Source organism: Suillus fuscotomentosus, assembly GCF_016647785.1.
Source record: "Suillus fuscotomentosus strain FC203 chromosome Unknown F5891scaffold_18, whole genome shotgun sequence".
Lineage (NCBI taxonomy): Eukaryota > Fungi > Basidiomycota > Agaricomycetes > Boletales > Suillaceae > Suillus > Suillus fuscotomentosus.
In genome coordinates this window covers 552,774-684,632 of record NW_024539530.1, presented here as the reverse complement: position 1 = coordinate 684,632, position 131,859 = coordinate 552,774, and the positions used below count along the sequence as shown (strand labels likewise).

Genomic DNA, 131,859 nt, shown 5'->3' with positions numbered 1-131,859 from the left:
TATTGTTTTTCAGCTGTAAAATAGGCAATGATTCGCAAGGGGTGTTAGAACATCGTCAGTCCCAACTTGTACTAGTACTCGATGTAAACCAGAATTCGTATTTATATTGGGTTAGACACTTAATGAAAATTCCGGGTAGCTACGATGTCTCGTGAAATCTAATTTGGTAAAAAGACGACCACATTCAAACACCCAACCTACATAGTGAGTGAGGACGCAAAAAACGCAGCATGATAGTACTCGGGACCATCGCAGGAGTAATTTCGAGACTGTCAGTGTCCACCATGATGATCGATGAGTAAGGAAATTACCGAACAAGAATAGAATCGAATTGAATTTTCATATTTGGCCAGAATATGAACTGAACGCGGTCACGTGCGACGCGTTTCATGGACTTACACTGAGATCGCCGATGTCACTTCAGCAAACCTTTGTTTTGCATACGCCAGCCTCACTCAAATGGACCGCAGCCCAGGAAAAGAGTCTGAGCAGAGACTACCCGTTTCAAGATCATGATCCAACAGACCCAGCCCTCTTTGTCCAGCGCACTTACCTTCACTTCCTATGGCTTCCTCGTGTACGACCTTCTCTAACCGTTCTATATATTTACTAACAACACTATAGTCAATAATGCCGCTCTCTCTCTTCATTCCATCTCTTCTCCGCATTCGAGGCACTCCGAATCTCGCAGAAGACCAGCCACATCCTCTTCACTCCTTTATCGAGCCTCTCCTTCTTTCTCTTCGCGCAGCCGCGAACAAGTACCATAATGAGCTTCCTCAGATTCTTGCAGACGGAGGCGGTGCATGTGAAGCAGAGGAGAGCATGATGTGGTATGCTTTGGGATACGAGAAAGTCGATGGCAGCGCAGGGCGTGGCGAACACCTCACCGGAGAAGACAGCGTGATGCTAGAAGAGAAATGGAGGTCAGGTTGGCTCGAGCGCATGGAGCAGCGTGAGTAAGTCCTTTTGTCTCGCTTTTGGGCACATCATAACGACTTTGTAGAGTTCAGATTCAGATCCTGCTTTATTTCCTCAAGCTCTCTCTTCCTGGACCATGCACTCCATTACCGCCTGTCGAAGTGCCACCCATGAATAATATTTCATTTATTTCGCCCGTCAAACCCAACCGTTCACGGAAAAAGAAGAAGGAGAAACCAAACTTGATCATCCCGTCTTCGATCGAACGCCTCGAGTCCTTCATGGACAAACTCTCAATGTGGCAGCTCGTATCACTTATGAATATATCTCGCAGTGAGATTATGATCCACAACAAGAATGAACGTGACTGGATGCAAAAGTTTTGCGAGGACGTAGTTGGACCACTGTGAGTGACCACCTTGCGTATATATAAACCACAATACTAACCATCTAATCATTACAGGTTCAAATCGAAACTACCGGAGCAATGTGCCCTCCTCCGTTCCAAACTCTTCCCAAACTCTTCCTTCTCCGACGAACCCCCTTCTCCCGGACCATCTACACAGAAATCACTCCATGGGTCTCGTTCTCATCATTCATCGTCAGCTGCAACAGGCTCACAAAGTGGTGTAGCGACAAGGGCTCCTGGTCGTACTCGCTCGCTGTCCGTATCGCTCGCCCAGGAAAAAGAAAAGGAACGTGCAGCAAGCGTAGGCGCAACGCAGGACAAGGCACTCCAGCGTGCGCTAACCCGACAGATCAACATGTCTCGTACATGGAAGGGAAAAGATCGGTCGACAGCTACTGTGTCACAAGCAGATATAAAAATACCTGCTGCGACCGCTAAGCGTATCATTGGGCGCACCAATTCCCAGTCCCAATCCTCCCAATCTCGCGCAGCGCCAGCGATCACCCTCGTAACAGCAACCCCTGTGAAGAAACCACCTCCCCGTGCCAAGTCAGATGCGTCAGCTCGGAGTTCGAGTCCACACCCCACCGGGCGATCTTCGAGTCCTACGCCGCTTGACACAGATGACAGCGAGTTTCCTGGCGCATCTGTCCCTTTACTTGACTTCTCCTCTGACAGCCTGGGCAATGTAATGGAGGAAGACGAGGATGCTGAGGAGGAAACGTGGCTCCTAAACTCTTCGCCTGATGTGTTGCTGCTTGGAAAGTGCGGGTGGAGCATAAGTGCCAAGAAACGTGTTCCGTCGGCTGTTCTGAATTCGAATACCCCTGATAGGAAGCGAATGAAGTTGGGGAGGTAGGAACGTTAGTTTGTGCTGCGAGAGGTGAAGGGCGAGGCAGGTATATGACTCGTGTCTATCGATTTCTGGGCATATCGCCACCTTTGGACTGCAGTATAGCTGCATCCAACGGATGTGCGCATGAACTTTCGTAGTTCTTGCCCGCACAGGAGTCTCGCATACACAGCCGCTATTTTGAGACGACTAGGGCGTATCACATGTGTCACCGTACAGGATTGTCTATCTTCCTTTTACACCTACGGAACACTTTACATAGGTGCCAATGTCACGAGGGGCTCGCTGTGCGAACTTATGACCTTGGTTGTCGATCACAGCTCAGACATCACTTCTACATTAAGAATGAGGGCTATTTACTATCTATCGAGTCCTATTATGAATCTACAAATCGCATTTGAAAAATGTCCTGTTTGATGTTCCCTAGAATAAAAGTAGGTATAAACCAATAATATCAATCAACGGGAGGGAGAGGGAAATTCTGTTGAGGAATGCTATTGTATATCGGACAGAACTGCTTCGAAGCATCTAACGCCGATCGTCAGACCTGGTCTAGTTCATAGTGCTCGGTGTTTACTATTGAAAGGCTGCGAAGCCGCCACATCTTCAGGAGCCTCTGCGAATACTATAGCTAGTCCGCTACGAATCCAACAATTAATTGGAGTCCAGGCTCAGTGAAAGAAGTAACTCACGCGGATAGATGCCAATCGGTATGGCTTCACAAAGACAAAAAGTCATTGCCAGCTAAACAAACATAGATACAACACTTACCAATGTAACAGCCAAGGCCCAGGGTTGTCTGTGATGAAGCGGATAGTCACACGATCGCCGGTGTTGCCAGTGGTCACTGTATCACGCATGACGGGATTGACGTGGTTATAAGCGCTACTTCCAGCACTTAACGCCCGACACCGTTGATAAGCACCGAGTCGGCAATTAGTTGTCTCTGTACTAGAGGCGATGGCAAGTTGTACCTACAAAGCAAGCCGAATCAATAACAGAAAAAGATGTATCAGCCTTTTCTTTTCTTACCAGTCCATCAATGTGATGATGCTAGACTCTTCATTCAAATATGAGAAACGCAACTCCCTTTCGTCGAACGCACTCACCGTCATCGATATCGTACCATGAACTGTATGGGTCGTTGGGATTGTAGATGATCAGCGGACCTCGTAGACCATCGCAGTATTGGACCTGAATTAAAATCAGTTGCCGACACCATGAATAAATCGAAGCACGCACTCCATAATGGGAGTGGTACCAATACGCTCCCACTTGTTCGCTAGCATTGAAGTCATACAAAAAAGGGTGTCCTGGAGCAATAGGACAGATGACACGCCGTCCATTTGGTTGCTGTGATGTTGGAATAGTCCATGCCAGTGCTGTATGCAACAGACATCATCGTAAGCTCCTACATGCATTTATTGGCTGGTACTTACGATACTGGTACTCGTTAGCATCGAGTCGTCAGTCAATTGGTTCGTGACGTTAATCTTGAACGTATCCCCCTAAATATATATGAGGTCAACCAAGAGTTTGCGCATGCAAAGCAGATGCTACCTTCTGAGCTACAATAGTGGGCCCGGGTTGAGTGCCACCAGCAAGAACTGCCCTGCAATAAATTCAGTAATCAAATATCACACTGACGATCTGGTAAACCCGTCTGGGGATACAATGCCATTGGCGACGACGAGGTCAGAAACTGGGCCGATAATCGAGGCACGACTCTGGAGGCTCGCCAGAAAGCATAGGAATACATAGAGTTGGAACATGACTCAACGCCCGAGTCAATAGGAGGAGGACAATGAGCGAAATGCATTGCATCCTCCAGCTTAAGTAGTGCTCCTGGTATCGCCCTCTATATCACAGAGTTGGTCTCCATATCTTCTGATTCGTGGATCGAAATAATCGACTACGAGGCAGTAATTCCCTGTCCTGGTACGTCCAAGGAATGCATTACGGACTTGTAGAATGGAAATTTTGATTACCTGTCAAAGGCACTCTCCATCAGCGATACGAGCTCTTCGAAGCTGGGTACCATCCAAAAGGGACTTGTCGCTTGACCGGAGTGCCTGAATGCGCTTTCATGTCTTCCGCGTGTTTTGTGGATACCATTGGCCGGGGGCGTTGCAACGGATCCCCCGAATAACCATTGATGGTTCGAGAGGCAGCTAGGCTGTCATGTCAGTTACAGCTACCGCCTTTAGACCTATTTTTGGCATGCAGGACACAACGGAGCACTTTGAAGAATGCAATAGGATCCAATCACTAGCCAAGCGATACCAGTAGAACATTTACATCAAGCCTCGGCAGATTTGTCAAGATACCCACGACCACAAATCTTCAAGACTTGGCCCCAGGCACTGTAGCGATGAATTTGACAGTTGCCGAGTTCAAGACTAGTATGGAGATGAATCGGTTTATAAGCAGAAGATCTTTGGTGCCGCAGCCACGTTGCATAGTAGTTGCCCACATCAGTAAACCACTTTGCACTGTGCAGCGCTGTACAGCGCTGTACAGCGTGCAAGCGCTACAGCTTGGTCCCAATTAGCCAGTCCATCACAGCGACACCTTGCGCTGTGAATCTCTGTACAGACACCTACAGACCGCCCAGTAATTACGAAAATCTACTTGAATTGCAAATTTTTTCGCTGTCCATCTCTGTACAGACACCCACAGAGCACTCAGAGACCCGGAGCTGTACAGACATTTGCTCGCTGTACTGCTTACACACACTGGACAACACAAAAATTTTAAAACAAAAAAACAAAACCAATATATTGAATCACATGACCACGACAAACAGTAAATACAATGATACGTGCGCCAAACACGATAAATGCTTGATATAAACTGGGGAGCGGGAATACGAAGCTTTTAGTCAAGAAGAATCTGCAGGTGGTCGTGTCTGGCATCAACAACTCCTTCGAGATTCATAGCTGCAGCCCTGTACAAATGAAAATCAGTAAAAAAATTATCAGAGAGAAAAGATCCTCACCATCCCGCTGCAGCCCATTCTCGCAGTTGAGCTGACAGCCTAGGCCCATGATACGCATCCTCAAGGATATGTTTGAGCAATTCGAGCATCCGACAATAGACGGGGCCGTAGTCCTTGGTGGAAAAGTTTGGGTATGACTTCCCATGTCCGTTTTTCACAAGACCGTCGAAGACACAATTGAACTAGTTTCAAGACAGAAAATTAACACATGACATTGGCGAGGGAGACAAAATTACCGCCGCAGCAACCAAAGCCAAACATGAGAGTGGCAATTCCGTGCTAAAGGTCTCCGGCATCCTTCGTGCAATTCGATATGGTCCTGTGTAAAAGAATGTGATGACGGCTTCACGAAGGGCGGGATGAGCGAAGTTTCGTGTTCTCCCCTAGAAATCTTCCATCAGTAGAGTTGCGATCACCACAAGATCACTTACCTGATCGTCCACCCCAAAGCGTAAGAAGAATGCTTCCTTGATCAATTCAGCAGCAGTGTGCTCGACCCAAGCAGCACGTTCCTGAACGGGGACAGAAAGCGGAGGAATAAGCGAATATGATACTGGTGCAATGCTTATGGCTGTTTTCTTCAAGTCAGATCGCCAAGTCGAAAGATCGTCGTACAGCTTTAATACAGACTGTCAACGAGATATTGGCACAAAGTCAGTTATGCACGCACCAACCAAGTCATATTAAATTTGTGTTCTGGCCAAACCCCTGCATCAGAATATGACATATTAGTTCGAGAACGAATGAGAACGAACAAGTGCCTACCAGCTTCAAATTGTTTACCGTTCGTATCCCACACAACCAATACTGCAATGAGAACTTCAGTGATTGTTCCTGGAAGATTCTTCACCAAAGTTGGAAACGGGTTCTCCAGGGCGTGTTGCGCGCGACATTCTACTTTGGCGTCCTCCAAGAAACTTTTCCAGCGTGGTCCGTACCAAGATAATTGATCGGGTGTTGGCCCACCACGCGATGACCTAGACTTTTTGTTTTTCAATGGCTGAACATCACACTCGGACACTTGATTCAGCAGTTCGAGGGATTCAGGATCAGGAAGACGGGGCTTTCCGTTTTTCTTATGATGGCGTTGTAGTACATCGTCAGGCTTCGAGGTGATGGTCTGCTCGATGGTGAGTGTCAATTAAAATGGTCTCCCTGATCTCACCTCAATGTGTTGGGATGCTTGCCGCCGCGGTCCTGGTGAGATATCCGGAGGGTCCTTGAAAGAAAGGCAATGGTAAGCATGATACAATTGAACGATATGGCCATACCTGAGAGCTTTCGTTCCGCTGGATTAACAATATAAAATGAGAGTTACTCCCGGCTTGAGCAGAAAACTTACCGAGGTTTTATCAAGGCTCGTCTGGGCAACTACATCATCTTCATCGCGTGAGTACTGGAACTGAATTTCAGGTGTGAGAGGGCGAGCGACTGGAGATTGCGAAGGTGGTACATCCTCCACAAACCCTATAACATTGAATTAGTGAAGCGAAATCACACGACGAGAATGTGTACCTGGGTGTTCTTTCTGGTGTCGGCCAGCCTCCCCCCAACCAAACTGCTGTGAGCTCTTGACCGTATCATCATTTCCCCCCTCCTCCTCGTCATCCTCTCCGCTGTCCTCTTCATCAGCATCTTTATCATTGCTATCATCGCTGTCATCACTGCTACAGTCTTTAGAGTCACTGTCATCAGATTCAAACGACGTCAGACGACGCTGAGCCCTAACAGTGTCATCATGCTGACGTAGGGCTGGATCTAAATTCTCCTCCCGAAAGACGGACCTTGGCAAAACCACTGGATCTTCAGAGACAGCGTTCTGGGTATGTCGCTCAGCAATTGCATCCCGAGTTCGCTTCTCAGCGATAGCGTCCCGAGCTCGTTGCTCGGCAATGGCATCTCGAGCTCGTTGCTCGGCAATGGCGTCTCGAGCTCGTTGCTCGGCAATGGCATCTCGAGCTCGTTGCTTGGCAATGGCGTCCCGAGCGCGCTGCTCAGCGTCCTTCGCCCCAATGGTGACATGCGGGTTGTGCAATGCCTGAATATTGGGCTGGGCAGTACCGGAATGAGCTATTTCTGTTGGAGCAACAAATCCAAACCTTTCACCAGGTTGCTGGGATGTAAAGCTGGGCCCTGTGGCGATAATGTCCTTGGCTGGGGCATCTGGAGCATCCCTAACGAGTGAGCTGTAGGGTGGAGGAACTGCCTACGAAACAATCAATATGAGTAACAGAATTAATTGGACGCCTACCTTTGAATGATTCTTTCAACCTCTATGACGCGGTTCTGGGGCTTGAGGATTGACTGGAACATTGAGACCAAGGGACGTTGTACCCTTACGTTCTTGAGTCCGAGGCTTGGATTGCAATACTGATCCAATCTTCTCCAGTTGTGCATTCCTACCTCCAGTTCCCGCGTTAGGGCGACCAGAACGCCGGGGAGCATTTTGTTCCGCTTCTGCTCCAGTCAGGCAAAGGGACACGAGGGGTACCGTGCTGGGTACCTCAGCAATGTCTGCAGCCCGAGACTTCTTTGGCAAGCCAGCCTTTGAAGCATCGGATCCTTTGCGCTTGCCAGATCGTTTCTTCTTAGGACTGGCGATGGCACGAGGAGGCATGACTGTAATGAAGAACAGAGGAAGAAGTGACTCTGATAAATTATCCCAGACTTACGATGATTTTATACCATGGCTCATCCGTGTACTAATACTTAATAGCTGTATGGGTAGCGAGAGAAAAGTTTATCATTAATAAGAATGATAGTAATAAAGAAACATACCACCATGAGGATTGTTACTATCACGTCGTACTCCGAATCGATTCGCATGACTAGCGTGAAAAAACCTTCGTCATTGGTAATGGTACTCATAAGAGAAATTGCCGATCACGTAAGCAAAAATGCTACACATAACATGAATCGTACCAGAACCTACTAGTAGTGATACTATATCAGATCCTGGCGTACTACTAGTATCTTGATTGTAAAAAGATAAACGCTTGAAAAAAGCTTGAAAAAGAACGATATAGTCAGAACAACAATATCATAGGTACCGGTCAGTGAACTATAGTAAAAACGCAACATACTAATAGTACAAGCCAGCGAGATTCTAGAAATACTACTGCTAAAGTTAAACATGTCATTCATACTAAGTCAGTGAAGAAGAAAAATAGCTGAATATGTGTAATGAGTAGGCTTCACCTCCTGGTCATGCGTCACTGCCCGATGCTGAGTCAGACTCGGTATCACTATGATGAGACTTTTGCCGCTTGGGTGCTACTACAGAGGGAGGGTCTGAAGCAATCCGTTTGCCCTTAACATGTTTCGTGAGAATGGCAGCATCATTCCTGAGCATGTCCACAGCAGATACGAGCTCCTCGTCGTCGGGGAGTTTGTCGAGATGAGAGTTGAGTACAGCGAGAATGGTGTCGAAGGTAACGGGGTGGATCATGTTGTCCACCAGAACTCTATGCCACTCTACTGCGAGGGGGATCAGCTGCTTGAAGTACGGGTGAAATTGGTCTGTGAGACGCTTTTCCTCTCCTGGATAAGCGAAAAAGGTGATCTTGAAGGCTGCGCACGATCCCAGGTCAAGGCTGGTCCAACGATCCACCAACGAATTGGGCAAGCGCTCCCGCACCATACCGTTGGGACCACAAAACTTGATGCAAACCCAAGCGAACACGAAAAAAAGGGACTCCAGGTCATCCGCATAGCCTTGGATGACGTATGATACAGGTAGCGCCAGAGAATCAGAGGATGATTTTGGGGTTTTTGGTTTGTCGACTGAATTGCGTCCCCGAGTCTCTTTCTTCTTCGCCGTCTTCTTCCTCTTCGATTCCAGGTCCGCCTCCTGCTGCAGGACCGCATATTGATTGAGAAGTCCGCGTGACATGAAAGGGACTGTGCCCTGGCAAATCAATTAATGAACTGAATATTTAATGAATAAGGTGTACTTACTGTACCGCCAATAGGATATTTATGATCCGAGGCAATCCGAACGGCAAACTCCCAGTCAATAAGAAACCCTTCACTACCTTCAGGTTCGTCTAGGATCATCGCGTTGTTGAGACTACAGTCCCGATGCAAAATCTGACGTTCCTCCACTGCAGCTTGTTGAACTAACATCAAAGAGTATCAGTCCAAGACACCTGTACCCCAAAGTACTAAAAACTTACTCTTAACGATATCCCTTAGTGCCCGCACAAACTCCTTCAGTGTTCGGAACATGTGAAGGGGGCGACCACATGGCTTCAAGACAAGACGTACATGAGTACGACTAGTGCCCCTGGTACTCCGGCGTTCTTTCTGCCGATATTTTCGGGTAACATCGGGATCACCATCTGACTGTTCAACGACCCAATGATCCACCAGCTTTGGAACGCCAGGGAGGCCATCCATCAATTCCAGCATCTTGATCTCGTTCAAGACTACATTGTCATCCTTGCCTACAACCCAATGGTCTTTTATTATGTAGTCTTCATCGTCTAAAGTTGCCAAATAGCAAACGGTTCCGCGACCAACAAGACCTCGGCTCGCAAAAATGATTCTTCTTATAGTGTAGACCTTCTGCCCTACACGGATTTTACCGCAAGGTTCAGGTGATTGAGCAGAGTAAGGGAATTGGGAAGGGAGAGGGGTGACAGAATAGATGCTCTCGGTCATCTCAGCCTGGGGCATTTGGGATGCGAGGCTGAGAAGGGGAGCACTACGGGTTGCAGTGGGGTGCACTGGGAGGGAGGGGGGTGGGAAATGCTCTTCGTCCATCGAGTAATGTGTAGCAGAACCGCTCGGACCTTCTTCCGTCGAGTCAGAGTCACTAGAGTCACTAGTGACTACTGATTCAAGGGCATCACTGGACGACACTCCATCAGGATCCTCGGGAAATGGAAGGGAGGAAGTGGATACGGCAACAGTACAGTCCGTCGTACTTGGTCGGGCAGGAGCGTTTCTAATGGGACGATAGCAGTTGATATCTTTGAATCGGGGTGGTGAAACAATCTTTGAGAATGAGACTGTCGGATCATAGCCGACGCACTCTAGACTCCCGAAATTGATGGCAGCGATTATATGTGAAAATATGTCCGGTTGTTGGTAAATATCGAAGCGAGGAGACACGGCGCCACCAGAGTGATCATACATTAGGACTCTAAGGTGGCAATATTCATCTGTGAATGATAATATGAGAGCAAAGCGCCTCCATGGCTGTTCACTCATCATAATATAGGCATGAGTATCTGCAGCCTTCCCGAGTCGCATCGCAGGCTGGTATCGACTGTGAGTGAGTTCGGCTGATACCCTGATGTTCCCCCACTTTGCCGATATATCGTCAGATAGAACGAGATCTGGCTTGCACTTGATGTCGCTGCCAGGTAATGCCTTCTGTGCACTGGCTGCGCTCCATGTGCTGGTTGCAAAGCGCATTTCTACTAGTTTGGGCTGCGACGCTGCCAAGCAGCCAGCCAGAGCATTGAGAAACGCAGCAAAGATTTCTTCGTGAGTTGCTTTCTGCATATCATCACCCTCTGACTCGCCCTCTGACTCGCCCTCTGAGTCTGCGCCCGAACGACTACTACTGGCATTTTTAGGAGGGTCAACTGGAAGGGCCCAGTTCCAAGCCTTCACTTCAGTATCGTACAGTGGCACAAGAGTATCGGGCGATGTCCCGCTGAATTTCTCGTTGATGCGTTGGTTGCGATAAAGGATTTTTCCGAATGGGATTTTAAGGCTGAATACATCAGGAAGAGGAACCGTGAAAGACTGAAATATTTTGGAGAGCAGGTGTCCCAGCGGTTGCGAGGCCTTTGGTGAACCCTCGTGAGTGACCAGACGATTGAGCTCGTCAGAGGTGATCTTGTTCATAGTATGGACGTCGGTGACATCGGGGATAGACAACAACAATGACAATTTGATTCCGTTGTCAACGGTCCTGAAAAAGAACGCCATTTTTTCGTACACAGACAATAATGGCACAAAGAACGAGAGCTTATCGCCACATAATAGCGCCCATCAAAACTCAGTACTCAGTTCGGTGATCTAAGAATAAAACAGACTAGAATAACTTCTGGCATAGGCTAGATAAGACCACTCAACCATCACGAACGTCGCACGGAAGCTACACCAAAAGCTACATGGAAAGGGGAAAATATACATTCTTATCCCAATACCTGTTGAGCCAGAACTGAGAAGCATGTTCCATGCTATTATATGGGGTGAGACGGTTGTCCGCACTTGCACCGAAGCGAGGGACAAGGTTAACAGGTGCTCTGAGCTGTGTCACAGGTATGACATTGCCCACCCAAGTGCCATTCGAACGCTTCGCTCGTTTGAGCAAGTGGAGCTGCGTACTTGGCTCACGATCATCAGCACCGGAGCTTTGAGGAACAATGTCAAAGCGATGCACGTAAACCAGAAAGTGGTCCTTCCATGACCAATTCGTGCCACTTTTTCCAACAGCACGCATGATAAGCCTGATTTGGCCAATCGTATGACCTGCGACTTGACAATAAGTAGAGATTCAGCGTGACATAAGATCATAACGTACCACGAAGACCATCTTCTGGCCATAAGTACCTCGCCTCATTGTTAATGATGACTGTGTCATACCGGCCACATGTCCAGGGATCAGAAGGAGGTGCACAATTGAGGGTCTGCGCAGGCCGTATGATGCTAGCATCGTGGAAATCGGTGTCCTGCACCCGAAGTTTAAACCAGACTTGAAGTTTGTCGAAGGGAAGTGAAGCAGTAGGTCCAGCTCTTCTAGCCCCCCCAATAGTATGTATGTGATCCCTCCCATGAGTAGCCTCACGACGAAGAAAGTCGGCAATAGCTGGTCGTAAGTCAGGAAGACCAAACTTGATGGCAGCATCGTCAACAGATATGTTTCTGATAGAAGGATCGTAGGTGAGGTGAAACACTGTGCGTTCGACAACGAACGAGCGCACTGGCACAGGGACTGTCCCCACTTCCCTGTGCTGGAGGACCTTGGCAATTCCGAAGTAATTTGTGATTGGACGCGAATGTCCAGGGTGTTTCATTGTCGTAAGAAGGTCTGCTGGGATATCGCGATCGTCGTCCACGTCGAAATCAACATTCTCATCCTTCTCATCGTCATCTGGATCCTGCTGCCCTGAGTCTGGGACATTGTCGAGCAGACTCATAGCGAGGTCAAAGCGGCGGCATTTATCAGCACGGTCAAGATGGCGACATATCTGGGGATCGTAATTATTATTATTGCTCGAGCGAGCAGGACTTTTGATTTCCGTTATGTGGGCATGCTCCGTGGTATCGGCTGTCCATTGCAGAGGAACTCCAGTGTTCCTTATGCTTGGAACTATGGACTGCATAAGCTCAAGCTTCGGTATGTACCAGTTCTCGATAACGCCGCCACGCTGACCACGACGAAATCCACCCTCTATAATAGCATCTTTGTTAGCATGAAAATGATCAAGTGCAGTGGAAATTCGGGCGAGTAGGATGTCGTCAATTACGGGTGACTGTACGAGATATCGAAAGTCCATCAGAGCTCATACAGCAGTCATCACTGCGCTAGGAATTGCATCCGCACTGACTGCAACGATCGAGCGTTGAATGTCGCATTGAGTACGTCCTGTAACCTGTTTGAGTTTTGAAATCCCGCCATGAAAATGACGGAACCCAGTGACAGCCTGCAACACAGAGAACCGAAAGTCAATCTCTGTATCACCTACTGCGCAAATAAGCCACTTTGCGTCGTGGTCGTAGAACTCGCGATGAATGAGGTGAAGAAATTCGGGAGTGAGAAAATGTGATGGATCACTGAGGACCCAATCCATCCAGAATGGTGCGTTCACGCCATTCAAACGAAACTTCTGTGCTTCGCGAAAAAATATCTCGATGTCGTTGGGATCAGCTTTACTCCGCGCAATGTCCAGCTGGGAGAGTGTAGTTGCTCGTGTGCGAGGCTCATGATGGAAAGGGTCTCCAAACTGTTTGTACATGGCCGTAGTGACTGGGGAGGTTTTCCCGCCAACAGCAGCCAGCATCATGGCCTCCGGGGTATCGACAATGTAGCTCGCAAGTGGTGTAAAACAGTAGCGACTGTGTCCAACAGGGTCCGATAGCATGACTCCTTCGCGAGCAGCCAGCTTGAGTGGATGGAGAACAATATCTAAGCATTCGTGAATGAGGCGATCCTCAAGTACGCCTTGCATGCGTTTTTTCTTGTAGATGAATTTTGGGACGGGAAGTAGAGCGGTAAGCACAAAGGCATTCGAAGACGACTTGAGTCGCGTGGACATGCCTATGTTGGCAAGACTAATCAGAAGGGGGTGTGCAACTCTGTCACCTGTCATGGTTGATATATTCGTCTTGTCAGACGATAAGATGGTCCCCAGGAGTGTTGCACCTCTTGGTAGGGCCGACTGTCCGAAAATCGATAAGTACGACGACTCGCACAGATGAAACTATACGTACCTGCATATTCCACGCATCATCACTAGTCATCCACTCTGAATATACACGGCACAGCCGCTGCGCAGTGCTATACACCCTGCGAGGCGTAAAGTCTAGATGATCGTGAAAGGCAGGGTGGTTGAGAAGGCCCGAAATACAATCTAAGGGATCACGCCAATACAAGACAACGGGCGATTTCGTGGGATGTGCTGTAGGTACTACTTGAGACATCCAGCGCGGGCCACTAGGCAACATTTCCGCTCTGCCACGCAGCTCCTTGGCCGAATGGAACGACAACGGAAGGGTCTTTATCTAAAGAAGACACCTTCAAAAATTGTATGTTATCAAAAAGAATTTATTACTCACCATGTCGAGCGAAAGAAAACTGTCTATCTTCCCCATGCTTAATCCAGAGCGAAGTAGCCATGACCCAACTTCCCAGTCTTTCTGGCCACTGAATGGATAATACGGGTTCGTTGCACAGTGCCTGCTGTTCTCGTCTGAATTGAATACGTCGAGGAACGTGTAGCCCCTGCCGTATGATCGAGCGCAGTCAGGATACGAGTCGATGACTTCTGAGTTACGAGTTGGTGTCCTCTCTTCGTAAGCCTGGCGCTCACTACTACTCCCTCCAAACATCTCATCCCAATCTCCAAAACCACCAGTCTCGATGTCGGGAATAGTATGTGGTCCGTCGTCCATAGTATTAGTACTCACAGGTTCATCGTCCATATCAGACTCAGAGCGCGAGCATATCAAATCCTGCAGCCATGTACTGCAGCCAGAGCGAGGTTGGCTCATGTGCCGAGCAACGGCTACATCATCCTTGAAACCACCTTTCCCGCACGAAGGACACTGGAATGTCATATGTAGTACAATCGACGCGTGAGATTCCGAGAAAGCTGTAAGTAATCCCTTGCGGAATCAATAAGCCATATTCTCAAAACACCCATGTCCAACGTACCAATCCACCTAAATATTTCTAGTGACGTACCATCATTGTCAAATATGCGCCCGCAAAACTCCAATAAGTGGCAAGCGAGCCGAACTTCTAGTGAGCCTCCCAGTAGCGGAATCGCTGACTTGTACGACGTGGTCAATGCTATTGGGTCAATGGTAAGTGACTGATATCTGACTCTTACTAGGCACTGCTCGTTAACGTGTGTACAGACCATCAATGACATTGACGACTGTGAAGCCAACCTGATCATGGATCTCGCAAGGGCCCGACGCGATATAGTTAATGCGGAGAAAAAACTTGCTGATTGCATCGTGCGAGAGCAAGAGGTCATGACCAGTCTTTCAAGATACAAGTCTGTCATTTCCAAGCGGAAGCTTGACAAGGCCGATGTAGGACTAGGCCATATGCGTGTCACATTCAAAAAACACGGTCTTTCACATCAGCCAGCACACGGTTCTCTTGGTAAGTACTCTTATTATGTATACACTACCAACTAACCTCGTCATAGACTCATTCGCATCCTGCCGTCAGCTAATGATCCAGTTGGACTGATGCCTCGTCCCTTCTTTCAAATTGTGTCAAATAGTTTGTATTTAGCAGTACTGGTACTAGGCTAGTAGTATAGTAAATATGGACATAAAATTTTGTTCCATCTCGACGCTTGAATTGTGTGACTTCTAGTACGAAATGTTTGATCTCACGGAACCAATTCATGTAGGTGAGGAGAAGACAACGGCGAGCGTAGTATACAGACTGTTATTGTAATTGATTGTAAAACAGCTGCAACATCCTAAGGCGACCGGTCCGCTTGTTAAATTTTAATTTTACTAAGTACTTTCAGGTACTACTACTACTAGCGCTCGAGGTAGCTATTTTATTGACAAACACTGTGAGGCTGTACATCCTGTGAGCTCTGTCTCTCTGTGGGTTACTGTTGAAAAAAATTCAATGCCCGGGAGAAATGTGCTGTGAGTGCTGTCCTGCTGTGGGTTACTGTAGGTTACTGTCGAAAAAATTTGATGCCCCGGAGAAATGTGCTGTGAGCGCTGTCCCTCTGTGGGTTACTGTGGGAAACTGTCAAAAATGTTGATGTCTGTGGGGAAATTTGTAGTTTACAGATGCAGTAAGTAATGGCAGATTTGAATGAGCTCTGTAAGTAAAAGGTTGGCTTACAGCAATTTTCAAAAGCGTGAGTAGCTGTTCAGACAGTTCAGTTGCCCCGCGCGCCAGATCACAGGCTGTTACTGTGTAGAATGAACACCCGACAAACTGATGAGTCGAATCTAAATATTATACCTGCAGCTAAAAAGACATACTGCAATCCAACAGTATGCTATTGTTGTAATTTGATTCGTTGGACCGCATTGTGGCAACGTCTTGGAGCTATGCCATCAAGTCCCTGTATTATGATAGGCACATGAACATTATCCATCCAAGGTCATTGAATCATGATGGCCGCTGAGCTCAGGTGACAGATTTGCGACCTTCTGGACCGCAGGCGCGCGATTTTAGTCATTGAACCCCAGTGAAAATCGACAAGAATCGGGTAGATATACATATATAGATATCTAAAAAATAAAGGCCCATGAAATCTATCGATGTATTTCGATGTATTTAGACAAATGAGACTTTTCGAGACGCAAAAAGAAAGACATCGAGACAAAATTTAGTTGTTTAGATACGGTTCTCGTTGTGTTTAGACACATAGATATGCATTTACATACCAATTTATCACGCGATTTGATCCAAAAACATATCTAATGAGGGCAAATAAGATTATCTATTGGTATCGCTAGGGTTAGGATGGTATCGCTATCATATGTACTAGTTAGGGTATCGCTGCGCCTCGTGCGCCCTCCCCGCCCCGCCCCCCGCCATCGCGCCCACTATTCATCGTGATTGTCGTCTGTTTGAGCCTGTCCTGAGGAAGCCAGCTATAGAACATGTGGTCAGTACATGTGATAGCAATGCAAGTAACAGCACTCACCTGAACTGCTGCTTTGCGCTTGTATAACTAGCGCGATTGTAGACAGAATTAGTTAGATGTCAATAAAAGAAAATGAAACGAACCTCTTTGTCGGCTGCAGGCAACCTATTCCAGTAAGTCGCGAAGACACTGGCTGGTTCCTTTTGATGGCCGTTTGATTGCCACTCGAGGGCGCAAAGATTCCTAGAAAGATAGTGTTGAGCTTAATTACCATGAAAATATGGAACAGGACTCACCGCGCCGTGATCTTGGGGCTCACACGCATCGGCTTGGTACTCGGCTGTCGCTTCTTGATGGCATCAGGCTTCAAGTTGATCGTGTTCGCATGAGTCCCTACAACGAGTTCCATTTTCACAGACAGTGAAGTCGAATCGGAACTCGATGAGAGATCCGGCATGGAGACTGGTGTGATGTTGTGGGAGGGCGGGACTACAGCAGGGTCGGATCCAGAGCTCGAGGAATCAATAGAAGTCGGAGGAAGTTTTGGTGGAACGGGTCTGGGCCAAGGTTTCATAAGAATATTAGAACTACATCAATCGATCAGTAAGATGAATAACAAATAGATCAAGACTTACAGAGGGTTTTTGACCTGGTAAACAAGTGAAGTTAGTGTCTGGTTGGTGCGCTTACAATCCAACTCACCTCTACAATAGGTACCTCTTTGCCTTTTCCTTTATCGGTGCTGGGTGGTGGTGTTGGTTCACGGTCGAGTGAGGGGTGTCGCAGTGTGTCAGGTATCTGTAGAAGGATCGATTAGCAAACATTAAGATTAAAAAAAACTTACCGCTTCATTGGTGCTACTAGTAGAAGGCTCGGTGACAGGCTCGGAGGTTATATCTGAATCGATCCGTGCTCGCTTCTTCGTATGTTCCGCTTCAAGTTCATCGTCAGTGGAGCAGGTGTGCTTTTGAGGGTGTTCAACAGGCTCGGTCTTAACACGCTTGCTGGTTTTCTTGCCCTTGACATGGTAGGTAGACCATTGAGAGTAATTGTCGGTCATCAGCTTCATTGCCTTCCAGTTGTCGGCACACAAATGAAATTCGATATACTCTTTGCGCAGAGTATGAATAAGCCACCATAAGACTAGCAACAAGGCTTGGCCAATAGACACCGGTGCGAGGCCTTGGGCTTGAAGTTGCCGGAAGCTAGAGAGCATATGATTGCGGATGCTCTTCGCGCGATCAGCCGAAACAGGTGCGCCTTTCTCGTCCTGCAAGTAAGTGCACAACACATTAATGCCTTGCGCCATTCTCGTCAGGAAGGGTCTCGTCAGGAAGGGCCTCGTCAGGAAGGGCCTCAGGTATGGTGCCATACTCGAGGCCATCATAATGATAAAAATCTAGATAAAATTAAAGTCTCGATCATGATCGAGTAGAAGGACTCATACCTTCGATAGCGTCATCGGTCTGGGGGTTGGGCTGATCGCAAATATGTGAGTGAGTGTCTGTAATAAAATAAGACTTACCTCAGATGCAGGCACTAGTTCTGGGCTCTCAGAACGTCCCTTTTTCTGAGAGCTAAGTTCCCCACCATCGAGATCTGCGTGTGGCCTCTTGCTGCTGGACGAGGACGTAGCTGGTGGAGGGGTGTGTCGAAGATCTGGTGATGGGAGATCTGGCGCAATGCTAAGAGCGACCGGAGGAAGAAAAATTGATGCGAGTCTGCTGGGCTTGTGTCTGAAGTAAGTAGCTTTGGACACGCGTAAATTCCGCCCACCTGTTTTACGAAGACAGGAATTACAGTCGCACACATGGATGGTAGTGCCGTCGTCCAGCCTATGCGCGCCAGCTTCAATAGAGTCCATGATGTGCCTTGCGGTTTTGCAGATTCGGACTTAGTGATATTGATATTTGCGATCTGATCTAAGCTTGCGTGCACATTGCAAAGTTTAAACACTACAATTTGCAAACAGTTCATTACAAATTGCGCGTCATTTTTGCAGATTGTATGTTTTTTGAAATTTGCAAAGGTTCTTGACACTTTACACAAATTTACATTTTTGCCACCTCGAATTATTTAGATTGCTATCTATGTCATATGGTACTTAGCTATCTATCTACGTGTATCTACCTCAATATTGTCGATTTTCACTGGGATTGAACATTGAACGGTCATGAATGCGTTTTAGGTCTCCGAGACTCCGACCATTCTGAGTCACGACATTCATCCTTACGTTTTATCCTTATGCGACCTGACCGGCTTGTACCTGATTCCGCTTAAGATCTGTGACTGACTCTTGATGCATGATGCACTGGTGCAGTCACATCTTCAAGGGTGCTGCGGCCTACTGCATACTAGTCATTTGTCTTTCAAAACGACGGCACCGTCAGAAGGTTCTGGTGTTTTAGCTGACGTGGCCCATTGATACCTTGACTATATTTAAGTGGACGGTATCATCCACGATACTGCAGTATGGCTTTCACCAGTAACACTCCGTTGGATCCCATCCTCTACAGGCTGGGCCCTGCTGCACTCGAGTTTTTCCAGCAACAGACAGGTATCACGGAAGAGGGTGATCTGAAGCACCACATCCTGGCTGTTCAAGCAAAGGCTTTCGCGGTGAGTGATAGCTTTCATTGACGTAGGTCGAGTTGTATGTGACCTGTGTAGGTAGCACCGTACCCCTGCATCTACAACTTCGGATTCACAAGGCATGCCGTACTTGTGGAAGTTACATTCTATGATTGACGTGTATTCTAGTCTCAGAATTTCGGGACACCCGAAGTACCAAAGCGTGCTTCAGCTAGGTCGTGATTTCAGAAACTCACTGTTGTTGGATCTTGGATGTTGCTGTAAGCACATTCAGTTTATTCTGGTAGACGATAATCATGGACTCACCTCGTCATAGTTGGCAATGATGCATGCAAGGCAGTCGCAGATGGCTGGCCAATCACCCAAGTGATCGCTACCGATCTTAGGCAAGGTATGCTTCACGATAGTCGCCTCCCTGCGTAAACAAGGGAAAATGTATGTTAAGACTGAAACTTTATAACGACAGAATTTTGGGATCTCGGTCATGTCCTTTTTCGGTCTACGCCGACATCTTTTCCCGCTCAGTTTATTGCGGGTGACTGTCTTGATCCAGCTTTCTTATCGTCCGAGTCTGGGCATACATCACAGTCACCACCTGACTTATCCTCACTCGTCTCGCTGAATGACCTGCATGGCAAACTTACTGCCATCCATGCATCATCAGTATTTCACTTATTTTCTGCAGAGCAACAGGCATCGCTCGTCCGTGCTGTAGCTGCTTTGCTGTCTCCTGTGCCAGGAAGCATTGTATTTGGATCTCATGTCGGACTTCCGAAGCAGGGTACCATACGGCAGGAAATGTTCGATATGACAGTGGATATGTATTGTTATGATCCTGAAAGCTGGAATAAGCTCTGGGAAGATGCTGGTCCCTTCAAGACAGAGGCCGTCCTGAAAGAGGTAATAACTCCAAATGGTGAAATTGGGTGGAGGATGGTATGGAGTGCGACGATGAGCACGAAACTCACTGTATGAATAAACTTTTGTGTAGTTATGATGGCGATGTAACGAATAACCTTGTAGTACCACGTGAAGGTCACTCAGAACACCCGGGCTGAAGCGCGCCCAAACATTGACCGAAACAACCGAATATATCACAGCCACACTAGTACTACGTCGCACGACGCACAGCATAAATGTACAACTACACATTTCTTGCAAAATTAGCTTCCTCCTTTGTTCCCGCCATCTCTCTGTTACCCCGTCCAGTTTCAATGAACGTCTATCTTCAAGCCTGAGATACTCATTAGGATGAGTGGTGACAAGCTTTTCATCGAAGTCTCGAAGAAGGCACATGTTTTCTCGTCCATGCCCTCATGACAACGCAACATACACGTTAAATGGCATAAGTTCTCCACTTGGTGGTTGTGCAATATCAACAATTGCATTGCTGATTGTTTGACGATCATCATCTTGCGATCGGTAGTCTGTAAATGCATACTATGCTGGTGTCAATAGCAGTTGCATCTGGGTCACAACTTCTTCGCGGCCACCAATCATAATGCGGAATGTCTGTTGCACGAGGACAATGGCAGAACACCGGAGTCTAGATTCTCCAGAACTTTGGCTTTGGTATGGTCCAATTTGATGAGCTGGCAACTCCACAGACCACCACAACAGCTTTTGCCAATGAAAAGTTTGACTCGCGCTTGTCCAACACAATTTCCACTACTTCCCTTCTAAGATGCCCCATTCGCAACACCCAGATCGGTTTCGACATTAAAAGTGACCATCACCTTCATGCACACTGCCTGCTCAATCACGTTTGGTAGTGATGCACGTCCATCCTGTTTCAATTGTTTCTGTGTCTGCTTTGTAGCAACTGCAAACTCTCACATTCATCTCAACCTTTACTCAGAAACAGTCTAAGGGCCATATTTGGTGTACTGATATATTGTACGATAACCGCAGCTTTTCTTGTATATCACTCCGCCAGCTCGCCCCTTCAAAGTAGTATGGTTTCGTAAAGTATACCACATGTTCAATGAATGCTGATAAATTCGTCAATAGTGCAAACATTCAAGTTCAAATTTGTGCCAGTGGGACAAGGTTCCTGCCACACATCGGGGTGAATGATATTTAAAAGAGGTTTATATGTTGTACAAAATGTGAAGACAATATTTAATATTTAAACTGACATAAAGATGGGTGCACGACTTCAAATTTTGGTGGTGTTTTGTGTGTCATCCAAAATATCAAATATTCACAACCATATTCCCACAGACAATATGTCAACAAATATAATAAATATAATCAGATTTTCCATGTCTGCTTCAATTTAAAGTTTGATTCTTACATAAAACTTTGGAGAAAACTTGAAGTTTTGCCAAAGCTTGACATTTAAATCGAGTTTTAATGTCATGTCATCTGTAAAACTTCAAGTTTTCTCCAAAGTTTTACATGGAAATTGAACTTTAAGTTGAAGCAGACATGAAAAATCCGACTATATTTCTTATGTTTGTTGACATATTGTCTGTGGGAATATGGTTGTGAATATTTGATATTTTGGATTACTATGGAAAGCCAGACAACCGTGCTCAACTTTGACAACCGGACCACCGTGCTCAATAGCCTATTGAGGTAAGTGCTTCTATGGACCTCCGAACACCCCCAACTGTTGGAAAAATATATTAAATTGTGATCCCAGCACACGTCATTGTAGAGGAGGAAGTCACATATTCAAGTTCGTGTCAAGAGGAATAAAAGAGTGCATTACACTTGCTACTAAGAGTCCTGAGTTTCGACTGCTTCGTCTAGACTGATATACTTCTCCAAACCAGCCCATTCGCAATAGTCATTGCAGATATGCTGCTCCTCGAACATTGTCACTGCGACTTCTATGTTGCTGTCACCGAAAATATCCTGCCCTCCGCTAACTGAACTGACCATTGCAATAGTAGTACATCAGTGACAGCTGGAGTGGAAAAAGCTTAAGAATATACATACGGGTCCATCAATATTTGAGGGTCAGTTAGTAGTTTGGTGCTTCCTGATAGAGATTGATTAGTATAAGCCTGCGCTTGTCATCAGTCACATAGTAAGGACTACATACCTTGGTAGTCAGAGATAAATGCTAAACCACCAGTCTTCACATATTGAACATGTTGAGTGAACGAGAAGAATACTGCTAAATCATAGCCATCATCAAGTTCATCGAGCAAAGGATTAGCATCCGTATTGTGAATAAACTTGAGAAATGCATCGTCGCCGCCATCAATGAGTTCTTCCAGGAGATAGCATGCACGAATAGGGCATGTCCTTGAACCTGGCTTGGAAGCCGCTGTTGGGCCTTGGACAAACGCTAAAGTAAGGCCGGCCTCAACAAAGCGTACTCGGGGAATGGGAGATGGTGGAGGACAAGACGAAGCGAGGCAATGATCAATGAAATCATAGGTGAGTTGTAAAAGAGAACTCGCCCAGTACAGCACATTTGCTTCTTTAAAGAGCTTCGGAAATTCGTCTGCCACAGGAAACCTACCGATCTTGAAAGGTCCCTGTGATACACCATGCGGGTATACTTGGTGAAAGGGCCGTTTGACTACAATTTCGTGGTGGGAAACAGAGCCAAACCCAGAAATGGGAGGGGGAGTGAGTGTGAGCCATCCTGGGTGGGCCGTCTTGAACCCGCCCATCCCAATCATGTTGTCCTGGGATATATTGACTGTCAATTGGCCAACCCAGGATTCTGCGGCATCAAGTGTGAATGAGCGGTAATCTTCATTTTGTAAGATCTCCATTAATAGACGTTTAGGAATAGGGTAGAAATGGATCGTCTCGTTCTGTTTTTCGAATACTACACAAGCCATTAGTCCACAACTTGAAGCGACATATTAACTACCATTCTTACCTTTCTTTACATTCACATTTGCTGTGCCTCCGGATCTGAGGGCCGCTTTCAGGTTATCACGGTCAGGTGAGCAGAACGTAACATCCATGGGTGCAATCTTCTTGCGTGGAGGAGACAGAGGTAAAGCTCTACTGCCACTCTCCGTTCGCACATGAATGTGCTTAGATGCGGCTGGTACTGCCATGCAAGTCTCAGTTGCCAGCACAGATTTGGCCCGAGCTGTATCCTTGACCGCAGTGCTTTGCATTATGTGGCTGCCACTGCCCACATCCTCTATAAGTTCCTCCGCTAAGTCTTCGTCAACCACAGCACTTTGAACTATATGGGTGCTATCACCCTAAAACGACGACAGTAGTAAGCCTCAAGGAACGATAAAGAAAAATGTTAGTAAGCTTACATCCTCTGCAAGCTGTTCCGCCCAGTCTTCGTCGACCACAGTACTTTGGACTACGCGAATGCTACCACCCTAAAATGATGATCATAGTCAGTCTCAAGTAATGACAAGGAAAACATTAATAATCTCACATCTTCTGTAAGGCGTTCTGCTCAGTCTTCGTATTCTAGCCACCGTGCCCAAGGTGCGACTACCATTAAGGCGAATTGCTTTGTCTTGAATATCATTACCTTTGAGTCTTTGCGACCTGCTTGCAAGCACTGCGAGAGAAAATATGGTTCTCCAGCTGGGTGCTTTGAGAGATCTACCCATTTTGCATCCTGGACAACAAACTCGTCATCGCGCCAGTTAAACCCGGAGCAAAAGGCCACAATCTTTGGCAGCATGGTATTGAGAGCGATGGCTATAAGTCTGGGTGCATCAATACGAGCATCAATATCTTTCATACCCTCGCAAATATTCTAAAATGCACGTCAATTAAATGCATATCAACTCCTATGATAAAATACATACCCCAATAGTGATGCCACGACTACCCTTCCGTCGGGTGCCACCCTCGTGCACAGCTGAAATCTCCAGAGATATGGTCTGTGCTGGTGGCACAGGAAGTGGGAGCCTAGCCGAGATCTTGGCCCAGCGTTCGCGTTCGGATCCATAACTAGCATGGTGCTCAGAATCACCAGAGGCCGGTGTAGAGACTCGTGCATCTCATAGTGTGATATGGCGCTTTACACTAGGGAGTATACAGCACCAACTCGCAGCATCACTCTGTGTACCATCCACAGTGATTCCTATATGACGCGCAGCTTTCCCGCGCAACGCGCACCATGCGCGCACCATTCTCGCGCTTCACGATGTATACGCGCGCGCGCGTTCCCGCGCTTGCGCGCCCTATAGCGCCAGCCATCCAGATGCATCCATCCACTGTCCACCAAGCTCCCTAGTGCGTATATTTCCATTTCCTTTATTAGCATAGTTCCACCTTTATTTTTATCATAGTTTCTCACTCATATATATTTTTACATACCTACTCGGTAGCGCTTCGGCTCCGCATGAGCGCGCTTAGGCGCGCTATATAAGCGCCAGCAGTACATACTATTATTTACCTTACTTTTCACCCAACTTTACCTAGTACTTACTACTTAGAAAGTCGCAGTAGAAATCTATTCATTAGCACAACACATCTCACATCCTTTATCTTGCTTATATCTTCACATAAGTTTAGTCTCTCTTATTTCCGCTTACACGCGCGCGCTTTCCCGCGCTTCGCGCTAATACGCGCGCGCGTTCCCGCGCCTTCGTACCTTGCGCACACCTGCGCTTTCTCGCGCTTCGCTGAAGCGCGTACCTCTAGATCTCCGCTGCACCTGCTTCCCCTTTAGGGTCGAATGCACTTGCCATCTCAAGTATCGCAGACTAGGCAACGCACGAACTACAACTTTTTAGATACAGTCAGGAGCATTTCTTTGTTCCTCTCAGTATTGTTGTTTCTACACCGGAGTGCCCATAGTAGCCTGAGGAAATGGACCGGTGGGTCAGGCCTGAAATGGGTGCTGTGAGTGTTGCCACGTTGATGGAATGTTGACACTGGGACCTGGCATGGGGCGTGCAATGTGAGCCATAGCCACAACAGGTGGTGGATTGATCGTTGCTGAAATGATTGTCAGCACGTAAAGTAACACAAGTTTTCTTTACTCACACTTTCTCTGTGCAGCGTTCACAGACTGCCAGATGATGTGCGGATCTGGCAACTCACAGCAGGGTCTCACTGTTGTAGCTAACTTGCCCTGATATCGTCTGTGACAAGGACCACAGACATAACGTCCTGGTGTTCCTGGGTCCACAGTGGCGACGTAAAAACAGGGGTCGCCCTTCAAGATCTTGGAGCTGCAGGCGGGACGTTCACACACTCGATCGTCTTTAGCGAACGCATCTTCAGTGAATTGAGAGACGAGTTCATACCCAGACATTGTGAGATTATGAGAGGAGGTGTGAGCGGTAGCAAAGCGTTAATGCCAAAGACTCAACTAACATCTCATTAAATACATGAACACCATGTAGCCAGTGGCTGATGGCGCCTCACCTGGATATAGCAAGAACCCTTGCAGCCACAGTAGACCTGATGAGTGGTAGCCAATGATGGCGCTGTAGATGAGGAATCTTGACTATACGTGAAAACACTTAAAACAAAAGGGGTGCTCAACAGCAAGACCGGGATACGAGACAACGACTCGACCCAAAGGACAACCACTGAGAGAAGTTCCTCGAAATAAAGTGGAGGGAAACTCTGTGAGCTAGGCGGGCGCTAATAGGCACGAGAAGATAAGGCGCGCGAGATGCGCGCGTGAGCGGGAGGTCCGAGAATATGCGCGCGCGAAGCGAAGGCGCGCCTAAAGCGTTAGAGGCAAGATCTTACTGAGGAGTGAGTGCAAAGGTGGAGGATTGACAGGAGGATATGATCAGATAACAAGTGGGGAGGTGATCTATTCACTTTCCAGTACACAAAGATAAGGGAAAAGTAAGTACCAGAACCAAAGGAAACCCTTCTGTATTTAAGAATGGAGAAGGCGCGCTTCCGAGCGCGCTCCCGAACCGAGTAACCATATCAACTCTAATTATAACTAAGTTTAAATAAACTTTCCATAAGTAGCGCGGATGTCGGACCGAAGATTTTATTAGTTCAATGGATAAGATAGAAATAACGCACCAGCGAATCAGTAAGGACATGGGACGGATGGACGGACGATAGCGCGAAGACCTATGAGGAGGCGCGCGAACGCGCGCGCGAAGCGCGCATAGCGCGTGCGTAGGTAAGGCGCGCCTAAGTGCGCGCGAGTTCGGATAAGGCGCGCGCGAGACTGGTCCTTAGGAGTAGAGCTGTAACATATAGGAATGTATGGTTAAAGGCCGGATATTTCGTCATTGAGACGCGCGAGTCTCTACATCTCCTGGGGACTTACATTCTGAGTGTCCCCACTCAGTGCTATAGCGCGGGATCCTGGACTTAGAGAGGTGGTGATAGACAGGGATCAGGTGATCGCGAGAGTAGGGTTGTCCATTGATGATCGCGAGCATCGATGATGTAATCGGGGGAGATGTTGATAAGAAGATGGACGCGTTCTCGCGATCTCTTAACTTCTTTCTTATCAATCTCTCACCATGCCTACTTTCAATGTTGCTATGCTGAACGCCACTCCTTCCCCTGAGCCTGTTCCAGTGGTGCAAGGGCTTCCTGAGGACGCGCCTATGGGCGACGCTAGCGCGGAATCCGATACCGATCGCCTCTTCACCGCTTGGGCCTTCATCTTAGTCTCCCTGGAGGGATGCGTGATGTCCGCGCCTGAACTCAAGGCGGAACTCCTCGAGGATCAAGAGATGTGGTTGCGCGAGTGGTATTCTGTGCTGGTGAGTGCGCTTACATGTATTGGACTTGGTTATGGACTGACACTCCTAGGCTACTTTGAACGGTTGTTCTACGCGCGCGGGTGTGTTAGCGGTGGTGCTGGAGATGGATGACAAGAGCGCGGAATTGTTAAAGCAGGGGCGGAAGAGTTGTAAGGAGATTGAGGCGGTGGTGAAGGACTGGAAGGCGAAGGCGATTGCGTCAGTTCCTCAGGCACCTCCCATGCAGGCTGCGCGCGCCACTGGCGCCTCCGAACTCGAGGCGCGCGCCACTGACGCGTCTGGTACTGATGCCAGCAAGAAGGTACGCCTTCTGTTTCCTGTTGGCGCGCCTCTCTATTAACATGTTTGGTTGCGCTAGGCGCGCGTCGGGCGCATGTCTATGAACAAAGCGCGGCGCTGTGGCGCCTGCATTGCCAAGGACATTGACTGTGGAGGCGCGCCTGGTCGCCGGTGCCCTCCTTGTGATGTGTCCAAGCGCGCTTGCACTTTCTGTAAGTCGCGCCTCTTGTCTTTTATTGGCACGCGCCGCTGACTGCTGTGGATTAGCTAAGCGCAACCTTACTGATGCGCCTAAGGCGCGCCCGCGCAAACCGATGCCTAAGCGCCCTATTGCTGAGTCTGCAAAGGAGACCGCTTCCTCCATCGCTGTTGAGGATGAAGAAGAATCTGAGGAGTCTGAGATGGATGTAGAGATTGTTGGAGAGCGCTCTGTGGAGGAGAAAGTCGTGCGCGCCTCGCGCGATATTCCAGTGCGCGCCGTTGGTCCTTTGGCGTCTGGTTCTGCGCCTAAGGGAAAGGACAAGTTCAAGGATCCAGCGGTGGAGTTGAAGGAAGCGCGCGCCGAAGCCGCGCGTTTGAAGGAGGAAAATGCGCACTTGCGCACTTCCACTCTCCAGATGCGCCAGTATGCGCGCGCCCAACAGGCGGACCTCCTCAATTATTCCAACAAGTTTTTCGCCATGTCCAACGCTTGGGCTGAATTGGAGAGGCAGATCAATGACTCTCTTAAGTAGATGTACCTCTCTTTTGTTTTCCTTGTCTCTTAAGCGCCAATGCGCCTGTACAATGTATCCTGTGTTGCCTTGTCCATGTCCATGTCCTTATCTGATTCACTGGGCTTAAGAAATTAGAATGATAAGTATGTAAGTAAATGACAAGCGCGCAACGAGATCAAGGTAATGCAATGGACTTTACTGAATTTTCTGCGGGGTGCGCGCCCATCTTGTCTTCTTCACGCGCCTTCCATCATCTATTCCTGCCGTGTTGCGCCGCGCGCGTCGAAGCGATAACGCGCGCGCGCTTAAATGAAAGTTAGAAAAAAAGGTGCGCGGCGCCGCGCGCGCGTTAGAAAGTGAAAGTCTAATGAGGTGATTATGCGCGCGCTATACAATTAAGGTAGTGATCAGTATGTACTTGCGGGGTATTAGCGTGTTTCTTGGTGCATTTGTTATATTCTAGAGTCTGTGGGGTTTATGTGCAGGCAATGCGCGTTATATGAACAAATGATATGAGAGATATCACCGGACGAAACCCGGGGTAACACTGAGAGTATGTACTTAATGGAATATTTTTGTGTTCTTCGTATTATCTGGTGTTTTTGTTTTTATGTTTTTGAGGGGTGCGCTGTAGGGATTCATTTCTGGCTGGGCTTGTAGAGACTGTTTTTACCTTACCTTATGTTGGCACTTTTGTAGCTTACATAAGCAAGCAATCTTTTCACCAGTTACCAGTATGAGTCAGAGTCCTCAGTAGTTTTTATGATATTTCCTCTCCTCTGAGCCTTGAGCCTGGTCCAGAAACCCTTTAGGGTCGAATAGCAGCTAGGTTCTGCAAGACCCAACACATTGTTCAGACTCACCATCTGAATTGTTGTACCTTCAACTGGAGCCCACCGCGAGGGTTTCTTGTGTTTCTAGGCTCTCCAAGCTCTCCAATCATCCCCCAAATTCGCCTATTACCCAACCACAGTCATTCCTTACCAGCTTCTCCCATAATCCCCAGTTTTCAGCATCTTGTCCTCCTCCCCAGCGCACTGATAGGTGTTTTTCCCACGCGTTTTTCAAGCGGATCTCTCGCAAACTTAGAGTCGTATTCCCCACGTCCGTCCGGTCATTTTGAGCCCTGGTTCATCCAATTTGGAGCAGTAGTTGTGGAGATATTGAGTTTTTTGTGTTTTTGAGAAGTTGAGGGGAGATAAGGGTTTTCTGGGTGCTCAAAGGCCTGTCTCATCTAGCTCTTTTGGCCATTTACCATCCCTCAGTGGCTCTGTCCATTGCCCCAATCTGCTTTTTGATAGGACCAGCCCTTGTTGCCCTGCACCATACCCCTTCCTCCTCCTCCCTCTTGCACCTCCGCACTTTTTCGCACTTTCACCAGCCCATTTCGCATCAGAACCCCATCGACCCTATATCCGTTTTGAAGCCCTCGTTCATGGCTTTCATTCGCGCATATCCGCGCCTTCGCGCGCTCAGCTGTTCGCTCGCTATTCGCATTTGCGCGTTCCCCCCTAATTTTTGCCCCATTTTTGCGCCTTCCTTATATCTCGCCGCCCTGTGATCGCGCGCCCATCGCCTTAGGCGCGTTCTGACCGCATTTTTCCGCGCTTTCCATCCATCCGATCAGATTTCCGATACGCCCGCCTGCGCCCTCGCTATCTGCACTTCTCACAATTTCCACCCTTTTCCACCATTTCCCTCGTTTCTCACTCAGTTCTCCACCAAACCTAGTCAACCCTATACTCATTTCGAAGCCCTCGTTCGCCTCTTTCTATCCGTCTACTCCCCATCGTCATCCATGCAACCATCATCGCGTTTTTTTCACTTTAGCATCGCTGCTCCTCCAGTACTAAAAGCAAAGTCTGGAGGATATCGTTTTATTGCATTGCCTGACCCTCACTCACTGGCGCAGTTTACCTGGCATACGCGTCAAGGAAACAAAAGGTGTTTGAGGACCCCCAGGTTAGTTCTCTTAAGTTTAGCTTAGCTTTGGTTTGCATAGGTAGATGACTGGGGACAGTCATGATTTAAAGTTCCCATGAGATGTAGGGATTCATTTCTGGCTGGGCTTGTAGAGACTGTTTTTACCTTACCTTATGTTGGCACTTTTGTAGCTTACATAAGCAAGCAATCTTTTCACCAGTTACCAGTATGAGTCAGAGTCCTCAGTAGTTTTTATGATATTTCCTCTCCTCTGAGCCTTGAGCCTGGTCCAGAAACCCTTTAGGGTCGAATAGCAGCTAGGTTCTGCAAGACCCAACACATTGTTCAGATTCACCATCTGAATTGTTGTACCTTCAGCGCGTTCGCGCGAATATGATTGAGTGATGCGCGGGCGCGCGGAATATGGTCGCGCGCGCTAATCGTCTTGCGCGCGCTCGGGCTCGTCTTCATCAGGTTCAACGGTTTCATACGCTTCTAGTTCGTCGATGCTCTCGTCGTCTACTCCAGTCATTTGGGTTACCAATACGCGCTCCTCGCTACGCGGGTAGTAAGGAATGACGCGAAATGCGGCGAACCGAAGTTTTGAGATTGCGCCGTCCAACTCGGCCAACATATATGAGCCTCCCTTCGTGCGACACACTACGATCATAGGTCCCAAATAGCGTGGCTTCGTCTTCTTGCTCAGCTCATATTCGACTTTCGAGTTGCGTACCAATACTAAGGCGCCGGGTTCGAAGTCGTGCGATTTGATAGACGCGCGGAAGCGTCTCTCAAAATCGCGTATGGACTTGTAGCGCGCCGCGACTACTTTATCCCTAATCGCGTTAATATCTTCTACGCGCTTCTGCAATTGGCGCGCGCGCCATGCTATAAGATCAGTAGTGGTGAACGCGCCTCGGCTTGGTAAGGGCGCAAGGAACGTCGCTTCTGCAAGATCAAAGGGAAATATCGGCTCGACGCCATGCATCATGAAATAGGGCGATAAACCTGTCGCTTTATGAATGGTGACGCGCTCTGCCCAGAAAACTGAATGAACTACCTGATACCAGCGAGAATCATCTCCGTCGCAGCTTTTAATGATGGCCTCCCGGACATCGCGGTGTCGTCTTTCGACTATACCGTTTGCCTGAGAATTATATGGCGAGATGCGGATCGGGTGAATCCCGTATTTGCACGCGAGTTCGTCTACTGCGAGCCTATATGCGGGCGCATTGTCCGTCACTATCTCTGTGATTGGGCCCCACCTACACAAGAGCTCCTCGAAAATAAAAGCGGTTAGCGCGTTAGTATTTTCTTTGCACAGCATGCGCCATTCCGGATACGACGTTAGCGCGCATCGCGCTTGCACGAGGTATTCATATCCGCCCGCCCTGGGCATCTTCATCGTGTCGATGTGCGCTTTGCGAAATAGACCTCCTGGTATGGGGATGATTGGAGGAATATGCAGCCTCCTCGTTTGGCGAACTTGGCATTTGTGACACGTTTGTCCGTACCATTTGATGTCTTCGATGATGTGCGGCCACCAAAAGCGTAGCCGTAGGCGCGCGCTGATGGTATAGATACCCTTGTGCCCTAAGTCGTCATGTGCCTCCTTGAGAACGCGATAGCGCTTGTTTGGAGGTAACACAAGTTGGTGTTTGCCGTGCGATGCTCTGCGCCATAGGTTGCCTTCCAGAACGAAATAACGCGCCGCGTTGTTCACGAACTTCTCAAATTCTTCACCTGAAACGTCAGTGGGTCTTTCGCGCGTGGTAAGAAACTGTTCTATAGTGGTCATCAGCGCGTCTTGCGCGCGCGCCGCGTCCGAGCGCGGAATATCTGGTTCTGGTTCTTCCGTCTGTGCGACATCAAAATATACGCGCAATGCTGGTACGCGCGCGCTCTGCGAGATGAAACATGTGCGATGCGCTTCGTGGCGTATGTCACCCGAACCACCAGCTATACGATGCGTGCGATCGTTCAGAAGCGCGATAGCGAACGAGTATGCGCGATCAATCCAATCCTCATGATTATCGTCCTCTATGGGATCTTCCTCGGCGACTGGTCTCCTTGAGAGGCCATCAACGCCTTTATGCTTTTGCGCGGATACATGAACGAGTTTGAATGAAAATAAAAGGATACCCGCGATCCATCGGTTGATGGTCGCGTTAGGCTGCAAGTCCGGATTATTGATCATACCTTTGATATACTTCGCGTCTACCTCCACCGTCAGATTCTTTACCCCGAAGATGTATACGCGCACCGCACGTAACGCGCGGAAGAGTCCAAAGAGTTCTAGCTTCGCTTGAGAGTAGCGCCTTTCCACGTCGTTTAGCGCGATTGAGCCAAATCGATTTGGATAGCGCTTTCCGTCTTCGCCTATCTGCAGAAAGATAAATCCTACAGCGATATTGGAAGTATCGACTGCTAGAATGACTTCGCGCTCGCTATCATAGTCGATGCGCCTTAGTGCGGGCGATTCTAGAATTGAGTCCTTGAGAGTCTGCATGGCTTCGCGCTGTTCAGGGCCAAATATAAATGGCGCGTCTTTCCTGGTGAGGTTAACTAGCGGGCGCGCGATGCGCGAGAAATCGCGAATGAATATGCGCAGGACGCCACAAGTTCCTAAAAATCCGCGCACTTGCGACTGATTGGTGGGTTCTGGCCAGTCGCGAATCTTCTGTACCTTGGATTCTTCTGGTACGCGCCCTTCAAACGTGCATTTGTGTCCGACGATGATTGCCGTAGGCGCGGCTAGAACAAACTTTGATGCGGATACGGTTGCGCCTACGTTCTCTAGGCGCTGTAGAATGCGATTGACAACAATGCAATGCTCCCAGATGAAGCGCCGGATTCCTGCATTTTCGGGTATTGTCTCATAAGAACCGTCTTCGCACTGATTTGATCGGGACATCATCCACGAATGGCGACGTGAATTCTGAAATCTCGTGTTGCAGGATAAACGCGGTATCGCCTTGGTAAACCTGTACAGCATTAGCATGTCCTTGAGGAAGAGTGGTTAGCCGATGGGGACCCAAAGGCGTTCCAAAGGTCGTCAAGTCGCGCGAGTCTACGTGAAGCACGCGCTGGTCATAACCTGAATATAAGTCCAATATTGCGTACACCGCGTATCCAGCGAACGCTTCTGCGAGAAGTTCAACAAAAGGCGGAAGCGACGCGTCACGAATTGTTACCGCATTAAGCAGCTGCAAGTCGTGAACTAGGCGCAAGGATTTCCCATCTTTCTTTACTACACAGAACCAGCGCGAGCGATACGCGGCCGTTGATGGTTCATATACTCCGGACGAGATCTTCTCCTTGATAATGCGCACTACTTCATCTAAAGTGGCTGGTGGAATTGGAATATTGCGCTGAGACCAAGGCGTGTGCGGAACTGTAGGAATCTTGTATGGCGGGAAGTAGGTCTCGTTGAGGCGCCTGCGCTCTGAGGCGTCCCATGCGAATGCGAGTTCGTGTACACGCACGAGCCAGCGCACTAACTTGAGTTCTTCTGGCCATAGCCAATTTGCTGGGTCAAGGTCTAGTTTATCTGCGCGCGCCTGGCGTGAATTCTGGGGGATGGGTAGGTAAGTCGGGTAATCCTGCTAACGGGTCATCTGGCAATTGGCGCACTACCCTATACTCTGCAGGCATAGTGGTAGGTACCGTACGCACTTTCTTCGCGACTGGTTTATAAACCAGCGCGTGAAGTACGGGATCATAATAATAAAAAGAATTGAAGGCGTCGATAGTCGCCTTATCTATAACGGTCTGCGTGGATGTTAGATGCGCGTAACGCGCCGAATACTGCGGGATAGAAGAGGAAGGAAATTGATGCGTAGAGACTAAAGGTAATGCGTTGTTGCTCCTTAAGAGCGAAGAATGGGACGCGCTATCCGCGCGCGCTGTGCGCGGCGCGTTAGGCGTGATGCGAGAATGCGAAACTTGATGCGATAAGGAAAATACTTGGGAAGGCGAATGTTTAAGGGCTTCTCCCCGCGAATGCTGCAGATCATCGATACTTAAAAACCCTGTTCCTCCTCCTTGAGCGCGTGCGAATGCGCGTGACTCGCGCACTTCGCGTCTCTTGCGAGCTGTCGCTTGACCCAAGGTAGGGTTGGAATGCGCAGTTCTTTGCGCGCGTTAGGATCAGTTAGTATGAGATCCTGCTCCCCGTCGGGCAGATCAAATGTGCGACACGAGGTAAGCTTAAAGAATGGGCGCCCTAGTAAAACTTCAAAGGTCGCGTGCTCGATAACCTGGACTTGGAAGTATAAGGGTCCTGCGCCAAAATCAAGCGGGACGTTCTCTATGACTCCTAGTGTCGCGTCGCGTGACGTGTTCACCGATTCCATATTGAGGCTATGGTCCGACCTGAGTGGTACGCCGAGCTCTTTCCATACTTCCCTTGGCATGACTACTACTTCCACGCCTTGATCTAAGACGCAGGTGAGAGTGCGCCCTTCCAATGTCTTGGCGCGAATACAGCGCAGGGGCGCGAAGTGATCCGCGACGATTTTACTGTCGTCGCTTCGCATGCGCACATCCTCGTATTGCTTTAGCCATTGGTCGGTTGCGGGGTGCCCTGATAATTCGTGCACAGATACTGCGCCTACTGTGACGCGCTTCTTGGTCATAAGTTCGCGGAAATGTTGGCGAACATCGGGAGATACAGCTAATAATTCCCTTACTGGGATATTGAGATTGGAATCGAGAAGGTGCTCGACAACGCGTTTGTCGGCCTCCTTGTCTTCGAGCGTGAATGCATAACAATATGATGATGACTGTGCTGGTGCTTGGGTTGGTGTTGATGACGGCGATGGTGGCAATACTGAAGATTGAGATGGGGATGACAACGATGACGATACTGGCGCGGACGATGATGGTGTTGACGATGTGGGCGAGGCGCCCTTAGGAGGCGCCTTGGCGCTTGTTGGCGCGCTTATTGGCGCGCTTAACGGCGCTACTTTCGCTACCTCTTTTCCTTTACCTTTGTCAGATGAAGCCTGTATTTCGGGAGAGATTATCTCCTCCTCTACCGTGGCTTGTCTAGATGCAGGTCTCGGACGCGCGCGCGTTTCGCTGGGTATTTCTACACCATCGAAGCGCACACTTTTACCTTTGGCATTGCGCTTCTGGTCGCGCCTTGCAGCTACATAGGCTATCGCTTCTGTCATGAGATCCACCGTCTCGTCGTCCTCTTCGAGTTCCGTTTGCGCGACTGTGTGCACAAACGCAGATGAGCCTACATCAATTACCGCTGTAGAAACAACAATACAATGAGGAACAAAAGAAGCTCCTGACTGTATCTGTAAAAGTTGTAAGGTCGCGCGCTGCCTAGTCTGCGTTTACTTGAGAAGCAAGTGCGTTCGACCCTATAGGGGAAGTGAGTGCAGCAAGGATCTAGAAGTGTGCGCTTAAGCGAAGCGCGAGAAAGCGCAGGTGCGCGCAAGGTACAAAGGCGCGGGAACGCACGCGCATATTAGCGCGAAGCGCGGGAAAGCGCGCGCGCGTATGCGGAAATGAGAAACTAAGCTTAAGTAGTGATATAAAGCAAGATAAGAGATATAAGAGTGCAAAATGTAAAGGAATAGCTTTCTACTATATTCTGCTAAGTAGTAAGTGGGTAGTAACTAGTAAGTGAAAAGTAGGAAAAGTAGGTAAATAATAGTATGTACTGCTGGCGCTTATATAGCGTGCCTAAGCGCGCTCATGCGGAGCCGAAGCGCTACCGAGTAGGTATGTAAAAATATATATGAGTGAGAAACTATGATAAAAATAAAGGTGGAACTATGCTAATAAAGGAAATGGAAATATACGCACTAGGGAGCTTGGTGGACAGTGGATGGATGCATCTGGATGGCTGGCGCTATAGGGCGCGCAAGCGCAGGAACGCGCGCGCGCGTATACATCGTGAAGCGCGGGAATGGTGCGCGCATGGTGCGCGTTGCGCGGGAAAGCTGCGCGTCATATAGGAATCACTGTGGATGGTACACAGAGTGATGCTGCGAGTTGGTGCTGTATACTCCCTAGTGTAAAGCGCCATATCACACTATGAGATGCACGAGTCTCTACACTGCGTCAATCTCGTCGGACGCGCGATAGAATAGTCCCGCTGTCGCGCCTGTACTAGCGGTCGTATCCGGTGTCGCGCGACTTGCGTGATGTCGATCTAGACGATCCTTGAGTAATCCTCGGCCTGGAATCCAATCGCCATTTGGCAAAACAAGCTTGCGCGTCTCTTCGCTAACCTTACATTTACCCGCGTCAATATACCTTTGTTTCTCTGCGCAACGAGGGTAGTAATGTTCGAGACTGCCGCAAAAGGCGCAGTCATTGAACGTAGGCGCGTCGCGCTTATATTCGCGCTTGGTTACTGTGCCTTGCGCGGGCGATTGCGCTGACGTGGTAGCTGTGACTAGGTTAGTGAATGGCGCTGCCGTAGGCGCGCTAGGCGTCGCACTTGCTGCAGGCGCATTCGCGGGCAGAACGAAATGTCCAGCTGTAAAGACGTCCATGAACGGGTATGGATCCTGCGGGTAGTGATCAGGAAATTTAATCATTAGGCGCGTGCGTATTAGCGCCTGAGTATCCTTGGGAATCCCTTCCATGAATATGCGATCGCACTCGGCTTTACCAATGCGATCTTCTGCCAATAGCGGTTGCATGACTTTCTTGAACGCGCGAAGGTAGTTGCTTAACTCCTGGTACGAGGGCATCGTCTTGTTCGTGTATTCGTGCGCGATGGCTTGTAGGTCCGAAAGCGCGTAGCGCCTTTTGCCATCCCATCCGGGATACATTACCTTGACTTCTTTCATGAACGCGTTGTAATCGCTTACTTGCGCCTCCGGCATTCCGCCCCATAATTCTCGGTCATCGCGCTCAAGGTAGCGGATGATACCCTTAATGCGATCGAGACCTTGTAGACCTACGTCGTCAGCGAGCTGCTCGTATAGGTCGATAAAGTCAGCGAGGCTGTCGGTTGTGCCATCAAATTTAGGCGCGTCCGTTGTTCCATGGATAGGCATTCTGGTTCTTACTGTGGACATGACGGGCGGTTGGGAAATTGCAGGCGCGGGGATCTTGTGACTGACAGGTGCTTGGCGCGCGTACGCGAAGGGAAGGTTTGATATAACGGTACCGCCTGGGATTGAAAATGGCGCGCGCGGGGTTTCTAAAGCTTCTTGCTTGATCTTAGGTATTCCCGTTGTAGGAAGCGCGTTCTCGCGCGCAGGAACTACTGGCGCGTTAAGTGGAGTGTCGCTAGAGTCGTCAAGCTCGGTTAGCGCGCTTAGCGCTGACAGGTTAGAAGTATTAAAAGGAGGTTGATTGGGCGTGTGGAGGAATGCTCCGGGAAGTTGGCTCCTTGGGTTATCTATTGCTTCGAAGCCGTCGGATGACTCTTCCTTGACGGATTCTTCAGGCGAGGGCGTGACTGGCGATATCAGTTGTCTAGGCGCGCACGCGAAGAGTGCTGGATCTGGTTGCGGAGGTTCTGATATATTGCGCGAACGACCGCGCGTGTGTTGAATGAATAAGGGTCCTGGTATAATGGATTCTACCGCTCTGTCGAATGCGGCGATGGCTTCTTCTCTGGCTATGCGGCGACTGTTGGGTCTGAGGCGCCGACCTTCTATCTCAGAAGTGTCCCTCGCGGTGGGCTCCAGTTGTAGATGAGGAATCTTGACTATACGTGAAAACACTTAAAACAAAAGGGGTGCTCAACAGCAAGACCGGGATACGAGACAATGACTCGACCCAAAGGACAACCACTGAGAGAAGTTCCTTGAAATAAAGTGGAGGGAAACTCTGTGAGCTAGGCGGGCGCTAATAGGCGCGAGAAGATAAGGCGCGCGAAGGCGCGCGAGATGCGCGCGTGAGCGGGAGGTCTGAGAATATGCGCGCGCAAAGCGAAGGCGCGCCTAAAGCGTTAGAGGCAAGATCTTACTGAGGAGTGAGTGCAAAGGTGGAGGATTGACAGGAGGATATGATCAGATAACAAGTGGGGAGGTGATCTATTCACTTTCCAGTACACAAAGATAAGGGAAAAGTAAGTACCAGAACCAAAGGAAACCCTTCTGTATTTAAGAATGGAGAAGGCGCGCTTCCGAGCGCGCTCCCGAACCGAGTAACCATATCAACTCTAATTATAACTAAGTTTAAATAAACTTTCCATAAGTAGCGCGGATGTCGGACCGAAGATTTTATTAGTTCAATGGATAAGATAGAAATAACGCACCAGCGAATCAGTAAGGACATGGGACGGATGGACGGACGATAGCGCGAAGACCTATGAGGAGGCGCGCGAAGCGCGCATAGCGCGTGCGTAGGTAAGGCGCGCCTAAGTGCGCGCGAGTTCGGATAAGGCGCGCACGAGTCCGCGCGAGACTGGTCCTTAGGAGTAGAGCTGTAACATATAGGAATGTATGGTTAAAGGCCGGATATTTCGTCATTGAGACGCGCGAGTCTCTACAGCGCCTCACCCGAATATAGCAAACATCTGAGAGAGGCATCATGATGAGTGTCTGTACCACAGTGGCTGATGGCGCCTCACCTGGATATAGCAAGAACCCTTGCAGCCAACACCACACCGATCCAAACTTGTACACACCTCCAATACACCTCCAAAACCACACCGGTCCAAACTTGTTCATACCTAGAAGAGACTCTCAAACCGTAAGAGTCAGGTGTTCGAGTTGTACACAAACTTACTTTGATGCATGTTCAGCTTGGCAGTCCTAGTAGCCCCTAGATCAAACTGAGCAATGATGATGGCGGTGATGGCGGCACTGTGAGAAGTCAAGTTATTTGATCCGAGGCTACCCATTTGAAGTTCCAGCTATCCGTCATATGTTAGTCTATGCACAGCACTGTTACTGATTTGAGAAGGAGCTAATATTTGAAGTTCCGGCTATCCATCACTTACAGCTGCATTCCTCACTTGGGCGTTTGCATGGTATCCTCCCTAACTCCAAGCTCAACAAAGCTCAACAGATGCAGAATGTCCAAGTCTATTGCTGGAGGGGAGATAGGGAATTCAGGACCATGTTGCTGCGGCCACGTAAATCTGCATTCTTCATCCTCGGTTACCCTGGAACTAAAAGCCTTAAGTATTTTTGCGTTTCACCTGCTACTACTCACTGGTTGACTATGCCTAACCAATACAAACCAACCCATACGTGCTTTATCTCAGTTTCCAAGTTTCTGTTGAGAATCTACTTTACTAGCGCCTCTCGACGAGATTGCACCCCATATACTTCGCTTATGGAAGGCACGTCTGACAGATAAACAGATCGTGAACGCCTTACAGAAACATATCGACACTGAACATTTTGGAATAGGGTAAGTACTAATCACGCCCATTACTCTGTCAGGACACTTACATGCAATATGGTGCTACTGGCTCAAGCCTCACCAAATTTGTGCAGGTTCGTATTGGAATGGGCCTGCAACGAACTCGTCAGCAAGGGCATAGCATCGAATCTATTCGCGAAGCTATGCTTGAGCTATGACCAATATATCCCAATGCCGGAGCGAGGGAAATGATCAGTCTACTGTTCCATGAAAAGGGCATGTGCGTAGCCAGGTATAGTCCGATGTTTCTTTTGCTGGGTCTGCAATTTCTGACGTACATCTTCCACAGGACTGTCATACGAGCATACTTTGCTACTTATGAGCCCGAACTTGTTCGTGAGCGGAAAGCACAACGTCTGAAGAGGAAACATTTTTGGGCTGCGGGGGTCAACGATTTATTTGCTGTAGATCAGCACGATAAATGGCTAAGATTTGGCCTCGCTCTTCATACTGGAATCGAACCTTTCTCAGGGCGCATCATGTGGATCCGTGTATGGCATTCCAATAGGAACCCACAGCTCATTCTCAGCTACTACTTGGATACAATCCAGAAGCTTGGTCGTAAGTAGTTCTATAATCATGTTCGATACTTATGCTAGCTCATCTTTCTATTTAGATATGCCTATGGTGACCCAAAGTGACCCTGGTACTGAGAACTACGGCATTGCAAATGCCCATACAATGCTACGGCAATGGCATGATCCTGCGCTGCAAGGCACACTCCAGCATCGTTGGATGCGGTCGAAGAAGAACATAATGCCTGAGATTACATGGTCCCAGTTACGCCGCCGCTTCACTCCTGGCTTCGAATCAATACTGGACCGGGGAGTTGATGAAGGTTGGTACAATAGTAACAATACTCTACAAGTGTGAGTTACTTTTCGGAATACTGCTGATATCTCAATGTTACTAATGATCGCCACTTCAGAATGGTATTCCGTTGGGTCTTTATTCCTTGGTTGCAACGTGAACTCGATGCATACCAGGACCGCATTAACAACACAGCGAAGAGGCGTGATCACAATAAGGTATGCTAGTGTACTAGACTACAAGCAAGAGGACACTAATTTCTGATTTTCATTGTCAGGTACTTCCACACGGTGTTCCCAGTCTCATCTATGAGTCGCCTGAAGATTTTGGGGCTCTGGACTTCAAAGTATGTCTTACTAACGTGTCCTTCAAGGTTCATACACTTTTAATAATCACACTTTTTGTAAAATTTCAGATCGCTGTAGAACAAAACGCTATCGATCATGTTCGGGCACTCTACATCAAACCTGACCACCCCGTATTTGACCTTGTGCCTCCCAATCTGGGTGATCACATTCAGCTTTGCTATGAGCAGATGGGCCATCCTATTGTCGACCGTGACTCAGTGTGGCATGTATATTGTGATTTGCTCCATATGCTTCAGCATGGCGCTGATGATCCCACTCTCCTTGTCGTCTCTGGTGATGACGATGAGGAATTAGAAGAACTTTCCCTCCTCAATAACTACCAAGACCTGCCATTTAACGAGGACGGTTACTACATGGGGGGCGTTGGTGGTGGGTTGGGGCTGAGTAAGTCTAATCCTTTCAAGCCTCCTATTTGACTGACCTTTCCATATTAGATGCAGCGCACCACCAGCGGTTAGACAGCCTCATGGAGGAGGACGAGCCTGACGTCTCCAAGTCTGTTGATGGTGACGCCATCGTCGAGCATGATGGTCTTGTTATTTGGGGTTTCTCAGATGATGACTCGGAAGATGATGCTGAGACTGATCAATGGTAACCTACATTTTTTTTGATACTATTATCTACCTTGTACAAAGTTGTGCCATATACAACAAAGCATTATCCCTGACTCCACTTTAGTGGAAGAGGGTTTTGTTGCATCAAAATGCCTAGCTTCCTGCAAATGCACCAGGGTATTTTTGAATTTTGAATTTTGAATTTTTATATTTGGCCATCTACGCTCACAAAACAGGAGGCACAGTCATGTGATCAAGAAAAAGTGCCATGTGGCTTGTGTCAGGTGACGATCGTATCTTGTCTCAGTCTTCAAATGGAGTCGGGATTGGCGCTCGCGCCGCTACGATTTAATTATAACGGTGTTTGTCACTTGTAAACAAGGTAGTCGGGGATTCTTAGAAGGGGTGTTCAAGGTCCTACAGAAGCTACCTGCCTTATATGGTGTATCGGGAGAAGTTGCATTGTCAAAGTTGAGCACGGTTGTCTGGCTTTCCATAGATTACACACAAAACACCACCAAAATTTGAAGTCGTGCACCCATCTTTATGTTAGTTTAAATATTAAATATTGTCTTCACATTTTGTACAACATATAAACCTCTTTTAAATATCGTTCACCCCGATGTGCCAGCGAAGCTCTATGTATGGATCACGTGATATTTTGTCCTAGTGAGCACGTTTTGAAGTTCCTACTTTCAAAGTTCAAGTTGTAGACAAATGCGTCGCGCCTCAGTCTGGATTTTTTTAGCTTACCTGTGTACTCCATCCTTTGCTCTATATCGTGAGGAAATCTATAAGGAAGATCTCCGCATACAGTCACTTAGAGATGGGCGGGTATCGACGACATTCTCTTTTGTGACTGTTTTAGAGGGTGCAAGTCCACGAAATCCGAAGGCCTTGGGACAACGAGATGAATGTGAGTTTACCATCGCTATTCTTTATTCCTGAACTACACAAGCCATGCAGCCCAACACTACGCCTTGTTCCCACTGACTCTTGGTCAAATCCTACGCGAGTATGCGATCACCGAGCTGCATCTGACTCTCAATGCTGGAAAATGGAATTATGATAACTGGGGACATCCTCATGAAGCTGAGGTTGGCACTGGAGCTGAGCTATGGGCTTGGATGGGCGCTAGTGAAGTAACAACGTGTGTATGCTCAACGAATAGCTATGATCACGTTCACTCATTCAATCTGTCAGAGTGGATGAACGATGGTCTGGTCTCCGAAACGCACTTTCAGGACTCTTTTGCGCTTCTCTTGGGTCGCTAGATTCCCGACGAACATTATCACCGACGGTCGCCTTCCCTCTATCCGGGTCTACCCCCACTTTTTCCCCACACGAACTTCGGCATGCCTCACTTCCTTCAGAGAATGTTTGCACGGAGAATCTAACACCCTTCTTGAAGCTACTTCCGTGCAAGAGCCATGCAGGGCTTGCTGCACTTCTCAATCCTCAGAAGGTTTTTGATGCGGACTGGCATGGCATGGGGATTCACGTGATATGGAAGGAAGACACTGGTATTGAATTAAAACTGTCCTTACAAGCGGTATTCAATCCAGTGCGAACTAGCCCAGGGAAGAGACGAGGTGAGCTGGTAACCGATTTATGATATAACTCTTGCTGACAATGTCGACAGACTGGAATCTTCAATCACTGTTTGATCGCTCCATTGAACGATCATGCCCGGTAGCGAGTTCCAGTGCTATCACTGTTGTTCTACCGGAAGGAAAGGACCACAAAATTACCCCTGAAAATCCTGCCCATGTGGATGGTTTAGCCATTTATGACTTATCCTCCTGTGCGTTGTACAGCTATTTCCCTACGGATAATTTTGAACCAACAACGTGTCAAAGCATCTAATTTCACAATTCCGTCTAACATTGCCATGTACTGGCCAAGTGAGCATAGCTTCCAGTATCGTAAGTTCCTCTCTGTCCGTCCAACTAGCCCATTGATGAATTATCAACGCAGCACTGCCACCATTAACACCAATCACCCCGCTCAGCGTGAAACGAACAATTCATGGTACAACGCAAACACGAGGCGTTTTATCTGTCTCTGTTACCAACAATTCTCCTCAGGAGATATCGGTGGGTTATTTGGAGATGATGCCTGCACTCATTACGCTGTGGATGCATACCCTGAAAGTCAAAATAAACTCACAGATACGGAGTATGACTTGTGGCCATAAGAAGATTGTCTTTGCTGATTATCTGGTGTATTTAGGCGACTTACTTTCAGAATTAAAATATCATCCACCTTCGCCACAATCTAATGACCGCTTCTCTCCCTCGATGTTGCAAGCTGTCCTCACGATTCCACCAAATGCCACGCTCAAAATTTCTATGGAAGTCAACAAAGCCTTCCTGAAATACACCGAACATCCACCGGATGCGATGAGAGGCTGGGATCTACCAGGGGCCGTGTTTTTCCCACTCTCTCAATCGTCTCATAACACCTCTTCAAGTTATGATTGGGAGAGGATTTATACCCCGGCACTCCTTGTCGACCTCCCCACCCCGGATTTCAGCATGCCTTACAACGTCATTATCCTCAGCTGTACGCTCATGACATTAATTTTCGGAAGCATCTTTAATCTGCTGACGCGCAAGTGGGTCGTAATGGAGATTCAAGAATAGTTGCGACCGATGTAATCCTATTGTACTAATTTAGTGCTCATGCAACCTGCTGTGCTTCTCCGGGTCAATCATCAATCCGCACCTGTCGACGCAATCGATTCGTACATATATGTATGTTCCGACGGTATCTGCCCAAGCGCCCGCACTTCGCGACTAGCCATAATATGTCTCCACCAGTCTATTTGGGTTTTTTCTGCAGTGATCTTTGTCATCCGTCAGAAACCGGGCTGCGCGGCAGTAATTTGAAATTGTCCATCTGTGTATGATAAAGTGGCGTTGCGTACTCACAACGTCTTCATTCCAACGCCCCCGCAACCATGATTGTCACTGGTTTGTCGTTGGAGACCCTTGCAACATTAGTGGGTTTGGTGTGTGTACTGCGCGCCTTCCGGCTCTTCTTAGATTTCCGTCGAGTATTGGCGAGCATTCAGTGAGTCAACCAGCTTTATCGCATTACTTCCATAGAACTAACTATCTTTCATAGTCATCTTCCAGGATACAGAACAATTATTAGTGCCTCATCTATGCTCGGGCACCTATTTCCCCCGATCCCCTTGTTCAACTTAGGTCATGATCATTTTTGGTTGTCGAAGCATGCCCGTACGTTGAAATTCTTCATGTTGGTTCGTTGTCCCTAGTTAACGTAAATTTCGGAAGCCTTTGCGGAGAGGGGCCTTGATATAATTTCCATTGTAAGTTGCTTGCGATACCGTGGTATATAAGAGGCTAATGGTCTCAGGCGACATGCTGGCCGAAAGCAACTGGGACGCTATTGATTGCAGATGTCAATGTGATTAAAGTATGTCGGTCCGTTTCGGTCTTGAAAGCCTACAAATTGATTCGTCGTATCAAAGGACATTGTTTGGTCTCGTGGAGGACGCTTCCCAAAACCTCTTGAGCTATACACCGTATTAGCATTCTTTGGCAAGAACATTATCGCTTCCGAAGGCAGCGAATGGAAGCGTTACCGCAAGATCGTCGCACCTGCGTTTTCAGAAGTTAGTAACTGATGTCCATGCGTACATCACAGTTTCCTGACTCATACCTTGAAGAGGAACAATAGATTGGTCTGGGATGCAACCACACAGATCATGCTCGACCTTTTTGATACAGTGTGGGCTGGACAACAAGAAGTGGTTGTCGATCACTCCGTAGATTTGACTTTGCCAGTGAGAACTCTTGACGCCACCTCTGCGCTTCTTTAATTTCATTCGGATCACTAGATTGCCCTGTTCGTGATCGGGGCTGCAGGTGAGCATGACCGGTAGCATCAATAAGTAGTTGTCGATATAGTGAACTCGTTATAGGCTTTGGTCGTCCCATATCCTGGAAAGAGGACGCCGTGGTCCCACTCGGACACCAGCTGACTTTTAATGATGCTATCCATACAGTGTCACAGAACCTCATCCTTCCATTATTAGTACCGAGATGGGTCATGGGACTCACTAAACATTTCAGGCGTACAAGGCTTGCCTTCGATGAATTGCATGTTCGTGCCATAATTGTGGCTGAACACTTGACATTTTTGATAACCCTCTTTTGTAGCGATACCTTACAGAGATGATTCATGAACGGCAGGGGTCCCAGCAGGAACATAATCACGACCTATTTTCTAGTTTGTTGTCAGCAAATGACAACAATGAATCATCGAAGGATGACGTGAAACTGAGCGACAGCGAATTAATTAGTAAGCTATAATTTCGGACTCTGTAGCAGAACATGGCGACATTGTCCACAGGCAATATCTTCATATTCTTGGTCGCGGGACATGAGGTACTACATCCCTTTCACACTGCCTCGCGCTAACAATTCATAGACGACAGCCCATACACTTTCTTTTGCGTTTGCACTTTTGGCTCTGCATCCCGATAAGCAAGAAGAAATGTACCAGCACATCAAGCGCGTACTGCCTGATGGAAGAATTCCCGTATGGACCCCTGAATCACAGGCAGCTATACAACCGGCTCATGATGTTTTTGACAGACTTATGATGATATGCCATCGTTGACCTATTCTTCTGCGTCAGTTTGCCTCTAAATCGACCGGGCTACGGGCTGACATCGTGACAGTGTATTCAACGAGACAATGCGGATGTTCCCCTCTGTATGTTGGTGGAGTGTATGTTTCTGAGCGATATAGTTGACTCCATGTACAGGCTTCCGTTGTGCCAAAGTTAAGTACCGAAGACACGACTTTCACCCTCACAGATGCGAATGGGACGATGAAAACAGTCGTTGTGCCTAAAGGAGTGGAACTTGAGCTGGACATAACTGGGGTTCACTACAATCGTAAGATACTTGTTAAGACACAGTAACAACCTGACGCATGATTGCAGCTAAGTACTGGGAAGATCCGTTCGTGTTTAAGCCCGAACGATTCTTGGGTGACTGGAACCGAGATGCATTCCTTCCCTTCAGTGCTGGTAAGTGTCTTAACATCTTGCTCAGAACGAACTTGAAGACGCCCATTTCGACCAAGGTTCTAGAGGGTGTGTAGGAAAAAAGTGAGTATATTGTCATTGTTCTTCGTCATCCATTTGAATTTGGTCAGGTTCGCGGAAACCGAAGCAGCAGCTGTTCTCACCATTTTAATTTCGCGATACACCATTTCAATCAAGGACGAGCCGCAATTCGCTGGCGAAACGTATGAGCAGCGCAAGGCGAGAGTGCTTGACGCACGAAGTAAAATCACTCTGACGTACGTTGGACTTCTACTCTTGTAAGATGAAATATTGATGGCTGCCAGACCAACCCGCCTTCCCCTGGTGTACAGACGGAGGACTTGAAGAAAAATATTCCGTTCTTATAATACGTGGACACCTATTATAGTAGGATGTGCCTGCAAGGACAATTTTCCGCTTGGCTTGGCTTTGGCCTTATCCGTATCTTATCAACTACATTATGTAAGCTTCTTCACCTTTCTTGCTATCTTGTGATACTTCCTCTTGCCGATCCTCCGATTCTTTACCTAGGCACTATCGTTGATACTCACATACCTTGTTTGCTCTCGTACTGATAAACTAAGCTCACGCTAGGTGCCTTGTCGATCTTGGTATTGTTTCCTAGTTATACTGACACTATTTGTAGTAACAATATTTATGTTCATCTTACATCTCCAAGATGATTCTCCCCGCTACATTGCCTTGTTTAAGTGCGTCATAAACACTGTGAGTTGTGTCAGCCATGTGTCTTGATCATGCAATCTACTCACTTCTTGAGCTCGGAGAGACCCTTGCACTCATACCTCACTACTACCCTACCTCTCGATGCGATCTCTAGAGCCTCAACGGCATCCTGACGATTACCAACATATGAACCAAGGATATTAATGCTCTGCAATGATTCTTGGATAAACCAAACTCGAGTCTTTCTTTGCAGAACCTACCTTGAATACGGTGAAAAATATGGACGCCTCGAGCTTTGCTTCACCCGGTAGCCCTACCGCCATCAGTGTTCCTCCAGGCCGAAGGTAATCGACGGCCTGCGTGTAACCAGATGCACTCGCAGTGGTGACGACAGCACAGTGTGCTCCCTCGCCATCACAAGCTTCTCGTACAGCCTGGACAATGTCTTTTTCCTCCTGGAAGTCGATCCATTTTTCGGCTCCAAGCTCCAAGCACAGTTTCTTCTTCTCGAGTCCTGTATCTGAACGCGACGATATCAGTCTCATCTCAAAGCATGGGTGGGGAGAAATACCTATTGCTACAACACGGAGACCCATAGCCACCGCGTATTGAACCGCTACTCAAGAAGTCAGCGGTCGGAACATCGATGTCATTTGTACTAGTAGCGAGACAGACCTAAGTGTCCGAGGCCACCGCCTGCGCCAGGCAAGACAACCCATTCGCCAATCTTTGCATGGCTGTGTTTGAGAGCTCTGTACACGGTAACCCCCTTGATGCAGCATGTAAGTGAATTACAATCGACTGAAAAGGCTAAATAACCTTACCGCGCAAAGTATCGAGGCCGCGGCGTTGCTGTCTATATTCTTGGGAATAGGGGTAACATGATATACGTATGAGACCTGAATAAGTCAGCAACATATTTAAAATGCTTGTGGATTGACATACTGTATACTGCGCAAATGTGCCATCAACGCTGAAACCACTTAATTTCGCCTTAGGACAGTCTGAGTGTAAAATTGAGCACCACATTCAATATTCAAACGTTTGACTTACTTTGCTCTCGTCCATTGCGGCATTGCTCGCAGTTCAAGCAAGAGTATGCAAGCCACTTGATGCCAACGCGATCGCCGATCTTCACAGGACAATCGCCGGTGTTTTCCCCAATGGCAACGATCTCCCCTATACCTTCGTGCCCACCAACAAGTGGTGTGCTAGCGTGAAGTGGCCAGTCATTGTTGCTGGCATGCAAGTCCGTATGGCAGACTCCAGTGCAGGATAATTTGACGAGGCATTCGCCTGGAGCAAGCTCAGAAGGTTGCTTGACCGGGTGATCCTTTCTTATTTCGAGAGCAGCTCCATGAAACGGAACGACTGCAGCAATTTGTGTCTTTGGAATGTTAAACATGATGGTTGTAAGATGAATGGTGATTGAAGGCTCCTTCGAGGGATTTATATAGGGGAGTTCGGTGGGCTACCACATTCGTAAACCCTGATATCATCATGAAATCATCATGGAATTAGCATGTATTCCGCGCCAAGATGAGCCTTCAGACCCTGGTGCCTGCCAGTTTTGCGGATTCGACTGGCCTGGAGTTGGCCTAGAGTACGTGCAGACTCGGTAATCAGTACATCCGAGATCACGTGCTCAAAGTTCTCCTTGTTTATCGTCCGTTAATGACGGACTGTAAGACTACGAGTGCCAGACCCGTTACATTCATTCGTATCATGTCGGCCGACCCATATCATGAAGTCCAGCGTGAGATACAATCTTCGCTCCAGACAGCGTCGACATTACGTTCTTCGTTCCTGCGAATCCGCAGCCTCGCTCGGGATGGGAGTGAAGAGCTTGTGTTGGCCCGAAATGAAGTGAGGTTATCCTTGGCATATTGTTCGAATGAAAAGCTGACATGAGAGCGCAGTTGGAGGCCACGCTTACTGCTCTATACACAGACTTGGAGGATTTAGAAGAGAGCGTCAAGTAAGCTGGGATGATCGTCCGCAGTTCAAGGAACTTATTACTCTCAGGATGGTGGAGGACACGGGTCCTAGATATTTTGGACTTGATGATGCAGAGGTCTCTGAACGGCGGAAATATGTGAGTCACGTACGCCGTGAAATTGAGGTCCGTTACAAGTAGCTTGAAGCATGCACACCCTAACTTTGATGACCAACCTAAGGACAGGGTATGAGGGCGGACGTCGAAGGACGAAATGTCGGTATCTATTTCTGTTAGATATGCAGTTTCTGACGGTTCATTAGTTACCGTCTGCAGGGAAATCACCGTCTACTCCCCATCAGTTGCAACCATCGTTACCCAGTGGTTCACGGTCACCCCTACAACCAGTACCTGGCTCGCAGTCAGGAGAGCCCAATGACGATCAGGCGAAATGGGCTCATGAAGAACAACAAGTATGTTTTCATGCGTTCATCTCATAAGAGGGGAGACCGACAGCAAAATCTGCGAAAGTTATTACTTCAGGAACAGGATCGTGCCATGGATTCAATATCAGGGACTCTGAGTACCCTAACTCAACAAGCAGGTCTGATGGGGCATGAGATTGGGGAGCATGTTGAGTAAGGTATGTCATTTGCTGCCGCTAGTCTATACTAATATTTTCGACCAGAATGCTTGACGACCTTGAGGCAAATGTTGTCAGTACGGATTCCAAGCTATCAAATGCGATGCGAAGAATGAAGAAATTTGTACGAGACACGGAAGGCAAGTTTGAGCCAGTTGTGTGGTACTTATGACATACTGATGTTCTCGGAGTAGAAACGAAGTCGGGATGGTGTATAACTATCCTTATAATTGTGCTGCTTGCTTTATTGTTGGCGGTTATTCTCGTGTAAGAGCCGCGGGATTTCTGCACGATACCTAGGTCTAATTTTTCTGATCACATCACCGCGGCATCCTTGCTCGCGTGAGTGCAACACAAACACTTGTGATTGATACGAAGTGAGCCAAAGGTTCTATCAGCAAGAAGGTGAAGTTTGGGCCGAAAGTGCCGGCCCCCAAGGAGCGAACCTGATTTAATGGCAGGTGTATATCGCTCTCAGGGACCTAACTTGACGTTCGCTGAAGTGCAGCATTCAATCGAGAGTCATTGCATCTACCGCACTACATGTTCTTGTCATGTGCCCCCTCGGATTATGAACAACTCCCTCCGAGACTTACATATTTCACTACCCCAATGGATGTTCAGATTTGACGAGCATGGCTCTTGATTTCTGACTCCTCTGGTGACAAACAATTTGCACCCGTCCGCGGCGATGACGAGCTGGTGCGAAGTCAGCTCTACATGCTATGGTTATCGACGAATTCAAATGAGGCTCAGAACTGGTTCACGTATCTTCAGGCCTGTTCGCAGCGTATTTGAAATCTTGATTGCAATTGTTTGCCCGAGTCGAGTCCACGAGGCAATTGACCGTCATCCAATATTCGCCATGAGCACTCCGATCAGTGCGTAGTCTTACACGTACACCCTAGATAGACTATCACTATATGGAATGAGATACGACCATGGTAGCCTATTGCAAGAGACGCGACCACGCGAACTCTAACGCGGAGCATCCGCCCAATAATCGACCACTCGCCCGAAGAAGCTACCCTTGATTATGCCTTAAATTTTAAGCTTAGGGGCTGGCCAACAGACGCAAAACAGACGGCACTCGTTCAATTATGGATATCAATCCCTAATCGTTCCGTGTTCAAAGTCCCTGGATCAGTGACCTGTCGTTTGACGAACTATATGATAATTCCCAATCCATTATTCCCAGCAAATTCTTTTTTGAGTCACATCGGCAAGGGGTAAGACACCAAGTCGTTGGTGCTTCTCACGAAAGTATAAGTCATGAGTGCTAGCGCTAAACGTTAATTAAGCATGCTGGGCACCAAGGAAAAAGGAAAGCGCATACCTAAGAGAGCACGCGAGCTTATCTGCGTCGTTTGGACGGTGCTTGACAATTGGCCAAGTTCATTGAAACCTAAGTTCTGTGGTGTAAACAACGCTGCGGACATCGGAAATTAGGGGACCACCCGCAGCGTTAATAGGAACCTGGAACTCGATTCATGATCAAGAGTAATACCTGTGTTTTATAAACTGCGGACCAATTGTATGTGTTAGAACTTGGGCGTGTAAGGGTGGATATTAACTCATCGAAACACTTCACCTACTAGGAGGGTCTCGGGTCGGACAACCTCCTGTACTACATCGCTATACTTCACCAATTTGGATACAATTTGGTGGGCTGAGCACCTGACATATCCGCCATTATAACGTGACCATTTTGAATGGCTTTGTGAACCAAATAGTCATGCAGTGTGAAACACAAAATTTTAGGCGTTCCACGCTCGGTATGAATCGACTTTGTCGTTCTTCTCTCATTCGTGATTTTGAAACATGAAAGAGGTGTATATCTCTCATGGAATCAAGTCATACAAATGGGATGTTGTGTGAAAAAATGAGTCACCGAGCTGTCCTGATTCATAGATTCATAACCATGACTAAGTTTTCAGGTAAACGTGAGGAATATGAGAGTACGCACCTAATCCGACGATGATCTCCCAAGTCAGTGATCTCGTGCATTAGGTATAGAATAGAATCTCCGTCATCTGGGATGATTGCTCAGCGTGTGCCATGTCAAGGGCGCCCAGAACATCTTACAACCGATAAAGGGTGTCCATAGGCTCACGAAACACGAACGTATCGACCAATGTTTGGACGTTCGAACGTGTGTACAAGGCAAATTAATGATTGTTTCAAACTTGAAATTTCTGAAAGTCGGGTCATGTCCGGTTGTTTGCGTCTGTTATGCTCTGCTACCGATGCCACTTCGAATCATTTATGGCATTTATGTCCTGTACAATATCGTCGCCCGCCCTGTTTCTCTCTCGTCGCTTATCGCCTGGCTTTGCGGTTGTGGGATATGGGTATGTCGAGACAAAGCGCATGTCCCGGGATATAGTTGTGCGCTTGCTGTGTATTGACGAATGGAGGTTAACGTCGAACGCTGATCCGGGCGGGGAGTAAAGCACTGGGCAGGAACGTCAACATTAATGACGACATGCGGTACAGGGCGCGGGGCAATATACTATCTGCAAGGCACACCCTGTGCTTAACGTCTTGGGTAAGCAGAAAATTGACTTCGGCTGCCGAAAATCCCATGAAACCGAGAAATCGAGTTTGGCTCTGGGATACACTTCCTGCCAAGAAAACGCGTGTCCCAGGTGGGGCGGGGATTCTTACCTGGCATATGTGGGTTTCGCCGTGGAGCTAGCGCCGGATGCGAGAAGTTGTGATTTTGTAGCTCATCGTGTTGTCATTATTTCTCTAGCAACTTAGAAACTCGAAATTTACTGCTAATAACTGTCCCTTGCACGTCAAACTATATATATCACACGTTCCTAAAATGTACCCAGAAAAATCTGTCATGAAAACGGTGCAGAAAATATACGTCTCTGCTTCGAACGCGCCTCCTCGTCACTTCGGGGTCTTTTGCAACATAATATTCCGGCCCGCTATTATCCCAGAGCGATGTAACGGTTGCTTCTACCACACGTATTCATGCAATTTTCCTCTCGGTTCCCCCCCACCCATATCGATCTGATGGTTCACGCGCATTATTCATCGGATTTCTCCGAACCCACGTAGTATGACATGGATGGGGAAATTATTCTGCTGGCTAATCTCCGTAGAAACTATGATTCTTAACGCTGCCAAGAACCTTCCTATAGCTGGGATTCTGAGAAACATTTTTAGCACTTATCCCACAATAAACATGACAGGGATAAATTTAAATACAACAGAGACCGAACAAAAGAATTGGGGCTCCCGCTCAAGCGACATAGGTAGTCGACTCGATTGAACGGACACCGAGGGTCAAAGGCGGGACTCGGATGGGCTCGGCCGAACTGTAGTCTGTGTCTGATTTGTTGAAACAAGATCAAACAGAAGTTCAAGTATCAAGTTATTCGAAATTGGCAGTGCTCACCGCTCAAGTGTCAATAATGAGAAAGGAAGGGATCATCTATTCCAGTTGCAAGTCTCGCTTGACCCTGTAGTCATCATCTTCTTGACGGAAGACTGTTTCTGGAAGAAGCTTTAACGTCTAGATAATCAAGAATGTCTTTCAACTTCTTTCAAGCCGATGTCCGCTATACAATAGAATCATGGCACAGCTGTACCCCATCTCGTACATCACCACCAGCCAAAGGGTCCAACGATATCAACTTGTCCTATCTGAGAAAGGGGTACATTTCTTATACGCAGAATGTATGACTATTACGCACCTAAAGTTCACGTAGCGCCGCGGCCACGCGTTTCTTTTCTTTAACTTCCTGGTCCACCGCATCTGCCAGATCACCTAAAGTTTCAAACCTCCATTTCCAAGCCCCTCGCTCCTTCAAATCGGGGTTGGTTCCGATAATATTCTTCTCATGGCGCGAAATCCACACGCTGTTGAGATTGTGAAGATTTGCGGGCTCTATATCATGCAGAAGCGAGTTTGCTACTACAAGCACTTCGCATGGCTCCACAGCCCAGGGGGGGCTGGGATGCGGTAAGTTGAAGCGAGGCGCAGATGAGACTTGCTGGAGTGCAGTTTCCAGCACCTTCAAGTCTGGTTTATACACATTAAGTTGCTGAGCGGTGAGAATGAGTGAGAAGGGGGAGTCAGGGGTCACGGTCGGGTATCTGCTATTGCGTGCTTCAAGGGTTTGGGATTTCAGCAACTCATGTGTGCCTTCAAAACTTCTGTTGTCTACGTTGGAGAGAACCACTAGCGCAAAGTGCTCCTTCAGTCTATGGAGGGCTTGGACGGTGTCTTCAAATGGCTGCCATGTGGGTATAGAAGCTCCGAAGCGTTCAGCATCACTTGCTGGTGGCATCGAGGAAGCCAGATCTAGTTGTTGAGCGACCGCTGAACTAGATGCCTCTTCTTCCGTGACTGCAGCTGGTCCGCCGCGACCAAGACTCGTGTTAGCTTGACCACTAAGCTGGACCCAAACAAGATCGAGGATCTTCGAGTATGCTACACTCGGATCTTTCATTTGTAGATCTAGCTCCGCAGCAGCGTATTTCTCCAACACCTCCTCTCTTGGAGTGTCCTCGGAAAAGAGCGTCCTGAGACTATTATATATTCCGGATTCCCAGTCAACGAGTGTCCCATAGACGTCAAAGACCAAGAGTTTGTGAGACGTGAATTCGAGCATAGTGGGTGACGAGTCGTGTGCGGTTGAATCGGAAGAATATGATTGGATCAAATCAGAGTTTCTCAGGGCCTCGAGGCTTGGTCACCGACCGAAATGAAGGAGCTTCTGCCACGTTTGCATGGTTCGGAGGTCGTGTGCCGGAAATTGGACGTGTCAGAAGCCAGATATGCAAGCAGTGGTAGTTTGGAAATTGGGGTCAAGCCTGCTGCCTGCCACTGCTCCATACGGTAGGCGGTTGTATCCTTTTGCCGATGAATACATGCACCGTGGCCTGTCACCATAATCTCGTCATCCTCAGGCGGCGCCCATGGCAGTTTTAGCAACGTGAACTAATCAATAATTTCAAGTTGTCTATGTCATTTTTGATCACATCCATTCTAGGCTTTTTGCCAGGATTTCGGTGTCCATAAGATCTTCAGATGAAACCTGGCACATTTCACGTTACTCGAGCCTTTTTAACAGCTCGTTTGCTCTTGCGTTGTCATACTACCACTATCCTGTGTGGATCATACCCCTCATCATAACCTAACCAAGTCCACTAACTCGCAAGAAGTGATGAAGTTTGCACGGTGAGTCGATATCCGGACTTTCATACCCCTACTCATGTTCATTTCGTATGACTTCTTTTGACTGCAGATACCTTAATGATACACAAGTCAGTCCATTAATTCAGACAACCAAACTTATATTGGTGATGCATAGACTAATATCTCGTTGCAGACTCCCGAGTGGAAAAAGGCATACATGTGCGTCCCGGTTCTGCGCGCGCACACTTGATATGTGCTGATTGGTCACCTCCACTAACGACATTTCACTATGCTTTTATTTCAGTGATTATCGTTGCCTTAAGAAGTGCATTGGTGCAATTCGTGCAGAACATATTGCCAAGCAGAACTCCACTGGAACCACCGACGTTGATCAAGTTCATAAGCAAGCTAAAGAGTATGAAGAGCACAATGGTATGTTGGCTATTCCGGATAAGTTCTCACCGACTCATTTCACTTCGATCTACTCTTTAGAACTGTCAGTCGTCCTACGACAAGATGCTCCAATTGAAGGGACTCCAGCTCTTTCCACCCAGCGAAGGGATAGCCAGATGCGTGAGCAGTTTCAGCATCGTCTGCTAAATTCTATTCAACGGAGGTTTTGACAGGTCCATCGCTCAGAATTTCGATGCATAGTGTTCTGTCTCCCTCTCATCTCGCAGGCTCGTCATCACAGGCGACTCCCTTACCCCCGAAGTCTGCGCACTCGCCACCCGTATTCCCCTTTTTCCGTGATGCAGGTCAGTTTAAGTATATTCAGTGTCTTGCTAGAAACCTCACTTGACCAGCAGGCTCTCCAGCTCCTCCTGCCTTACACACGCTTCTCCCTCTACTACCACCACTTCATGCAAATTTTTTCGAGCTGTTAGATTCCGAATTAGAGAAAGTCGACTCTTTTTATTCCGAACGAGAGAAGGAAATGCGAGACCGCGGCAAGCTGCTCAAAGAGCAGCTTAATGAACTTGGGCACCATCGCAAGAAGTACTATGTCAGTCTACCGTCCAGCATACGCGCTTTCTTCTGTTTTTTGGGACATTCTAACTCCATGCGTATGCAGGAATGTAATGCAAATGCCGCAGCGCCGAGCTGGGCTTCACGACTTCACCTACGCCTGACAGCGGCTTTGCAAAACCAACGCCACACAGACAAGTGTAGTAATCAACCAGGGCTAGTAGCTTCTGAGTCGGGTCGGGGAGGTGCGCATTTATCTGAAAAGGGCATTAGCGGACCTCTGATCTCGGTGCCTGCGGAAACAGGTCTCTCGATCACCGCTGGAGATGAAGGAACTCCCGAACGTAAAACCGTGTCGCCGATTCCTGCGTCTAGCGCAGGTGATTCAACTCAAGTTACGTCACTCAAGAGCAATCGTTCAACGCCGTCCACCAAAGCGAATGGCAATATCCCGCTGAAAAGTAACAGTACGTCCTTTACAAGCATACAGGATTACCAGAGTGCGAAGAAACGTCTGAAGAAAGCTGTCGTGGAGTACTACCGGTATGTCCCGTTTACGTCGCCGGTTTTCGGCACTATTGCTCTGCTTTTTTGTGGCGAGGACAGATTGAGGCAAGATTCCATGTGTTGGCAATGTGGATCCCTCGTGCCAGCCTATTTCTGTTTTCTTCTAATAATCACATGCCAGTGAAAGCTGACTTCTTCCTTTGTCCAGTGGCCTCGAAGCACTGAATAATTACCGTGTACGTGGCTGATCTCATCATGCTGATCGTCTTGATCACTTATGCTGCCGTCGACATTTGCATGCTATATCCGTTTTTACTGCTACAATATTGCACGCCTGCACGCCTCTCATTCGCCCTGCGTATTGATAATCTCAAATCTCAAATCAAACAGATACTAAATCTCACTGGTTTCCGCAAAGCTGTCAAGAAGTATGAGAAGATTACACAGGTGCCTGCTCAAGCCGCTTATATGAAGGAGAGGGTAAGACTTTTCTGGTGCCTTTTGTAACATCTTCAAATTACGCCATGGTCAGGTTGAGCCCTCAGCTTTTGCTTCTGGCGCAATGGTCAGCTCAATGCTTAAAGAGATGGAAGAGCTGTTTGCCGCAAGATTCGGTACGTCGCTCAATGCTCCTACATTTTCTCTATCCACATGTTATCACAGAACGTGGTGACAAGAAGAAAGCGATCACTCGTCTTCGTGTTGGTGCGACACAGAAATCCCATCATTTCAGTACGTTTCGTACGGGCATGTGGCTTGGGCTATCTATACCGGCGACGGTCACTGGTTTCACGACATGTACGTTGTGTTTTCCTGATGCTGACGTCCACAGGGAATTCTTATGCCACCTACAGGTCTGCGTGACAGTACCGCTACCTCATTACCTTCATGGAATATCATACTTTTTATCTACTCTATTTTTTTAATCCCTACGTTACTTGCTTTGCTCGTCGGATTGAATCTCGTCGTATGGGCCGAAGAAAGGATCAACTATGTGTTCATATTTGGTGCGCATGACTTGTCTTGTATATCTCCCTCATGCTCACCTTCCTTCGAAGAACTTAATGTGCGATCTCGACTCGACCATCGCGAGTATTTTGAGGTTTGACGCCTTGAAATTCTATGAAGTTCATTGATGTAATTCCATATTAGCTTCCTGCTTTCCTATTATGCGCGCTGGCATACTGCTTTATGCTTTCATTCATTCAAGTCGGTCCTCCACTCATCTGGCCGCTTGTGTGGCTTGCCCTTGTGCTTACCGTCATTTTCAATCCCATTCCGGCAAGGTCACATCATCTGTGTCTACAATTCGAGCTAAAATGTTTTTTTTAAATGTGTAGAACATCCTCTGGGGTCATTCGCGATGGTGGCTTATCAAGAGCGTTGCAAGACTAGGCGTTAGCGGTTTGTGGGGCGTCGAAGTACGTTCATATCATGTGACGCATAGCATGTAGTTGACACGATTGACAGTTCACAGATTTCTGGCTCGGGTTAGTGTCTACAACTCTGCGCCATTGTATCCTTCATCTCAACCTTCACAGCGACCAATTTTGCAGTCTTGCCTATAGTTTGGGGAACCTCTACTTTGTTGGGTGTTTCTACACCCAATATCCTTATGTTTCTTCCCATGCCAATGTGTCATCTACGTCCGAGTCGTTGCCGTACAACAACACTATGACAGCTCTCCCGCGCTTCTCTCAGACGTTTAGTTTGATGCCAAGAGGCGAACTCCTTTATTCTGCAGATGACCCTACGCTTCAAAAAGCGTGGTTGACTTGTGGAGCGGAAATGAATTGGGGTTCTTACTTCGCACTTGCCATGTTACCGTTCCTAGTGCGTTTCGTGCAGAGCATCAGACGTTACAAGGATTCAAAGTTACCTACTCATCTCATTAACGTAAGTCTTCACTATCGAATGGAAGCACTCAAAAACAGCTCACGTCTTGGTTGAATGTACAGGCCGGCAAGTACGGGATGGGAATAGTGCACTACTTCTGTTATTACCTGTGGAGACGCGACGGTAGGTTGCCTTCTCACGCCCCCACTCTCATCTGATCTTCTTTAGGAGAATCTGACGGCGGTGCTTCTTTCGTTATGTGGTGTTTGGCGGCAGTTGTCTATTCACTATATGGGTGTGCATGGGTGAGTTAACGAACAGTCAATGGTGGATACACTCTTAACTTCACTCAGGACTTCGCGATGGATTGGTCTATCTGCAAACCCCGCGCTAAATACCCCCTCCTCAGGCGGGACTTGGTGTACACATCGCAGATTCCGGTGCGCCCTACCTTTCACTAAACCAAACGTTCCGGATTTTTATTCTAATTTCTATTCAGCTGTACTATGTTGCTTTGGTAAGCAGAATGTATACTTGTGAATCTACTCGTTCTAGACAATCTGTTATAGGTCATGAATCTTGTCATTCGTTTTCTCTGGGTCTTCTACATACCCAGTTGGTCATACTTCAATCTCCGGTCATTCATATGCAGCCTAATGGAGATGATAAGGAGAGTTGTGTGGAATTTCTGTCAGCTCTTTCTTTGATTTTCCTTCTATACAACTCGCTAATCCTCAACACCTGACAGACCGTCTCGAGAATGAGCATCTTGGTAACATGGATCAATACCGAATTACACGCGAGTGCCCACTGCCATATTCGGTCGACAATCCTCAGCAGGAGGACGAGGAGGACGAGGAGGATAAAGCTTAGGCTGGACCTGAAATAACTTGTGAGAAAGCTGAGCGAAGGCATTATTTTCTAACCACCCATCGTATTAAGTTAGATGCGCATGATCTACTCAGCACTGGTAATAGAGTTAGTCATAACATGGGGAGCTGATTATGGACTAACATCGATACCACTCTATGACAGACATTTTAACACTTTTAAGGCATTAATCTATACGAGTTGCATATGTAAGCGGTGACGATTATTTTTGATCAGCTATTGGAATTTCGAAAACGGTCAGTTGGCGATTTTGACGCGATTCAGGTCTACGATTTTCGCCGATTGTAGCACCGATTCAAAACCATGAATCAGCGTCAACCTTGACTACCCTCATTTCACTTGGAGATTTGATGGACCATCCTCATCATGCACTGACGAATTATGATTCAAATATTGCATCATGCCCCGCTTCACTCCTCTCAAAAACGTGCCTAGAGCCAGAACCTTCATTAAGTATATATATCACATGAACCCACTCAAACGTGCTCGCCAACGCACTGTCCGCGGTCGGCATGCTTTACAAGCCTTTGGCATAGTTCACACGATCGAGCCACGAAATAACTTAATGCTGGATCGTCGATTCTGATTCGTGTCAAAATTGCCAACTCTGACTCTCCAATATAAATAACGGCAAGTGCCATCGAATCACCAATCCAATGATGCATTTCCACCACTGCACGAACTTTGTCCCCCACTGCACGTAGACCCACTTTCAGGTGTACCCATTCCGACACCGGCAATTTCGATCCCTTCACCACCGCGTGAAGAAACCTCCGCCGCTGCTTGTTTGACCATCCATTTGCTTGTTCCAATGACTGCATCCAAGTTGCCTGAATCGGGGAGGAGCACAAGGAGATTGTCACCTTCTTGCTTCACATCAAACGGAATGATGGAAAAATCTTCGTCGTTCAAACATTTACCGTCCGTAAGGCGAAAGTTTCGTTTGTGCAAGGGACCTTAGAAACGCAGGCTTCAGAAGACTAGCAGATAGCGGGAAAGATATGTCACTTGCATGAAACGTAGAGATTGCCATCCAGGTCGTCGCCAACAATTCCGTGATCGAGCACGAAAGCCCGCTTATGTGGACACATCTGCAAAATCAATCTCGCAATATGTTCAGAAAGGGTACGAAATGGGCTGTACCTGTTGCGTGGCAAAGTAGCCCCGCCTGGGAATGTGAAAAATAGCCAACTGCGAGTCACCATATTTGACAGCAGCAGACCTGAGAACGCAGAAGTCAAAAATATTAAGCGAAGCAAGAGATGAATGTGTGTAAGAACTCACGTAGTAGCATCATCAGTTGGCATAAGATCGTTGACAGTGGCCAACTTCCGCCACTCCCACTCAGATTTGGGAGTAACGATGACTGATTCACCAAGTTTGGCGGGAGGCAACTGTTTCGGCCAGTCTGCTGGACGTTCCTGCCCTCGCTCTGTGATGACTTCCGTTTGAGGGCGACGTTCATCCTGTACGTAAGCCATTAGTACCACAGGTTGTCCTCCCCAAACATGCGGTTTCACTGACAGTGTTGACGAACTGACGAAACTGACGTCTCCTCGCAGGATCATTGACCACAGCTTTCCATTCATCTGCATAAGATCCGATAAGCTCGCCCATTTCCCTCTCCAGATCCGCACAGACGCCGAGCTCGTCGTCAAGAAGAATCGCTTTGAGTCGCTGTGTAAGATAACATCAATAAGCATAGAAAAGACTACACGATACTCGTCCAACAGACCTCAATACCACCATTAAACTGTTCAACCCATCTCGCAGTTCTCATGAGCTTGTCCGCAGTGTGGATATAGTACATAAGAAAACGATCAAGGATGCGAACAACCTTGGACGGAGGAACATCTTTAGCAAATAGTGTTGCATGCCTCGGATTCGATCCACCATTTCCAGCGATGAAAACTGATGTAGGTCTTAGTTCATGAGAGTTAGAATCATGTAGTGGAGAGTACGTACTGTTCCATCCTTTGTCAGTTGCGATCAAGCCAAAGTCCTTGGACTGTGCTTCGGCACACTCTCGAACGCAACCGCTCACGCCGCCCTTAATCTTATGAGGCGAACGAATGCCCTTATACCGCTCTTCAAGGTGAATGGCCACTGTACATCTCATTCAGTTGATGAAACTCAACATACGCAGGATTACACGAACTTCCGACAGAATCACCGATTCCGTAGCGGCACCATGTGGTACCAACGCAAGACTTCACAGTCCGCAAGGCCTTTCCTGAATTGTGGATGATCAACATGACAAACTTGAATCAATTACCATGTTCTATCGCACCATAAGCATGTCCACTTTCGAATCCTGCAGCGACAAGTTCCTCCCAGATGTCTGGGAGATCTTGCTTATTAGCCCCAAAGAGGTCGATGCGCTGCCTGATATCGTAAATCTCGGATTTTCACATGTAACACTTGCACAATATGATGCACTCACCCTCCTGTAATCTTGGTGTACAAGTTGTCTGCCAGCATGGCGTAAGTGCGTAGAAAATATGCAGCAAGGACACCTCACATTTATTTGCAACTTTTCCAAGAACAATGAGTTTGTCCGGCGTGATCTAAAAGTCACGAATGAATTTTCACCCACAAACGGCAGGAAAATGCACTGACTTCTCCTCCAGCAACCCGAGGAACAACAGAAAATGTACCTGTCAGCGAGAATAAAAATCAGTTATGTAATGAGAAAGGAGATATAAACGTGAGCATATTCGTAAATAAACGAGGGCTCACCATTCCTTTGAATGTTAGCAAGGTATTTATCGTTGGTGTCCTGGTTGGCGTGGTGTACAGGTGCGATCACGAGCTCGTTATACAATGACGACAGGATGGAACCTAGGCAGGCTGAGCATTGTACGAATAAACATCATATCATTCCCTACCAATGGCCGGCTTGCATATCTCGCAACCAAGTGAATCTTTTTTCACACCCGCAGCCTCCATGATCTCTGGGAATGTTTTCAACTTGCGTATCCTAGAGGACGCGATAAATTGTATTTTCAGGATATAACGCTGTAGACACACTTCACGATGCTGAAGAGCTCTTGTCGGGCCATACCAAAGTGGGGACAAAGGTGGTTTGATACAGCATGTCCTGCTTTCTTCATTTCTGCCTACAGGTTGTCAGGTCACTTTGGACGTTTGTAATGAAGGGAAAATTAATATACCTTGAATATGTTTGTGGCCAAAGGCACACACCCACCGCATCCAGTACCAATTTTTGTTTTTGCTTTCAGGTCTGACAGAGTGGTAACACCAGCTTTCACTGATTCGCTGATACAGCCCTTCGTGACATTCTACAATCAAATTAGGATGTGAGCTTGGTGATGCAGAAGAGAGGATACTTGCGTGGCAACTACAGATCTGGGTGTCATCGTCGAGATCAGCGCCATCGTCCGGGCCTTTAGAGCCTGATCCAATAATAAATTTGGAAGGTGGCTCCTCTAGCTCTTTCTACCTTTTAGCATCAGTAGCGTTGCTAGGAAAGAACATCTTTGCAAAGTTCACCTTCTTCTTGACTAAGGACACGAGTTTCACATAGTCGGATGTATCACCAACCATCATGCCACCCAATAGATACTTGCCGTCGGCGGTGAAGATGTACCTATACTTCCGTAAACATTATATAACAAACTTCTGTCTTCGCAACTCACTTCTTATAAACATACGAGAACGGATCACGATAAGTCAAGCACTCAATAGGACCATCCAGTGCAGTCCGGCGGTTTCCGTGCTTCATCTGCGTAGTGACAGTGTTGATTGCGACTTCGCCTTCCTTCACTCTGTTGCTGGGAGTGCTTCCCAAAGGACTTATCTGCCATGCAGTAGGTTTCGCGTCGATGGCTTTCTGGGCTTTATCTCGAGTAAGAGGCTCTGCAACCGCCACCTTACTGGTGAGGACACCCCGTGCACTGCGCTTGTCGGCAAAGTAATCACCGAAGGAGGCAACCTAATATCGAGTGATGTAGAGCGGTGATAGGTGCGGAGTGTGATAACTTACATCAACTCCCATCAGTTTTAGCTTTGTTGAAAGGTCGGGCATATTCTGACAATATTATAGTGGTGAACAGACGGCACAAACGCAGGAATAGTCACCTACCATCACCCTTGGTTTGAAGCCACCGAGGCCAGTCTCAACTTGCGTGAAATTAAACGATAAGATGTCAGCCATCTCCACTAATGATGCTATCAGTAGTAACCAATAGGCGAATGCAGTTGCTCTCACCCCCAGGTGCAATGAGACCATACGTGTTGTCCTTCCAGCTCGCGCACTCGCCTATTGCATAGACGTCTTGGGCGCTGGTCTGCAACAGGTCGTTGATGACTATACCTCCCTTCTCAACGCATTTCAGGCCGGCCTGGCGGGCCAAGTCATCTCGAGGGGTGATGCCAATAGCATGAATGACAATCTCAGCCTTAAGATATCGATCATCTGACAGACTGAGGCCAGTCAAGACTCCATCTGAAGTGATGATATCTTTGACAGACGTCCTAGTGAGGACTCGCACACCCATGGCTTCAATCCGTCGAAGGACAATTTCTCCACCTTCGCCATCAAGTTGGCGCGACAGTGGAAAGACTTGACGGTTGATGATCACGACTTCTGATATTGTCTCACTGTTTCACGATTTTCAGTGAGATAAGAGTTGGCGTGGACAGAAGAGGGTCACTTACAGATCAAACACTGCTTTCGCAGCCTCTAGTCCGATGAGACCGCCTCCAACGACAACAGCCTGAGTGAGTGAAGAAAATGAGTTCAGCGCGCAGGTATGCCTTGGGTTGTATGATACGCACTCGGCCACCTCGAACGTGTTCTTGTTCGGAATACGACAATATTTTGTCGAGATCAGAGATATTTCTATAAACGAATATTCCTTGAGCTCGCTCAGCCCTGACTGGGGAAACATATGGCGGAAGAGTGCTTTCGGAGCCAGTAGCAAGAACGCAGTAATCATAACTTATATTGCGCCCTTTGCTGGTCGTAAGAGAGTGGGCGACCGTGTCTAAGGAGGTAACCCGTTCTCCAGTATGGAAAAGAAAGTGCTCTGGATCTTGTTGAGTATACCACTCCACTGTTGGAAGTGGACAATGTGAGAACAGTCACGGTAAGCGAATACACATCAAGGATAAATGTACTATCAAATACATTACCTTGGTTTAGATAGAGTTTCTCGACGGAGCGGTGTTGAAAATAGTCTGTGAGTGCGACACGATTGTACGCCAAATGGGACTCTAACAAAAGACAAGTCAGTTCATATTTCATTTCGCTATGAACCACAGTATCTAACTTACCTTCGCCGCATGTCACCAATCTGTATCGTTTGGCTTCATCCAAGGTGAGCATCTTTTCGATAAACGCTTTAAACAAAAGTATAAGTACTAACAGCCAACCTTATCCTATCTCTGGTTCCAACTTGCCTATCCCCACCATCCCTAGACCGACCACAAAAATTGTCCTTCGTGGACCCTGATTCACGGAAGTATTATCCTGGTGTACGACTGGCTTTTCCGGGGAGGCCATCTTGATGGAAATTCTGCAGACTGACGACACACGCAGGCTGATGACAATATATCACGGCGTCAATGAGGAGCTTCAAGGCGCTAGGGCATGCGAACTGCCAGGAAGTTCGCCAGGCTTTGATATAGTGAGTTAGTAGTAGCTGCTAAGGAGTCCGTACGCCAGAGCTTAGACCAAGTTTTCTTGTCTATAAATGTCTGGCAAAGAGACTAATCTGATCTCGTGCCACATTTCACATACGATAGTAAACCTGTCGTGAATAAAGTTGATCGCATCAAGAAAGGCAAGTGAAAGTGACAAAAAGGAGCTCCGTGTAGCTAGTGACTCGGACCCCGGTCACCATGCCCGTGTGACGATACTACTTACTTCAACTCAACTCCAAGTTATACTTACTCCCACTGCATCCTCGAAAGGCGTCTTGTTGCCTTTTGTACAGCTTCGGTAATATGGCAATTCGTTGATCACCTCAGTTGGCATGCCACCTGCGGAACCTTATCTTTCGACTTCTGACCTCCCTACCTGGGCCTACCACCATGTAAGTAAATGATCATAATTACCAACATTCAGGGTGCCTCAGTAGCCACTCTTCACGCGCCACTGACAGCATCCTGACCTTGGTGATCGACAGCCGTGTCGGTGAATGTGTATTTCAAGTTCCCATCTTGTTTTATCGTGATCAATTATCTCTGGAAGTCTGTCAACTCACTGTTGGACCAATGTCTTAGCTTGCTTGGGTCAGTGGATGAAATAAAACCCAAGACGCTCATACTCCGCTCAAGATTCTTGCAATTCGCCCTTCAACACTGTATTTCGTCGACTGCGCTTATGCCTGCTCTGACACTTTCTGGCATTAGCAATGCGTATGCGAGCATGCGCTACCCAGTGATCAATCCCAGTAATCGCAAATGCTCCACGATCCCTATTTTCTCGCTGAACAATCAGTACTCTCGCAATTTCCATCTGTACGTTTCGCTAAACAGTATATGCAGTGTCATATCTTATTGATAGCCTTGCAGGTCGTGGCTTGGATTTTTTGTCGCCTTGTGAATGAGATTCACTATTAGATGTTTTGTGCACGCTAGTCGCTAAACATGATTTGTTTATACAGCTTATCGTGGTTCGCATTCGCCCCTCTCATTCCAGATGCCATCAAGACTGACTTGAACTTGACATCTGAGGAAGTTGGTACGTTTCAAATTTCGAGCCCATGTACCGTTAGTTATGATCTGAAACACTGTCAAGGGAATTCGAATATTGTTTCGCTGTGCGCCACCCTTGTTGTACGGGTTATATCAGGTCCCCTCATCGATCGTGAGTACAGTTCGACACCCTAGTACTTCATATATTTGATCTTGTAGGATATGGGCCCCGCAAGGTGATGGCGGGTCTTCTCATTATAGGGGCGATTCCTTCTGGCCTTGCTGGAACCATATCAACTGCGCAAGGTCTCTACATTGTCCGTTTCTTCATTGGCATTCTCGGTGCCACATTTGTCTCTTGTCAAGCTTGGAACACTGCGTTCTTTGACACGAATGTCGTTGGTACAGGTGAAACTCCGTTTAAAAAATCTAATGTGTTAGGAATTCTAATATAGTCGAATTCACAGCGAATGCCTTGGGCGGAGGCTGGGGAAACGCGGGCGGCGGCTTCACGTTCATCATCATGATCGCTCTCTTCAATCAATTGCTTGCTGACGGTATGAGCCCTCACGTTGCCTGGCGGGTGGCATTTGCAATCGTTCCTGTTCCCATTCTTCTCTCTGTTGCTGCTGCCATTCTAATGTTTGGCACTGACCATCCCGCGGGCAAATGGAGTGATCGCTATAAAGCTGTTGCCACTACACTTCCTGCGTCAGATGATCAAACGAGCAATTGCGAAAATATAAAAACGAAGTCTGGTGATGATATCGAGACTGGAGACGAGAAGAACATTGAGGTCACTGTTACTGCTGTTAATGCTACAAGTCAGTGCTTATCGTTCTCCTTTGTTGTTCGCTTAACCGAATGTTACAGATTTGGTTTCAGAATTGGACACTGCTGTCAACAACCCACTTTCCCTGAACACGGCGTATAAAATCGTTATGAACCCACTGACCTGGCTTCCCTCGTTGGCTTATATGACCACTTTCGGCTACGAGCTTGCTATTGATGTCAACTTGGCTACCGTTCTGTATACCCTATTCAAGTCCCCCACTTATGGCCAGACTAAAGCTGGCTATGTGAGTCTCTTTAAACAGTCGCCATGACCTATGTGATGACAGATTTATCAGATTGCAGGCATCTATGGTCTCCTTAACGTGTTCTTCCGGCCGCTTGGTTAGTCACTTTCTTCGCAAGCTAAGCTATCTCCTCCTCATAACCACCATCTCATTACAGGCGGATATTTCGGAGATCTCATATATGTCAAATTTGGTGTAAGTGCCCTTGACATTGTGCATGAAATCGGTTTGAAGAGGCTCCGCAGGTGCCTGGCAAGAAGTACCTGACCATCGCTTGTGGAGTCGTTCAAGGGCTTTTATCACTTGGTCTTGGTTTTTACATTAATAACCACTCTCATCCATCCCGTGAGTTCGGACCTCAATTTATCACTGATGCCTGACAGCAACACCAGTTGAGGTCATCATTGTGATTTTTGTCATTGTCGCAATGTTCAACGAGGTCGCCAATGGAGTCAACTTTTCTCTTGTTCCACATTGCAACCCCAGTCCGTGTTCAGTGTACTAAATTGCCAATTTTCATGACTGATCCTGCTCTGTCACAAGACTCCAATGGATTCATGGTCAGTCTTACATCACTTGGTGTGTGATGATGACAGAATGATTCAAATTTGACTCGTCTAGACCGGAATTGTAGGCGCAATGGGAAATCTTGGAGGGATATTCTTCGCGATTATCTTCCGCTTTCAACCATATCCTCTTGGCAGGGCATTTTGGATTGCTGGTGTCATCACAGTTGTAAGTAAAAGGTCCGCCCACCCTGTACAATGAGTGCTGAGATAACACCCCAGGGCGTGAACCTCTTACTCTGTTTTATCCGTGTACCTCAGTTTTGAACAAGGTGATATTTGGTACCTGAGTATTATTCTTACAGTACGTTTCTTTAAGGAAAATGCTTTCGTCTGTTCGTATCGTCCAACCACATGAGCCTGCATCTTGACTGATGTGAAAATATTCCTGTCCTATATGATAGTGAGAGTGATAGCTGAGCGCTTCCGGACCCCATTTCAATCAATCAATCGAGAAGGCTGCGACAATATCAAAGTGAGCAGGAGAGTATCGACTGAACCTACTAGTTTTGAATGAAAGATGCCAGTCAAAAATGGTCATACTCAGGTGCTCTTACCGGGAATGCTTCGAGTGACAACGTGTACGATTGAACTAGTCTAGACTATGTCTTTGACATGTAAAAGAGTTTTTTACAGCTAGACAAGCGCTCCAGTCCCCTTCGGGCGGTCGCACATAGACGTCTGTATGCTACGTTAGCCGTTGTCTCTTCCTCTTCTTCTCGAGAAAGCGCTTGGATGTCTCTACGACCTCGCACTCTTGGCACTGGGCAGTGCAGTGTACAGCTGTCTATGCGCAAACGAATCGCTGCGCAAGCACTGCATCGCATACGGTCAAAGTTTCGTCATTGTCCGTGTGATTCCATGCCATAATCTCCTGGCGATGCATCTAATATAATCTTGTTGAATTCGTCTAAAAGGTGTAGCATTTTGAATCCCAACGACGCCATGAAAAGAGCACGCAGAAGCCATTGGGGTGCGGAAACCGAAATAAAAAGGAGCCTCAAGATGTTGGAGCGCCAGTGGAGTCCAAGTGGCGCGCACTCGCACGAATTTCGAAATCGCCGCGTCCTTACAACATGCCAGATTTCATTTTGTTTCCCTCACCGCTTCTAGCTGCTACATAGGTACTTGCAGTTGCGGGTCTCGCGCGTGAGATATTCCAAAATAGCTGATACGATTGTAGCAGTGCATTAGGTCCGGCTGATATATGTTGCACATCCGAGTCAGTGGAGGAATGGAATTGGTCGAATAATCCTGACTCATAATCATCTGAAAAAATGAGAAAGCCGTCGTGCTAATGACCGGGGTAAGGGTTGCTAGCGGAAGGTGCCGAGTAACGCATTACTACGAGGAATCAGCGCTCAGCACGGTCAAGCATGAAGACAATGGTCTAGTGCCAGCTATTATAATAGTACCACAATATTGTCAGTCGATATTAGTCGTGCGCTGCGAGAGGTGACATCGGACATAGCTATGATCAAGGTGACCAGTATGAGTCTCGAACGAGCTCGCCACTCTGGTGTACTCCATGCGCCCATTGAATGTCGCAACAGGCGGGATTGTTGGATGGTGCCAATAAGGGGAAGTCCGATATGAAATTTTAGCAACTGTATTGAGATGTTAGCTTCACTCGTAGGACCCCAGGCACCTGCTCTGGTCACTTCTTTGATGTCCAAAATTTGGTTACGTCCGCCAAGCTGCAGGCACTGCGAAACTTTCCAAGGGATTCAACTTCAGTCTTCCGTAAGTTCCATGCGTGTTAATCGATAACAGCTTATCGGTTGACAGAACTAAATCGGTTTCTGGCCGAACTGATTCTATTTGAAAGGACCATGACAATGACGAGATAAATTCCCCGCGTGACTTGGGAGATGGTTAGTATTATTGAACGCTGAGCAGTGCTAGTGGCGACCCAATATTTAACTGTCACCCCACAATTCTCAAGGACTTCAAGTTCGTCCGCCGACTCGCCTAGCCCATTCGATCACCTGCTACCACTCCGTCTATTGCTTTCATGTCCTTGGTACGCTCCCCAGACCTCACCAACCAGAAACTTCAGGATGGTCTACCAGTACCGTTCTTTCCCTCATCTCTTGACCGGCCTGAAAGGAATGGTCCCCAACTTCCTCAGTGCCTCCCACAGCTGCCAATCAATGCTACCCCAACAAAAGTAGCTCAGCAGGTTGTGCTGAATATTTCAACGCACAACGTTAATTTGACATTTACATTCACCAGGATCTTGACACGCCAGATAACTGGGTCAATCGTGTAAGGACAGTAAATCAATGATATCTGCGTGATTTTTGATTCCTCTGCGCTCAGAATCCAGAACTCGTACGATTGACGGGAAAACATCCGTTTAACTCTGAAGCGCGACTCAATGTTCTATTTGCGTGTGTAGGTATCTTGTTTCCGATGTTTTGCAAGGGACTGAGGGCGTCTCTACAGGGATTCTTCACTCCGCCTCACTTGCATTTCGTGCGGAATCATGGTGCAGTGCCACAGGTCAACCACGAGATAGCTGCTAACTGGACAATCCACGTACATGGTCTGGTGGAACGAGAGGTTACATTTACTCTGCAAGAGCTTCAAGAAAAGTTTCCCGTTGTTAGCATTCCTGTAACCCTTGTCTGCGCCGGCAACAGGCGGAAAGAACAGAATGTCATCCGCAAGACACTTGGCTTCAGCTGGGGAGCAGCGGGAGGTGAGGTTTCAGTTCGTGTTGATTCAAACAAGTCCTCACCAACATCAATATCAAGTATCAACAGCCCTTTGGACAGGCGTATATCTGGCCGACGTATTGAATCATGTGAGACCAATTTGTAGACAAGCCAAATACGTTGTCTTTGAAGGCGGAGACAAGCTTCCGAACGGGCCCTATGGAACATCACAGCGATTGTCATGGGCTTCCAATAAGGACAAGGGTATGCTCATTGGTAACTCGAATCACTTACAGTGCGACGATTCCTCCTGACCTTCTACATTAGCCTGGGCAATGAATGGTTTACCGTTGGAACCAGACCATGGTTTTCCTGTGCGCATCATTGTGCCGGGTCAGATCGGTGGACGGTCTGTTAAAGTAAGGTGTTTCTCGATGACAAGGAACCCATAATCAATTAGATACCACTTAGTGGCTGAGACGCATCGAAATAAGTAGTCGCGAAAGCCAGCACCACGTATGCCAGTTCTTGTACAACTCAAATAAGCGTCGACTGATGGTTTTGTTCATGCAGTTGCACTTTTGGGTATGCGTAGATCTTTCATCCTCGAGGATGAATCGCACTAATGTTGCATAGGACAACAAAATGTTACCAGCGCAGGTTATGCCTGACCAAGCCCGCGCTGAGAAGCATTGGTGGTATGACCCAAGGTTAGTCTGAGTGCTCTGACTTCCTTAGCAAGTTACTCACCAGATCGAGGATATCTCAGATACATCATCACGTTGGTTTAATCTTGCTCTCTTATGTACCACATGTTGAACAAGAGTCTTCAGGGAGCTTAACGTCAATAGCGTCATCGCGAAACCGGATCATAATGAAAAACTCTACATCAATAAGACGCCGGATGAGAATGGCACAATCACATCATATCCCATCCGAGGATATGCGTATGCAGGTGGAGGTCGCAGGGTGACCCGTGTCGAGGTTTCGCTTGACCAAGGGGAGACATGGACATTGGGAAACATGTACGTCCACACGCTTCAGAATCGACACCTCATTGATATCGTGTCAAAAAGTGAGTATCCTGAGGACCGATTCAGAGAAGTGCGTCACCAAGACCCATTTTATGGAACTCTTGACGCATCGGGGCGCGATACGTCCTTGTGAGCAGCAAGCATTACCGCTGCAATAAAAAATGTTCAGATCCCATCTAGCTGTTGGTGCTTCTGGACGTTTGATGTCTCGCATGACATTCTAGCGAGCTGTGATGCGTTGATGGTTAGAGCTATGGACGAAGGCCTCGCGTTCCAACAAAGAGACATGTAAGGCAGGATCGTCTGTGTGGGTTCATTAACATCAACTGTTTACAGGTATTGGCATGCACTTGGCATGATGAATAACTGGTACGTCTTGATAAAACCTGGTATGCGCCCTGTTGCGAGCTGCTGGCAGGTGGTTTCGCATTGCCGTTCATAGAACCGTCAACGATGATGGGAAAATTGTCCTGCAATTTGAACATCCAACACTCGCTGGGACAGCGAATGGAGGATGGATGGAGGTGATGCTTAATCTTTGGCCTCAGAAAACAAATGCTGATGGTAGCAAATCAGCGCATGAAAGTGGTGGGGGAGGATATTGCAAAGCCTGTCTTCGGCGAAAAAGGACAGGATCTCGTACCACGTGCTCCAAAGCACGAATCAGATGAGATCTGCTTGACCAAGCCTGGCATGAATCGGAAAATTACTTTGGAAGAGTTCAGGGCGCAAGATCGACAGCAACCGTGGTTTGTCGTCAACGGTGAGGTTTACGATGGAACTCCATTTCTAAAGGACCACCCAGGAGGCGGGGACTCTATATTGCTTGTAGCTGGCGAAGATGCGTCCGAAGACTTCTTCGCCATACATTCTGCAGAAGGCAAACAAAAATTGGCTGAGGTAAGTCCTCGTGATTTTGCCGTAGAACGTTGGTTTATAGGCCGTTTTACAGCACCACATTGGTACCCTTGTAACCAGTTTAACCAGAGAAAGGCCCATCACAACGCAGTCCGATGGAACCTTTCTAGAGCGCAGCCGATGGAAAAATATCGAATTGTGTGCCATCAAGCAGATTAACCACGATTCCTACCTGTATCGTTTCGCCTTGCCAAAAGGAGACCAGCCGCTAGGTCTGCCAGTTGGACAACATGTTTTTGTTCGCTTGCGCCGACAGGATACCGGGGAGATGGTACAGAGGGCTTATACCCCGGTATCGCAACAAGACGCAGTAGGCTTCATCGACTTTCTCATCAAGTTCGTATTCTTCATCAGGACATGTTCTTCGCACTGAATTCTTCATTAGATTGTATCTTCCTTCCGCGTCAATCCCCACTGGAGGGAAGATGACCACAGGCTTCCATCAATTACGTATCGGAGATAGCGTGGAGCTCAAGGGGCCGTTAGGGTCCTTCATTTGGGACGGGCCAAGCACTGCATTATGGAACGGGATAAGGAAGACCATCAAGGAAGTCGGCATGATTTGCGGTGGAAGCGGTACGACTTCGAATGCAACATCGTAAATGTGCCATACTAAATAAAATCGTGCAGGGATAACACCGATCCTCCAGGTGCTTCGCAGTATCTTCCAAAACGCGGAAAGCGAGACCCGAGTATGGGTGATCAGTGCGAACAAGACAGAACAGGACATCCTTTGTAGAGAAGAACTTGACACACTCTTCGCATTACATGGCAGGGGGCGTTTTAAGCTGCACTACACGCTTAGTGTCGCTCCTGAGGAGTGGCCGTACAGCGTTGGGCGAATTAATGATGTGTTGCTGTCGGAGCATATGCCTCGCCACTCTGAGCATGGACTCATCCTAGCGTGCGGTCCTGATGCTATGATAACACATGCCGTCAAGCCCGGACTGCAGAATATGGGATGGGATATAGAGAAGTCCCTAGTAGTGTTCTGAAAGGAAAAGGTTGTAACAAGTCGCCTGGACAGTGGATGATAGTAGTATGATAAACCACCTGCAAAGTGTTCGTTTATGAGGCGTGTATGCGAAACAAGAACAATCGTCGGTAAAGATATACAGTAAGAATGGTAGTGTTGAGTACTGAAACTCTAGGTAGTGAAAGGCTGCAAGTTGAAGGTGCGACAGAACCTGACACCGTTAAGACTTGACAGTCGGTAAGGAGGTTTCCAGAACCTATGCCAAGTAGTGTTGCCGCGGTTCCGGTTCATGCCCGGCTTTAGCCGTGAGCGGAGCTATAGTTAGCCAAACCGCGTACCTAGTTATAGCTTATGTAATCGATGGCTCGGTCTAGTCAACGAAACCATATTAATGGTCTTCAAGTCAGCTCGAGCCAGATTTTTAATACAACAACCCTCCGGGCACCCCTGGACCCGTTATTTTTCGAATCAGTGCGACAAACTTAAAAACGATTGTGATCCAAAATGTACGCCAACACATTCAACTTCATTTACCCTAAGTCAGGTCCAGGAACAAACTAAGCTCCCTTGTACTAATGATACAAGATGCGAGAGTCCTAAGCGATCACAATTGCAATCCATTGTTGACCTGAACAGCTTTAACATTCATATAGCTAGACTGTGTGTTATTAGTGCGGTGTCGTTTTGAAGGACTTGAGCTCACTTTTCCAAAGCATACTCGCTCAGGTCACGACCAATTCCAGACTGCATGAAGCCTCTAAATGGCATCGATATTTCAGCTTGGTTGGAGCAGTTTATCTGCCAGGCGTCATTACACAAAAGACGCGCAAGATGAGATAACAAAGCAACAAACCCATGCAGTACCTGCTTCAAAAGCATGTGCAATGCGGATTGCTCTGTCGATATCCTTGGTGAACACCAATGTGGCAAGTCTGTATGATGTATCATTAGCCTGTTCAACAACCTCTGAAAAGTTGTTAGGGATATGATGATCGTGCAACAAGAGCAATCTCACCATCTTCGGTCTTGAACTTTATGACGCACGTGACAGGATGAAAATTATTGGCTCGATAAAGTATCCCTCTCGACCAATCTGCTTGCTACCAAGGTGTACTGTAGCACCATCTTTCTGGCCGGAGGCTATGTATCCCATGATGCGCTTGACGGTCGTCAAAGTATGTTTCATAATGAGATTGAATAAACGAACCTCAAATTGAGTATTGGACACTTGTGGCCCTTGGTACGTGTCAGGTGAAAAAGGATCGCCAACCTTGATCGCACGTACTTGCTCTGTGAGACTGGTCCAAGAACTTGTCATATATGCTCTCTTGAACAAAGATACGAGGACCTGCAGAACAATTCTAACCGTGGTTAAAGCTACAAAAACGATGAGAACTAGCATAAGTCATGTGAATGAGGCAACATACTAGATACCATTGATAGCCCACTTGACTGCCTGCTCTCCATAATTTTATGTCCTGTCAGAGTACTGCCAGTGAACGCAACTTTCTTGATAAGAGGGTTCTCAGAGACAGCCAGTTGCAGATCTGAAGCAACAAGAGAGAGGAGGCGTAAGTGAGCGCAACGAAGCAATGGCAGAAGACGAGGACGCAGCCATAGCACAAGAGATAGTAACAAAAGACGAAAGCGATCAAACAGGAGGCGAAGAAATAAGGGAGCACGAGAAAATGTGAACATATTGAGACTCTCCAGCCTGGAGCCACAGAATGGACCGCAAGTGGGCCGGTAATGATCGTGAGACAGACAAAAAAATCCTCATACCTGTACCGGTCCAGGAATTAAGATAAAAATAAATTAGAGGATTTTGATTGATGGACTCCGAGAATGTTCGGGTAAGCATAACATCACGAAGGCAAAGCATTTTGAAAACAAGTCCAATGATGTTAGATGTGAGCTTCTTCGCGGTCTCAAGCTTGAGCTTGGATATCTCGACATGGGAGGAAAATGTAAGTGAAAAACAAACATCAACATGATAAAGAGTCCAAGACGATCACCTCAATTCAATCTACGATACTAAGAATCATTATCGAATAAACGAACGCAACTATCAACGTCAATCGTGAATCAACGATGGGTCCACAAGCCAAAGTACAGTGGCTCAAAAAAGTGTCCCAATGTTTGTAGCTTTTCATGTAATTGCTATATCATGTGTCAAGCCGTGGGAATGTGACTAAGCCATAGGGAGGTGTCGGAAAGGTCTGCTTCTCAGCTTCATTTCGGTTCCCTATACCGTGGGAAAATAACGACATTATGTGAAGATATGATCATTTTAATTTGATGACTCATTGGGACACTTTTTTGACTTTGAGTTTAACTAATGTAATCTCTATAATTCTAGTACTTTGTGTGACCTCCTTCTGCCCCAATCACTTCTGCCACTCTTCTAGACATATTCTCTATCAATTTTGGGTATTCCTCTTTGGTATTTTCATCATACTCTGTTGTAACACTGTCTCATAGTTGGAATAGCCCCTATGGTGAATCTTGATATGCTACAAGCAATTTCTTGAGTGATTCTCAGGGGTATTCAATATGGTTGATGTCTTGCATCTATGCTGAACATGATAGAATAGTAATATCATGGTCTGCAAGCTATTGGTGGCTGATTTAGAGGTATACTTAGGGTCATTGTCTTATCACAAAACAGTATTCTCTTCATTAACTCATAACTCCTGCATGCTTCTTAGCAGACACTCCTGTCAAATGAGTGTTTACTACTCTATATTCATCCTCCCCTTTACTTCATAGAAAATTCCTACTCCATTTTATCTCATATAGTTCTATACCATCGAGTTTTCGTCTTGAAACTTAAGTGTTTATTCAACTTTTCTTTATCTTAATGGTTGTGCTATCAATTTTAATACAAATTCCTTGCCATATGATCTCATCCTATTGATTTTAACCTTATATAACTAGATAAACCTCTTTCAGCTATTAGCAGTCCAATATTTGTACTTGAAAGTAGCATCTTGTCTTTTCTGTTTATAGGTTGGAGACAGAAGAATCTGTTTCTCTTGATTATAGCTTCAAAGTGGGACCTGAGACCCTGAAACCTGAGACTGCCGGGTCTCGGGGTTCGGGGGTCCGGAACTTGGAACTCGGTATGTGTAAACAAAATATATTTCAAACATGGGTAAGTCAATGTGTTTGTCAATAAACTCGATTGTAAATCAAAGTTTATTGATCTCCCCAAATTTCCCGAGTTACGAGTTCCGGGACCCCCGAATCCTGAATCCCGAGACCCGGCAGTCTCGGGTTTTGGGATTCGGGGGTTGGTACATCTCAGTTTGGGGTTCGGCACTGAAAATTTGACATATATATTTTTGTGAGTGTTTTGCTTCTGGTGTCCATGCTTATAAATAGGATATGTTGCACACCAGGGTTCAGGTGTGGGGTTTTTCCACTTCAGTCCTCAATTATTGGTCAATGCCACACATGGTTGATTCATGTTTTTGTGCTTAGGGGTTTAGATTTGGTGGTCGACGGTAGGTATATGCACTCATAGTGTACATGTATCCTATGTGTTTGATTCGCTGGTGGCTACATCAGCTGTATGTCTTGATGGAACATATCTAGGCTCACCCATATATGTACCCATCTATGTACAATTCCCCCACGTCAGCCCACCCATCTATGCATTATCCCCCACGTCAGCCCACCCGTCTATGTAATACATCCTATGTTGGCCCACCCGTCTATATAATACATCCTCCGTTGGCCCACCTGTCTATATAATTATACCCCACCTCGGCCCACCTGTCTATGTAATAAATATTTTATTGCACCCTCGGCCCACCCGTCTATTTGATATCGCTTTCGTCGGCCCACCCGTATATGTAATACTTTTCACGTCGGCCCACTTGTATATGTAATACACCCCACGTCAGCCCACCCATCTATGTAATATTCCCCTACCTCAGCCCACCCATATATGTAATACACCCCTGTTGGCCCACCTGTCTATATAACAATATTTGCCTTACATCTCTCTTCAGCCCAGCTGTCTATAATATCCTACTCTACATATTACCCAGATGGGCCCACCCATCTCCATGAATGATCATATTCCCCTGGCCCATCCGTCAACATCAAGGATATATATATCATTGGCATACATGGGCCCACCCGTCTCCATCGGAAATAATATGTGTCCCAGCCCATCCATCATCATCGAGAATATACACAACATGGGCCCATGATCCGCTGGCCCGTCTCATACGGGATATTATGGAGGTCAGGTGGCCTGTATAATACAGAATTTGTCACTGTAGGGGCTCCCGCCGTTACCGCAAGAAAGGAACAGGAGCACACTCCTCTGAATCTTGTTGAGAACAGCTCAATGATTCATCTTTGTTTGAGCTTTTCAAGGTCTTTCATTGATGACCGAAAGACTTACTGAGGATGTACTAAACGAGGGAAGCGGAGCCTTGGTTATAGCAACAACAAATTAATTGACTCCTGCTGCATCCCATCACAGGTGTGAACTCGGATGACTGGCACGATCTGTCTAACATACTCCAGGAGCCGTTCGGCTCACGACCATCTTAGAGCAAATTTCACCTTACGTTTTTTCTCTGGCTAATCAATCACCATTGTGTCTAACATTCTCATTACCATAAACTAAGTCATCCACATGCTATCATCCGATTCCTAGTCTATGTCCATGACATCTACCCACAAGGTGGATGGAACATAAGCAGGGTCCAGTGCCGTACATCGCTTGGAGTTTGTTGGCTGGCATTGGACCGATGCGGGACCGATTCGACGATGAACAGTTAAGACTGTGGTCAGTCGAGATGAGCCAGATACCATCTGCAGAAGTCATCATTCCTTAAATACCTTGGTGACATGAAGCTGTGGTATTAGTCTGAGGCCGTCTGTTAGCAACAGGACGAGATGGAACCCTGGGAGGGTGCCCGCAGTGGAGCCTCCGCCTCACCAGGTGGTTGTAGATTGAGCTCCGGGTCGGGTTGTCTAAAAGGTATCAATTAGTTTGATGATTATTTGAATGGAGGGAACTCACCCAAGCCTCCGTCTGAGGTGGCGCAGAAATATTTCATCTTGCATGACTTGATGGTCTTCTGTTTGATGTGCCTTCAGCTCAATCGTCTCAGGTTCAAGGAATATAACGCCTCTGCGAATATGTACGTCTTTCAAGAGGATCTAACAGCCGGACCGTGACTCTGTTAAAATGACACGCAAAGTGACTGACCAATGCGTACCTTGTACCCCAGCGGAGTCACACCAAGTTCAAGCTGTGGTATAGCACGATATTCCACAGCCTCGACAGTTGTGAAACCATCGCTTAACTCGAGATGCAGCATGTCTCTCGGATACGTTAAGACTGGGCCCTCGTCCTCTTCTGTGTCCTCTTCCAAATTCTCCTAACTTGAAGGCCAGCCAAGGCCAAGTCCACTTGATCCGTGCGATTTTGCCTCACATTCATCAAGCTAAATGCACTAATGCCAATGTCGCTAATTGTTAAGACCATGCACAAAGGGTAGGACTGATTCTGAGGGGCTTGGCTTCAGCTCATGCGCTGCGCCCCTTACCAGAGTATGTGCCCTTAATTTCAGATTGGTGTCCAAGGAAAGTCCGAAGACATCCGAAGGTGCGGGAAACTTCGGAAGGACTTTCCGGACGGGTACAAGTAACTTCCGGATGAGTGCGGGAAAGTTCCGGAGGAACTTCCGGAAATTACAATGGGGTTTCGTCCTAATACAGATACGTGTAATGGCTACTCAGGACTTGTCCTGAGTAGAAGCAAACAGAGGAAAGGCTGCAAGGACAAAGTCCGAAGCAGAATAGGTCCGGAGGACCGCTGGAAAGTTCCGGACGAACTTCTGGAACTTCAGATGAGTGGAGGAGCGGAGGAGCAGAGAAGCGGAGCTCTGGCCTAGGGAGAAACTCCCTAGGCCTGAGATGGATATCAACTAAGTTGGAAGACTAGAACTGATATGAGGACTTAGAGTGAAGACTAGTGCGAGGACTAATATGATATTCAGACTGAGGTACTACAAGACATATACACGAGTTTATATACTAAGAGAAATAACGGAAGGATCAATAAGCAGAGTCTGAGGCTATGTACAAAGCATATGCAAAGTTATCAAATGCGAGTCAGAAATGAACATAGGTTAATGGATCAGTAAGCATACCGGTAATAGATATAACCGAAACAGCGGAATAGAGGAAATACCGAATAGGCTGTGTATAACGCTATAAGAACAGGAAATGAATTAGGAAGCTTATCTATATCGGATTGGAAGCGGATTTATACATTGGATCGGTCCGGATCGGATATGGTCCGGATGAGATGCGTGGATATATAGGATGTGGCATTAGGGCGATGGGACAAGGATGGATGATGCAGGCTAGCTGCGAAGGATAAGGGATCTGGACGTGGACATGCGGATGTGGATGTGCAGAGGTGCAGGGATCCGGATGGGTACTGGAGATATGGATAGGACATCCGAAGGTCCGGATGAGGCGTGGGAATATTATTGGATGTAGATCCGGAATACGGGATATGACACTAATGGCACGAATTTCTAGGAGAACTTGGCCTGTAAGACGAGCACGTTTGATGATACAGATATTTTGTGGGAGGCCGGTGTTCGGCAGGGTGGAGTATGTAAGGTTGGACTGCAGAAATTGAGAAGTTACATGTGAACTAAACTGTGGAAAATGATCAGTTGGAGAAAGGGTGTATGAGGATGCGATCCATGAGCAACAGTCATGAAGCCAAACCTGTGGGTGAATACTAAATATCAAAAATGCAAACCATCGATTAGAATTTTACTTGATCTAAAGCTGGACATGGATACTGTTTGTTGACCCATTTGATGATGTTTGCAGGTGCAGCGGGTTCAGCCATCGACCGTTCGAAAGCTAAAATTTAAAGCTAAATGATAGTAGTCGTCACAACTCTTGAGATGATCATTACTTACATTGGTGATGCAGCGGTATGTCACAATTGTGACCAACTCCATTCTAGGTTTGTTGACAGTCCTTTCCGAAATCCAATTAAATCATTTTCGAGTTGTATACACCTCTGTACGCCTTCAAACACGTCATATCGCACAAGATTCTCACTCAGGCTCACTATGGTCTACCAGAGGATCAGTCTGGATCGAAAAGAATGAGCTCTGTACCTGCTTTTGGAGGAAGGATGAGAGATCGAGCACATCGCTGATGTTCGGCCCCAACAGCGTGATTGTCCTCGACAACTGTTTTACTTACAAGAGTGACGCTCTACAAGAAGCTGTAGAGGCATCTGGTTTGCTAATTGCTACTTTGCTTCGCTTGCAAGTCTGACACATTCGTAGGTTGCTTACTTATTTTTCTACCGCCATACTCCCCAGACTTCAATCTGATTGAGGAGAGCTTCAGTTGCTGTATGTTCGGACATGTTTCATTTTATTCTGTCACTCACACTTTCTCTATAGTGAAGAAGTGGCTTCGAAGGCATTGTAGGGAACTCCAACACAGCCAGTTCCCTGAGCAGGACCTTCATGAAGCTTGCATTAGGGCTGTGAATGCCGAAAATGCGCGAGGCTGGTATAGGCATAGTGGCTATCTGTAGTATAATAGATGTATCAATGATGTATCAACTGTGGAGGCCTTATAATAACATTTTAAATGAAAACAAAAATTCCAACACTGGTATATGTGATGCTAAGCTATCAGAATGATAATATATTGTCATATTCGTCTACTTCCTTGTCCTCATCCATGTCCTCACCAACCTCCATGTCCTTGTCATCTTGGACACTTGACTCTTTGTCATTGTCACACTCCTGCTCTTCATCTTCGCCACTATCATCTTCCTGCCTTCCTTCTTCACCACCCACACTGCGATGAGGTCGACTGTCGCTCTCCCACTCGTCATCATCATTCTCATGTTCTTCCGGTCCTGGATCATCCACGAGTTCCGCGTTAGCACAATCTCTTGTCAGTTGACACAGAGCAATAGGGTGCCCAATCCCATAGTGCATATAACACATAAACATGTCCTGGTCGACGAATCTGAGCGGTTAACAGTTAAAATGACACCAGTATACAAAGTGGTACTTACATGCCCACATAATAAGCTTCCCAGTTGTCCAATTCACCACATTGTTGTGCAAATGACCTTCTGTGGCAAAGAGAGGTGGTCCCGCGATGAGAAACAAATGCAGGAATTAGATGCGCACTTCTGATGACCTGGCCAGGATCAAGAAAGCCAAACACATCATGATCAGAATCTTCAACAAACACGACCTTTGGAAGTCGCGCGCGGCTCATCCCTGATTGGTGATCGATCAAGGGTGCCATCCATCTGACATAGAGAACCTCAATCTGGTGCGTTTTTTTTGGACCTTCAGTATTGAGCAAGACGTCCATGTGGTAAATGCCCAGAACACGGGCATACCAATATGGATGTCGGGGTCTTGTTTCCCCAGATAAGACCATGATGTCAGCGTGCGTCTGAGGATTGATCATGTCATACTCTTGTCTAAGGTTGTAGGTTGTGTAATGAACCTGTCAAATGAAGTGTCATACACCAGAAAAACTGATCATGTACATAGTATACCTGCATTGTGTGGACAGAGTAGAGCCTGTTATTTAATATTATAACCAAATTGCGCTCAGCATCTGTGAAAGTATGATCGCAATAGCTGACGTCTAAGTTTCGAAGACGATATAATATGTGGTCCTTGAGTTTAGGTATAAACACCTGCATGATATTGTGAATAAGGTAAACATCAGGAGAACGGCACCACCTACTGCTACAGCCGGATCATTATCATGATCTCGAAGAAATCTGAACAAATCCAGTGGATTGTTGCGGCAAAGTGTTGGAATATAATGATGATCCTTCAACCCTACAGGCGGGTCAACCGGCAGCCATTCCGTAGAGTGCAAATCATGTCCTGCCACTCATTGAAGGACTCAATGACAATGTTCATGCTTAGCAAGTTGAGCTGGTGTGTCGAGTTTGTTGATCAGCGGATAGAATGCTTTAAGGGCTCTATGAGCCAACTCTCCCTGGATAGGAATCAATTTGATATGTAAAGAAAAAAGTAGAGATCAACGTACAATTTGCGATGTAAAGGAGTCCGTGGTCCCGAAGAGTCGGATTGAGTGTAAGTAGTCCCCCATAGTGTGAAATTTATAAGTGTTCATGTTAAATTTCTTGCCCTTTCAGCGACCACTCTCAGGATTCACGTTGTCTGCACCTGAGCGTTCATGGGCGGCCTTATGCTCACGAGCATTTTTTTCTTTTGGTAATTCTAGTGTGATGAAGGTGACACACGTGAAATCTCAGAATTTCCGTAATTGACGGGTCAGTTTCTTGAACGTCTCATCTAAGACTGTTAAGGTGGTCTCGGAATGTAGCCTGAGTTTGGCGAGCACGTGCCATTGGGCAAACCTGTACAGAAGTGTCTGTATGAGCACATCATGGTCTTCTGGGAAAAGTCCTTCGAAGACCGGCATGGCACACTAAGAAAGATTTAGATAGCATGCGTCGATAACTGAACCAATAGAACATACTTGCAAAATGTCCTCGAAGTCTCGTGCTGCGAGCCGTTTCATTTCGGAGGTGTTGTTCGCAAATTTGCGAATAACCCCATGACTGTATGAAGAGATATGACGAAATCTAAATTAAATGCTGTCAGTTTGAGTGATGAGAACAATGTAGGACAAACCTATTGTCAAGGGTTGCGACTAGGTGGTCACCACCAGGAAGGGCATAGAGCAGACAGATGAGGTGTGTGAATAGAGCTTTCCATGTACCTAGTTCGCACTCGTGCATGAAATCTACAATGAGCATGCGAAATACATCGAATCCTAGGGGTCCTAATTTTTCTACAAATGTGTTCTGATTGAAAATACTTAGTATTCCTGAGGGGATTAATTTTGAAGATACTCACCACGGTCGGCACCCAGGATCCTTCGCCAAGAGTCGCCTGTACCTTTGAGCCATTGACAGTGTTTCCCCCATTATAGATGAAGTTGCGGGCCATAGTTACACTCTCTAGACAGTAGACTCGGACATTGGCGAGGCGATCTCACATGTCTCTAAACAAACCCAGGAGGTTGAATGAGGCCTTCATCAGGAGACACCGTGGACACGGGCAAGAGCCCATGTCTTTGATTGTAGCTATTAAAATCCTGAAACAAAGATTGGTATGTCAATGAAAAAAGAAGAAGAAAATTACTTTTCTGGATAATTGGCCGAGTAAGTGAAAATATGTGGAAATACCCTTCTATACACACCATCTGGGCACCGGAGCACAATTCCATGGCGGTAAGCATGAACGAATTCCGCATCCAGAAGGTGCTTCCAACATGTGTGAAACAAATTGCGTCGACAATGCGCATAAAGCACTGCCATGCCAGTTTTCGATATTCAATGTAAAGTGCTGAAGACATCTTTGACATTGTCCGGAAGCTAAAAATCCGACGTGAGAGTGACATAAAGCATGGGAGGCAATTCACATATGGAGGGGAAAAAACCAACAAGATGGCATGTGCCAGATTTAGGTGCTGAGCGTGCGTACTTTGTTAAATTTCCGAAGTATAAGTAAAGGGGCCACGCTTTGGCTGTTCCAAACGTCGCAAGATGTGTTGCATCCAAAAAGAACATAAGTCCGACAATAATACGCTCGAGTGGGCAGCCAGGTTCTCTTGGTTGCCTGTGTAAGTCATCCTGAGCGTTTAACCAGGAGTCTGAGGTGTAGAGTTCATTGAAGACGCGCTCTTGACGGTTGTCTAGAGGATTCTTCCACATGCACTGAAAAGGGAAGAAATGGTATGCACCGGCTTGAATATCAGCGAACACGGAACGAATCACAGCAACCAGCGGGCGATAATGAAAACCAGGGATGCTAAATGACCTGGATGAGTCCTCTTTCGACCTTGTAGGTATCTCAATCGTGATATCCGTCTCCTGCCAGTCACCCGGAAAGGTAATAGTCCCCTTTCCGCCATTATTATCTAGCGCGTGCAAACTCTTTCTTACCGAAAATCCATCCAGGTCCTTGATATTGAAGTCCTCCACCTGGATCACGTCTTTAACAAGACGCGATACCTCTGCCTCTGATTTTTGATGACTACCAGAATTCATCCACATCATAAGATGGTAGATGGTCATGTTGGGGAAGGGGTAGGGTGGTCCAGAGGCCCCATGTAATGGATCGTGTTCCTGAGTATCGTGCGCGTCTGCAATCGTTGGACAGGTTGTAGCTAATAGTGAAGATGGAATAAATTTGTCAGGCTCAAACAAGGGGCACCTGGGATACTTTCGACAGAGTCCAATCGTAGTGAACACGGTTTGAAGAGAGTCGTGCAACGTTAGAATAAGTCTTTGAATCCTGCGCTGTGGTGGATTCTGATTTTCTGGGAGAGCAGATGGGCAATTTCCAGAGGAATCAGAAAGGTTGATATCTTCGTCAATAGGTAGAACATCGCTGAAAGATCTTGGGATTAGACGCGCGCGCCGCGAGGGATGCTGACCCGAGTCTACTCGTAATTCATAAGATAGAGGTATGACAAAGTGTCACGATGGAGCACACCTGGAATATCACTATAGCCTTCAGTGGCATCCCCCATGGCAATATCCAAAGCACCCGAGTCTTCGGATGCAAAAGTCGAGGCACTCGCGCGAGCGGTCCTGGCTTGGTTGACAGGCTCAGGTGGCAGGCATCCTGTGGGTTTGCAATGGGCTATAGGCTTCGATGAACGAATATTCATAGATCAAATCGGTTCGAGCTAAGAATTGGAAGGTATGGGAATCAACTTGCAAGCTAGTAGTACATAGTAGATTGGCAACTTACAGGTGCGATGCAGTTCCTGCTAGCTGCATTGAGCTGTGTGGTCAAATTTCGTGATGTCGACTCTCTTGCATGGTCCCGCCTCTTTTCTGCGGCTAACTTGCTTACTTTCTGGTAATACTTGCACGTAGCACGATGCCTGTCGACTCCGCGAAAATCTGTGTCTTTGTTCCATGAGCAATGCAATGCACCACAGGACACCATTAGAAAGATGATGGCGAGCAGAATCCCGGGCGGATGAAGTAGGTGCATTCCAGTACTGTAGTAGGTGCTAAAAGGTTGAGCGCTCAGCACTCAGTGAGCCATAACGTACAATACCAATATCATCCTCATTTAGGTATTTCACCATATTTGTCCAAAAGCGCCAGACAAATGTTTAACATAAGTATATGAGTAGTCAATATAGATTGTCGTCATTATATTGCTACATAGCAGTACATTTGTAGTATGAGAGAAAAAGCTAGTTGTAAAGAGAACTGGGTGAGAACTTTTCTGCTAAAAATAAGATAAATACATTCGAGTGAGTGACAACTCGAGGAAGCAATAGCAGAATGGTTCAAGACTCCTGGCGGTTTGACACCCATCTAGATTGGTATTCTGGTAACACATATTTTGCCTTCTCGACTCTCTGTGCCCACAGATCTTCCTCGCACTTCAGAAGTGTCAACAATTGAGTGTACTGCTGCACACGGTTCTGTGCAGCAGCATAACTTGCATATACAGTGTCAAGGCTGAGCTGAATAAATAATAGATCCTGGTCATCGTCGTCATCGTCGATCCTGTCGAGCGCCATCTACATCAAACTACTCAGTGCTTGTGAATAAGGAAAATAAATATCTGCATACCATAAACGCCTGCACCTCATGTTTGCGGTCAGCATTTTGAATGCTTGCACAGTTGTTGGGGCCTTCACGAAGAGAGCCAGGAAGGTTACGAGAAAGTGGTAATGATGCGATTGATGATAAAGACATTATGGAAGTACAGACTTGAAATTAAATTGAATTGTGCATTGAAACGTTAAAATGAGATATTTTGGTCAGAGTAGTGCAGTATTTCAATTTGTCACAGCTCTCCTCTCCGAGCAGCCATAAACCGATGTGGTGTATTCCAGTTTGATCTTAGAACATCGGGCCTGTATCTATCGTGAGCAGCGACAATGTGTTATGATATATGGTCACTTTAGTCGAAAATTCAAACCATATGAGTTCACAAGGATGACTTGGATATATAAGGCAGGATATCCTAATTGGGGCGTGAGAGGTCTGGGTCGAGGCGAAGTCAATTTAAATCACTCACCCGGTTCAAAGAGTACTCAGCAAACATGACATTCAATTCTGACTCTGATTCCTGTAGCATGGATTCCCATTCCTCTGATTTCAATGATGGAGCTGAAGTCATCTTGATGGACGCTGACTTCAAGATTGAGGCTCCTGGAGGAGGCGAAGGGGACAGTCAATCAAGGAGCTCTACCCCGGAAAGTCACAAGGACTGCGGCGGCCCTGAATATTGTGCGTATGGACAAGGCTGCCATGCATATTCCTGTGGTTGCTATAATTATAGGGAGATGGAAAGGTACAAATACCTCAAACTCTCACCTCCAGACCTAGTAGAGCAGGTACGTCAGACGCGCAGGTCATGCGAGGCATTCTAATGAGTCTAATTCAGGTAGTAGAGTCTGGTAGCAGCAACATGGGAGATACCAATGTGTTAAGTCTGAAACAAAAGATACGTGACGAGAATGATGTAGTGCGTGCTCAGTTTTTTCATCAATCCTGTGAATGAGGTACTCACCACTGCACAGACTCTGCATAGCTCCTCCCGCGACATTACCGACATGCAGACAGGATCAGTGCCCGACATCAAACTTCCGCTATCGAAGTGCAGGAAGCTCGGCGAGCAATCCGAATCGTTCAAAGGGGGATTAGCTCAATCCCTGGTTGAGATCAGACAAGAAGTTGTGGTCTTGGGGGAAGCTCTGATTAAGGTCAAAAAAGGTCTTCGTAGGCACGGAGCCACTATCCTTGCGATCTGTGAAGTCTTAGCTACTGTCACTGATCAGGAGGGGGGTTGCGAGTGCTAAGCTCTGTGACACAATTCAATATACCTGCATGAGATTTTGCCTTTGCTATCCATTGACTTGTCATCTTTTCCGTGCTCTACTGCAATAGTAGATTATCGAAGGACTTCGAGAATGTGCTCCAGCGTGTTTGACCTGTGACAAAATATAGTTAGATGTGAAGTGATCCGTGCTGATGAATTGACATTCACATATTCATAGCAAGGCTTCCTTTGATAAACACCGCAGGATTCTCTGTCACGCTATTCGGCCCGATCCCATTGTTCAGGGTCTTCATGGTGTATGACCTTTAAGACAATATAGTTAGACATCAAGTGTACCATTGTCTTCTTAGATAGATGATCTATAGATAAACACCTATAAAACCAAATATCTCCACGGTCAGCGATTCAGACAAATACCAATGACTGATAATGTGGTCGTTCGTGGGTGGCTTGTCTTTGCTCCTAAGGTACAGTCAGGAATGTATAGCTCTGCACAACAGTCAGCAGTCAACAATCAACAGTCAACAGTCAATCCAACAGTATGGATATGAAGCACAATGATAACAGAAACAGAACCCGATTGGTCAGCGATCAACAACAACAACAACAACCAAACAACAGCAAAATTATCAAGAGACACAGTCACTCTAACAGTATAGAGATGACACAATACAAACAGACACTTCTCCTAACACTTCACACAGCAACAATGATTCGTACACAAACTTAGTGCAGCAAGTTGTGTGGAGTTACAATGATAATCCCCCTCAAGAACAAAACAGGTGAGACTACTGTCAGACCTAGTCAGAGCTACCATAGCACTCTTAGCCTAATATTGAACCTGCTGCCAAGGAACTCATAATGAGTATTCAAACAGACTCAGGAACGGGCGGCCTTGGACTTCAATACCAAGTCCCCTTTTCAATAGCTAAAGCCTAACTCGCAAATGACTACTTTGGCCCAGTATAACACGCAGATGTCTGAGGTCAGTGATTCACTGTCAACACCTAAAGTCTCCCCACAAGACTATCCTAAGTCTTCAGTGGACAAAAGAGACAACACCAAACTTCTGGGTAAGAATGAGACTGAAACTTTGATACTTGAGAGAAAGTTGATAGGAAGGAACAACAACACAATCAGACTGCTACAACAGAAACACCAACACAGTCACATTCACAGAGACTGTTAGCAACAACGATCACGACACACAGAGACAGCGATCAAAGGAGATGGTCAGCACACACAGTCACCAACACACCACACTCAAACTTGAGAGACACAGAGAGTGAAACAGAGAAACAGAGATGTTAGTTTCACAGTCACAAATCTCAGACACGTTTCCAGAGAGACAGAGAGAAAAACAATCTCAGAAACAATCTCAGAGAGACACAGACACAGAGAGATAGACAGACACAGAGACACAGAATAAAACAAAAAGAGAAAAAAAACAAAAGGAAAATAAAACTAGTCTTGCTAGTTGTCAGACACAGTGAGCTCAAGGTATGTGCTAGATGTTCAACACAGTGAGCTCAGATATGTTGTGCTGGTTGTTGAGCACGGTGAGCTCCAACCTTGAACCACACTTGCTGAATGCTGATTCACACTTCACTCACAATTTTATTCTGAGAGGGTAAAAGTGGCACTTGGGCATGCATTTATTGGGCAAGAAACAGCTCCTTATATAGACAAATTGGTGGCTATACTACTAGTTTCTCGTACTTAAAGTTGTAACTTTACTGTGATAGTACCAAGTCACACGATATCTTTGAGTCAAAAAGTAAATATTCATAACTCTCGTTGGTATAATGATGAGTCAGCAAGAGCTGTGTATAGCCCATGGGTCAGGTGTCTCTTGATGACTCAGCTAGACAAAGAGTGAGAAAGTGATTACATATTGTGTACATATGTTTGTGCAATCTGTGGCTGATGAATTGATTGGTAGCATAATGACATAAGATGCATATTTAAGGATTTGTAAGCTTTCCCACAGGGTAACCTTATGCAAACATATTTTTCATAGTCACCTGATATGTGTGAGAATCTTTCTGAGTCATCCTCATGGCTGACTAAGCAAAACTCATCACAAAAATAAATGTACAAAAATATTCAATCCACTCGCGTATAATCTCGTAAAATGAAAAAAAGCGAAAAATATTCCCTTAGCCTTAGTCTGACTTCAGATCACAGGAAAAATGATTTTATAGGGCATAGGGCTCATAGGAGAGTATTAGTCATCCATGCACCGAACCAGTTTGGTGCAGGTCACCGTGCTTATTGGTTGATGATTACATATCTTCGGCTAGGCTTCCACGGTCCTCATTCGCATTATTCGGTCTGAGTCCATCCCGGATCTGCTCTAGCATACTTGACCTTTCAGACAATAGAGTCAAATGTTAATTATACCATGCTGATTGGTTGAAATTTACATATTTGTAACACTGTCAGCCTCGATCGTATTCCTGTGTGTCCATGAGTATTATGGACAACTGAATCTAGCTTGCTACTTACTTGTTGATCAGAAGGTTGATGTTGATAGTTATGGGACTGGGCCATGATGATGCACTTGCGATGTTTTGGGCTGGAGGAGACACAGAAGAAAAGTAGAGAGGAAGAGATGGTGGAAATATATAAATGGGGCTCTGCACACGGATGCCAAAGTGTGGTTGGTTGCGCTGGCGCCCAAGGTGACAGAATCAAGTCCCTGAGATAGGTGTTTGAAAATTTCCTAGACGCTTGAATGTCTACAAGATGAGCACGAGCAATACAAGAGCTTAATTTTCGATCCAGGCAAAAATCCAGGCCAGGCCAAAGCCGCCAATGACGGCTGGCTTTGGCTCAGCTCTGGCCTGAGCTGTGGCCCGAGTACTGTAAATGTAAAATTGCAAGTATGGTTTGAGATATGAACTTGAAGTACTCACCTGTACAGTGGGAGCTGGCCGGATATGCGCAGATACATGCGGGGAGACACGGCAACAAGTACTGATATGCAAAAAAGGCCGGAAGCATTTGAAAATGAACACCAATGCACGAGAACGTCTGCGAATGTGTCCAAACTGAATGAGTGACAGAAGCATTTAGAAATAGATGCAAATGTGTGAGAAAGTCGCCAAATTTGTTGGAATGCGAATGAGAGTGTCGAGGGCAGGTGAGCTCGGAGTGATTCTCTTCATCGAGCGAATGTTGGATGAGGTGCAAGATGCCCCGCCCACCTTGCGGGCGGGGCATCAGTAGACCTGTAAACAGATGACATAGGTATTTAAAGCTATGCGCATTGTCCCTAGTACGCGCAAGACCAGTGACATCAAATTTAACAAGTGTGCAAAATTTGATGTAAGACTCATGTTTGGCCGTGGTCCCGATGGTGCTGCATGTGGTGTTTTTTATTTTGACATGTTGGATAGGTTCAGACAAGGAATAAGACCACATGCTATTCTAGATGAGGTCGAGGTAGTTGATCACATGTCATATCCCGTATTCCGGACCTACATCCAATAATATTCCCACGACTCATCCGGACCTTCGGATGTCCTATCCATGTCTCCAGTACCCATCCGGATCCCTGCACCTCTGCACATCCACATCCGCATGTCCACGTCCAGATCCCTTATCCTTCGCAGCTAGCCTGCATCATTAATCCTTGTTCCATTGCCCTAATGCCACATCCTATATATCCACGCATCTCATCCGGACCATATCCAATCCGGTCCAATCCGATGTATAGATCCGCTTCCGATCCGATATAGATAAGCTTCCTAATTCATTTCCTGTTCTTATAATGTTATACACAGCCTATTCGGTATTTCCTCTATTCCGCTGTGTCGGTTATACTTACTACCGGTATGCTTACTGATCTGTTAACCTATGCTTCATTTCCGACTCGCATTTGATAACTTTGCTTATGCTTCATACATAGCCTCGGACCTTTGCTTATTGATCTTTCCAATAGTCACTTAGTATATAAACTCTTGTATATGTCCTGTAGTTCCTCAGTCTGAATATCATATTAGTCCTTGCACTAGTTTTCACTCTAAGTCCTCATATCAAGCTGGGAAGTATACCTATACAAGATATATCATATATAGCAGCATTCTGAAAAAAGTAAACAAAAATTTAAAATGAAACAGAGCAGGTTCGAACTCAAGCATTCCACTTGGAACATTCTAAATTCACAACCAAGCTGTACCATTAAGCTATCAGTGCTTTTATATCTGATGTTGCTAATAGTATATAATCACCTATAGGTGATCTCCTCACAAATTTTGCTAAGTCTCGCAGCGCAAGCATCTTGATCAGTGTGACATCTACCATACACAAAGCAATTTAAGTTCTACATGATGCCATTTGCCTTCCATATGCTCAGGGAAATTGAACTTGGTGTATTTTGTGTAGGATACACATAGTGAATACTAGCAAGCTACCTTGACTTCATTAATGAAATTCTAGCTAGGATGTTCACACAAGCTTTTTTATAGGCATACCATAGGTCTGATGCTTAGACCTATGAACTTGCCCTGGATCGGACCGAATTTGAGCTGTAACCAATCAGTTGCACAGGTCGGGAAAAAACCTTTGGTAAAGATCTGATCTATTAGCTTTACAGCATAATTTATTTATTTATGTACCATGTCTATATTCAACCTTGTATTTGCCTGGTTTCCGGGTGTTGTAAATAGTTTTCTCACTATATTGCTACAGCCTAAAGCAGCCGCTGGTGGTGTACTGTTAAGACCATGCACAAAGGGTAGGACTGATTCTGAGGGGCTTGGCTTCAGCTCGTGCGCTGCGCCCCTTACCCGAGTATGTGCCCTTAATTTCAGATTGGTGTCCGAAGAAAGTCCGAAGACATCTGAAGGATGTCCGAAGGCGCGGGAAACTTCGGAAGGACCTTCCGGACGGCTACAAGTAACTTCCGGATGAGTGCGGGAAAGTTCCGGAGGAACTTCCGGAAATTACGATGAGGTTTCGTCCTTTTACAGATACGTGTAATGGCTACTCAGGACTTGTCCTGAGTAGAAGCAGACAGAGGAAAGGCTGCAAGGACAAAGTCCGAAGCAGAATAGGTCCGGAGGACCATGGGAAAGTTCCGGACGAACTTCTGGAACTTCAGATGAGTGGAGGAGCGGAGGAGCAGAGAAGCGGAGCTCTGGCCTAGGGAGAAACTCCCTAGGCCTGAGATAGATATCAACTAAGTTGGAAGACTAGAACTGATATGAGGACTTAGAGTGAAGACTAGTGCGAGGACTAATATGATATTCAGACTGAGGTACTACAAGACATATACACGAGTTTATATACTAAGAGAAATAATGGAAGGATCAATAAGCAGAGTCCGAGGCTATGTATGAAGCATATGCAAAGGTTAACAAATGCGAGTCGGAAATGAACATAGGTTAATGGATCAGTAAGCATACCGGTAATAGATATAACCGAGGTACCGGGAACAAGGAATACCGGATAGGCTGTGTTAACATTATATGCACAGGAAATGAATCAAGAAGCTTATCGTATATCGGATAGGAAATGTATCTATACGTCGGATAGGATTGGATCGGACCGGATCGGATGTGGTCCGGATGAGATGCGTGGATATGCAAGATATAATATTAGGGCAATGGGACAAGGGTGAACGATGCAGGCTAGCTGCGAAGGTAAAGGGATCTGGATGTGGATGTGCGGAGGTGCAGGGATCCGGATGGATAGAGGACTGCAGACATGGATAGGATATCCGAAGGTCCGGATGAGGCGTGGGAATATTATCAGATGTAGGTCCGGAATACGGGATATGACATGTACAGTGAGGACATCTGGGTTCTTGGAATTCTGCCCCATTTGTGCCTTTCACCCAATGCACATCAACATGACATAATCCATTTTTATAATATATTTTGTCATATGTATAATATAATAATATACTAATATTTTCTACATCTTGTAAGGACAAGGCAATTTCGAAATTGGTGTGACTGTCTGTGAGCTTTGGAAGAGTGAGGGAGGGATGTACTTAAGGAAAAGGCTCAAGGATTGTGCAAAAATGGAGTCGGGGACTCGGTGTGTAGGTGCCATTACAATATAATATAATACATGTACTTGGCTCAGCTGCCGGTGACCACACTGGCACATGCACATTGCAAGCAGTCACCATGGACAACCTGAACCAGCTTCTGCAGCTCTTGCAGTGTGCTGACCCATCTGGGCTGAAGATTTCACTGGCTGCTATTTTCTGCTTCATCAGTCTAGCAACTAGTCTCAAGAATGATATCCTTTTGGTGCAGCTCAGAGACCAGGACATCAGTAAACCACCTGCTAATCTCTCACCAAGTCTTTCGTGTTTCCTCTCTGCTATAGTGCTGCCACGGTCTGGTTCAGAACCATGGTTTGAACTGGACTTTTGGTCCAGTTCTGGATGGTTCAGTCCACGGTTCTGGTGTCAGCCTGAACCAAACTGGAAATTGGTTCTTGGTTCTAGGTCCTGCTGAACCGTTCCGAACCCTTCTCAACTCTGACTTTGATGCCACTTACTTTAACGTTGACTGAGCTTTGGGATTTGCACTCTACTCTTCTGCCTTTAGCCTTTTTGAAGGTACATACTAAGTAATCAAAATTTTGATTCTCTCACACACTGACATTTGTTTAAATATGTCACAGATATATGTTTCCTTGATCACCCACGCACTCAGATCCATCTCTCCTCGTACACTTCCTTTCCCTTGCAGTACTTTCTCTGGATCCACACCATGTGTTGATCAAAGAGGGCAGTTTATCATGAGTGCTGAACCAGTATACTCAAAGTTGCATTTATCCACTCATGACTACAGGTTCAAGCAGGTCATCACTTTCAACATGGACAAGTATGTTGGCATTCCTCGTGACCACCCAGAATCCTACCATACATTCATGTTCTCTCATAGTCCATCTAGTCCAGTCACCCTTGCTGAAGAATCCTATACTAATTTTATAAACACAGTCGATATTCCCCTCTCCCAAGTCAATTTACGGGAACACCAAAGACTTGGTCGTGGAATGCAACACATACGAGTCTTGCATCAAGGAGCCTAGTATGTCTCATTTCTGCACCTCCTGTTGTCCCTTTCCTTGTGGCTTCTCTGCTGTATGATTGTTCTGTCTTCTTGACACGTCCACTGATTTGGATAATGCTCGTTCCTATCAAAGGCCCCTCCCTCGCATCCTGGACTCACATCAAGACACTTGCTTTTGACACCATTGGATCGAACCTCCTACCATCAAGTTCAGTGCCCTCTCGCTACCTTCAGCATCCTCCCACTACCTCTCTGACTCAGGGACTGGTGCTCAATCTTATGCTGCTGCTCGCCGCCATCCTCGACCCATGCCCATGATCGCCATCCCTTCGCTGCCAACTACTCGTTATCGTAACTGCTCTCCTGATACCTCTATTGCACATGGTAATTGGGGAGGAGCAGCCATGTTGTTAGATTAGTTACTCAACATGCATGTAGACTACTTAGTACTTTGTCAATGTTTTTTGCGTGCTCTTACAATTTGTTTTTTTTTTGTTCGGTTTAGGTTCGGACCCCAAAAAAACCAAACCGGACCATAGAGAACAGTTCTCTATGGTCTGGTTCTGGGTTCAGATATTTTGTAGAACTGAACCGATGGTCCGGTTCTTGGTTCTCACCTAGGACCCTCTGAACCGGACCACAGCAGCACTACTCTGCTAGCTGTGATATATCCATAGATGACAACACCTAAAAAAATTTATTATGTGGTGACATATGCTGAGGTCCTTGAGATCATCCTTGGGAAACTGAGCACACATTGTCTCGCATTCATTCAGAAGCACCATTCGATGACCAGCTGCAAGCTGAAACACAGGCATTTTTGTTTTACCTATGGTAGACAGCAATTGCCTTACTTACATGTGAGCAAAGAGATACCTGTGCCATCCTGTACATGAAGTACCACCACTACCTTATGTGCCTCCCCATACCTTGAAAGCTTTCATGTAGTGCATTGGCATGACAGGATATGCAGTAATGTCATTCTTCGTATCAGCGCCAGTAGAATGCCTAATGTTGAGGGACAGGCCGCGAGGTGATTGTGTTCACATGGCTTAGAGCTCCATGGTTGAGAGGTGTCACAGTGGTTGAGTTGAGGATAGTTGCCACGCATAAAGTTGTTGACAAGTCAGGCATGACAGAGACACCAACATTGCACACAAAGATATGGGTGTGTCGAGAGTGATGGCATGGCCCTGGATAATATTGCCCCATCTGATCCTTGCTGTGTTATAGTATTGCAGCATGGAGGAGCTGTCCTCGCCAGCAGTCAAGCATAGAGCGGAAGGGATGGAGGCAGTCATCCAGAGCTGGGGATAGGTAAATCCATTCTGGACCTTGAACATCTCAGCCTCATTGCCATCCTATAAAATAACTATCATGAGGAGTGCTCAATTACTATAAATTTGAGTACCTACCTTGGACCAGCCATAGGCATAAATAGTGTTGGCTGCATGCCATGCAAGGTCACGCTGTTCAGCATCTTGTGCTTTCTGCTGCTGAAGGACCAGCTCTTGTTCAGCATATCATTGAGTGGAGACTGGTGGAAGTTGTGACAGATGGCAAGAATTTGCAAGCATATCAACATCTTCAACAGCACAAGCTTTACTCTTCTTGGTGCATGTGACAGGAAGGTTGGATGGTCCAGCAGAGGTTTCTCAACTGGCTGCAGGAGTCACAGATGCTGGTGGAATGGTAGCATAAGGGGTTTCATGGGGTAGGATTGGGGTAGGAGCATGTGTCTCTAGGTCTGGGGTGGGTTGAATTGAATCTGGTGTAGGACTTAGAGTCCTTGTGGCCTTTTAAAGACTATTTTTGCGTTGTTCCATAGGTCCTCGCATTGCGTGCGCTAACGCTAACATGGCATGCATCTTTTCTGCTATCAGCCGAGGGCTGCGGTTCACGTGCGTGTATCGGACTGTACTGGCTTCTCCTCGGCTCCATCGCACATTCTTATCCTGTCCTATCCTTGTCCTCTGCTGGTCAATTGGTGCATATTTCACTTGATTTGGAATAGACTGACTGTATTTCCGATGCTATATCATTTATATCTCTATTAATTTTGTCATGGACCCTTATAACCTACTACCGCTACCTACTCAGCTCCAAATAGCGCTTTGGCATGCTCCAATATATACTTGTACTTAGGGATTTTCATGTATCTTCTTACCTCCCATATAGAATCTATCATCCGCTTGCATGCATTATTGTTCGAATTTAAAATCTAAACTTCACATCAACTGCTGCGCGTGTCTATCTAACGGCTGCATTATCATATCAATCCCTTGTTTTGGTAGCTGCTGCACTACTTACAAGTCTACCATCTCGCCATTTCGCCTTGACACTTTGCAGCACCCATACATTATTCTGCATGGCTGCGCCTTACTGCGCATCAATGTATCTTTGGCCGCTCAACCTCACTTCATGCCGCGTCAACAGCAGCTCGCTCACGCTCACATCACATTGTGCTAATCCTTGCATTTCATCCATTCTCAACCTCCCTTATTATTTTCCTCCAATTTTTACATAGAGGAATTGTTCTCAGTAGCAATCCCCTTGGGCCGAATTATATACTTGCGTCCAGAGGTCTATTTGAGTTTTACCCCATTTCACCCTTCCTTCCCCTTTCACCCCTTCTCATCTAGCTATCATTCCTCGCACACACCAATGACAATGACAACATGATACAATGATTCCAACACACCCCCACAACAACATGTTGTTGCAAACTAACATGAAACAAGTGAAAGTCTGGATTGATGACAATGAAATAGAGGACGGGGAAGACACTTCGTGAAGATATCGACAATGTTATTGTGAGTGGAGAGCCACTTAGGCTTGAATGTTCCAGCCTCGATGTGTGCGCAAATAAAATGGTACCAAAGATCTATATGTTTGGTAAGGATGTGGTTGGCAGCTTCCTCACTCAGAGCTATGGCTCCAGCATTATTGGTGTAGAGGCAAAGGGGCAAAGTGAGCAGGAGCTTCAAGCACTCAAAGAATGAGATGAGCCACAAGCCGTCCTGAATGGCAGCTGTTAACACCATATACTCAGCTTTGGTGGAGGAGAGGGCATGGGTAAGTTGCTTTTTGAATGAATGAGAAACAGGGCCCCCATTAAAGAACCATACATATCCAGATATGGATATATGGTCCTCGGGGCAGCTGGCCCAATCTGAATTGCTAAAGCCATGGAGCTCTGAGTTGACTGACACACCCCCATAATGTGTATGAAGGGAGATGGTGCCAGCTAGGAAACATAGTACGTGTTTGGCAGCTGCATAGTGGCATGCTTTGAGGGAGCAGTTGTATTGTGCGAGTTTCATGACGGCAACCGCGATATCGGGATGTGTGTACATGGCTAGATACAGTAACTCACCGATGAGTTTGCAGAACTCAGAGGTCAGATTCTCAATATGAGGGTGAATGTTGGTGTCATGTCAGAATGGGAAGTGAGCATTGTTAGAGTTAGCGCATAATGGAGATGAAGGTACGAGCACAGGAGAGAAAGCTTAGTAATATGTACGAAGTATGAATAATGTAGGAAACAACTAATAACCAGAATTATCCAAGACGGACACGATTTGTCATTGTCAACACAGACCATGGACAAGTCCACACTTACACATACACAGTGTAAGACCAATGGTCTTTTCAGCTGTCATATCCCGTATTCCGGACCTACATCCGATAATATTCCCATGCCTCATCTGGACCTTCGGATGTCCTATCCATGTCTCCAGTACCCATCCGGATCCCTGCACCTCTGCACATCCACATCCGCATGTCCATGTCCGGATCCCTTATCCTTCGCAGCTAGCCTGCATCATCCATCCTTGTCCCATCGCCCTAATGCCACATCCTATATATCCACGCATCTCATCCGGACCATATCCGATCCGGTCTGATCTGATGTATAGATCTGCTTCCGATCCGATATAGATAAGCTTCCTAATTCATTTCCTGTTCTTATAATGTTATACACAGCCTATTCGGTATTTCCTCTATTCCACTGTGTCGGTTATATCTATTACTGGTATGCTTACTGATCCATTAACCTATGTTCATTTCCGACTCGCATTTGTCAACCTTTGCATATGCTTCATACATAGCCTCGGACTCTGCTTATTGATCCTTCCATTATTTCTCTTAGTATATAAACTCGTGTATATGTCTTGTAGTACCTCAGTCTGAATATCATATTAGTCCTTGCACTAGTCTTCACTCTAAGTCCTCATATCAGTTCTAGTCTTCCAACTTAGTTGTTATCCATCTCAGGCCTAGGGAGTTTCTCCCTAGGCCAAAGCTCTGCTTATCCGATACTCCGCTCATCCGCTCATCCGATCCTCCGTAGTTTCCAGAAGTTCATCCGGATCTTTCCTGCGGTCCTCCGGACCTATTCTGCTTCAGACTTTGTCCTTGCAGCCTTTCCTCTGTTTACTTCTACTCAGGACAAGTCCCGAGTAGCCATTATACATATCCATATCAGGATGAAACCTCATCGTAATTTCTGGAAGTTCCTCCGGAACTTTCCCGCTGTAGAAACTACAATACAATGAGGAACAAAAGAAGCTCCTGACTGTATCTGTAAAAGTTGTAAGGTCACGCGCTGCCTAGTCTGCGTTACTTGAGAAGCAAGTGCGTTCGACCCTATAGGGGAAGTGAGTGCAGCAAGGATCTAGAAGTGTGCGCTTAAGCGAAGCGCGAGAAAGTGCAGGAGCGCGCAAGGTACAAAGGCGCGGGAACACGCGCGCGTATTTAGCGCGAAGCGTGGGAAAGTGCGCGCGCGTATGCGGAAATGAGAAACTAAGCTTAAGTAGTGATATAAAGCAAGATAAGAGATATAAGAGTGCAAAATGTAAAGGAATAGCTTTCTACTATATTCTGCTAAGTAGTAAGTGGGTAGTAACTAGTAAGTGAAAAGTAGGAAAAGTAAGTTAAGGTGAAAAGTAAGGTGTGAAAGGTAAGTAAGTAATAGTATGTACTGCTGGCGCTTATATAGCGCGCCTAAGCGCGGTCATGCGGAGCCGAAGCGCTACCGAGTAGGTATGTAAAGATATATATAAGTGAGAATTCATGATAAAAATAAAGGTGGAATGATATGCTAATAAAAGAAATGGAAATATACGCACTAGAGGGCTTGGTGGACAGTGGATGGATGCTTCTGGATGGCTGGCGCTATAGGGCGCGCAAGCGCGGGAAAGCTGCGCCTCATATAGGAATTAGCTGCGGGTAGCGCACAGAGTAATGCTATGAGTTCGTGCTGTATACTCCTTGGTGAAAACTACCATATCACGCCATGAGAGGCATGATTCTCTACACCGCACTCATCTGGAAGTTACTTGCACCCGTCCGGAAAGTCCTTCCGAAGTTTCCCATGCCTTCAGATGTCCTTCGGACGTCTTTGGACTTTCCTTGGACACCAATCTGAAATTAAGGGCACGTACTTGGGTAAGGGGCGCAGCACACGAGCTGAAGCCAAGCCCCTCAGAATCAGTCCTACCCTTTGTGCATGGTCTTAACATCAGCCTTGTATAGGCCATATTTGCCATTTCTCAGACTCTATTACATCCTACATTGCTTTTGACATAGTGCACGGTATTTTATTGTCAGCTGATGGTCAAGGGTCATCAGCTCGCATTGGCCTTTCTTCAGATCCTTCGCGCATCCTCTGTCCATCCTATCCATATCCTCCGTTGATTCATTGGTGTATACCATACTCAATTAGTATTAGACTGACTTTATTTCTGAAGTTATTTCATTTATATTCTCATTACATGTGTCACTGACCCTACTTACATACTTATTGTTATCTACTCGGTCCTGAACAGTGCTTAGGTGCACATACATATATATCCCATATTTATGAAGTTCATGTATCTTGTTTCCCCACTGGAAATCTATCACTACTCTGCACACAAAAACAAAACATCTGCACTTGCATTCAGTAAAATTCCGGCTTATCTTGGTGCATGTCTTTCTGTTGGCTACCTTACTTGAATATATCAACACTTTCGCGTGTCTGTCAGCTTTCACGCTTTCTATACATTGGCTCGGTCTCACACTCTAAGTATGCAAATGTACCTTCACCCGCACATTCCTACATCACCTCATACGTACAGTGCATCGTACCGCGTCGGCTTGTATCGCTTTGCATTGCATCGGCTCACATTGGCTCACCCTCAGCTTTCGCGTTTTCTTGCTTCTCAACTTTACTTACTAGTTTCCCAAGTTCCCCTCAGCATATTTTACTTAGAGGAATCATTCTCAGTAGCAATCCCCTCATGCTGATACTATACTCATGTCCAGAGGTCTATTTGAGTTTTACCCCACTTCACCCTTTCTTTCACTTTCACCCCTTCTCATCTAGCTACCATTCCTCGCACACAACAGACTGGGTACATACATTTAGCGAACCTTAGTATATATACTGTAGTGTTATTAGAATAAAATGGAGTCCAAATATTATATTCAATCCTATCCTAAAGTCTAGATACTTCTACAAGTGTCCATAGGGGAGAAACTGAATTGCAACCAACTAAGCCATGTTCTTTGAAAAGGTACGAGATATAATCGGTTTGATGCATCTAAAGCTCGCAGGACGTACAATTTTGTTCAAATTGAATCCCAAGATGTTTTGACACCGGACCGAGATCAGTTATGCCAAAATGTTTTGCAATCTGCCCCTTTATACTAATGAGGAAAGGGCGGTTGCTGGCAGCTGCAAGGCCATCATCAACATGCCAGGCAATGATGCAAATGATGCGCTCACCCTCACCATTGATGTGGTCGTACACAGAGATGACATAATCAGCTTCTATGCAGAGGAAACTGAGATGCATAAGAACTTCATGCAGAAGTTCATACCAATCATACACTGCTTGTTTGAGACCATATAGCAAAGAAAGGAGGTGGCAGATGAGGGCACTGATATCAGGTGCAAAACATTCAAATCCCAGTGGTTGGCACATGTACACATCCTCTGTGAGTTTCCCTCAGAGGAATACACACTTTATGTTGTTGTCATCAGCAAGGGGATGAGATGGTGCTGGCAGTAGAGCAGGACGAGGAACAATAGGGATTGGAGGTACATGTGCATCAGGATCGTCTGCAGGAGGAATCCCTTGGAGCAGGCATCCTGAAGATCTCGCTGTCATTGAAGACATGCTGCATCTGCAGCGAGTTGCTCGCCAAACTGTTGTCCATGCTCATTTGGATTCACAATCCTTCCAGAGCAACAAGCAGGAGGCACAGGTGGAGCATTCAGAGGTAAAGCAAGGGGAGGGGTAGCCATGGAACATGGTGCAGCATCTTCCTTGTTGTTGTCATCACTGTTGACATTAGAAAAGGGTCTAAGGCCGATGATGATGATGATGATGATGATGATGATGATGATGCAATACAATGATTCCAACAATCACCTTGTCAGGATTCCAGAACACAATTTCAATACAGGCCATCCTGTCATTTTAAGATGCTATAGAGGCAGAATTGACAACATGTATGAAAATGTGACAGCGGATAGGAGAGTGTGTAACAAATTAAATCTCCTCTACAGCACACTCGGCAAGTGCATCAAGTCTTGCATTGTCATCTCCTCCTGCATCATGCTCACATCCTTGAGATAATGGCACCAAACCGTAGGCATCAGAAGGAAGCTAAAGAAGATGCAATTCACGAAGCCAACTTCACTGCTGCTATCTAGGCTATCAGAGAGAAGAAGACTAAGAATCTTCAAACAGCAGCTGCAGAGTTCGAAGTCTCATACTGGTGCTGAGGTACAGATGTATGCATGCAGTCAACCTTATTCAGGACCATATCAGCAGTACAATCACAATAACTACATGAACCACAATACTTAATGATAATATATTGCTGTATTCAAAGCTTCAAGTTTGACAACTCAATACTCAACACCAACAAATCGAGAGCTGCACAGAGAGTCAAAGTTAACTGTGCCGGTGCTATGGCGAGGTGTGACTCAGTGTGACCATATTTTGCAGATTAGCAGTCAGACCCTGAATTTTCTCAGCTTTCATCCGACACCACACCACAATGTCCTAAAAATAAGGAAAAATCAGATTTATATAGAGGAAGTATGAATATACAATACTTTAAATTAGTGGAAGATAATATGAAGTGGTTGATGAGTTACAAAAGATTTGCTGAAAAAGTTGCAGAACACCCGGAATGATAGTATTGACTTTGGCCAAGCAAACAACCCTTTTGGTACTGTGACAAATATATACAAACACGTGTTGGTTTCACAACTGAAAATCTTTATGCAAACAACTGTAAAAGTGTTAGTGTCTGGAACCAACCGATCAGATGCCTCTTGGCGCAGCTGCTCCCCATGTAGCCTTGAAAGGTATATTATGATGGATGACTTCCCGTGGGATTTGGAAATCCAGATCTCGTTCTAAACCTTAAAGTTCGGAGGTTCAGCAAGGTAGAATTTACATCTAGAAACTCGTTTCTAAACCGTGGACACTGTCAAATAAACTTCATGATCTAATTCTACTTCCTAAACTCTAAACATGACATACAACATCGCTGGTGAAACTCTCACTCTGACTGATGACAATGATAAAGACAATGAATTACAGAGAAGGCTCATTGGAATTCTCGGTGTCCTTATATTTGTCAGAGCTGAACAATCACGCTATGAATGCTCTGAATGCTGACAAACAAGAAGAAGACATCTTATTCATAGTGACCTACTTCCCAATCCACATCTGAATACTCCTTCACAAGTGCTCTACTCAGGACAGAACAACCGTGCATTTATCACTACCATGGGCATTGACATCCCTACATTTCACTACATTCTCTCACATGGCTTCACAACTCTTTGGGATCTCACTCCCATCCCCCGCAATGATATTCCTGCCACTGCTCACTCTTGTGCTTATCAACGTTCCCTGGACGCTGCTGGTGCATTAGGCCTTGTTCTTCATTGGCTCAACTCAACCATGCAAGAGGTCAGCCTCATGCAAATTTTTGTGCTTATCCCAACAACTGTCTCACGCTATCTACATTTTTCCCTCACCATACTACTTTGCACACTCAAGAACATCCCCGAAGCCTACATCCAGTGGCCTTCTGGGGATCAATTTCAAGTTTTAAACGACCTTGTCATTGCGTGTCATCCCTTGTTGACGGGGGGCTTCGGCACACTAGATGGACTCAACTTACCTGTCCAGACATCCCAGGACCAAGAGATCGAGAACACAACCTATAATGGGTGGTTGCACAGTCACTTTGTCAGTTCAGTCATTGCATTTAGTGCTGATGGTGCGCTCTTGTCCAAATCATCCGCTCAGTCTTTCATTCTGATTGCTACTACTCACAGGCTCAATAATTCAATGCCGCCTCAATGCGCCAGGCAGCTGGCATGACTCCTGCATGCCCCAACTCATCTACGACAAACTCAGCGCAAACACACCAGATAGATACTACCTTGTCGCCAATACAGCTTTCCCGCAAGGTACAGATCAGATTGCCAGTCACATCAAAGCCCCACTCAAGTCAGGACAACGCCTCCCTAATGATCCTGCCAAAAGACAGAAGCTGCTTTTATTTGACTGGCAGCTGCTTTCTTTCTGTCAGATGGCAGAGTGGGGCATGTGTGCTCTTCAGGGCTCCTTTGGATGTCTTCGCATTCCCCTCGACATTAACTTCAGTGACCAGCATCATGATCTGCTTGAAGTGTGTGTTCGGCTCAACAATGTGTGTGTTTGGATGGTAGGCATTAGTGAAATACGAAGTGTATACATGCCAATTTGGCAAGAAGACGAGCAGGATAGGATGGTTTGGGCACAATTCAAAAACATGTTATTTTCATATCAGCATAGTAATGATCGTGTAGCTCGATTCCATTTGTCAAGTACATAGTAGAATGTTTTCATTTATGTGCATGGTTCAATGATTAACTATCTTTTTACCTGTCCAGAGTAATTCATGAATGGGCTATCATCCTGCACCATCAATCAGTTTTTAGTAGCCACTCGTCATATTCATATCCTTAATCATACAACATAGGCACCACCTAAACCTCAGTCTACTCAACCCACGACGAGACATTCTGACCCATTCTATGGTCATGAGCAGGTTTCCCGGTTATGTGGTCGATTCATTATGCACCTTTTTGCTTGTCCAGAGTACCCCCCTTCGTCTTCTAACTAGTAAAGCTCCCCCATTTCATTGCATACGCACTTCACTGGACAAAGCTCCATTCTTCTGTAACCTTCGCTGCCCTCGGATCTTTGGGTCACCATCTTTTCATATCCGCCTTCATGCTCGCATCCAAGGTTATCTGTGATGACACTTACATTCCCACTACTTGGAGATCTTCGGGTCACCATCTTTTTATATCTAGAGTATCATAGCCCAGGGCATGTTCCAATTGCGAGAAATCAATCAAATATATACATACTACATACAGTGGCTCAAAAAAGTGTCCCAATGTTTGTAGGTTTTCATGTAATTGTGTTATTGCGAGCCAGGGTGTGAGAATCTGACTACGTCAAAGGGAGGTCCCAAAAAGCTCCGCTTCTCGGCTACAATTATGTCCCCTATAGCGTGAGAATCCATTGACGCCGTGCGAAGATATGGCTATTTTAATTAGGTGACTCATTGGGACACTTTTTTGAGTTTGAATCAATTATACATAATCTCTATAATTCTAGTACTTAGTGTTTCCTCCCTTAGCTTTAATGACTGCTGCTACCCTCCTAGGCATACTTTCTATCAATTTCTGACACTCCTCCTTAGCAATCTTTCCCCACTCTACTACAACTCTCTCCCATAACTGAAATAGTCCATTAGGTGGGTCTTGATAGGCAGCAAGCATTCTCTTGAGTAATTCCCAAAGATGTTCAATGGGATTGAGGTCTGGAGACTGTGCTGGCCATGATAGGACAGTAATATCATGGTCCTCAAACCATTTGGTGGCCAACTTAGCTTGAGGTCATTATCTTGTTGGAAGATAATGTCTTCTTCATCAATACCTGATTCTTGCATGCTTTTGAGCAGACACTCCTCCAGAATGGAGACATACTGCTCTGCATTCATCCTCCCCTCCATCTCACATAGAATTCCCACCCCATGCCACCCCATGCAGCCCCACACCATCATATTTCCTCCTCCAAACTTAAGAGTACCTTTCACTTCTTTTTCTCCAAGTGGATCTCCTGCCTTTTTCCAAACATACTCTTGACCATCTGACCCCATCCTATTGATTTTAGTTTTATCTGACCAAATAACTCTCTTCCAGTCCTCTATAGTCCAGTGCTGGTGCTTTAAAGCAAATGCTAGTCTCCTTTTCCTATGGGCTGGTGACAGTAGGGGTTTCTTCTTCTTGACTACAGCTTTAAGATTGGCTTCCTTGAGGGTGTTCCTGACTGTTTGAGTGGAGACAGTGGTAGTGATGATGGAATTGATGTATTTTGTGGCTTGAACAGCAGTAGAGGCCTTTCCAGATATAATATGATGAACAAGAGCTTTTTTGTCATGCAGAGTAAGTTTAGAAGGACGACCCATTTTGACATTTTCTTTGTTGGGAATATTCTGGTTGATAACCCTGGCAATAGTTGACTTCCCCAGACCAGTTTTGGAGGCAATCTGCCTGATAGATAGACCAGAGATGGAGAGAAAAAGGATATTATCTCTTTGAGAAGAGGAAATAGACTTCATGCTGATTATGAGGGACATGATGTTATTGGAAGGGTTTATATATGTACAGGATATTAAAATGAGACCATATTGTCAATATGGGACCATTTATATATATATATTTGTAAATGGTGTCATGTCTAAATGATCTGATTTTCATATTTTAATAGAAACTCAAAAAAGTGTCCCAATGAGTCACCTAATTAAAATAGCCATATCTTCGCACAGCGTCAATGGATTCTCACGCTATAGGGAACATAATTGTAGCCGAGAAGCGGAGCTTTTTGGGGCCTCCCTTTGACTTAGTCAGATTCTCACACCCTGGCTCGCAATAACACAATTACATGAAAACCTACAAACATTGGGACACTTTTTTGAGCCACTGTACTTAAGTACCCCCATCACCTTCTAACTGAGAAAACTTTGCACTGTTGAGAGCACTTGAGATGTGCACTGTTGAAAGTGCTCCAGTTGCACTGTTGAGAGTGCTCCAGCAGCGCTGTTGAAAGCGCTTGAGTTCTGTTGAGACCCTAGTCTTCTGCATGAGCAGGCAAGACAGACTGAGTCATTGAACGACTTAAAGTAGGTGGAATGTGCTGAGTTGCAGTGCTAGCATGAGTTGGTGAGATCACAACTGATAAGTCATTTGTGCCGGTACAGGAAGATGTTGGAGTGAATGACACATTGAATTGTGCACTCGAAGAATGGATAGGTGGAGTGGAGGGTCTGTGAATGGTGTGACGACCAGTCTTCGGATCTTTGATGTAATCCTGTTGAGAGACTACATCACAGAAGTTGTCATGATTAAAGAAATCCTTGTCTTCATCATCAGGTGAGATCCAGATTGTAGATGCTCCCCCATCAGTATATTTCGTTTCACAGCATATGTATCGTGGTCGTGGTGTTTGTGGCATCAGTCAGTGATCTGTACCTTTCTTCACAAGTCGAGCCATTTCCAATTGCATCTCTAGACGGTCCGCACGACGCTCAGCATTAGCACGCTCGCGTTCACACTGCAAGAGCTGATCACGTAGCGAATTAATCATCATGTGCGCATCTTGCAACTGGTTGGACATAGATACAAGTTGAGTGGTCTGCAAAGTGCAAGCAGCGCACTTGTCATCTCGAGCAGCTTGAAGTCAAGGATCAAGCGAAGTAGTGATTGAAGTTAGAAGATCAAGACCTGAGGTGCGTGAGGTGCGAGGTCGAGGAGTGGGTGTGTCAACAAAATGATGGGAAATACTAAGTGCAGGCTCTCATGTCTCAGTCTTGATGGTGACCTTTGGTGTCCTGGCTCGCTGAGGCTCATCTTCATTACACCCGATATTGATAACTTCATCGGCAAATTTATTGTCATCGAGATCCTGGGTGCCAGCCTTCTCGTTCATGCAGTCATCGATTTCGTGAGTGCGTTCAATGTAAGGAGGGCACTCAGCATCACCAGTTGGCTTCATAGTGCAAACCAACTTAAAGTAGAATATCAGTACTGGAGTTCACAGTATATAAGAGTACATACCTGCGTAAACTTAAGTTCAAGAGATTTTGCAGGATGAGTGGGATGGTCATGGCTATCTGCCCATGCAGCAAACTCTTCCTCAACAGCAAGCCAACCCTTTGCGCCAAGCATCAAGCAGGGCAGCAACATCGTCATCATTGTAATTCGGCGTACCCTAAGCACGACCACCACGACCCAATCTTTTCTTGGTTGGTGGCTCAGTTGTGGCGAGTGCCTTCCTCTTCCCTTTAGCTTGGGATGGCACTGCATTGGGACAGCGGCTACCAGCAACTTTGCAGGCAGGCGCAGGTTGTGTGAAGGGTTGGGACAGAACCTGGCGTGCGATCATATTGTCGTCCTCGCCATCTGATTGCTCAGGTTCGTACGGTACTCTTGACAGCACACTGTAGGGCTGACTAGGCAAGAAGGGAGCTGAATACGAGTTTGGTGGGATTATGCCATAACCAGGCGGAAGTGGGGGGGTGTGTGTGTGTGAACATTTGACCAGTGGGCTGCATAATGAGATGTTCTGGGCTTTGTAGGAAGTTAGAGAGAGATCAGTGATATGTATATTGAATGTAGACATACATTTTATATAGCCAGGTGCATAGCGCGTTGCACATGGTGCAGAATGTAGCATACACCTGAAGCGATCACCAATTAGCATAAAAGAGAGATCCAGGAGACTTGGACATACAAAAAACATTGTAACAATGCCTGAGTCCTTTCTTATCCTCGCCAAATCACACGAAAATGTGCCATAATGACCTTGAAAAATTGTAAATGAAGCCCTGGCATGAATGGGAGCACACATTGTGCAGAATGGAGTGTGCACAGACTTACCAGACATTTGTTTGTGCAGAATGAGTCCGAATGACGCTCGTCGCGGACATTGAAATGTCATTTAGAATAACAATCTGAATCTGGAAGGGGGGTCTGGAACAGGGTGCGTTTGACGTGCGGAGTTGGAAGTTGCTTACGTTTCACAGCGGCTCCTCGGCACATAGGGTTTGAATCACCTATCTGGAATTCTAAATCTCACGGGAAGTCATCCAATGTGCCTTTTAACACATGCGATCAAATTTTGTAAGCCGGCAGCATTATTATGGACAAGTGTGTGCTAATCTTCGGCCTCTCAATACTAAACATCAACAGCCTCTCAAACTCAAGCTCAGTGGACCCCGAGCATGATCAAACAACTTCATCACCTGAGCGATATGAAGATTTGTCCCAAAACAACTGTACCGTTTGGCTATATCTACAGTGGCTCAAAAAAGTGTCTCAATGTTTGTAATATTTCATGTAATTGCTTTATTATGAGCCAGGGTGTGGGAGTATGACTAAACTATAGGAAGGTGTCATAAAGCTATACTTCTTAGCCTCATTTGAGTTCCCTATAGTGTGGGAAGCTGATGTCATCATGTGCAGATATGGCTATTTTAATTTGGTGACTCATTGAGACGCTTTTTTGACTTTTAGTTTGACCAACACAATCTCAATAATTATGATACTTTATGTGACCTTCTGTTGCTCTAATCACTTCTGCCACTCTTCTAGACATGCTATCTATCAATTTTGAATATTTCTTCTTAGCACTCCTTTCTCACTCTGCTGCAAATCTGTCCTACAGCTGAAATAGCCCCTATGATGAATTTTGATAGGCTGCAAGCAATTTCTTGAATATTTTTCAGAGATATTCAATAGGGCTGATGTATAGGGACTATGCTAGACATGATAGAACATTGAGATCGTGGTATTTGAGCTGCTAGTGACTAAATTGAAAGCTTACCTCACATGAATGAAGATCTCACATTTACCATATTCTAACTGGGCAGGCTACTAATGCTACTCAGGCCACCTAATTCATCAATTCCATCATCTCCAGCTCTGTTTCCACTCAAACCATCAATAATACTTGCAAGGCAACAAATATTAAAGCTACAATCAAGAAGAAGAGGACTCTCCTATTCCTAGCCTATAAAAAGAGAAAGTAAACTTTAGCTTTAAAGCACCAGTACTGGACTGAAAGAGGACTGGAAGAGGACCATATTATAAGATCAGACCAAGATAAATATGATGAGGTCAGATGGCTGGGAATACATCTGTAAAAAGACAGGTGAACCACTAAAAGAAAAAAAATTGTGTAAACTCTTAAGTGTGGAGTAACAAACATAGAGGTATAGGACTGTATGAGATGTAATAGAGTGTATATTCTCTGTGTGAAGTAAAGTGAAGGACCAATACCAAGTGGTACATCTCTATTTTAGATGAGAGTCTGCTCAGAAGCATACAGAAATCATAGATTAATGAGGAAGGTACTATGTTGCAATAACATAATGATCCTAAATATATGTCTAAATTGGTCACTAGCAGCTCAAATACCACGATCTCAATGTTCTATCATGTCTAGCATAGTCCCTATACATCAGCCCTATTGAATATCTCTGAAAAATATTCAAGAAATTGCTTGCAGCCTATCAAAATTCATCATAGGGGCTATTTCAGCTGTAGGACAGATTTGCAGCAGAGTGAGAAAGGAGTGCTAAGAAGAAATGTTCAAAATTGATAGATAGCATGTCTAGAAGAGTGGCAGAAGTGATTAGAGCAACAGAAGGTCACATAAAGTATCATAATTATTGAGATTGTGTTGGTCAAACTAAAAGTCAAAAAAGCGTCTCAATGAGTCACCAAATTAAAATAGCCATATCTGCACATGATGACATCAGCTTCCCACAATATATGGAACTCAAATGAGGCTAAGAAGTATAACTTTATGACACCTTCCTATAGTTTAGTCATATTCCCACACCCTGGCTCATAATAAAGCAATTACATGAAATGTTACAAACATTGAGACACTTTTTTGAGCCACTGTATGATTCCTGTGAGTATCTTGGTTTTTGGCCAAATCATTCTACCTAATGATTGCACCTTGCCTTGCAGCATACAAATCCATTCAGCACTGTTCTTGAAGCAGGGTGACCAAGCTGCTACATATGTCTACTATGTATGATCGTGACCCTGGACTCCGCCAGGCCACCTACACCCCTCATCCTGCCTCTCACTCTGCTAGGCTACACCTGCTTGTTTTCCAACCTGGCCTGCACAAGCCCTGTTGGAGCGCCATGCTACATTGAGTCATTCAGACCAGTGTTTTCTGGAACTTCAATTACTGCAACCTCGCCAGGGCAGGCAACTCTGTCATTTGCATCGAAGTCGTCATTTGTTTTTGTTAACTCCGATTCGGATGAAGTGGGTCCCCTAACCATTAGTATCGGTTCTTATGACTTACTACTTCTACACGATGCCTTTCAGGGCGCTCAAATCAACAATATCATCGTGATCACCAACTCTGTTGGTCCTTTGATCATAAGACCTCCGGTCAATCATCCGAACGTCACTGTCATAGGTGCCGCATCGGAAAGTTCATACACACCTGCTAACAATTGATATGCAGATTGTTTGGGCTAACTTTGGCGACAACGGAGCTGGTAATGCCAATGCACTGAACAACTCAAGTGCATCAACTGAATCCATACCACCACTGTCGAAATCTACAACAAGACCCAGTAAACCCACACTCTCCGGGACTGGCAACAAACTATCAACCAATCCCGCTACCAGCAAACCATCCTCCTTGCCCTGTCCCAAACATCCTTTATGGCACCTGGAGCCCATCGGGTGCACCATTGCAAAGAACCCTGTAGGTACACGCCCGTGTCGATTCCAAGTCGATTGGTGACTGAAGTTGAGGTGTTCTTGCAGTAAATCGTGCGAGATCATCGAGTCAGTCTTGAAGCCTCAATGGTGGGTCAATTGCCAACTTCTTGTTGCAGAATCAAGGTCAGTCGCGCTATATCTCACTAAACTTTCTTTCAACGATCATTGCAGCATACGAGGGCAGGTAAAGTTTCGATCGGTCCCAGACAGAGTGAAGCAGTTGGTATCGCTGGCTTGAAAACATACAGATCAGTGTATCTCATGGCAGTTATGATGGGGTCACCAACGCCCAGCCTATTTCGTTCAAATTGAGGGAGAAGATATCGACGTTTGTATTTCAATGATCAGTCCAACACTTGCGCACTCACTCTTGAATACAGAAAACCAGTGGAAAGAACTGGGTTATGGATCGGACTTTGGAAAAAGCAACCAAGCAAGCGAAAATCCTCACAAATGGGGAGAACTTTACACTCAAGCAAGATGAAGATGTCCTCGATACTTGGTTCTCCTCTGGGCTGTGGCCCTTCTCAATCCTGGGATGGCCAGAAAAGGCACGGTATTTTGTACCTAGTAAACTGACTGTATTAATCGTCCACCAACAGACTATCAACCTCTCTCAGTATTACCCTGCCAGTATCCTTGAAACAGGTTGGGACATCCTTTCCTTCTGGGTGGTGCGTATGGTTCTCATGGGCATCTATCTTACGTGGACAGATGCCATTTTCTGAAGTACTCTGCCATGCGATGATTCGTAAGCTCATGGACGCAAAATGAGCAAGTTTCAGGGATACCGCAAGTTCTGCACGACCACGAAGTTTGCAATGTTCAAACTTAATAACAGTTTTTCGCCAGAGACATCTGCAAAGGTATGCTGCTTGCGCGATGGGTTCTTAAGCTTACATTACTTCTGAAGCCGACTGGAAATAACGCTGCATCCTATACAAACACAACATAGCTGCAACACACATCAACACGCAGCTCCAATTCCATGGCTGACTATGCCAATTCATAATTTCTAGTTATACAGGCTCTACGACATCTATATTATGGGTTGCTTTAAATCTGAATGTGTATACATACCATATCTTTTGTTCACAGGAGGCGATGAAACTTTTGCCCAAACGCAGGTCAACGGACCAGCTACGACGTAAAGTTACATATTACTACGTACGGCCTGGTGTGATTGCCACCGTGCACATTTAAAAGCTTGACACGACGCTTAAACCTCTAGCCTGTCCATCGTGCAGTGGCAGGAACACATCTCCACAACGATACTTGTTGAGGATGCCAAAGGGTAAGTTGTTTTCTCATCAGTTGAAATCACGCTTATATTAAACTATAGCACCACGCAAGGGAGCAAAGGACTACATCGATGTTAGCTTTGACCCTGCCACTCATGTTATGCAACAGCACGCCCGTGGTCACCAGCACCAATTCCACCGAAACATTACTGTTTATGCGCCTGGTCTTAGCGCAGGATATAAGAAGATAGTTTTCTTCACACCATCATTTCCTCCTCCTCCTCCTCCTCCTCCACCACCACCACCACCGTCCCCGCAACTCCGGACACCCGGGGGATATCAGCTATATACCGAGTCGCCTCCTCACTCACCGGCTTTGATAGTGGCCGACGTTGACGACTTGCAGTGGGATTTGGCGCATCCCGAGATGTGGAATGATTGTATAGAGCTTTTGGAATTCGATGGAGTTGTGGAATGATGATAGAGATTAGGCTGACCATGTTGTTGTGTAGTCAGTAGAATACTTTGACAGTTCAAGCTACCAAAAGCTCCCGAAGTATTGGACTAAATTAGGCAACATTGCCCTATACATCTAACTTAATCATTGCATGTGGCCGCCGGGAATGTGTAGTAAGCATAGCTTTTCACAATCCAATTTTTTAGCACTCGACGCCGATGGCTATTGTCTCAGGTTGCTTCCCCTATTCCAACATCCACTGCTGTGGCGCTAGCCAGACCTCCCTACGAGAACGCCGAGCTAGTAACCAGACTGCGCCGTATCAACGGTGTTCCCAACAACAAATTCCATCACAAGCGTGAGCGCGTTCACGCAGCCGTGAGCACTCATGACCTCTTATGACTCTTAGTAAACGAGGAGTATGAGGTGAAGCAGACTCGCAAAGTGCTCTATACTGCATTGGACAGGTTGGACGCCGAAAGTCATTGTGCTGAAGAAGCAGAAACCCAACTAGCAGAGGCTTTGGAATGGACACGGTCTATCAACAAAGCCCATGTTGCTGCCCAGCAAGAGGCAGCTCAGTTGCAAGAGGAACTGAGGCTTTACAAGCTGCAACTCGACAATGCGCAGAGAGAAATTCTTAGAGCCCAAGATATACTGGGAGTCATTGAAGCACAGAGGGATGATGCGGAGGCTGCCGCCGCTGACGCGCGCTCAAAGGCTCGAAAATTGAATGAAGAGTGCTTAATTGAGCTCGCAAGGGAGGAGGGTCGCAGGCTTGGGTATGAAGAGGACATACAACGCGGTCGTAATATGGGTTATTGAGAAGGGCGCATCGTTGTTATTGATGACGGTCGGTCTCCAATGCGAGAAGCCCCTGCCGCTACCCTCTCCGACTCATGGGAAGAAGCAGAGGTAGCTCCTGTAGTTCTACCTCCTCAGTCTGCACCAGTCACACCCATGCCAGAGAGCCAAACCGCACCAGAAGTTCTCTGTGTTTCAACACCTGTATCATCTTCACTTGATGGCTGTCGTGACTCTCATTCTCATTCTCATCGTGATTCCAAATCTGATTCCATCAGTCAAATGAGCATGCGTGCTCCTGACCCCATAGTAATGCCTGTCATGGTTGAACACCCGCGGCTTAGGACAGACCCCTCTGTTACCAGTCAATCTTCTCGTTTGCATTCACAGCCCCAACCTTGGCCCATGTCAGATCGTTCTTCAGCTCTGTCACCCTCAATCAAACCAATATCTGTAATAAACTCTGCACCTAGTGTTCAGCACTCAGATTTCCAAGTCCCACCGGACAGCTACATACCAACCCTGGACAAGGACCAGCGCATTCTTCTCCCTCCCCCACATGAACTGATTTGCAATATGTCTTCACCAACACCGTCACAACCTGTCGCTGGCCCATCCTCAGATTCTGTCAGAATGTTCGACTATCCTCGCCATGCCTCTCCAGAGTCACAAGCATCAACAAAGATGTCTATGTCTCAATCCTCCACCATATCAGCGCTCGAGATTATCGGTCTGCCTAATATGACGAACCGCAACAAACATCGAGAGCGCAACGGTCTGAGTATCATTCATGAAGATGCCAGCATCACAGCCGATTATGAAACCGTGACTGGATCTGATGCAGGACACCATCACCATTGCAGCGAAAGATGCAATGAAAGAGACACAGACAGTGACGCTACCAAGCACTCGCGGAGAGACCTATCAAAGCAAAGGCTTGCTGACAAGCTGAGATGGTCTAACCCAGCTGAGCCTGAGGAATGGTGTCGATATGGCACAGAAAAAGTTTGCTTTCATACTACATGGAATGCAGTTTGAGTTGACGAGGGACACAGACTCGCATGCAAAGTTCTAATGGTCCCCCCCGTCCTCGCCCAATGATCTTGGTATGTGCTGGTCTCTCGAAATCCATCACTGCCCTTATGTGTTATTCGTCCAGAACCAATCTCGTGGAGGATTGTGTCAGTCCCTGCAGAAACTGAAGAATGGGTTAAAATTTCTGTGTGTGGACGTCAATACTGTTTGTCCTAGATATGGCTGAGACTGTATAGAAATGCTCTAAGTGAACACGCAACCGCACCACTGCACCTTGGTGAACTTCAGTATGATATCTCTAAATCAAATATATAACTACCATAGTGCAATCAGATATATTGATTCCTCTTGTGACTCACCCCTTACTCATCCCTGTCTTGTACTTCATCTGGTAACTGGGATGCTAGCCATCTCAATCCACCGGCCAACACAATCAAGACGACAAAAACTGCATTTCCTCCTAGAAGGTTGAGCTCCTTTGATACAGCAAAGAGCGAAGTCGCCAAAGTGGGACCAACAACACGAGCTACCGACGCAGAGGTTTGGCCGAGGCCATTTATGGCACCAAGGACATTGTTTGTGGGAGCAGAGGCTGTGATAAGCATGAAAATAGCCCCTGCAATTAAGTGAGTTTCTTGTAATGACAGACAGTTTCATTACAACACACAACTCGACAGACATTGTCACACCTTCCGCAGCATGCGTCAGGGTTTTCCTCTACAAGTCGTTCAGTCATCCAAATGCCTTCCATGGAGGTGAGCCCAAGCACCACACCTATTTCTCTGCTCCCGGTTTCAGCGACACCCGTCTCATCATGGCCGCAACACCCTGTTCAACAACACAATCTTCCGAGTCATCCCCATGTTTCATCCCTCAATTCCCTCCCCTCACTCATACCGCAGTGGGAGCCTTTCGGTATAGGTAGACCTGGATACCATGGGCCTGATTTCAACATGCACCTGCACGATCCCGCACCTCGTGGATCTTCCATAGCAACAAATAGGCCAGCACATCCCCACCCCATACCAAATTCACTTATGCAAGATTACTGCCAACACCAAATTCCGCCAACACAACCTCATCCTGGTGGTTCCCACTCTCCACGGCCTTATTCTTCACCTGAATGGGGAACCCAATGCTCGCTTCTGCCTGTACCGTCCCGTGCATGTTTTTCTTGTTCATAGCTGCTTTTGCATTGCTAATCGTTGTGTATTGACAAGGTCCTCCCATGCACACACAGTCTTTGAACCAGTTGTCATCAATGTTGGCAGGCAATGGTCAAGAGCACGGGCTCAATGATTGAGGGCGAGGATGAGGGCGTGGAAACAACATTGTGGGGCATGCACAAGGAAGTATGCAAGGAAACAGCGGGAGACCCTCACGCAGAGTAAGTTTTCTCTTGAACGTCATTCTGTCATGCACTGCTAATCTGGTTGCTCTCCAGGCTGGCCAAGGCTACTAGATAATGTTTAGCCTCTCCTGTCACAATTGCGCGGAAGTTTGTGACATCAGGATCAGTCTCGGCGTGCCAGTCTCAAATTGCCAGGTAGGTGATGTCTTTTCGCTCTTATGTCACCCACCTACAGTATGCACAGGGCCAGGAGTGAGTTCATCACTTTCTGATGCTGCTTGTGAGATTACCACTTGCTATTATTTCTCCGAGGCGAGCTTATCATGGTATTCTAGCCAAATAACAACACCACTCTCATAAAGAAGATTGGATGCACCAACGCCAACGTGAGTGGAACTGTCCAAAAGCACGATCACATTCTGTCACCCCTGAGCTGCATCACCAACACTCATTGGAGTTCCACTGACGCCACTCTCAAGAAATTCCTTGGATGTCACCTTCTCATGTTAAATCCCTTTCGAACGGAGCAACTTCACCTCTCAGCGGCAGGGCATCGCTTCGGAGTTTTGATGATGATTGGGTGCGGTAGACAATTTCTTTTCCCGTGAGTACTTCTGGCTACTATACAAAGCACCCTGTCTTGAGGAGTTGTCATTTAGCATAATTTCTCAAATTTTTGCCCTATTTGCTTCAAAAATGCCTGCCCTTAGACTGACCGTTGCTGTCATGTGACTTACAACCGTTCTGTTGACCTCTAGCGTAGCAGGTATTTAAATTTGACACTGCCTGGTAACCAATAAACTTATTGTGTCTATCACTTCAAGGTCAATTTTCAGTCGGAGTCAGCTCAGCACACGAACTTGCCACTGCTGCTGGCTGACTCATTGTGCGGACTTGGCGGGCCCTTCCGAAAACTTGTTTGCGATTGCTTTACACACTGATATATTTGGGCAATGATTCTTTTTGGGATTTAGCCTGTGAAACCCTCAAACATGATGGTTACTTAAAGGCGGTCACTTTCTAAAGACTATCATAGTAAGTCTCAATTCACTCTCTCTCCCATCTCACTTCACCTCGCTGTTTCACTCCACCTCTCCCTTCTTTGACCTACTCTCTCACTCCGTCTTGTCCTTCCTTCACCTTGCCTTTCATTCTACCCCACGATGACTGGGACACCTGAGCCTAATGATGTCCATTCATCTGATGATGAGGCGAGCTTTGCAGAACTTCAACATAAAATGCCTCTAGATCCGTTGCAAGCTATACTGATGTCTTCCAAGGCAAGGGCTAAATGCCGTATCGCTGCCTTAGAAGAAGAACTTGAGACTATGCGGCAAGAGAGAGGAGGCAAGCAGAGGTGAGTATATTGTGTTGTTTTTCATACTTACACCATTGGTAATTTATTTTTGAAGAAAGACAACCTTCTATGTTTCACAAGGCCGGGCAATTCGTCGACTGGCTGTCCTCTACCACAGCTTGGAAGACTTAATTGCAGAGAACAATCGCAGGTACGAGTTTCACTCATCCTTGGAAACAACTTCAGAGTAAGTCATTAAGTTTTTCATATGATCAATCTAGTAATTCTACAACACAGGCAAGATCATTTGCAGCGTGGCTATATTGAAGTCGCGTGGGTGCTGCCGTGGTTACATGAGAAACTTGGGGAACTCGACCATGAAGATGCTGAAGATATGTTGAGAAAAGCTAGCAAATTTTTTAATAAACTCACGCGCTGTAGAGAATCATGCCTCTCATGGCGTGATATGGCAGTTTTCACCTAGGAGTATACAGCATGAACTTGCAGCATCATTCTGTGTGCTATCTGCAGTGATTCCTATATGACGCGCGCCATTCCCGTGCTTCGCGATGTATACGCGCGCGCGCATTCCCGCGCTTGCGTGCCCTATAGCACCAGCCATCCAGAAGCATCCATCCACTGTCCACCAAGCTCCCTAGTGCGTATATTTCTATTTCTCTCATTGCATATTATTCCATCTTTATTTTTATCATGGACTCTCACATATATATATTTTTACATACCTACTTGGTAGCGCTTCGGCTCCGCATGACCGCGCTTAGGCGCGCTATATAAGCGCCAGCAGTACATACTATTACTTAACTTACTTTACCTCCCATTTACCTATTACTACTTACTTACTACTTAGGAGAACATAGTAGAAACCTATTCCTTTAGATCTCGCGCTCTCACATCTCTTGCATCATATTATCACTTAAGTCTAGTCTATCTATCATTTCCGCATACGCGCGCGCGCTTTCCCACGCTTCGCGCTAATACGCGCGCGTGTTCCCGCGCCTTGCGCGCACCTGCGCTTTCTCGCGCTTCGCTGAAGCACGTACCTCTAGATCTTCGCAGCGCTCGCTTCCCCTAGGGTCGAACGCACTTGTCTCCTCAAGTAACGCAGACTAGGCAACGTGCAACCTCACAACTTTTTATAGATACTGTCAGGAGCATCATTTGTTCCACTCAGTATTGTTGTTTCTACAGCGCCGCATGCTAATCATTATATAGCTCAAGAAGGGAGCAGATGCGGCTCATGGTGATGATACCTCCACTCTCAAAGAGCTTGTCGCCGCTTGGATAAACCAAGAGTTTCATCCGTCCCCGATAATCAAGCCAAATGACAAGTATTCACGTGTATTTGTGAGTGACATCTGTGGGAAGCTGCTCTGCCCTGCTGAGTGGGACTGGGATCAGAACAGGTGTGTATCGACCCTTGTTGACTATCAAAGACACTGATGCTGGTCCAGTGTCAAAGCCGGCATTCACGACAGGACATCAGAGTACATTGTATCGGAAAACTCGTGGCCTCTGTTTGTATACGAAAACTATCAAGTCAACAGTAATGACCTTGAAGAAGGTTTTCTCAAGTCAAGGCTTCTAGTTATGGTTAGTGGCTTTGTCACGGTAGTTGTAATCTTATTTTTGCTCATCGCACTCCAGGCTTTCAAAGCTGTTGTAGGGATTCATTTCTGGCTGGGCTTGTAGAGACTGTTTTTACCTTACCTTATGTTGGCACTTTTGTAGCTTACATAATCAAGCAATCTTTTCACCAGTTACCAGTATGGGTCTGAGGGCTGACCAAGTTTCTATGATATTTCCTCTCCTCTGAGCCTTAAGCCTAGTCCAGAAACCCTTTAGGGTCGAATAGCAGCTAGGTTCTGCAAGACCCAACATTGTTCAGACTCACCATCTGAATTGTTGTACCTTCACCGTCTTCACCTCACCTTCGTCTGCGAGTCAAGCCGAAGGTGATGGTGATGGTGCTGATATTCTTGAGAATAACAGGTGCACCCGGCGTAGATCCGACCAGACGAAGGTCAAAACATGCATTGCGTCAATTATCAATATGAAGAAGGTTACCCCTCGTGCTATCGCATATATCGTTTGTCAGGTGAGAAAATACAATTATTTTGATTTTGACGTCCAACATCTAACCGTTGAATGGAAGGTTCATTTCGCTCTCTCGAGTATAACATCTTGGTGCACAGTGGACGGAGACTTTGATTATGAGGCATTTTGGTGCAATATCCTGGACTTTTTCGAAGACGTTCCTGGCCCTGTCACGAGACATAAGATCAACAAGCTTCTTGAATGGTGGACTAGGTAACGACTTTATCACTTCTTCAGGAGATTGAATAACTGGTATTGCTGTCTAGGATAATTTTTGGAACGAGTCATCGTGAGGACCTGATGCCAGAGCTTGTGTCTCACATGTCCGTGAACGCATTAGCTGAACAGAGGAAGAAACTCGAGGATGCTGCTTTTGACTCGGACTGACAAACCATTCATTGACCCCTCCTCGCTGCTATTCTTTGTCTTTGCTGCCATTCTTTGTCTGCTCCCCCTCACTCTTTACCCGTCAACTCATTATAGTCACTAATTCGAGAGTTTTACATTTATGTTCATAATACCGAGTAGTTGCGAATATCACGAGTCACACCATTGAATCGCTGTTTGACATTGGAAGTCATTTGAGGGACAATTTTCAGTTGGATTTAGTACTATTGAATATACCAATGGCTTCAGAATTTATCGCAGCGTCCAATACTTCAAACTGACAAGGAAGTTCTCTATGTATGCAACTGTAGTGATGACTGTGCCAACGGAAATATGCTACGTGGCTTCGCAATCAGTCCTCAAAAGGTGTCTAACTCCAATGCCCTTTGTCGAGAGGGTCATTCGCAGTCTTTGACTGGAAAGTGTCGATTGGCAGTCCGAAATCCTGTACCATTCAACATGTTGACTACTACTAGATTTATTGTAATGTACAATACCACCCAAGCAACAAGGAATTCTTTATGCATGCAACTGTAGCGATGACTGAGCCAACGGAAGTATGGTACATAGCTTCGCAATCCATTTTCAAAAGCTACCTAACTTCAATGCCCTTCGTCGAGAAGGTCATCAGCAATCTCTGACTGGGAAGTGTCGATTGGCAGTCCGAAATCTTGTACCATTCAACATGTTGACTACTACTAGATTTATTTTAATGTACAATACCACCCAAGCGGCAAGGAAGTTCTCGCATTATACGACCGTAGTATATATTGCGCCCAAAAAAATATGTTGCATGCCTGCGAATCAAACTGCCGAAAGATATCTAAATGTGATGTCATCAACCGAGGAGGTCAACAACATCCTAGAACCGAATAAGTTTAGTTGACGTATCCAGAGAAGAGGGATGCACCGGGTGAGTAAATCAAGTGCAGGAGATGTTGGAATATGAAAATACAGTTCAGTAGATAGCGGAATTGGTGAGCGAAATTTCCCCAGTGGGATCACCTGTTTTCATGACAGACATTTGTAATGTGTTTGAAATGTTACTTGCATGAACAACGAGCCAGTGTAAGTGCCAAATCAGACAAAAGACATACTTTGTGATATCCTTTGACCTCTGTGATCCTACTATTCAGTGTCAAGGTCATGGAACATTATGACCTCGTCAATTCATTGAATGTGTCTGACCCATTTAGAACAGGTACCGATGGCACAGTGCTGGGCTTTGGGTTTAACATCTGCGCTGTTTCTGAAACGGGCTGGTTTTGAGTCTTCTGCACAAAATGTGTATCACTGTCAAGCATGTATGAAGTAATTATCAGTGTCAGTGTTGCGCATTACCTTGATTTTCAGAACAAAGTGGCAAAGTATCTAAAATATCTGTAGCTGTGTCATTTTTGCGATACACTCGCCATTTCTCATGCATATAACCAGACCTATGTATATTCAAAACAGGTATTTTTGTCAGCCAATATCCTATCGGCTCACATTGTTTTTGATGTGCTAACGCCCATGACAGTTTTTCCACCTACCAAAGGAACCTCTGCTTTTGAAGTGTGCAGATTGCTTTTTTCATGGAGCACCATCGACTTGCGTAATGCTTAGTAGAGGACCGAGCAACTCCACAATAAACTCCTCGATACAGCAATCTAGTATTATCCTGTCAGTTACAGCAGTCTAGACCACAGGTTTACGAACACTAGTGCACCCCGTGACTGTGAATATTGGACTCCCACAAGCAACATTATGTAGAACGTTGGAGGGCATATATTGACACTACTGTTACAAGTAGTGAAGCAAACACATCGTTGACGAAATTCTTTGATGATGGAACTTATCTAAAGTCGTCGCAACACTCTGTGTGAAGTGTGTAATGGATATCTCAATCAGCCTGGGCAAGTGTCTGCCGCATAGGAAACAAATGACCTATGCTTCTTATTTTACTGATTGTGGCACAACACAGGGTTCTCGCACTAATGATAGACAGCGACTTTCGCACTCGTGATGGTACTGATGGCCCTCCATTTCACTGAGTTGGCCCGGGTGCAATCTCCCATTCGCAGGATAATCTAAACAGAAGACGGTACATAGAGCACAGGATAACGTGGTTGGCTGCCATTCAAACACATTGTGCCTATGTAAGGTCAAATATGTCTATGTAATACACACTGCCACATTTATGGATATTGTTGTGATGGTTATCAATATATAGTCTACCATGACATTTTAATAAGTTCATTGGTTCAGTGATGATAACGTGCCAGCGAAAAGAAAATCTCCAACATACCAATGTATTCAAAGCTTCAATAACATTGTGCAGCTCAGCGCGAGAATCCTGTATACTATGTTTTGACTCTGTCCGGGAGCGATTGGGAGGTAGAAAACAGGAGGTGTGCCAGTGTGCATTGAAATCTTGAAGTCCAGGCATGGTACTAGAGTATATGTCAGAAAGTCTCAGTCTTCGACTTTTCGCCCCGATTCACCCCATTCGTGTTCGTGCCGAATTCTTTCCCACAATTAGTAATAGACAAAGTTCGTGACATTTGTGACTACTATGACACTTTGTTTCAGCCTAGTACCTCCCGACAACCCGACACATACAACTTCGAACCTTTGGGTATAAAGTACCCGTCATAAACGTCATCACTTCATGTAGACTGCGAAATGGAAATTTGTGTGATGATCTGTGATTGCACGTTGTTCGTGTGTGGATATTGTTTGCATGCATTCATTTGCAAGTGATTGCATTTCTGCGTCTTTGTATATTGATATTATCGAACTCCCCATATCTCTGTCGTAGCATCACTTGTTTTTGCCTTCATTGCAAGAGATCGTAAGTGCGATTACATGGTATTCCTACCTGCTTACAGTTACTGCTACTACTAGTACTATGAATAAAAACCCTGCTCAGGCTGAGGCTGGGCCTTCTTCCTCTCTGCCTGTCAGTATACGTCACAGACAAGCTCAGCAGGCTAATGTGAGGCGAGCTGCTCAAGAAGCCAAAGAAGAAGCTCATCGAAAGAGAAAGGCTCGCCATCTTGATCGAGAAAAGTCTGCCACAGAAACAGATTCAGTACTCACGAAGCTGTCGCACGCCACATGAGCCAGCCAAGATCCGGCTGCAGTACCTGGATTGAAGAAGTTATCCGCCTGAAAACAATTATTCAGCCCTCAGAAGATGATCCCATCAATGTCGACCAGGAATCCTTCGTTCATGACGATTACTACTTGGCTTCTTATGATGACACTAACATTCAGGCCGCTGGGGGACTATTTGAAGAAGAACATGTCCCAGCCTCCCATAACGAATTTCTCGATCTCTTCCCGGGCTCAGCAGAAGTGTATGAAGGAGGATATACATTTCTTGGTCTATTTGATGCAGATGAAAATAGTGCGCATCGTGTGCATAATCCCTACTACCCGTTTAGTGGACGGAAAGAGTGGGAGGTCGCATCTTGGCTACTGCATTCAGGCCTGAGCATGGGTAAAATTGATTCATTTTTATCACTAGAGATGGTTAGTAGTGCTCTGGCTCATCTCCCTCTGTGATAGTCTGACTTGATAGGCTTAGATCAAGGCCCTCTCCTTGTCATTCCACTCTGCTAAGGAGTTACGAGGTCGGGCAGAGCAGCTGCCAAGTGGACCGCGATGGTTGTCTAGGGTGATTGAAACAGCACATCCCACGAAATCTCCTGTGGTTCTGTACTGGCGGGATCCTCTAGAATGCATCGCCAGCATTATTAACGACCCTTCTTTTCACAATCAATTCAATTTCATGCCTCAAAAGGTGTACTCTACCGCAGAGCGAACCTGTCGCATCTACTCAGACACTGCGGGCATTTTCTCATTTTCCTCCACCAAACATCCAAAAAACATTGAATTAGAAGATAGAAATTTCCTTGCATTGCGTGTATCAAAACATTGAAAAAAAATAATGAATGTATTGAAGATTTTCTGTATGCAAGACATAATCTAAAAATGAGTCATTTTCCCTCAAGAAACAGTCTATATTTTTCATTCATCATTCCTCAAATAACAATTTACAATCATGTCAATTTTTTGGCCTCTGTTTTTCCAATGTTCTGTGTATCAAAAATCTCAATTACTTCATCCTGTTCACCATATGTTTGATCCAAGAACATTGAAAAATGATATAACAAATAATAATAAATATTTTGACAATGTTTTGTTAAGGAAAAACAAAGAAACTTTCAAACTTTCATTTGTATATTTGATAAGAGGAAATTTATGAAACATGCCCCATGTTTTGTAAGAATAAATACATAATGTTTGCAGTATATTCCTCCTGCACAACACTTGAAGAACATTTATTATATTCAGAGAAAAAAAATGAAACATGATTGCAGGATACTCTGCCTCACAACATGCACAAATTATACATTGTTTTCTGCACACAATAGATGGAAAATACAGCATTATCCTTGAAGGAACATGATGAATTTTTGCATCATGTCCCACACACAGAAAATCATTGAAACATAAATTATCATTTTTTCAATGTTTTGACAGACAAAATGAAGGTACACTGGTCCAAGTAGTGCTGCTAAGAACCAAGAACCATTTGGCAGGGAAATGAGAACAAAATGGTGTGACAATATAGAAGGGTTTTTTGAGAAGATTTTTAGTAATGGTGAAGCGATGAGTATAGAGGCAAGGTTGAGAGTGGGGGCGCAAGTGCCAAACCTGGGTCCAGTTCTACCAGAGTTGACAAACCCTGGATTGAACCTTTGCAAACTGTTCAGAGTGGTCATGTTTGGTTTTTTTGGGGTTCAAATGTGAACCATCCATGTCACAAGCCAACAACTGGACTGCTTGGTGCAGCACTGAGGCAGTCATGTACTAAATACACCAACTGCAGTTTCACAGGCAGAAAGAAATGCAAATTAATGCCAAGTGATGTCAAGGAGCAAAAGCAGCTGGTTGTGCATAAGAAAGGCTGACTTAAAGGATTCATCAATTTTCTGTGTCCCATGGGCCATGACATGTGTAAGGATTGTCTATCCTCTACACACAGCCCGCACCTCAAAAAGGAAATCTGAGAACTGTCATTCACAAAGTCCACGTGACTCACGGATGCGAGAAAGCTCTACACTTCGCATCCGAGTTATGTGGATACATTCTCTCACTTCTCCATTCTCTCTTTTTCTGTTATCTTACCTTGTGCTCAAACTTCACGATACCCTTGTTTCACCAAAGTATTTTCACCTCGCCATATGCTCCCCATTCTTATTTCAGCCTAGTAAAGTACTCGAAAATGTATTTATACTGCTCATGTACACTCATAACAACAGCAGAATCATATGTTGGTTCCCTGCTCAAAGCAAACTTTGCTCTACAGAAAGTCTTAGCCTCTCGAAATGTTTCGTCTTCACACTTGCACCCCTACTCTCAACCTTGCCTCTATACTCATCGCTTCACCATTACTAAAAATCTTCTCAAAAAACCCTTCTATATTGTCACACCATTTTGTTCTCATTTCCCTGCCAAATGGTTCTTGGTTCTTAGCAGCACTACTTGGACCAGTGTACCTTCATTTTGTCTGTCAAAACATTGAAAAAATGATAATTTATGTTTCAATGATTTTCTGTGTGTGGGACATGATGCAAAAATTCATCATGTTCCTTCAAGGATAATGCTGTATTTTCCATCTATTGTGTGCAGAAAACAATGTATAATTTGTGCATGTTGTGAGGCAGAGTATCCTGCAATCATGTTTCATTTTTTTTCTCTGAATATAATAAATGTTCTTCAAGTGTTGTGCAGGAGGAATATACTGCAAACATTATGTATTTATTCTTACAAAACATGGGGCATGTTTCATAAATTTCCTCTTATCAAATATACAAATGAAAGTTTGAAAGTTTCTTTGTTTTTCCTTAACAAAACATTGTCAAAATATTTATTATTATTTGTTATATCATTTTTCAATGTTCTTGGATCAAACATATGGTGAACAGGATGAAGTAATTGAGATTTTTGATACACAGAACATTGGAAAAACAGAGGCCAAAAAATTGACATGATTGTAAATTGTTATTTGAGGAATGATGAATGAAAAATATAGACTGTTTCTTGAGGGAAAATGACTCATTTTTAGATTATGTCTTGCATACAGAAAATCTTCAATACATTCATTATTTTTTTTCAATGTTTTGATACACGCAATGCAAGGAAATTTCTATCTTCTAATTCAATGTTTTTTGGATGTTTGGTGGAGGAAAATGAGAAAATGCCCGCAGTGAGAATGGATGACAGGTGACGACGCATGGAATATGCAGGTATGTTGAATAATTTGTTTTGACTTCCACTCGCTCATCTTATTGCAGTCAGCGCTGCCTGATGGTGCTACTCTCCTCGGAATTATGTTGTCCTCTGATAAGACCACCATTTCAGCTGTGACTGGCGATAGAGTCGCGCACCCTCTCATAATCAGTCTAGCAAACATATCTATGAATACTCGCGCCAAAATCTCATCCGACTCCTTCCTCCTTACTGCTCTACTGCCAGTGCCTAAATTCATTCACAAGAAGAAACGCATGCGGGGTGTACTGGAGGACCGCCTCGTACACCAGTGCTTAGACATCATTCTTGAACCACTCAAGAGGGCCGCTTGTGTTGGAGTCATGATGTCGGATCCCGTGGGTAATAGCCGGCACTGCTATACAGGACTTGTGAGTTATATTGCTGACACCCCAGAAGCAATGATGTTATGTGCTGTTGGGGGTAAGACATCGCCATTGACCATGGCAATGTTCAAGCAGTTAGGGGACGCTTTTCGACATGAACCCTGAACAAAGTCCACTACTCTCGCACAACTCAAAGTTGTCTATACGCGGGCTGACCCCCTTGATCTTGAAGCATTTTTCCATGAAGTGCAGAAATTTCGATTGAATGGAGTTGCTGAGCCCTTTTGGCACGATTGGATTCTGGCCGAACCATCCCATTTCTTCACTCCCGAACTCCTGCACCACATACACTGGGAGTTTTGGGATCACAATGCAAAATGGCTCATCAATGCTCTTGGGGAATCTGAGATTGATTTTCGCTTTTCTGTCCTACCTCGCATCACTGGGTTCCAACATTTCCATGGAGGTATGTATTTCGAAGTTAAAACAAGTCACTGGCTGGTGTCAACGCGACATCCAATGCTATATCATTGCAGTCTGTGCTGATGCTGCACCTCAAGGCGTCCTTACTGCCGTACGTGCTCTCATGGACTTCCGGTATCTTGTGCAAGCTAGCCGAATCGATGATGACGGCCTTTAGCGTATTTCTGCTGCACTAACCGAATTTCATGCCCACAAAGACACCATCATCACTGCTGGTCTTCGTCGTGGGGAGGGTAAAAAGGTCATCACCAACTGGCATATCCCAAACTCGAATTCATGCAGAGCATTGTCCCGAGCATCTGCAATACTTGTGTCCCCATGCAATGGACTGTGGATGCAACAGAACATGCTCATATCACTGTCATTAAAGTTCCAGCTCGGTCAAGCAACAGTAATAATTATGACCCGCAAATCTGCTGTCATCTTGATCGTGAGGAGAAGTGCCGTCGCTTTGACCTTGCCACAAGTCTACTTGATCACGACAAGCTACGATCAACAACTGTGGTTGAATTTGATGAGGGATATGCGGGTGACGAGGGTGATGAGGGTGATTCTGATGAAGATATACCAGCGGACCTCTTATCCACTGTTACTTTCCCTGGTTGCTCACGGCCAATCATGAATTATTTCATGGTTGCAAACAGTTTATGCCACAAGGATGTTGGCACCGTCCCTTGACCATTATGCACATTCACTGCTGGATAAACAGCATTCCATCTTGCTTACAGTCCATCAATCAGAAGTATCGCTGTTGATGAGGCAGCTGTAAAATTTGGTCTTCCAGACTTACGACCTGCCATCGCTGATTTTTTCCACCGCCATGGTATTCATGGGCAACATTATGTCCATCCAGTAGGTGTGGGGCGAAGGGCTGGACCTGACGTACAACTTCCATTTGACAACTTGCAAGTGTGGTTCAAACTGCGCTTGCAAGACACAGACTTTCACGATTCCAGCACTATCCAACCTGCGCAAATGCTCAATTGCACACCCCCTTGTGATGCATGGCCCTGGGGTCGCTTTGATACTGTTCTCATTAACACCTGTGCTGGTTTCTCGTGGCCTGCCAGTGGGTTTCAAGGTATGCTCACACGTAATCCATGAGTGTTTTTTCGACTTTTTCCCCCTTAGGTTATAGTGTGGTTCAAATCAGGCTCATTATGAGGCTTCTCACAGGGAATGCATTGCAAGACTGCTTCCTCACTTACGTTCATCGCTTTGATTCTGTCACACTGTTGGGATCTGATGGTCGTGACCTGACTACACAGCTACATGTCTTCAAGAGGGCTAAGAGGTCGAATGGAACTCGCCTTGGCGATGTAATCTTACTGTCCCAGGTCAAGTCTCCTATAAACCTTATACCTCGGTTTGGTAGCATTGCAGATAACCGTCTCACTACTTCTAACTGCATGGAACACTGCTCAGAGTTTTGGCTCAACAAATACTGGAACAAACAATCCTTTTTCTCCTTATCTACATAATTCTTTATCAAATTGGGACAAGTTTTCGTAAAATTAGTCTTTGTTAGTTATGTCCGTCATCATGGTCATAGTAGCACGAACTGTCGCACCCACGATAAAACTGTGATCATTTCCTGTCGCGCCCCGTTTGCATAACATTACAACTATGAATAAGCTCACCAGCAAAGAGCTCGATCATCTGGTCACTCATGAAGATCCAAAAGGAATCGGGCTCGGTCATTATCTGCCACTGATCCTCAAATCATTCGCTCAGCTAGATAATGTTCCCCTTGCAAGTGAGCTGAAGATTAAGTTGGGAAAGCTGCAGTGTAGCAGAGCAGCGAAGGTTCACTTTCAAAACTTCGGAGATGATGACATGGTGCCCTTGTATGATGTCAATTCGAAATGTTGGAATTGGGACTTCCCTTCATCAGGGCTCACTCCAGCAGTACGTGTGCAGATTTTCACAGATAGTAAGATACTGATCAAACCACGTTGGTAGGGAGCCCAGGAGACAAATGAGTTTTCCTTTGGTCTTTATCTCAATGTCGTCTCAGAGGCCTTATCAATCATGAATCCCAACCTCAAACTTACTCAAGCATTGCGCGTTTGATACTCAGAATTTGCAACCCATGCAGTTCCAACTCAAGATATCCAATGGAATCCTGACCTAGTCCTATCCGACCATGTCATCCAGCTGGGCTGGAACAATTTCATGGTATGCGCTGAACTCATGTTCAGCGCTTACCAGCCTGCTGCACATGTTGGCAGTTCCATGGACACCAAAGCTTACCTGTTGTTTCGTGGACAGCCATGGCGCCGTTTTGTACTGCTATTGTCCTTTTGCAATCGATACCATGACCTTCGCGTCCATCTGTACGACCGTTCTGGGGGGCTGGTGTCCCCTGTGTTCAACATCGACAAAAATCCAGATATGTATTTGAAAGTACTCGCTGGGATCATGTTTGGAGGTCCCCAGTGTCTTGGTTATGATAGTACCGTCGTATTTTATGTTACCCCTTCCAAACCTGCCAGCACTTCCCGTCACACTGCCGCGCCACGCCACGCCATCATGCATGATGTTTCCAAAGACACCAGCTCACTTGCACCTGGTATCGCCGAAGAAAGTCACCCATCCAGTAGCTCAAATGATTCTTTCGCTGCCAGTGGAGGCACCGATTCTTCCAGAGAAGTGACGCATTATGATTTTCCCACCACCATGTCACATGAGGGCACTCTGGTGGAATTTTTTGAAGATGGCCCATCTCCTCTTTACACCACCTTTGCCTCTACTACAGGAGTACTTCAGCCAGAAATTGTTCCGGAGCCAAATGAGGACATCCCAACAGCGCTCTTCCCCCCCCCCTCCCTCCTCCAACAAGGACCCCATCAGTAAAATTCGCATCAAGGAGAAGTTCTACAATATACTCCACATCTTGTTCTACAGTCGAGGTCTTACAGGCAGGGGAACTGTCTGTTATTTGGTCGAGTTGGGGGGTGAGGAATTTATTATCAAAGACCATTGGGTGCAAGAACAGGATGACACGGACATCCTGAATGAGGTGGAAATGCTGAAGTGGATGCAAGGTGTCCCTGGCATCCCTCACCTTGAAGACTATTGGATTGTTGAGAGGGAGAAGGGAGTTCCAGATTCAACAGGTGACTTTCGCTTTAAGCATATCCAGAGCACATCTCACGCATTTCACGCCCACATTCGCCTTGTTCTCAAACCATGTGCCTGTCCATTACATCAGTTCCAAACTAAGAAAGAGCTGCTGACAGCCTTACGCGATATCATTTGCGGTAAGTATTCCTTGAATGCTCGAGCCAATCCCTTACTGATTGTTTCCCCCCTCCAACACAGTCATACGTGCAGCATCCGATCATGGTGTTGTGCATCGTGATTGCAGCCTTCACAATGCAATCATCTAAGATGTCCCTGGAGGCATACAGGGTTGTTTGATCAATTGGGAGTTCGCAATCAATGTCTCTGATACTGAATGCAACAATAATACCCATAGCATCCTTACCAGGGGTGGTATGGGCACAGTTCCATTCATGTCTCGCAAACTCCTTAGTCAATTGGTCCGAGCTGATCTCGCCCATTTGACTCAGCCCATTGTCAGTCCAACCTTCTCCAATCCGCCACAGTCTCGTAAGACATCATCTATTGGTGCTCCTCCCCAACCGCTTGCAACAATAGTGCAAAACCACTCTGATGATCTTGAATCTGTTCTATGGGTATTCCTCTGGGTTCTCCTCAATTATTTGGGCCCTCTCAGGATGGAGAGAAATCAAGCTGGGTTGATGACAGAAGGCTGGAATGACCCAAACACCACGCTGTGTGTCGGGTCCAAGTATGTCCTTTACCACTCAGGGAAGGCAACATTCCTTCGTCAAATCAACCCCTACTTCGCAGACCTTACCCAGCTCGCAGATGATTGGTTGGAACTGATGAGGCACAATGATGAGCATCCGGTAGCCTTCAATGCAGTGCTAGAGCTCCTGGACTCTTTTCTGTCCAATTACAAGACAGAGGAGTTCTCTCCAGAGCGGTATTTCACGTCACAAGAGTTGAAGATTCCTCTGGGGGGAAATACTGACACCGTGAGGCACAAGAGAGTTATCCCAGAGTCTGAGGGGACTTATTTTACACAGAAGCGGGCGAAGGCTGTTGTTTAATACAATTCCCTCAAACTACTATTGTGATTCTAATCTCACATTACTCTAGCATGTCTTTCTTGGAATGTAGAACAGAGTACTAGTAAATGTACTTCTACTACAAACTTTTCTATAACTCATTTTTGCATCTTCAAGTTGTGCCAATGTGTTCACTGAGTTCAACTCTTTTTTTCTTCTATCACGTGACATGAGCAGTATACTCACGGATTCTCACATTCAACTGACATTCATGATCGCGTGCTACTACTAGTATGCATCAGGTTTGCTCTGTTCTTTGGCGAAGGACGGATCTACGGCAAAGGAGATGTCAGATGAGATCGGATGGCACGACTGCTATTACATGTGCACCTGGAGGTGTGTTACTCAATTTGTCTACCTTGCACTGATTTGTTACTTTTATATTGACTCAGCAGGGCAACTGTACGGTATCGGATGGCAGCACCTGCTGCGATATTACATTGGATACTTCAAAGTCCGCCATAGAATCTGGACATGAAGACTTAAATATGAGTAAGTTTGGATGGTAAATTCATGTGTTCTAGCTTTTGTCTTATTCCCTGCAACGATGCCCAGCCCTAGGAAGTCCAAGACTAGTAAGAGAAAGGCTCAAGATCCTGACACTGGCCTTCCAACTGGATGATCCAAGAAAACTCCACGGGGCGCTTTGGATGAACTTGGTGGCCCTCGACGTTCTGAACGTTCGAACACAGGGACGGGCGGATGAAACTCACAGCTAGAAAAACTTGACACAGTCCTTGAACAACCATCACATAAACGGCCCTCAAAAGGCTCAACGACCTTTGGTGCTGATGTTTCAAAGAACCCACAAGCTCCTGATTCTCGCAAAGGTAAAGGCCACAAGTCTAGAAAGGTAAGTCGTCACAATCAGACACTAATTGATGCTTAATTCCAGTTCTTAGGTCGCTGCTCCCCCACCATATGCTCCGGCAGATCTGAATCTTGTTGATGCATCTCAAGTAAGTCGTGTCCACCTTTATATTCATTTATTTTATCTACTAAGGCATCCAACATGCAACAGGATGTGCCCCAAACGACAATTGTACTGCCGGGTACCGAGCCTAACTTGCAGGCCCTGAATAACCCCTACGTGGCTGCCATGATTAGTACTGCAACTGCACGCCCCCCACTAACAGCTCAGTGCCATTGCTTATCCCACACGCACCCTTAGAGCTGAACTCGCAGGTCCTGCATAACCCTTACATGGCTGCCATGAATGGTACTGCAGCTGCACGCCCCCCTACTAACAGCTCAGTGCCATCACTTATCCCGAGTGCACCCTTAGAGCCAAGGTTTTCAAATGCCATCAAGTATTATCAGCCTGCCACTTCCCCCCAAATGCCAGAGCATGTTATAGACCCAGCACTGCGGATTCAACCATCATCACTTGGTGTAGGTGGGCACTTGCAGCCAAGTGTTCCGAATGTCACCCAGCACAATATTCAGCCTATGTTTCAAGGCACTGCACTCCCAAGGCTCCCGAAGGGTCCTACAGGCCCAGCGCTACAGCCTCAGAACTGACCCCCTCCAATAAGCGATGGATCAGATCTTGACGAAAGTGATGAAAATGATGAGAGTTCAACGGACGAAGATACCAAAGAAGGGGTCAAAGATGCTGGTGAAGATGATATTGTTGGATGGGGAGTGGTTCGTGGACGCCACACAACTCATCCAGGTTGCGCCCTTCACATTTTATGTATGTCACTGATTCTT

At 46.2% G+C, this 131,859-nt stretch overlaps 40 protein-coding genes across 40 annotated transcripts; 22 read left to right on the top strand and 18 right to left on the bottom strand.

Annotated features, from left to right (window-relative positions):
* Window positions 1-391: 391 nt before the first annotated feature.
* Window positions 392-2,557, top strand: F5891DRAFT_1163596 (uncharacterized protein). Its single transcript, XM_041365325.1, has 4 exons — window positions 392-577; window positions 625-959; window positions 1,007-1,327; window positions 1,385-2,557. Exons 1-4 carry the CDS (start codon window positions 413-415, stop codon window positions 2,187-2,189), a joined length of 1,626 nt encoding a protein of 541 aa, XP_041227835.1. The 5' UTR covers window positions 392-412; the 3' UTR covers window positions 2,190-2,557.
* On the bottom strand, window positions 2,504-3,158 carry F5891DRAFT_1025584 (Cupredoxin). The gene is made up of 3 exons (XM_041361365.1): window positions 2,955-3,158; window positions 2,876-2,899; window positions 2,504-2,822 (listed from the first exon to the last, which is right to left on the bottom strand). The coding sequence occupies exons 1-3, from the start codon at window positions 3,041-3,043 to the stop codon at window positions 2,741-2,743; spliced, it is 195 nt and encodes a 64-aa protein (XP_041227834.1). The 5' UTR covers window positions 3,044-3,158; the 3' UTR covers window positions 2,504-2,740.
* On the bottom strand, window positions 3,082-3,955 carry F5891DRAFT_1127828 (Cupredoxin; the record flags this gene model as incomplete). Its single annotated transcript, XM_041364224.1, has 7 exons — window positions 3,082-3,157; window positions 3,216-3,243; window positions 3,293-3,377; window positions 3,512-3,565; window positions 3,623-3,691; window positions 3,744-3,795; window positions 3,831-3,955. The coding sequence occupies 7 exons, from the start codon at window positions 3,953-3,955 to the stop codon at window positions 3,082-3,084; spliced, it is 489 nt and encodes a 162-aa protein (XP_041227833.1).
* A 1,105-nt stretch (window positions 3,956-5,060) lies between these two features.
* Window positions 5,061-7,798, bottom strand: F5891DRAFT_978955 (uncharacterized protein; the record flags this gene model as incomplete). The annotated part of the gene is made up of 12 exons (XM_041376827.1): window positions 5,061-5,130; window positions 5,182-5,363; window positions 5,418-5,564; window positions 5,613-5,810; window positions 5,852-5,889; window positions 5,947-6,301; window positions 6,347-6,400; window positions 6,453-6,470; window positions 6,524-6,648; window positions 6,697-6,845; window positions 6,966-7,387; window positions 7,487-7,798. The coding sequence occupies 12 exons, from the start codon at window positions 7,796-7,798 to the stop codon at window positions 5,061-5,063; spliced, it is 2,070 nt and encodes a 689-aa protein (XP_041227832.1).
* Window positions 7,799-8,386: 588 nt separating this feature from the next.
* On the bottom strand, window positions 8,387-11,124 carry F5891DRAFT_1186839 (uncharacterized protein; the record flags this gene model as incomplete). The annotated part of the gene is made up of 3 exons (XM_041366749.1): window positions 8,387-9,088; window positions 9,139-9,299; window positions 9,357-11,124. 3 exons carry the CDS (start codon window positions 11,122-11,124, stop codon window positions 8,387-8,389), a joined length of 2,631 nt encoding a protein of 876 aa, XP_041227831.1.
* A 181-nt stretch (window positions 11,125-11,305) lies between these two features.
* Window positions 11,306-14,478, bottom strand: F5891DRAFT_1127827 (uncharacterized protein; the record flags this gene model as incomplete). Its single annotated transcript, XM_041364223.1, has 7 exons — window positions 11,306-11,670; window positions 11,723-12,674; window positions 12,711-13,108; window positions 13,259-13,580; window positions 13,633-13,923; window positions 13,978-14,186; window positions 14,232-14,478. The coding sequence occupies 7 exons, from the start codon at window positions 14,476-14,478 to the stop codon at window positions 11,306-11,308; spliced, it is 2,784 nt and encodes a 927-aa protein (XP_041227830.1).
* Window positions 14,479-14,562: 84 nt separating this feature from the next.
* Window positions 14,563-15,124, top strand: F5891DRAFT_1186837 (uncharacterized protein; the record flags this gene model as incomplete). Its single annotated transcript, XM_041366748.1, has 3 exons — window positions 14,563-14,727; window positions 14,782-15,034; window positions 15,081-15,124. 3 exons carry the CDS (start codon window positions 14,563-14,565, stop codon window positions 15,122-15,124), a joined length of 462 nt encoding a protein of 153 aa, XP_041227829.1.
* A 1,334-nt stretch (window positions 15,125-16,458) lies between these two features.
* F5891DRAFT_978952 (uncharacterized protein) lies at window positions 16,459-18,363 on the bottom strand (the record flags this gene model as incomplete). The annotated part of the gene is made up of 9 exons (XM_041376826.1): window positions 16,459-16,506; window positions 16,560-16,586; window positions 16,643-16,742; window positions 16,796-17,086; window positions 17,135-17,148; window positions 17,202-17,297; window positions 17,344-17,898; window positions 17,947-18,003; window positions 18,025-18,363. The coding sequence occupies 9 exons, from the start codon at window positions 18,361-18,363 to the stop codon at window positions 16,459-16,461; spliced, it is 1,527 nt and encodes a 508-aa protein (XP_041227828.1).
* A 387-nt stretch (window positions 18,364-18,750) lies between these two features.
* F5891DRAFT_1025579 (uncharacterized protein) lies at window positions 18,751-20,189 on the top strand. The gene is made up of 5 exons (XM_041361364.1): window positions 18,751-19,118; window positions 19,170-19,210; window positions 19,260-19,351; window positions 19,408-19,482; window positions 19,558-20,189. The coding sequence occupies exons 1-5, from the start codon at window positions 18,972-18,974 to the stop codon at window positions 20,064-20,066; spliced, it is 864 nt and encodes a 287-aa protein (XP_041227827.1). The 5' UTR covers window positions 18,751-18,971; the 3' UTR covers window positions 20,067-20,189.
* Window positions 20,190-21,815: 1,626 nt separating this feature from the next.
* On the bottom strand, window positions 21,816-24,239 carry F5891DRAFT_1186833 (uncharacterized protein; the record flags this gene model as incomplete). Its single annotated transcript, XM_041366747.1, has 8 exons — window positions 21,816-21,967; window positions 22,144-22,884; window positions 22,939-23,275; window positions 23,336-23,404; window positions 23,563-23,793; window positions 23,846-24,030; window positions 24,088-24,100; window positions 24,159-24,239. The coding sequence occupies 8 exons, from the start codon at window positions 24,237-24,239 to the stop codon at window positions 21,816-21,818; spliced, it is 1,809 nt and encodes a 602-aa protein (XP_041227826.1).
* Window positions 24,240-24,867: 628 nt separating this feature from the next.
* F5891DRAFT_1186832 (uncharacterized protein) lies at window positions 24,868-25,302 on the bottom strand (the record flags this gene model as incomplete). Its single annotated transcript, XM_041366746.1, has 2 exons — window positions 24,868-24,983; window positions 25,032-25,302. The coding sequence occupies 2 exons, from the start codon at window positions 25,300-25,302 to the stop codon at window positions 24,868-24,870; spliced, it is 387 nt and encodes a 128-aa protein (XP_041227825.1).
* A 13,895-nt stretch (window positions 25,303-39,197) lies between these two features.
* Window positions 39,198-40,782, top strand: F5891DRAFT_1186828 (uncharacterized protein; the record flags this gene model as incomplete). The annotated part of the gene is made up of 7 exons (XM_041366745.1): window positions 39,198-39,241; window positions 39,299-39,570; window positions 39,626-39,878; window positions 39,938-40,037; window positions 40,097-40,165; window positions 40,235-40,571; window positions 40,622-40,782. 7 exons carry the CDS (start codon window positions 39,198-39,200, stop codon window positions 40,780-40,782), a joined length of 1,236 nt encoding a protein of 411 aa, XP_041227824.1.
* A 584-nt stretch (window positions 40,783-41,366) lies between these two features.
* On the top strand, window positions 41,367-43,668 carry F5891DRAFT_180663 (GPI transamidase component PIG-T). Its single transcript, XM_041370814.1, has 7 exons — window positions 41,367-41,657; window positions 41,708-41,891; window positions 41,945-42,333; window positions 42,384-42,545; window positions 42,601-42,666; window positions 42,719-42,919; window positions 42,974-43,668. The coding sequence occupies exons 1-7, from the start codon at window positions 41,459-41,461 to the stop codon at window positions 43,384-43,386; spliced, it is 1,614 nt and encodes a 537-aa protein (XP_041227823.1). The 5' UTR covers window positions 41,367-41,458; the 3' UTR covers window positions 43,387-43,668.
* A 35-nt stretch (window positions 43,669-43,703) lies between these two features.
* On the top strand, window positions 43,704-46,171 carry F5891DRAFT_949445 (cytochrome P450; the record flags this gene model as incomplete). Its single annotated transcript, XM_041374878.1, has 18 exons — window positions 43,704-43,816; window positions 43,871-43,986; window positions 44,044-44,078; window positions 44,126-44,185; window positions 44,241-44,384; window positions 44,439-44,555; window positions 44,610-44,637; window positions 44,694-44,875; window positions 44,932-45,073; window positions 45,125-45,159; window positions 45,203-45,313; window positions 45,370-45,407; window positions 45,456-45,489; window positions 45,542-45,674; window positions 45,722-45,808; window positions 45,865-45,889; window positions 45,937-46,083; window positions 46,132-46,171. 18 exons carry the CDS (start codon window positions 43,704-43,706, stop codon window positions 46,169-46,171), a joined length of 1,587 nt encoding a protein of 528 aa, XP_041227822.1.
* A 321-nt stretch (window positions 46,172-46,492) lies between these two features.
* F5891DRAFT_949654 (chaperonin 10-like protein) lies at window positions 46,493-47,915 on the bottom strand (the record flags this gene model as incomplete). Its single annotated transcript, XM_041374893.1, has 8 exons — window positions 46,493-46,550; window positions 46,597-46,718; window positions 46,771-47,030; window positions 47,082-47,126; window positions 47,186-47,279; window positions 47,335-47,409; window positions 47,456-47,514; window positions 47,564-47,915. The coding sequence occupies 8 exons, from the start codon at window positions 47,913-47,915 to the stop codon at window positions 46,493-46,495; spliced, it is 1,065 nt and encodes a 354-aa protein (XP_041227821.1).
* Window positions 47,916-48,235: 320 nt separating this feature from the next.
* On the top strand, window positions 48,236-49,570 carry F5891DRAFT_1218037 (syntaxin 6, N-terminal-domain-containing protein; the record flags this gene model as incomplete). The annotated part of the gene is made up of 7 exons (XM_041369351.1): window positions 48,236-48,376; window positions 48,430-48,488; window positions 48,536-48,632; window positions 48,770-48,919; window positions 48,978-49,084; window positions 49,135-49,229; window positions 49,284-49,570. 7 exons carry the CDS (start codon window positions 48,236-48,238, stop codon window positions 49,358-49,360), a joined length of 726 nt encoding a protein of 241 aa, XP_041227820.1. The 3' UTR covers window positions 49,361-49,570.
* Window positions 49,571-52,799: 3,229 nt separating this feature from the next.
* F5891DRAFT_949372 (HAD-like protein) lies at window positions 52,800-53,720 on the bottom strand (the record flags this gene model as incomplete). The annotated part of the gene is made up of 2 exons (XM_041374873.1): window positions 52,800-53,441; window positions 53,517-53,720. The coding sequence occupies 2 exons, from the start codon at window positions 53,718-53,720 to the stop codon at window positions 52,800-52,802; spliced, it is 846 nt and encodes a 281-aa protein (XP_041227819.1).
* An 859-nt stretch (window positions 53,721-54,579) lies between these two features.
* Window positions 54,580-56,096, top strand: F5891DRAFT_180129 (uncharacterized protein). The gene is made up of 6 exons (XM_041370812.1): window positions 54,580-54,679; window positions 54,740-54,820; window positions 54,874-55,005; window positions 55,057-55,253; window positions 55,323-55,461; window positions 55,522-56,096. The coding sequence occupies exons 2-6, from the start codon at window positions 54,817-54,819 to the stop codon at window positions 55,905-55,907; spliced, it is 858 nt and encodes a 285-aa protein (XP_041227818.1). The 5' UTR covers window positions 54,580-54,679; window positions 54,740-54,816; the 3' UTR covers window positions 55,908-56,096.
* Window positions 56,097-56,252: 156 nt separating this feature from the next.
* F5891DRAFT_890653 (uncharacterized protein) lies at window positions 56,253-56,496 on the top strand (the record flags this gene model as incomplete). The annotated part of the gene is made up of 2 exons (XM_041373285.1): window positions 56,253-56,337; window positions 56,387-56,496. Coding segments are annotated over 2 exons (195 nt in total), but the record flags the coding sequence as incomplete, so codon positions are not given.
* Window positions 56,497-57,436: 940 nt separating this feature from the next.
* On the top strand, window positions 57,437-58,432 carry F5891DRAFT_949295 (EXS-domain-containing protein; the record flags this gene model as incomplete). The annotated part of the gene is made up of 7 exons (XM_041374864.1): window positions 57,437-57,619; window positions 57,682-57,742; window positions 57,788-57,864; window positions 57,913-57,999; window positions 58,059-58,076; window positions 58,129-58,249; window positions 58,308-58,432. The coding sequence occupies 7 exons, from the start codon at window positions 57,437-57,439 to the stop codon at window positions 58,430-58,432; spliced, it is 672 nt and encodes a 223-aa protein (XP_041227816.1).
* Window positions 58,433-58,872: 440 nt separating this feature from the next.
* F5891DRAFT_1025513 (uncharacterized protein) lies at window positions 58,873-64,322 on the bottom strand. Its single transcript, XM_041361363.1, has 27 exons — window positions 63,875-64,322; window positions 63,749-63,814; window positions 63,608-63,688; window positions 63,251-63,528; window positions 63,131-63,189; window positions 62,682-63,073; window positions 62,556-62,632; window positions 62,457-62,501; window positions 62,110-62,405; window positions 61,964-62,060; window positions 61,805-61,909; window positions 61,624-61,752; window positions 61,481-61,569; window positions 61,339-61,430; window positions 61,190-61,291; window positions 61,070-61,107; window positions 60,972-61,017; window positions 60,894-60,921; window positions 60,741-60,835; window positions 60,609-60,683; window positions 60,416-60,556; window positions 60,186-60,361; window positions 59,975-60,127; window positions 59,735-59,916; window positions 59,594-59,672; window positions 59,463-59,541; window positions 58,873-59,406 (listed from the first exon to the last, which is right to left on the bottom strand). The coding sequence occupies exons 1-27, from the start codon at window positions 63,975-63,977 to the stop codon at window positions 59,096-59,098; spliced, it is 3,414 nt and encodes a 1,137-aa protein (XP_041227815.1). The 5' UTR covers window positions 63,978-64,322; the 3' UTR covers window positions 58,873-59,095.
* Window positions 64,323-64,799: 477 nt separating this feature from the next.
* Window positions 64,800-67,025, top strand: F5891DRAFT_1186821 (major facilitator superfamily domain-containing protein; the record flags this gene model as incomplete). The annotated part of the gene is made up of 14 exons (XM_041366744.1): window positions 64,800-64,936; window positions 64,991-65,017; window positions 65,083-65,159; window positions 65,217-65,285; window positions 65,333-65,521; window positions 65,581-65,937; window positions 65,987-66,192; window positions 66,244-66,289; window positions 66,350-66,387; window positions 66,438-66,537; window positions 66,576-66,677; window positions 66,736-66,752; window positions 66,814-66,927; window positions 66,981-67,025. 14 exons carry the CDS (start codon window positions 64,800-64,802, stop codon window positions 67,023-67,025), a joined length of 1,524 nt encoding a protein of 507 aa, XP_041227814.1.
* A 1,410-nt stretch (window positions 67,026-68,435) lies between these two features.
* On the top strand, window positions 68,436-72,365 carry F5891DRAFT_1218013 (uncharacterized protein; the record flags this gene model as incomplete). Its single annotated transcript, XM_041369350.1, has 19 exons — window positions 68,436-68,940; window positions 68,994-69,026; window positions 69,081-69,155; window positions 69,207-69,462; window positions 69,518-69,694; window positions 69,746-69,837; window positions 69,890-69,934; window positions 69,992-70,003; window positions 70,055-70,128; window positions 70,188-70,199; window positions 70,252-70,443; window positions 70,495-70,581; window positions 70,633-70,740; window positions 70,789-70,821; window positions 70,871-70,976; window positions 71,029-71,352; window positions 71,405-71,706; window positions 71,756-71,946; window positions 72,001-72,365. Exons 1-19 carry the CDS (start codon window positions 68,773-68,775, stop codon window positions 72,363-72,365), a joined length of 2,652 nt encoding a protein of 883 aa, XP_041227813.1. The 5' UTR covers window positions 68,436-68,772.
* Window positions 72,366-73,045: 680 nt separating this feature from the next.
* F5891DRAFT_1127815 (Aldehyde/histidinol dehydrogenase) lies at window positions 73,046-73,964 on the bottom strand (the record flags this gene model as incomplete). The annotated part of the gene is made up of 5 exons (XM_041364222.1): window positions 73,046-73,144; window positions 73,200-73,312; window positions 73,391-73,505; window positions 73,554-73,644; window positions 73,933-73,964. 5 exons carry the CDS (start codon window positions 73,962-73,964, stop codon window positions 73,046-73,048), a joined length of 450 nt encoding a protein of 149 aa, XP_041227812.1.
* Window positions 73,965-77,247: 3,283 nt separating this feature from the next.
* Window positions 77,248-80,821, bottom strand: F5891DRAFT_1218008 (uncharacterized protein; the record flags this gene model as incomplete). The annotated part of the gene is made up of 8 exons (XM_041369349.1): window positions 77,248-77,341; window positions 77,391-77,530; window positions 77,590-77,751; window positions 77,808-77,879; window positions 77,920-78,082; window positions 78,137-78,284; window positions 80,112-80,395; window positions 80,445-80,821. The coding sequence occupies 8 exons, from the start codon at window positions 80,819-80,821 to the stop codon at window positions 77,248-77,250; spliced, it is 1,440 nt and encodes a 479-aa protein (XP_041227811.1).
* Window positions 80,822-84,742: 3,921 nt separating this feature from the next.
* F5891DRAFT_1186815 (uncharacterized protein) lies at window positions 84,743-85,157 on the bottom strand (the record flags this gene model as incomplete). Its single annotated transcript, XM_041366743.1, has 2 exons — window positions 84,743-84,979; window positions 85,032-85,157. 2 exons carry the CDS (start codon window positions 85,155-85,157, stop codon window positions 84,743-84,745), a joined length of 363 nt encoding a protein of 120 aa, XP_041227810.1.
* Window positions 85,158-85,507: 350 nt separating this feature from the next.
* F5891DRAFT_978936 (uncharacterized protein) lies at window positions 85,508-86,266 on the top strand (the record flags this gene model as incomplete). Its single annotated transcript, XM_041376825.1, has 2 exons — window positions 85,508-85,801; window positions 85,934-86,266. 2 exons carry the CDS (start codon window positions 85,508-85,510, stop codon window positions 86,264-86,266), a joined length of 627 nt encoding a protein of 208 aa, XP_041227809.1.
* A 6,121-nt stretch (window positions 86,267-92,387) lies between these two features.
* On the top strand, window positions 92,388-93,905 carry F5891DRAFT_978935 (uncharacterized protein; the record flags this gene model as incomplete). Its single annotated transcript, XM_041376824.1, has 6 exons — window positions 92,388-92,673; window positions 92,817-92,827; window positions 93,063-93,095; window positions 93,212-93,302; window positions 93,519-93,668; window positions 93,790-93,905. 6 exons carry the CDS (start codon window positions 92,388-92,390, stop codon window positions 93,903-93,905), a joined length of 687 nt encoding a protein of 228 aa, XP_041227808.1.
* A 147-nt stretch (window positions 93,906-94,052) lies between these two features.
* On the bottom strand, window positions 94,053-95,654 carry F5891DRAFT_978934 (uncharacterized protein; the record flags this gene model as incomplete). The annotated part of the gene is made up of 8 exons (XM_041376823.1): window positions 94,053-94,087; window positions 94,143-94,170; window positions 94,214-94,292; window positions 94,443-94,645; window positions 94,700-94,794; window positions 95,206-95,303; window positions 95,452-95,465; window positions 95,595-95,654. 8 exons carry the CDS (start codon window positions 95,652-95,654, stop codon window positions 94,053-94,055), a joined length of 612 nt encoding a protein of 203 aa, XP_041227807.1.
* A 10,556-nt stretch (window positions 95,655-106,210) lies between these two features.
* F5891DRAFT_1186810 (uncharacterized protein) lies at window positions 106,211-106,599 on the bottom strand (the record flags this gene model as incomplete). The annotated part of the gene is made up of 2 exons (XM_041366742.1): window positions 106,211-106,420; window positions 106,471-106,599. The coding sequence occupies 2 exons, from the start codon at window positions 106,597-106,599 to the stop codon at window positions 106,211-106,213; spliced, it is 339 nt and encodes a 112-aa protein (XP_041227806.1).
* Window positions 106,600-106,624: 25 nt separating this feature from the next.
* Window positions 106,625-107,342, bottom strand: F5891DRAFT_1186809 (uncharacterized protein; the record flags this gene model as incomplete). The annotated part of the gene is made up of 4 exons (XM_041366741.1): window positions 106,625-106,961; window positions 107,038-107,093; window positions 107,147-107,240; window positions 107,293-107,342. 4 exons carry the CDS (start codon window positions 107,340-107,342, stop codon window positions 106,625-106,627), a joined length of 537 nt encoding a protein of 178 aa, XP_041227805.1.
* Window positions 107,343-109,458: 2,116 nt separating this feature from the next.
* F5891DRAFT_1186808 (tRNA synthetases class I-domain-containing protein) lies at window positions 109,459-110,897 on the top strand (the record flags this gene model as incomplete). The annotated part of the gene is made up of 4 exons (XM_041366740.1): window positions 109,459-109,701; window positions 109,765-109,851; window positions 109,907-110,152; window positions 110,550-110,897. The coding sequence occupies 4 exons, from the start codon at window positions 109,459-109,461 to the stop codon at window positions 110,895-110,897; spliced, it is 924 nt and encodes a 307-aa protein (XP_041227804.1).
* Window positions 110,898-111,453: 556 nt separating this feature from the next.
* F5891DRAFT_1217996 (uncharacterized protein) lies at window positions 111,454-113,709 on the top strand (the record flags this gene model as incomplete). The annotated part of the gene is made up of 5 exons (XM_041369348.1): window positions 111,454-111,463; window positions 111,512-111,839; window positions 112,074-112,225; window positions 112,277-112,675; window positions 112,742-113,709. 5 exons carry the CDS (start codon window positions 111,454-111,456, stop codon window positions 113,707-113,709), a joined length of 1,857 nt encoding a protein of 618 aa, XP_041227803.1.
* Window positions 113,710-114,068: 359 nt separating this feature from the next.
* Window positions 114,069-114,317, bottom strand: F5891DRAFT_949495 (uncharacterized protein; the record flags this gene model as incomplete). The annotated part of the gene is made up of 1 exon (XM_041374881.1): window positions 114,069-114,317. A coding segment is annotated over one exon (249 nt), but the record flags the coding sequence as incomplete, so codon positions are not given.
* A 1,903-nt stretch (window positions 114,318-116,220) lies between these two features.
* On the top strand, window positions 116,221-116,681 carry F5891DRAFT_978931 (uncharacterized protein; the record flags this gene model as incomplete). The annotated part of the gene is made up of 3 exons (XM_041376822.1): window positions 116,221-116,414; window positions 116,470-116,601; window positions 116,636-116,681. The coding sequence occupies 3 exons, from the start codon at window positions 116,221-116,223 to the stop codon at window positions 116,679-116,681; spliced, it is 372 nt and encodes a 123-aa protein (XP_041227801.1).
* Window positions 116,682-117,617: 936 nt separating this feature from the next.
* F5891DRAFT_912217 (uncharacterized protein) lies at window positions 117,618-117,962 on the top strand (the record flags this gene model as incomplete). Its single annotated transcript, XM_041373643.1, has 2 exons — window positions 117,618-117,778; window positions 117,827-117,962. Coding segments are annotated over 2 exons (297 nt in total), but the record flags the coding sequence as incomplete, so codon positions are not given.
* A 328-nt stretch (window positions 117,963-118,290) lies between these two features.
* On the top strand, window positions 118,291-118,686 carry F5891DRAFT_949338 (uncharacterized protein; the record flags this gene model as incomplete). The annotated part of the gene is made up of 2 exons (XM_041374868.1): window positions 118,291-118,470; window positions 118,528-118,686. Coding segments are annotated over 2 exons (339 nt in total), but the record flags the coding sequence as incomplete, so codon positions are not given.
* A 3,581-nt stretch (window positions 118,687-122,267) lies between these two features.
* Window positions 122,268-122,685, top strand: F5891DRAFT_894998 (uncharacterized protein; the record flags this gene model as incomplete). The annotated part of the gene is made up of 2 exons (XM_041373356.1): window positions 122,268-122,372; window positions 122,428-122,685. Coding segments are annotated over 2 exons (363 nt in total), but the record flags the coding sequence as incomplete, so codon positions are not given.
* A 2,440-nt stretch (window positions 122,686-125,125) lies between these two features.
* On the top strand, window positions 125,126-127,467 carry F5891DRAFT_1186802 (uncharacterized protein; the record flags this gene model as incomplete). The annotated part of the gene is made up of 8 exons (XM_041366739.1): window positions 125,126-125,155; window positions 125,204-125,515; window positions 125,675-125,969; window positions 126,040-126,077; window positions 126,144-126,416; window positions 126,473-126,629; window positions 126,696-127,067; window positions 127,118-127,467. The coding sequence occupies 8 exons, from the start codon at window positions 125,126-125,128 to the stop codon at window positions 127,465-127,467; spliced, it is 1,827 nt and encodes a 608-aa protein (XP_041227797.1).
* Window positions 127,468-128,221: 754 nt separating this feature from the next.
* F5891DRAFT_949287 (uncharacterized protein) lies at window positions 128,222-129,350 on the top strand (the record flags this gene model as incomplete). Its single annotated transcript, XM_041374863.1, has 2 exons — window positions 128,222-128,458; window positions 128,829-129,350. The coding sequence occupies 2 exons, from the start codon at window positions 128,222-128,224 to the stop codon at window positions 129,348-129,350; spliced, it is 759 nt and encodes a 252-aa protein (XP_041227796.1).
* Window positions 129,351-131,859: the final 2,509 nt, after the last annotated feature.

What these genes read in the sequence shown, in the direction of transcription:
- F5891DRAFT_1163596 (XM_041365325.1), top strand. Translation starts at nt 413, where the DNA reads ATGTCACTTCAGCAAACCTTTGTTTTGCATACGCCAGCCTCACTCAAA. An exon ending in GAGCGCATGGAGCAGCGTGA is followed by an intron (nt 960 to 1,006) that starts GTAAGTCCTTTT and finishes ACGACTTTGTAG; the next exon opens with AGTTCAGATTCAGATCCTGC. An exon ending in GAGGACGTAGTTGGACCACT is followed by an intron (nt 1,328 to 1,384) that starts GTGAGTGACCAC and finishes TAATCATTACAG; the next exon opens with GTTCAAATCGAAACTACCGG.
- F5891DRAFT_1025584 (XM_041361365.1), bottom strand. Translation starts at nt 3,043, where the DNA reads ATGCGTGATACAGTGACCACTGGCAACACCGGCGATCGTGTGACTATC. An exon ending in GGGCCTTGGCTGTTACATTG is followed by an intron (nt 2,900 to 2,954) that starts GTAAGTGTTGTA and finishes GTCTTTGTGAAG; the next exon opens with CCATACCGATTGGCATCTAT. An exon ending in ACCGATTGGCATCTATCCGC is followed by an intron (nt 2,823 to 2,875) that starts GTGAGTTACTTC and finishes TTGGATTCGTAG; the next exon opens with CGGACTAGCTATAGTATTCG.
- F5891DRAFT_1025579 (XM_041361364.1), top strand. Translation starts at nt 18,972, where the DNA reads ATGGCTTTCACCAGTAACACTCCGTTGGATCCCATCCTCTACAGGCTG. An exon ending in TACAACTTCGGATTCACAAG is followed by an intron (nt 19,211 to 19,259) that starts GCATGCCGTACT and finishes CGTGTATTCTAG; the next exon opens with TCTCAGAATTTCGGGACACC. An exon ending in CGCTACCGATCTTAGGCAAG is followed by an intron (nt 19,483 to 19,557) that starts GTATGCTTCACG and finishes TTATAACGACAG; the next exon opens with AATTTTGGGATCTCGGTCAT.
- F5891DRAFT_180663 (XM_041370814.1), top strand. Translation starts at nt 41,459, where the DNA reads ATGCGTCGCGCCTCAGTCTGGATTTTTTTAGCTTACCTGTGTACTCCA. An exon ending in CTTGGGACAACGAGATGAAT is followed by an intron (nt 41,658 to 41,707) that starts GTGAGTTTACCA and finishes CAAGCCATGCAG; the next exon opens with CCCAACACTACGCCTTGTTC. An exon ending in GGCGCTAGTGAAGTAACAAC is followed by an intron (nt 41,892 to 41,944) that starts GTGTGTATGCTC and finishes TCAATCTGTCAG; the next exon opens with AGTGGATGAACGATGGTCTG.
- F5891DRAFT_180129 (XM_041370812.1), top strand. An exon ending in ACCATCGCAAGAAGTACTAT is followed by an intron (nt 55,254 to 55,322) that starts GTCAGTCTACCG and finishes ATGCGTATGCAG; the next exon opens with GAATGTAATGCAAATGCCGC. An exon ending in TTCTGAGTCGGGTCGGGGAG is followed by an intron (nt 55,462 to 55,521) that starts GTGCGCATTTAT and finishes CTGCGGAAACAG; the next exon opens with GTCTCTCGATCACCGCTGGA.
- F5891DRAFT_1025513 (XM_041361363.1), bottom strand. Translation starts at nt 63,977, where the DNA reads ATGGCCTCCCCGGAAAAGCCAGTCGTACACCAGGATAATACTTCCGTG. An exon ending in GCTTCAAACCAAGGGTGATG is followed by an intron (nt 62,502 to 62,555) that starts GTAGGTGACTAT and finishes TAATATTGTCAG; the next exon opens with AATATGCCCGACCTTTCAAC. An exon ending in AACTGACAAAGGATGGAACA is followed by an intron (nt 60,362 to 60,415) that starts GTACGTACTCTC and finishes GACCTACATCAG; the next exon opens with TTTTCATCGCTGGAAATGGT.